The following is a 131,177-nucleotide window of genomic DNA, read 5'->3' as shown; positions in this document are numbered from 1 at the left end:
ATATAAATAAAGCCGTCTATAGATTAAAGCATACCTATTATAATTAAATTAACGCACTTTAAATCTAAGGCTTATAAATTAATAATTTAACATTGAAATCACTAGCTATAATAATACCGGAGATCGAAAACTAACTATCTAATCTTAATAACGGACTCCTAGTTTCCTTTCCCTTAAGAAAAATTACCGTCGTAATCGGATATAATAGCGATATAGAACGTATTAATAGACTTATTAATACCGGAACTAAAGCTTATATACTAATCGAAAACTATTATAAAAATAATAACCTAGTAATTATAAATTATAACCTAGAAATTAAAGTGTTATTACATTATTTTAATAAGTACGCGTATTATACCCGGGTTTTCCGTAGATTTTATAACGTTATAAGTTAAACGTTCTTATATAATTACTCCTTTAACGAGATTAGTTTTATAACTATTTATTAACGTCTTTTTAAAATAATCCTTTATTTTATAGCTATTATTTTTATGTAGCGGCGCCGGCTAAATATCTTATTTACTTTTTGAAGTATCGCGTTCTTACTTTTTAAAAAAGTAGCTCGGTATATAATTTACATTATAACTTTTACGATTTAATTAAAATTAATTAAAATAAATATCGGAAAGTTATTTTAATATTATACGATACGGTTTTAAACGTATTCGGTTTAAAACTAAGCTTTAATCGAGTTATTTAAAATATTTAATTCTTAAAGAATAAATAAGCTAAAAACCGTTCCTAGAAGTATTAAAATGCGTAGCTTTATATCTAATTATAAAATAATATATTCCGGATTATACGGGATAAGTCCTATTTTTCGGAAACCTTTTTATATATTCAAAACGATAAAAGTTGCTTGGAATGCTTTTAAAAACGTTAGTAGGAAGTCCTCCTTTAAAATATAAGTAATATACGCCCGTATAAGGCCTTTAATTTCTTTCCCGTATACTTTTTTTAATATATAAAAATAGCTGATATTAAAAGGTTAAAACTTATATAATAAATAAGAAAATATATAAAATATAATAATCGAGTTCTTTTTATAATAAAGCTCGAAAGTTATTAAGTAATAACTTTCGTAGCCGTTTTAAGACTAAAAGGCGATAACGATTTTTTATATAAAACTTAATATATTAATTAAAATATTAAATTTAGCCTTTAATTATTTTATTTATAATTTAATTATTTTTTATAATTATAATTACTTAGTTTTTTAATTATAAGCTATTTTTATATTAAGAAAAGAGGTACGTTTTTTTAAGAAAGATAATATATAAAGGGATAGCGTAACCGTTTAATCTAACGTTTTAAATAATTATAATTTATTCACGGTTTTTTTATTATATTACTTTAAGTTTTTCGCGTCGATCGAAGGTAGTTATAATTATTTAAAACGAGATTTAGTTTATAAAAACTTAATTTTATCGAAATTATATATATCCTCTTTTTATACCTTATATTTATTAATTATATTCTATATAAAAATAAACTACGCGCGATACGCGTTAAGATTTTCGTAAAGGACTTTTTAATAATCGATCTTTTAGTTAAAATGCGTCCGGAGGTTTAATTATCGTCGTACGAAATTAAAAGCTTAATTAATGCCGATACGTTTCGCGTCGCGTAAATTAAATAATCGATTCGCTATATTTTTTATATTACTTAATTAAGGAAATAATAATCGCATATTTAGATTAATAATATATTGAATAATTAATTCCTTTTTAAAATTAAAAAGCTTTCGAAAGTTTATAGAGATTTCGGATCGTGGTCGAATTCCGCGTCGTTTGCTACGTAACGTTAACTTTAAGATTTAATATATCGCTATAACTTTTTATATACCTAATTTCGGGTTATTTTAAAACGTTTAAAATATTAAATTAAACCTTTTTTTTATTCTATACTTATTAAAAAAGAAAATTTAATATAAAGTTAATTATAAAAAAATTAATTAAAAGTGCGTAGCTCGCTTATGTGCGTAGCTCGCTTATAGGGTACGTTAATTCTATTCGTAATTTCTAATACCTAGGTATCCTACCGGCTTATTTTTAAATAAAACTTAATACAGCAGACTAATATAAGAATAAATTACTAGAAAAATAACTTAATAACGTATACTATAATTATTAAAAAAGCATGTTTAAATATGTTTATTATCTTTATAAGTTATGCTCGTAAAACTAGACCTGAAATTAATATTATCTAGTTTAAACCGGGAAAAGGTTTCTTATTAAGAGTTTTAAGCGCTTTAATAACGAGAAAATACTTAAACTAATAGTTAATTAAAAATATATGTTCTTTAAACTAGTTATATTAATTACAATTATTTTAAAACTAACGTTAAATTACAGCCTCGAACTCGGAAAAACTATCTATTATTCTATAACCGATAATAACGTTATCGATATATTAAAAGGATTAAAAAGTGCTATTACGGTACAGCCGATATCGCCGAAGGATGATTAGGTTATACCGCCATTAATTAAAAATTTATCGGATAACCTTATATTAAAACTCTAAGTTAACACGATATATAAAAAGAAGGGAATTAAGGTTAAACTAGTAAATAGTATTTTTATTAACGATAACACGTCCGATAAGAACCTCGACTAAAAAGCTAGCGTTTTTCGAGAAGTAAAAGTATCTTATAAATAACTAATCCTTTTACGAAGGGACGGACTTTTTATTAAGATTTAACTAAGGTTTAGTCGTAAACTCTAAGGATTTCGCCTTATTAAAGAACGGTAAGGCGAGCTTTAAATATTATAAAATAAAGAGGATTTAATTAATTAAAAGAAGGAAATCTTATTAAAAATCTATTATAAACGATAATAAATATTAATATACGAATTTAACGAGGTAAATACGATTAACCTTAAAATATTACCCTTATATATTATCCCTATCGTCTTTTATAAGGCTTAATAAGCGAAAAGAGTTATGATCCTTAAACTATTAATTTAAAAAGCTATTTAGCTCTTAAAGAAAAAAATCGTAATAAATATCCTCAAAGAATTATATTCCTTTTATAAGAATAACTAGTTTTTAATATTTAAAAGAACACGGAAACCTACGTCTTATAAACTTAATAATACGGCTTAATAAGGTTACTATTTAAAACGCCTTATTACTTAAAGCATATAACGCTTTTATAAAAAGATACTCGATAAGCTCTATTATTTCGTTATTTAACCTCTTTTTAAGATACGACTAATACCTCTTAATTAAGTAGAGTCGGCCCCTCATTACTATTATAACACTAATTAACCTATTCTAATTCACTAAAATCCTTTAAAGAGCTACTAGCTCCCCTGCTTATTTCCAGCGGATCACTAAATAAATCCTGTGTAATATTCCGTAAAACGTGGCCGAGCTATTCTTCGATAACATCCTAATTAAAGGACCTCGTACTAAATATAATTAGAAAGAAACGTTCCCTAAAATCCGTTAATATGTTTTAAAATATTTAGAAAGTATTAACCGGGTATTATTTAACCTCTAACTTATAAGAGCTTTTATTAACGCCGTTAAATTTAAATAATATAAAGAAATAACTAATATTATCGGCTATATATATAGATTATATAATGAGAAGCTTAATAAGTATAAGGTTATTAAAACTATAAAGTAGCTAAACTATTAAACGTTAAAGGAAATTCGGTGTTCTTTAGGTTTTATTGAATACTACCGTTTTTAAATCTATAATTACGAAATTATTATTAAACCGCTTTTTAAATTTAAAAAAAAGGACGAATTATTTATATAAATTTATATTTAAATAAATACGATGGCGTAATTAAAGGAAATACTCGCCACCACTCTTTATATTATATCACTAAATTATACTAGTACCGAGATATTCTTCCTTTATACCGATACTTATAGTGAAAGCTAAGGTATAGAGCTTAAACAGTTTATTTAAAAGGATAAGAAAACTATTCGTTTTTAATCTAGAGAATAAATTAGGTTAAAAAAATCCTACGAAGTTAATAAAAAGGAGTGCTTTATAATAATTAAATCCTTTCACCGGATAAAGTTCTACCTATTCGAGGCGATATTTTTATTAAAAATAAATACTAAGGTCTTAATTAATTAAATTAATAACAGAATAATAAATTTCTTATTTAACACTTAATTTATTAAATAACTAGAGTTTATTAAACTATTAACGTGTTACGACCCGACCCGACCCTGCGGCCAGAACCCACCAGCGGCATGGAACTACGATGACCCGGGTACGTACCCCGCCGGTCAGCGCTTACGATGACGACCCCACCGCGATGACAAGACCCACCAAGAGGTCAGCGTCCCAGGACAACCACCGTCCCAGGACAGCCACTATCCCAGGACGACCAGCGTCCCAGGAACACGATGACCAACATCCGGAGCGACGGCTTGGGCAGCACCCGGAGGATAGTACGGACGGCGACAGCGCCGGAAGGCTAGTACGCGTTGGATAGTACATCCACGTCACGTGATCAGGAGCGAAAGGATCACGGCGCTCCCAGTGAGCCTGGAGCGGCAGGATCACGGCGATCCAAGTAAGCCAGCTGGAAGGGATCACCAACCACAGCGTAATCCAGGGAATCAGTGAAGGAGGGATTGGATATATAACAACGAACGTTTCCTATGTATTTCATATAAACACTCTCTACTTCAGTGATTAATCTAAGCATCAATCTAACCCATTGGTGAGGCAAACAGCCTTAACGACTCTATTGTGAATACCTTCAAGTTAACGCACCTTAGTCACCTTTTGTTCCTACGGCTATTGCACATTGTATCGATAGAGGCGGACTTCTATCGCACGTTCAGATACTCTCTCGTATTGCTAAACATAAACCCTTCGGTACGTCTTACCAGGTTTCCCTTTGGACCCCTGATAGCGTTCGTTACATAACGTTCGAAATTAAATACGTCTTAAAAAATATTATTACTAACATTTTACTTAAAAAGAGGCTAGAAGAATTAAACGGTTTTAACGATCGTTAAGAAAGCGATATCGATAAATTCCTAGATATTCGTTTTAATATTATAGGTTCGTTTAGTTTTATGCCGGTATTAGAGCCTAGACCTAAGTCTGGAGGTCTAAATTTAATAAACGAGGTAAACTATTTCCTCTAAACTTTTTAAATATCGATTAAGCTCTAAAACAATAGCTATAAAAACCTAGGTAAACGGAGAGTTTAGCTTAAAACAAAGGCTTTAAAGTTTATAATTTAAAGAGGAATACTTTTTAAAAAACTAGACAAGTATTTTACGGCTTGACGAGTAGTACGTTTTATTTAGAGATATGTTTATAATGAGATAAGCTATCGAAAGAAGGACGCCTGCTATTATCGAATCTACGGATTATATTAATTACTAGGGATATATTAAGACATTAAGAAGTAGAAAAGCTAATATTTAAAATATTAGAAATCTAAGGAATCTAAAATTATAGAACCTATTTTTAGCCTAGTAATTAATAATATCCTCGTTGTTTAAGTTATAAACGTTTAATATATATCGTACCCCACGGTTTAACTAACTACACGGTTTAATTAATTATTTTCCCGTAATTCTTAATAATTAAGTTTATTTTATCTCTTTTCACCATTTTATTATAGTTAGTAATTAAAAAGAAAGCGATATATAATTAGCGTTTCAAGCGCTTCGGTATAGTTTTAAATTAAGTTTCTAATCTATAGCATAAGTTTATAATATCCTTTATATAACTTTACGTTTCCGATATCGCGGCGGTATTTTATAACATAATATACGATTATTAATGTAAAAGCTTACTATTTTTAAAAAAAATATAATAGTTCGGTATATAATCGAACTAAATTCGCGATCGTTTCTTCACTGGATAAGTAGTATTAAAAATATGGCGAACTAATTACTCCTTTAACGTAACGCGGGACGCGTCGGCGTTTATTAAGCCTTTAGCTTCGTATAATAGTAACTAAACCTCCGGACGCGTTTTAATCGAAAAATCGATTATTAGAAAATCTTTTATAAAGATATTGACGCGTATCGCGTATAGTTTACCCTCGTATAGAATATAATTAATAAATATAGGATTTAAAAAGAGGATATTTATAATTTTAACGAGACCGGCTTTTTTATAAGTTAAATCTCGTTTAAGATAATCGTTATAACCTTTAATTAATACGAAAAGTTTAAAGTAATTTAATAAGAGAACTAGGAATAAGTTATAATTATTTAAAGCGTTAGATCGTACGGTTACGTTATCTCTCCGTATATTATATTTATTAAGAAAACAGCGTATTATCGAAGGATTAAGTAATCGTAATTATTAAAAACGGCTAAACTACGAATAAGAAAAACGAGAACTAGATTCGATACTTTAATAAGTATAGAAAGTTTTGTATAAAAAAAGTTTATTATTTATGAAGTTTTAATGGCTATAAGAGCTATTACTCGATAACTTTTAAGATCTATTATAAAAAAACTCGATTATTATATTCTATATATTTTCTTATTCGTTATATAAACTTTAACCTTTTAATATCAGTTGTTTTTATACGTTAAAAAGGTTATACGAGAAAGAAATCGAGCGTTTTATACGGGCGTATTTTATTTATATTTTAAAGGAAGACTTCTTACTAACGTTTTTAAAAGCGTTCCAAGCGACTTTTACCGTTTTAAATATTTAAGCCGGTTTTTAAAAAACAGGACTTATATTATATAACCCGGAATATATTATTTTATAATTAGATATAAAGCTACCTACGTCGACGCCTTTAATAACCCTTTTTAACTTATTTATACCTTAAGAATTAAAGACTTTAAATAATTTAATTAAAGCTTAGTTTTAAACCGAATATATTAAAACTTAAATCGCGCGATATTAAAATAGCTTCGTAATATTAAGTTTAATTAAGCTTAATTAAATTAGGAAAAGTATAATATAAATTATATACCGGCTCGCTTTATTAAAAAGTGAGGTAATCACATTACTAGAAGCGAATAAGATGCTTAGTGTAACGAACGCTATTAGGGGTCTAATAGAAACCTTAGTAGAACGTACGGGGGTTTATATTAGTAATACCAGAGAGTATCTAGACGTGTAATAAGTGGTCGCCTGTTAATATAATGAATAATAACAGTGACTTAATCGTAACTGAGTGTATAACTTAAAGGTATTTATAATAGAGTTATTAAAGTAATGTGCTTTATTAATAGGTTAAGATTAATGCTTAGATTAATTACTGAGGTAATAACTATCTAACTAGGAAATCCTTTTAACTTATATACTAAGTTATTCCCTTATTAATACCGTGGATTACTGGTCTTTACTACTAGTGATCACCTTTTTAGTATTGGTGATCTCTGGTATAGATCACGGTTGCTAAGCCGTGCGATTACTGGGATCCACCGGTGATCGGGTTACGTGACTGCGTGTGGCTGAGGCGTCCGACCCGGGCGGTGCTCAGCTTCGGAGCTTCCTTGCTTGGGCCGTGGTGGGGTTCGTAGCCGCCTGTCGGACCCCTGGTCCTTTAAATGCAGGTCTGCCTTGTGTGGTTCGTAACACTTAGCCGGCGCCGCCGTACGAAAAAAAAACGGCTATAAAATAAAAGATCACTTTGTATATAAATTAAAAAAGACTTATAGTTTTAAAAAGACGTTAATAAATAATTATAAAACGGATCGCGTTAAAGAAATAATCGTATAAGGATGTTTAAAACGCGCTTATAACGCTATAAAATTTACGGAAAGCCTAGGTATAATACTCGTACCTATTAGAATAATATAGAAGTATTTAAAAATAATGATTCCGATTAATTTTAAGATACTAAATACATTATAATAAAATTAATTTATACTTAATTATATAAAGTTTAAAGAAGTATTTAATTTATTTATATATTTAGTTCACTTATAAAGTACGTTATTACTTTATAAACTAGTTTTATAAATACGATTTATTAAGCGATTAAGTAATTAAATTAATAACGAAACGGGTATAAACTAAATTCGATATTTTAATAGATATATTAAACCGTGGACGAAAAACTTTTATTATTTTTTAATCGTAAATAATTACGAAAGCTATATTTCGGTTAAATTCGAAGAATGTTATAAAAATAACGGCAATATTACATTTAATATATTTCTTTATTTATCTTATTAATTTTATTTTTTAAACATAGTATTTTATTTATTATTAATATAAATTTGTTTAAAAATAATCGAGTTATTTATTAAAGCGTTAATGAATTATATTACGAAATTAAAAAAGTTATCGCTTTTAACGACGCGTATTTTATTATTTAAACGAAATAATTAATAAATTAAATATACGTTTTTAAACGTTTATACTTAACTTATTATGTTTAGGGACGGTTAATACTTATAATCTTTAAATACCGTCTAATTTTTAATAAATAATAAAATAATTTATTTTTATTAAAAATAAAATCTTTACTTATAAAAAAGTTCCTCGATATTAATTTTAATTATTATAAATTAAGTAGAAAAAAGTATATATATAATAATATTTAAAATAACCTTTATAAAGGATGAAATACGTACTTAATAAAACGCTAATTTAATACTTTTTAAGCGCTAGAGAGTTAAAAAAAATCGCGCGTTTAGCTTAGAAAAGCCCTTATTATATATAAGAATCTTAAAAACTATAAAACGAGAAGGTAAAAAAGAAGCGTTTAGTAATTAATAAATACGAAACGAGGGGTCCGTCGAAACAGAGGGCGACCAGTAGAAGGCGCTATAATATTTACGGCGAAACAGGTTATAGTACGCGAACATATAGAAACGATATAAAATTAAATTACGAATTAAATAAAGAGTAATTTGGATTAATTTAAAACCTTAAGGTTAAATACATTTATATAAGAATAATAAAGTATAAAAAAAGTGGCCGATTTAATAATATAGTCGACTTAGTAGTAAACCACGTTATTTTATTTATTTAAGTTTTTAATAATAATAAACGTTGTAAACTTTTATTAGTCTTATTATCTCGTTAAAATACTATCTCTATTTTATATAAGCTTTAATAATAGTTATTAACTTTTCATCGTAGATTTAATAATTAAGCTCTAGTTTATTTAGGTTTTTTAAAGAAAAATATATATATAATAAGGTACGACTTTTTATTATCGTTTCGTTAATTTAATTACCTTTAGATCACGTAATTTAATATATTAGTCTTAATTTTAAAGGATTTCGTAAGGTTTATTACGCGAAGTATTAATTCGTTAAAGATACGCTTTTTTATAGCGTAAAAAGCTTCGGCTTTTTTCTCTATTTATCGGAATAGTTGGTCCTTTTTTATTAAATTTATTAAAAGTATCGTTATCTTATTAAATTCGAGGATAAAAATCTAGTAATATTTAACTAGGTTTAAAAAAGATTTAACTTTTATAACGTTTATAAGCGTAACGTATCCCATAAGCGAATATCCTATATAAGCGAATGTCTCACTTTTATAAATTTCCTTATAGCTTTAACCTTTTTTTATATTCCTTTACGTCTGAAAATGTTATAACTTTAAAAAGAAAATAATATAATTCTAGCGCTTTAAGCGTTTTAAAAAGATTTAACTTTAAGCGTATAAAAGGCTGTATTAATTTATTACGTCTTATTAAAAACTTTATAGCGTAGACGAAATAGTTAATTTATATAACGCGAAATATTTATAAATTTTCGAAAATTTTTAAATTCTAAAAACGATGTGATTATTCGATATATTATTAATTTAAATACGCGATCGTTTTTTCCCTAGCTAAATAATATAAAAAATATAGCGAATCGATTATTTAGTTTACGCGACGCGGGACGCGTCGGCGTTAATTAGGCCTCTAATTTCGTACGATAATAACTAGGCCTCCGGACGCGTTTTAACCGAAGAATTAATTATTAAAAAGTTTTTTATAAAGATCTTAACGCGTATCGCGTGTAGTTTATTTTTATACGGAATATAATTTATAAATACGAGATTTAAAAAGAGGATATTTATAACTTTAACGAGACCGGCTTTTTTATAAATTAAATCTCGTTCGAAATAGTCGTAATTACTTTTAATCGATGCGAAAAGCTTAAGGTAATATAATAAAAGAACCGGGAATAGGTTATAATTATTTAAGGCGTCGGATTATACGGTTACGCTATTCCTCTATATATTATTTTTGCCGGGAAAACGTACCTTTCTTTTTAGTATAAAAATAGCTTATTATTAAAGGATTAGGTAATCGTAGTTATTAAAAATAGCTAGACTACGAATAAAAGAGGCGAAAACTAGACTCGATACTTTAATTAATATATTAGGTTTCGTACGAAGAGTTATTATCTCCTTTTAGTTTTAGACGGCTACGAAAGCTACTACTCGATAGCTTTTAAGCTTTATTATAGAGAGAACTCGATTATTATATTTTATATATTTCTTTATTTATTATATAAGTTTTAACCTTTTAATATTAACTATTTTTATATATTAAAAAAAGTGTACGAAAAAGAAATTAAATGTTTTATATAAGCGTATATTATTTATATTTTAAAGGAGGACTTCTTATTAGCGTTTTTAAAAGCGTTTTAAGCGACTTTTACCGTTTCGAATATATAAGGAAGCTTTTAAAAAATAAGACTCGTTTTAAATAATCCGAAATATATTATTTTATAATTAGATATAAAGTTATATATTTTAATACTTTCGGGGATATTTTTCGGCCTATTTATTTTTTAAGAATTAAAAACCTTAAATAATTCGATTAAAGTTTAATTTTAAACTAAATACGTTCGAGACTATATCGTATAGTATTAAAATAGTTTTTCGACGTTTATTTTAATTAGTTTTAATTAAATTATAAAAGTTATAATATATATTATATATCGAGTTACTTTTTTAAAAAGTAAGAACGCGATACTTTAAAAGGTAAATAAGATATTTAGCCGGCGCCGCTATATAAAAAAGAAACGGCTATAAAATAGAAAATTATTTTATATATAAGTTAGAAAAGACTTATAGTTTTAAAGGAATCTTAATAAATAGTTATAAAACGAATCGCGTCGGAGGAATAGTTGTACGAGAACGTTTAGGATACGTTTATAGCGCTATAGAATTACGGAAAGCCCGGGCATAATACGCGTACTTATTAAAATAATATAGAAGTATTTAAAAGTAAAGATTCCGATTAATTTTAATATATTAAATACGTTATGGTAAAATTAATTTATATTTTATTAAAAAGGGTATAAAAGAATTAGATATTCGCTTGTGTGGGATATTCGCTTGTGAGATACGTTAATCTATTCTTTAATTATTAAAGTTTTCGAAGGTTTTATTTAAATTTTTAAAAAAAATATTATATAATTTACGCATATAATTAATCGTTAATAAAATTCCCTCTTTTTTTAAATTAATTAATAAGTTAATATCTTATAGTTTTTAAAATATTAACCCTATATATTGTTTATTTTACTGCTTATTTTTAAAATAAATTAAAATATTATTGAGGTATATTACGACGAACTTATTAAAGTATTTATATAAAACGTAATTAATTATAATTTAAAAACTAGTTAACGCGCTAATTAAATTAAACGACATAGCTTAATATTCGTACTTAATATAAATTAAGTTATATACGTTAAGAAAATTGAATATTAAAAAACTCTTAACATATAATAGCTTATTTTATAAATCGCTAATTAAAAGAAAAGGGTACCGGTTTTTAATAGTAATTTCGTTAAGCTTTTTATAATCGGTATATATACGCTACTTAAGTTTCTTGTCTTTACTTTCCTTTAATACGGAAAAAATAAAGAAACTTATTAATAATATAAATAGTTATATAACTCTTTTGAAGGTTTTTTATAATATATTATTTTAAAGCTTACTTATACTTTTAATTAAGTTTATAAATTAGTATAAAAAGAGGTTCCTTTCCTTGTTTTTAGTTATCTCGTGATCCTATCGTATATATAACAGTAAGCCTATTTTTAATTATTTATTTAAAAAAGCTTCTAATTATCGGTACTTTTTTAATATAATCGTTGTAACGTTTAGCTTAAGTTTCTTAATAATAATATATACTTTAAATATTTTACGTTTATTAAAGAGTTATTTTTTAGACCGTTACTTATTAATTAAGCCTCTTCTTAATATATTCTATTAAAATTAATTGTTTTTAAATTAATTTTAAAATTATTTATTTATAATTAAAGTATTTTTAAAACCGTATAATATTTTACGACGCTCGTGATGTTATACGTAATTCATTTATAACGTTTTTTAATATTAATCGAAAAGGTCGCGACTTTTTTTTTTATACTTTTTTATTTTTATAAAGTATAAATCTTTTATTAATAGTTTTAAATAGATATAAGGTGCTTGTTTTCTTTTATTTAAGCTCGAAGGAGATAAAGATTTATAATAAAATATAGTTTTTTTATATTCCGTTATTAAGTGATACTTTAATATAATATATTTATAAGTATTTTAATTACTCGTTATTTAATATAAAGATTTTTTGAAGTTCGCTTAATATTATCTTTTTATAATCGGCGGCGTTTATTTCCCGGCTAATATTCTTTTAAATAAGTAATAACTTTTTACGATTAAGCGTTATATCGTTATTATTCTTCCTTTTTTTATCGGTAAAGTATTACTTAATACGCCGGTAGAGATGTTTTTATACCTTTCCTTGTATAAAGTATTAGCTTTAATATTAAAAATTCGGGTTTATTAAATAGTTTAAAGGTTTATTAAGTTTATTAAAGTGTTACGACCTGACTTAATTATGCAGTTAAGAACCCTATTTACTAGTACGGAACTATAATATCCCGGCTAGGTTACGATATTATAGCTATAGACCGTACCGCTAGTTATATTAATATGAATTTAAAGTTATTTTAACGACGAATAACGATATTACTACTTCGCCCGGCCGTGGAACGAATGCGTTTAAGAGCGACGGCGATAGTTATCGGATCACGTAATATAACGAACGCTTAGGTAAGATTACTGAGTAGCGTAAAGTATGATTAGGAGGGATTATTAAATAATATAGAGTATAATTAAGAAGGATTATTAAGTAGTAACGATTAATAAAAAACGGATTAGATATATAATTACGAACGTTTTTTATATATTTTATATAAATATTTTTTATTTTAATAATTAATTTAAGTATTAATTTTAATTTATTAATAAGGTATATTATTTTAACGATTTTATTATAAATACTTTTAAATTCTATACTTAGTTACGGTTAAGTTACTGTTATTATTTATTATATATTTAAATATTTTCTCGTATTATTAATATAAACCCCTATATGTTTTATTAAGGTTTTATTAAACCTTTAATAGCGTTTAATATATTTTAATTACTTTTATTTTTATAAATTATTACTTAAACCTTCGAATAATAACTTTATAAGAAATATATTTATTTTAAGAAGTAACGCCCCTCGTTATAATAAAGACGTTACCCGACCTGCCTTTAATATAGAGGTCGAGGATAATAGCGAGGAGGATACCCTTATTAATTTAAGCGAGCTGGTTAAGTAATTTAAGCGACTTTAATAAGCGAACGCTAATTATTAGTATTATTATATTAAGCTCGAGAAGAAGCGCGACGCGCTCCGGGCTTAAGCAGTTTTTAAGTAAACGATAAACGATATCGACGAGCTTTATAAAGAGGTTTAATTCTTGCGAACTGTTGTTAATATTATTAAAACCCCCGTCGTATTTAAGGAAAGGGTTAAGATTAATGTATTAATATTATTCGATAGGATGAGCGGGAACTTTCGAAAATTCTTTATCTAAGTTAAGGCTTATTAACGATTTTATAAGGGGACGTTTAAAGATTTAACTTAAAAGGTTATTTATACGGCTTTTTTTTTAAAAGAAAAGCTTTTTTATAGTTCGAACCTTATTTAAATAAACTTATAAAACGCGATTAATAAGTCGAATTATATTGTATTGAGACTTAATAAATTTTCGATAATTACGACAGTTTCGAAGACGTTTTTAAATTACTTTTTTAAGATCTCGATAAAAAACGATAAGCTAAAAAGGAACTTGACCACTTTAGGTAAAAGGGATTTATAGTAACGTATATGATAAAGTTTCGACGTATTATAGCTCGTTTAGATTATATCGAAGTTATTAAAATTATAATATATTATTAAGGACTTAAAGAGGAGGTTAAGGACGAGTTTAATCGATTAAACGCCTTAACCACTTTTCTCGTATATATAGAACTTGCTATTAAAATTGATACGCGCCTATACGAACGACGCTGCGAGAAGTAAAGCGGATAACCCCGGTAGAGCGAACGAATTAAGGCTAATACGGGATGATTATGTTAATAGGTTAATATTTAGATTAAAGTAATTATTATGTATAGATATTATAGCGGACTTATAGATTTTAATGTTATTAAATACGATAAGAACGATAAAAAATAGAACGTTATTTATTATAATTATTAAAAGAAGGGATATTACGTTAAAGAATGCCGAGGACCGAAGAAAGTATTTTAATATGTTTTAAAAGGACGATAAATTAATATTACTAGGAGTAAAGCTACCTTTGTAACAGTTATTAAAGGAAGTAATATTAGCGATACGTTAAACGTATTTTACGATAGTTTATTTTAAATAGCTTATTATAATGACGGATATAATATATACCTAGCGGATAAAGAAGGTATTGGATAGTTTTTAGAGGCTTTGAAGGGTAAGAGAAATTATAACCGGGCCCTTGTAACGATTAGCCGAGAATTTACGCTCGCGTATATTTTAGAGGCTAACGATTCTAGTAGCGACGAAAAAACGGTTAAATAAGGATAATAAACCGACGACCCCTAGCGGTTAGTCGGGATATTTATAAACGAGATCGTTAAGTTAAAGGATTTAAGAGTTAATGGATAGCTAGTTATCCTAGGTATTTTTTACCCCGATTTAAAGTATTTATATTAAATATTTATTACGGTTAAGTTTATTTAAAAAAATTATTAGTAATTACGTTATAAGCGATAACCCTCGTATTATTTTTATAAGCGAAGTATACTTTATTTTTTTATAGATTTCGTACGTATACGATATTTATATAAAATATTTCGCGAAGAAACTCGAAAACGAGTAGTTTTTTTAACTGATTAATAAGCGAGCTATTATATAATTATACCCGGACTATATAATCGGGAAGGTTAAAACAATAGTTTCGGATAGACGTTAAGTATATTTATTAATATAGGAAGACCTACGGTGGCTACGATAATATTATTTAAAAGGACGAGATTAGAAGGAGTGCTTCGAGGATCGATATTTTGAGCACGCTTAAGAAAAATCGTGGGCTTATAAACGTTTAAAGTAAAATATTTAATACTTTTAGGATATATAGGTTTATACTCGGTAAAGGGACCTTTTTAACCCGATTAAAAGTGTTAGTAAAACCCGACGAACTTAATAAACCTTCGAATCCATGGACGAACTAGAATCCTAGGTATTAGGGCTAGCGTTACATACGGGAAGAGGATTTAATATTTTTTTTTTTAATATATTAAAAAGCGTTTTATAAAGAAGGAAAGAAATAACGATAATAATAAGATTAATTATAAGAGTTAATTATTTATATAAAACTATACCGGTCAGGAAATAAATACCGCCGATAATAAAAAGATAATATTAAGCGGGATTAGAACGGTTTTTATATTAGATTTTAAATAATTAAGGCTTTTATAAGTATATTATATTAATAATAGGTATAAAAGGAGTTTATATTAAATCGTTACTCGATAACGGAGCGTAAAGAAACTATATATTATTACGAATCGTTAATAAACTTTAATTAAATTAGATGGAAAAAACGCCCTATACCGATTTAAAACCGTTAATAAAGGATTTATAACTTATAATAATAGAGTAGTATAGAAAGAAATTACGAACTTTCTAATCGATATTAAAAGATATTACGAACGAATTACGTATGATATTACGGACGTCGCAAGATATAATATAATTTTAAGGATATCTTAATTACGGGTAAATAATTTTAAAATTAATTAAAAAATAGGCTAACTTTAATAAAATATATTAAAAAGAGGTTTAATTAATAAATAGCGGTTTAAAAAGCGACCCCCTAATAAACCTAAAGTATTTAAAGTATATATTATTATTAAAAAACTTAAGCCGAGCGTTATAACGACCGTATTAAAAAAGTACCGGCAGTTTATAAACTTTTTTAATAAGAAACTAAAAATAGGTTTACCGCCTTATATATAATAGGATTACGAGATACCTTTTAAAAAAAAGGAAGGAACCACTTTTTATATTTATATATAAACTTAACTAAGAATATAAAGTAGTATTAAAAGAGTATACTACGGAGAACCTCGAGAAAGGAGTTATATAACCATCTATATTACTAGCCGGATTTTTTATTCTTTTTATTTTAAAAAAAAAGTAAGGACGAGAAACTTAAGTGGCCTATATATATCGATTATAAAAAGCTTAACGAAATTATTATTAAAAACCGGTACCTTTTATTTTTAATTAGCGATTTACGGAATAAGTTATTATATATTAAAATTTTTATAGTATTCGATTTATTTAATATATATAACCTAATCCGTATTAAGGAAGGAAAAGAATAGAAAACCGCGTTTTAAACTAAATACGGATATTTCGAGTATTAAATTATGCCGTTTAATTTAATTAATATATTAACTAGTTTTTAATTTATAATTAATTACGTACTACGGGAATACCTCGATAAGTTTATTATGGTGTACCTGGACGATATCTTTATTTATTCCGAAAACGAAGAATAATATAAAGAGCACGTAAAACTAATACTTTAGAAGCTATAGGACGCTAATCTACTAGTTAACCTAGAGAAAAGCGAGTTCTACCAGACCTAAGTCACCTTTATGGGATACGTTATATCTTTAGGAGAAATCCCAATGGAATTTTTTAAGGTAGTAGCAGTTAAGGAGTAACTAACGCCTATAAGCGTTATAGGAGTCAGATCTTTTTTAGCATTAGCTAATTATTACCGGATTTTTATTCCCGGATTTAGCAGGTTAGCGATACTTCTAACGAACCTAATTAAAAAGGACACGTTATTTACGTAGACCGATAAGGAAGAAGAAACTTTTTAAGTTATAAAGGATCGAATTATTAACGAATTAATATTTTATGTAATAGATTTTACGAAACTTTTCGAAATCGAAATCGACGTATTAAATTATGCGATCGGAGGCTAACTAAGTTAGCGAGACGATAACGGAAAGTTATACCCCGTCGTATTTTTTTTTTAAAAAAGTTAAATAAATTAGAGCTTAATTATTAAATTTATAATAAAGAGTTAATAATTATTATTAAAGCTTTTAAAGAATAGAAATATTATTTTAATGAAATAATAAAGCTAATAAAGGTTTATACCGATTATAAGAATTTAATTACGTTTATTATTATAAAAGAGTTAAATAAATAATAAATATAATAATTTAAATTCTTATTAAAATTTAATTTCGTTATTATATATTATAAAAGTAGCGATAACGAAAGGGCCGATATTTTTAACCGACGATTAAACTATTAGGAAGAAGTTCTATTAGAGACTTGAACTATTTTTATATATGATAACGATAGTAACCTCGTATTATTACGATACTTATACGTAATTAATTACGTTTAGCACGACGATAAATAGGTTATACGTTTTAAAAAATATTACGAACAGGTAGATATAGCTACCTTACGACTATTGTATAGAGTATTAAGAAACGGGCTAATATATTACCAGGGTAAGATCTTTATTCTCGAACTATACCGGCAGGAATTTATTTAGGAATTTTATTTATACCTCGCGTATAGATACTAAGGAGTGTTTAAAACGTAGAAGCGAATTATACGGCTATTTAATTACGAAAGCTTAAAGGACTAAGTTATAAAGGTTATTAGCGAATGCGACCTGTATAATAAAGCTAAGGATGTACGATACCGACCGTATAAGAAACTATAACTTATATTACTACTAGATAAAGTATGGAAAACGATCGTATTAAATTTTGTTATTAAGTTATTATTATTAATAAAACTATTAATTAAGGTTAAATACGATAATATATTAGTAGTTACGGATAAGTTTACGAAGTATACTTATTTCTTGCCGTATAAGGAGTCTAGCGATATTAACGACTTTGCGTATATATTTCTTCGAATCATCGTTAGCTAGTACAGATTGCCAAAGATAATCATCTCTGACCGAGATAAGCTATTTACCGCTAAGTTCTAGAAATTACTTATAACGTAACTAGGCGTAAAGTATAAGCTATTTACGGCTTATTACCTATAAACGAATAGATAGACCGAACGAATAAATTAAACCTTAAAATAGTATTTATAATATTATATTAATTATAAATAAAATAACTAGGTAAAGTTATTACTTATAGCGTAATTTATATATAATAGCGTAGATAATAAAACTACGCGTATTTTACTATTTCGAGCGAATTATAAGTACGACCCGGAGATTATTAAATAATTTTTAAAAAGAGAGCTAGTACCAGTCGCGACTATATAAATCGAGAAACTAAAAAAACTTTAAACTATTTTATAATAAGACTTTACTTTTTTAAAAAAATAAATAAAGAAATATATTAATAAAACTAAATTAAAGGGATTAATTTTTAAAGAGGGAGAAAAAGTTTACTTTTTACGATATAATATTAAAACTAAACGACCTAGCGATAAATTAGATTTTAAAAAAATTAAATTATTTAAAATCGTAGAAGTTATTTTAAAAACTAATTATTAATTATTATTAATTAAAATAATAAGGATATACCCTATATTCTATATTTTATTACTCGAACTAGCCCTTAAAAATATAAAAATCGATATATAGTTAAAAGTCGAAATAGATTAATACGAGTACGAAATCGAAAAGATTATTAATAAACGAAAAAAAGAACGAGGCTTCTAATATTTCGTTTAATAAAAAAAGTACTTATTAAAGGATAATACCTAAGAATTCAAGAAATACTTAGTAAATATTATTAAAGAATTACGGACGTTTAAATAATAACTTTTAAAATTAATTTAAAAGAAAAATCGGTCGCGTTTTAATTAATAATACCGAAGCCTCTTTAAGCTTAGACAGTTATAAAGGCCTTAGATTTATAACGTTCTTACTCTTTTAATTCGTTTAAAGAACATAGACCACGTTATACCAATTTAACGCCTTAAATACGAGCCATTTCTTTCTGTTTACGAAGACGAATAAGACGAGCGACGGCCTTGTTAATCTAGCGCTGAAGCTCTAGGAAGTGGGCCTCCGCGGCGGACTCTTTTCGAAATAAGCGGTCGTGCTTATTTTGAATACGCCGTAAAGAAGATAATAAAACCTTAATACTATTATATATATAACCGGCGCGAGTATATTCCTTATACTTATTAACGCCTTTTATTATTATATAAGATTACTTTTTTATAAAATAGCGGCTATAAAGTATAATTTTAAAGTTAAATTTAAAAAAGCCTCGATAAGATCCGTATAATAAATAATAAAAAAACGATTAGGTTTAGTTCTAGATTTTTTAATACGATTATTTATAATAAATATATATTATAAATAAAAGTAATAAGGAAAAAAGAACTTATTACGAAGTTATAATAATGGGCGGCTAGGATATTTATACGGTTTTACGTTTTAAAAATAAAGTAATTGGGAAAAGGAGGATAATATTACGACCCGACCTAATTATACGGCTAAAAACCTTACTTATTAATATAAAATTATAATACCCCGGCTAGGTTATAATATTATAATTATAGACTATACCGCTAATTATATTAATATAAATTTAAACTTATTTTAATAATAAATAACGATATTATTACTTCGCTTAGCGATAGGATAAATACGCTTGAGAACGACGGCGATAGTTACCGGATTACGTGATATAACGAACGTTTAAGTGAGATCACTAAATAGCGTAGAGTATAATTAAAAGGGATTATTAAATAACGTAAAATATAATTAAAAAAGATTACTAAGTAATAACGATTAATATAAAAGGGATTAAATATATAACTACGAAAGTTTTTTATATATTTTATATAAATACTCTTTATTTTAATAATTAATTTAAATATTAATCTTAATTTATTAGTAAGTTATATTACTTTAACGACTCTATTATAAATACCCTTAAATTCTATACTTAGTTACGCTTAAGTTACGGTTATTGTTTATTGTATTAATAGGCGACTACCTGTTGTACGTCTAGATACTCTCTCGTATTGCCAATATAAACCCTCGTACGTTGTACCAAGGTTTTTATTAGACCCCTGATAGCGTTCGTTATATAAAGCTCGAAGCTATTTTATAAATCTTTAATTATAATAAAAGGGTTCTCTTCTTAAATATATACCCGTATGTTTTAAAAGTATTAAGCACTCTTTTTTAAACGTTTATAAGCTCGCGATCTTTTTAAGCGTATTCGAAGTATTAATGCTTAAAATACTCCTTTTAATCTTATTTTTTTAAGTAATATTATTATAATTATTATAAGCTTTTATATATTAATAAATACGCTCGTCGTTTATTCGATATAACCGTTTAAATCTTTTTAATAATATAATTAAAGTATAAGTACTAAATAAGTTATTTATTAATTCGTCGAGGAAACTATTTATTCTCGAGGTTTTTCGCGAAGTGTTTAATATAAGCGTTATATATATACGATATTTATAAAGACGTAAAGTATACGTTATTCGTAGGCGAGATACGAAAGTTATTATTTACGGCATAATTTTCGTTAACCTTTTAATCGAATCCTATTAAGTGTTTAGCGTAAGCGTTTTAAATTTAAATAAAAAATACTCAAAATAATTAATTATTTATCGATCTTTAAATCTCAAGGCTTAACGATTTCGTTTACGAGCTCGTTTATTAATATTTTTATTAATTAATCGTACCTTCGCTATCGTTAAGGTTATTATACATCGGGGTAAACTCTTTACGCACTATTACGACGCTCCGGTTACGGCTTTCTTTAATTACGAGGGTTTTAAAGAATTATCCGGTTCCCTCTTTATTCGCTATATATATAATATACCTATTATTATAATAAGCTATTTAAAATAAACTATTGTAATTAATCGTGGCGTTATTTCTTTTAATAGCTATTATAAAAGTATTTTTAACTTAAGTAGCATTAATATATTATTTTTCGAAAACTGTTCGGAAGCCTTTTTTAAAGATTAAACGCTTTAAGCGTAATGCCTTTATTTTTAATAATTATAATAAATAACGTTTTTTATTATTATACTTATAGTATTTAATAATATCGAGGTTTATAACTTCGTTATAATAACTATACGTAATAATATTTTTAAATTACATATTATTATATTAATATAAGCGTTCCTTACTAGTTTTAACTCGGTTATTTTATTATTACAAACCGCCTTATTTCTCGCGGCGGCGTTTATATAAACGCGTATTAATTGTAATAATAAACTCTATATATAAAAAGAAATAATCGAGGGTATTAAGCCGGCTAAGCTCGTTTTTAATTTCTTCTTTTAACTTTTAATAATAGATTATAATTCCCTTAACTTTTATATAATTTAACCGTGTTATAATACGTTAAAACTCGGTGATATAAAAAACGGCTAACTATTTTTATTTAAAACTTCTAAACTCTTTCTCGGCTTATTATTTCTTATCGAGGTTTTAGAAAAGCGATTTAAAACCGTTCTAACTTTCGAAAATCCGTTATACCTTTACCCGGTATAATTTAATTTATTAATAAGTTTTTATAAGCTCGTTTAAATAAGGTTTAAATTAAGCGAGCGCTTTTAAAAAAACGAAACGGCGTAAACGAGTCGTTACGTAGCGTTTTAAAACGTTTTTTTATAAAATCGCTAATAAGTTTTTACCTAGATAAAGAATCTTTAAAGATTCCCGCTCCTTTTATTAAACGGTATTAACCTATTAATTATTATTCACCCTTTAAATATAATCAAGGTTTAAATAATATTAATAATAATATAAAAGAGGCGTACTTTTTCGCGTAACTTATTAATATCGTGAGATATTAATTTGATATTTATTTAGCTAAGAGCTCGTCGCGCTCCTTTTCGAGTTCCGCGTAATAATGCTGGTAGTTAATATTCTTTTATTCGAGGTGCTTAATACGTTTAACTAGTTCCTATTAAATAGGGCCGTCGTCGTTATCGTTACTATCGACCTTTATAGTGGTGTTTCGTTAGGGGACGCCGGGGTAATAATAGGAGCTTTTTTTTATCGGGTAAAGTAGTTAAGTTTAGATATAGATATAGTTTTTATAAAGTTATTATTTAACAATTTAAATAATAATCTATAAAACTAAAAGTAATTAAAATATAATAAACCTTATTCGAGTTTTAAAAGAAATATAATAAAACGTATTTAAATTTATATTAATGATATAAGAAAATATCTAAATATATAATAAAAGAAACGCTTTATTAATATAATAAGTAATATTATTTAATTCGTAAAGTAATATTATTTAATTCGTAAAGTAATATTATTTAATTCGTAAAGTAATACTAAAAGGTAATTTAACGAAAAGGTTTATTTAATAAAGTTGTTAAGGCTATTTACTTTATTAATATATTAAGTTAATATTTAAATTAATTATTAAAATAAAGAATATTTATTATTATATATCTCGTCTTTCCTTTATTACTTTTCTTTAAAATCGTACCCTCGATTAGTGATCCTTTTTATTAACTTATATAAATCACCGTAATACGTCCGCTTTTAACGTCCCTAGGTATATTATCTTTTTATTTTATCTCTACGTGATCTAAGTTAATTATCCGCTTAATTTATATAGTCTTAACTTATTTAAGCGTATTTATCTAGTTTTAATTATTTAATTCGTTTTAATTACTTAGTATTATCGTTGTTATTTTATCCCGCGCTTTTACCTTAATAAGTAATATTGTATTTTCGACGAGTAGGTGCGTTATTATTAATAGGTCGTAAATGCTGACTAGGTGAGGCTGGCTTGTGCTAGATCTCGTATATGTTTCAAGGCGTCGTAAAGCCGTGCCGGAAGTGGGTTTAGGTTACATGGTCAGGCTAGGTTATAATATTATACTCGAGCTCTTTATAAATTTTATAACGTCGCTAGCGTATTTTAACCTTTTTTATATAACGTTTACTTCGGCGCGATTTATTTTATACTTATTTATTAATATTTTTTATTAAAACTATAGGTTTTTTTAATTTATATATAAAATAATCATTTATTTTATAGTTATTTCTTTATATAGCGGCACCGGCTAAGTATTTTATTTATTTTTCGTAATATAATTACTTTATTTTTTAATAAAGCGAGCCGCTGTATTATTTATATTATACTTTTTATATTTTAATTAACGTATCTTATAAGCGAATGTCCCACTTTTATAAATTTCCTTATAGCCTCAACGTTTTTTTACATTTTTTTACGTCCGAAAATGCTATAACTTTAAAAAAAGAGTAATATAATTCTAGCGTTTTAAGCGCTTTAAGAAGACTTAACTTTAAGCGTATAAAAAGCTATATTAATTTATTACGTTTTATTAAAAACCTTATAGCGTAGACGAAATAGTTAACTTATACGACGCGAACTATTTACGAATTCTCGAAAGCTTTTAAATTTTAAAAAAGATGCGATTATTCGATATATTATTAATTTAAATACGTGATCGTTTCTTCCCCGGCTAAGTAGTATAAAAGATATAGCGAATGGATTACTTAATTTACGCGACGCAGGACGCGTCGGCGTTAATTAGGCTTTTAACTTCGTATAACGATAATTAGACCTCTGGACGCGTTTTAACCGAAGAATCGATTATTAAAAAGTCCTTTATAAAGATCTCGACGCGTATCGCGCGTAGTTTACCTTCGTATAGAATATAATTTATAAATACGGGATTTAAAAAAAGGATATTTATAACTTCGACGAAACCGGCTTTTTTATAAATTAAATCTCGTTTAAAATAATCGTAACCACTTCCGATTAATATAAAAAGCTTAAAATAATATAATAAAAGAACTAGGAATAGGTTATAATTATTTAAAGCGTCGGATTACACGGTTACGCTATCCCTCTATATATTATCTTTACTAAGAAAACGCACCTCTTTTCTTAATACGAAAACAGCCTATTACCGAAGGATTAGGTGATCGTAATTATTAAAAATAGCTAAACTACGAATAAAAGAGGCGAGGACTAGATTTAATACTTTAATTAATATACTAGGTTTTATACGAAAGGTTGTTATTGTTTTTTAATCTTAAACGGCTACGAAAGTTATTATTTAATAGCTTTCGAGCTTTATTATAAAAAGAACTCGATTATTATATTTTATATACTTTCTTATTTATTATATAAGCTTTAACCTCTTAATATTAACTATTTTTATATATTAAAAATGGCGTACGAAAAAGAAATTAAATATTTTATACGGGCGTATATTATTTATATTTTAAAGGAGGACTTCTTACTAACGTTTTTAAAGGCGTTCTAAGCGATTTTTACCGTTTTAAATATATAAGGAGGCTTTCGAAAAATAGGACTCGTTTCGTACAATCCGGAATATATTATTTTATAATTAAATATAAAGCTACGTACTTTAACACTTCCGGGGACGTTTTCCGGCCTACTTATTCCTTAAGAATTAAAAACTTTAAATAACCCGATTAAGGCTTAATCCTAAACCGAATACGTTCGAAACCGTATCGTATAATATTAAAATAACTCTCCGATATCTATTTTAACTAGTTTTAATTAGATCGTAAAAGCTATAACGTATATTATATACCGAGTTACTTTTTTAAAAAGTAAGAACGCGATACTTCGAAAAATAAATAAGATGCTTAGCCGGCGCCGCCGTACAAAAAAGAAACGGCTACAAGATGAAGGATCACTTCGTATATAAGCTAAAAAAATCTATAGTTTTAAAAAGATAGAAGGAGTAGTTGTATAAGGAAGTTTAGGACACGTTTATAGCGCTATAGAATCTATAGAGAGCCCGGGTATAATACGCGTACTTATTAGAATAATATAGAAGTAGCTAGAGATAAGGATTCCGATTAATTTTAATATATTAAATACGTTATAGTAAAATTAACTTATATTTTATCGAAAAGGGTGTAAAAGAATGAGACATTCGCTTATATAGGATATTCGCTTGTGGGATACGTTAACCTTAATTAAAATAAATATTAAAAAGTTATTTTAATATTATATAACGTGGTTTATTACTAAGTCGGCCACTTTTTTTATATTTTATTACTTTTATATATATTAATTTAATTTTAACGCTTTAAATTAATTAAAACTATTTTTTATTTAATTCCTTATTTAATTTTATATCACTTTTATATGTTCATGTATTATAACGCCTTCTACCGGTCGCCCTCTATTTTAATAAACCCCTCGTTTCGTATTTGTTAATTACTAAATGCTTTCTTTTTATTTTCTCGTTTTATAACTTTTAAAATTCTTATATAATAAGAGGTCTTTTTAATTAAACGCGCGATTTTTTTAGTTTTCCGGCGTTTAAAAACTATTAAATTAACTTTTTATAAAGTATATATTTAATCTTTTATAAAGGTTATTTTATGTATTTTTATATATATATTTTCTATTATTTAGTTTATAATATTTGAAATTAATATTAAAAAGCATTTTTAATAAATAAAAACCTTATTTTTTATAAAAATAAAATATTTAGTCCTTTATTAAAGGTTAGACGGCGTTTAAAAGTTATAGGTATCAGCCGTTCTTAAACGCGACGAGCTAGGTATAAACGTTTAAAAACGTATATCTAATTTATTAATTATTTAGTTTAAATAATAAAATATTAAATTAAATATATTAAGTTTAAATTTAATATTGTTTTTTATAATAATAATAAAATACGCGGTTTTAAAAGCGATAAAAAACTTTAACTTCGTAATATAGCTTATTAACGACTTAATAAATAGCTTAATTTCTTTTAAATAAGTACGCTTTAACGGCAAACAAAATACTATATTTAAAGGTTAAAAAAATAAAAGAAATAAGGAGGTATATTAAGCGTAATAATGCCGTTATTTTTATAATATTTTTCGAATTCGGTTAAAATATAGCTTTCGTAATCGTTTAAGATTAAAAATTAATAAAGGCTTTTTATTCGCGCTTTCATATATTTATTAAAGTGCCGAATTTAATTTAAGCTCGTTTTATTATTAATTTAATTACTAAAATTCGGTTTAATTACTTAATCGCTTAGTAAATTATTTCTACGAGATTAATTTACGAAGTAATATTAATTTTAAACGATTAAAAACGGCGGAATATATTAACTATATAAATTAATATATTTAATAGCCGTTAATTATTCTTAATTATTAAATTAAATTAGTTTCGGTTTTTTATAATAATCGGCGCGTATTATAACGAGTATTAGCCCGATCATATTTATTATAAAGCCGGTTTTATTAAAATTTTATTTATTTTTATTTAAAATATCGTATTTAGTTTTAATATTTATAATTAATACGAAGTAGCCGAGAATAATATTTTTATTTTTATAAAAAACCTAATAATTATATCGACGGTTTATTTAAGTTTTAAATTTAAATTATAATTAATAAAGTGTTTAATTTAATATTTATTAACGCGATTATCGCTATATATAAAAAATTTACTATATTTTTTATAATATTAATATTAAAAAATATGTTTTAAATATTTAAACTAATTATATAATTATAAAGCACCTCTTTTTTAATTAAACTTAATTTATATTATAAATATCGGATTTTACGCTAAAGTTCGGTATCGCGGAATCGGTCGCTTAAACTAACTCAGGGAACGTCGTACACTTTTGTAGTAGCTTTTTAACTAATTCGATTCGAACCTCCTCGCGTCGCTTAAATTATTAAAATAATACTATCTTTTTTTAATTAAATTAATATTATAGTAATAAAGACATTATATATTAAAGTTTAATTATATAAATTTAAAAATTAAGTGGTTAATTTAATAATATAATTAATTTAATAAGAGATTACGTTATATTAAATAGTAATAAAATATATAAAAAATATATATATAAGTAAAATAATATTTATATATTTATTTATATTAAAAAAACGCGTTTTTAAATTAATAATATATTAAACGTAATTTAATTATATACGAATTATTTATATAAAACTATAAATAAATATATTATATTTATATATAATATATAATCATTATAATTTAAATAATCTTAAGTTTATTAATATAATATAAAACTAATATATACGTAATATACGCTTAATATAAATAAAAGTTAACCATAAGTTATTAAAGTCTTAATAGGTAGGGTAGGTCGGGCGTGGAAATTTTGACCCCCCCGGTAACTAATTGCCCTTACAGTTCTGACGGCACAATGCCAACATGCTAACCCTCCGAACCCCCGGAAAGGGCAATTGGGAGCTCAGGCTAGGGGGCGCTACTGCACCATCCCCTAATCCGTCTTATCTCAATCCATGTATCAATCCCTACATCGACAGCGCCGTTGGTATTCCCAAGAGGCATTGCCTGTCGCATCTCTCAGGTTATTTTGTTGGTTGGAGTTGGCAATTGGTCGCAGAGATAAAGTGGCGAAAGCGAGATGCGCCTAGCTTCTCACTGGCTAACCGTAGCAGCTACAGACAATAAAAATGGAGGCTCTACCTGGCTGTGTCGTCCCACTCGCCGTCGTCATTTGCTGTCACCTCGATTCCCAGGTGTGTTGGCTTCGGTACCCAGCACATCCGGCGGCAGCAACAGGCGGGTGAATGGGACCTTACATCCTCGCAAGTTACTAGGTATTGATTCTGAATACATGGATGTGATATTTAACGGTTAAGTGCCCCCAGCCCCAACAGCTTTCAATCCCCTCTTGCCTCTTCCACCCAGTGCTGCTGTTTGTCCTCCATTTCCCATCTTCATTCCGGCATTTGTCGAAGCTGAGCAATATGACAACGCTTCTTCGCCCCGCGGTCCTTGGGCCAGTGCTTGCCGTCATAAGCTATGTACTCTACCAAATACTGCGCTCATCCAGAGCCAAGCTGCCCGATCTACCCATTGTCGGTGCCAAACCCGGCGAGTGGTTCCCGCTGCAGCGTGCAAGATGGCGAAACGCCAGCAATATGCAGGACACGGCACAACAGGCCTACCGCCAATACAGGCACCAAGCCTGCATCTTCCCTGTCGCTGGCGACTATGACTACGTTTATCTCCCCTGGAGGAGCTGCAGTGGCTTCTCGACCAGCCCGACTCCAGTGTCAGCATGCACCAGCGCACGAAGGATATTCTCCAAACTGATCACACTGTCATGGAGCCGGAACTGGTCAACAATCCTGTTCACCATGCCCTCGTCAAAGGGGTTATGACCCGGGAGACGGGTAACTTGGTTCCGGAGCTGTTCGACGAGATCCAACATGGCGTAGGAGAGCTTTATGGTTCGGTGCCTGGTGTTACCAAGGAGATAACCGTCTATACGGCGGTGCAGCAGCTCGTCTGTCAAATTACGAACAGAGTCTTCGTTGGACTTCCACTGTGTCGCAATAAGGAACTCTTGAAGAATGGCATCGCCTATGCCATGGATGTCCCGATCACTGGGAATATGCTCAAATTTGTATGGGAGCCACTTCGACCGCTCGCCGCCTTGGTACTCACCTTGCCGAACCGCATTCACACGAATCGTTTCGTCAAGCTTCTCCGGCCAGAGGTCGAGCGCCGCATAGCAAACTATGATGCCCGGCAGGCAGATCCGGAAACCAAAGCGGCTGACGAGGTGCCCAATGACTTTCTCCAGTGGTCCCTCAACCAAGCCAAAGCCTCCGGGGACCCGTACCTGAACCGAGTCTACTCGCTGGCCTCACGGGTCCTACTGTTGAACTTCGCATCAATTCATACTTCGTCGTTCGCCATGACCCATGTGCTGTTTGATCTCGCCGCGACCGCGCCGGCCCACGTCGAGGAGCTCCGCCACGAGATCAAGACGGTCCTCGCCAAGCACGACGGCGTCTGGGACAAGCGCATGCTGCAGAAGATGCTCAAGCTGGACAGCACCATGCGCGAGTCCCAGCGCCTGAACTCCATGGTCACGTTCGCGACCTCGCGCCTGGTCGTCCACCCCGAGGGTATCACCACGCCCTCGGGCGTGCACATCCCGCCGGGTGCCGTCGTGGGCGGCCCATCCTACCCGGTCTTTCATGACGAAGCCATCTACCCGGACCCCTACTCTTTCAAGCCGTTTCGGTTCGCAGAGAAGCGGCAACAAGAGGGCGGGGCCGACGAGAAGAGGGACTCAACTACCACCACTACCACTTCTTATGTGCAGTGCGCGCGGCAGGCCTGGGCCACGACGAGCCCCGAGTTTGTCGCCTTCGGCCACGGGCGGCACGCCTGTCCGGGTCGGTTCTTCGCGTCCACCGAGCTGAAACTCGTGCTCGCTTACGTCCTGCTGCACTACGACATCGAGCACCTGGAGCAGCGCCCGAGCAATACGTGGTTTTCGACGTCCCGGCTACCCCCCATGAAGGCAACCCTGAAGATGACAAGAAGACCGGATATTTAATATGTAATACTCGGGGGCGCTTCCCCGCGCTCAGCCAAGGTTGTGACTCGATGGAACTCTTTGCCCGCTGTACTTTCTGTCACGGGATTTAAGAGGTCTGTATATTCAACTTTATTGGAGTTGCACCACAGTGGAAAAGGTCACTACATAAGTCTATGTCCGCAAATATCGACTTCCACTGTCATTATTGTTATAATCGTATCAAAACAAACTGGACCACGGACTGTAATGGTTTACGGCAATACAGACCTTACTCTGACAGAAGGTCTGTTAATATATCTAGGAGCTCAGGGCTGCTCTCCATGATCTAACCCATCCTCCGGTGGTCGGATGTCGAATAGTTCGGATTGCATCCCTGCCCTCACATATTATATATGCCATTTGCTCTATATCAATTCCTCCGAACACTTCATGGAGCGCCAGAATAAGGGCCAGGCAACCACCATGAATATGAACATCTATCACACACCGCCCCTATAACTAGGAGGTGGAACCTGGAGGCAGATACGTTCACGGATTCAACTGCCAAGGCCACCTCATATGGCCAATGGTAAGTAGGTGGACTTCCGGATCACATGCGTGTTGGCATCTATAATACCTGCTGCATAACTTATGATTGTGTAATTAGAACTTACAAGCTGGGGGTCCTCCCTGAATTTGATACGGCTCTTACTGCTACCACCGACATGCATAAAGAGCGGAGGAACCGATAAATACCGACATTTCTAGATCAGGTCAAAATACTTTCATCCTATAGGCGTGGCTCGATGGAGCTAGCTCCTTGAAAAATGTAGATGTCAAAGATCTTGAAGATGCGAGAAGCATGTCTTACATCTTCCCTTTTCTGTTTTAGACATGCCACCTTTGTCGGGGCATTATGAACTTTCTGTAGCAAAACAAAGGGCCTTTATTCCGATATGGCTCTAAATAAGTTAGCATGGGTTCGTTGTTGGCGTGGCGGGCACCATAGCAATACTAACCAAAGAAGCTTGCGCACCACCAACCGCCACACACTTACACACACACTCAACCGGGATCACATGTTGGAGGATCAAGTCCCCGAGCCCGATAAGTCGAAAAGCTTTGGTAATTAAGAGAAAGACAGAGAAGTCATTCGGAACATACGTACTTACTAAGCTATACCGGAACGGAAGCGAGCAAGATTATGGAAAGCACCTTCTACGTCACCCGCCGCTTCCCCTGCGGCCACAGCGCCGTCTACGAGCACCCGGCCATCATACTGCGGAAGATGACGCGGGCCGGGCTCGTGCCGCGCGACCAGGAATTCGCGCAGATCACCGTCCACCTCGGCACGAGCGACGGCTGCATCACGTGCCCTCCTCCTGTGAAGACAACCGCAGCCACAGCAACAACAACAATAAACGTAACAGAGGAAGTAGCAATACATCACGATGAGTATGATCCCCGGCAGCAGGCGATGAAGACAACGACTACAACTTCGACGACGAAGACAAAGTCGCTTCTGAAACACAGCTTTTGCTGCGAACACAACATGCGGAGGCCCATGCATGAGTCCGTCCTGGCCAAGCTGCGGAAGCACGAGGTGATCCCCCCCGGACTACAGCGGCTTGGGCGAAGCCATCGTGCTCGAAGTCGAGAGCGCCTACTGCGAGGGGTGTCAGGAGGCCAAAATGCGCGAAGTGTACGAATCTCTGCACGCGCTCGAGCAGGAACTGGGTCTGGGCCTGGACCTGAACCCCTCCAATAACAAGACCACCATCATCGATGACGACCACAGCAGTAGCAGTAGCAGCAGCGACGACGATGACGACGACGAGCCGCAGCGGCAGCGGTTGCGACGGAGCGGGGAGGACGAACTTCGGGACATGTTCCGGCAGCTCGAGGAGGCGCAGCTGACGGCTGAGCTGGCGCCGTGGCACTTCCGGGGCTCACTGCGGGTCTTCGCCGACATCTGCGTCGCGGCGATCGGATCGCCGCCCGAGCGGCTGCGGGCGTGGGTGCAGACGCTCACGCCCAATGAGTACCTGGTGGCCGACGTGCAGAAGGCAATCGAGGAGAGACTTGTGAAGAAGAGCAGTTGATATCAACAGTATGCAGGGAAAGGAGATGATGCTCTGGTAATATACTAATCAGAACTACTGTATAATACACACACCTTGTACAATATTTCACTCGAATCACAGGGTTTTGATGTCATTGAGAAAAGCCAAAAGTGTTAGCACCTCAAAATCGTAGTATTCAGATTGTTTCATCCCTCTAGATCGTGATCCAAAGCAACGTGCCGTTCTATATGCAAAAAGGTTTTTGTCGTTACATGATATGCGTAAAGCTCCTCCACCTCCCCTCCGTGTTCCTCAATGAGAAGGGAACACGTTTATGACTGGTACAGGCAGCCGACGGGCTCCGACAGGGTCTGGACGCGGGCGGCGATGGCGGTGCAGTTGGCGTTGCCGCCGGGGTTGGTGATGCCAGCAAGCCAGATCTTGTAGGCGCCGTCCTCGTAGCCGGGGCAGGCCTGGAAGTCGCCGCCGTCGAACTTGAGGTGGCCGTCCTCGATGGAGAAGCCGGTGCGCTCGGCGTTGCGCACCGTCGGCTGGACGCCCGTCGTGTAGCCCATGATGCCCTGGCCCATGCCGGAGCGGTCGACCCAGAGCTGCTGGGGCGGGTTCTGGCCGTTGTTGAAGAGGAACAGCTCCGACTTGTCGGTCAGGTGGAAGGTCGCGAACTCCTCCTTGGCGCCCTTGTCGCACCCCGCGTCCTGGGCCGGGCCCAGGTTCCAGATGCCCTGGGCACTGGCGCTCCAGCCGGCGTACTGGAGCGGCGTGCCCGAGGCGATGGACAGGACGCCGAAGGTCTGGCCGATGGGGGTCTGGGCCGAGACGGCGGAGGCCGAGGCGGCGGTGATGGCGATGTTCTTGAACTGCATGTTGGCGGTTTGGGTGGTTGGTTGGTTGATTGGTTTGGATGGGAGTGATTAAGTGATTAATAGAATATATCTGAGTTGGTAGGTAGAACGAATGTGTTGATTGTTGAGGGTGGTGAGTAAAAGGAAAATGTCTGAACTACGGGAGGATTCGTGAAGCTTATATACTTGGGATCAGTCGTATACGTGGTACGGTGGTACACACGATACGATATGGGGGCGGGTCAGGAATCAGGGAAGGGGCTTCTAGAAGGAGGCGCAACGATGCTGCTGCTGCTGGGTGGGCTCGCCCTCACCGGTAATTGAGCCAGCTAAACCCTGGCTTGTACGACCCGCGGAAGATTCTTGGTGGATGAAGTCATCGGTTGACATCTGGTTACCATCGGATTGCACAGCCCGGCTCCACCCAGCCCGTATTCACTTGCTGAAAACTGGAGTCGCCGAGACCCCAACAGCAAAAACGAAGCGTGGCACAAGGCGGTCACAACGGCTAGGTTCATCGCTAGTGAGCTAGACTTTCTAAATGGGAAGTGCCATCGTGGGGAACCTCCTGCAGCACAACAGCAGTGGAGGTCCAAAGGTCCTCGGCTTTGACGGGCGGTCGGGGGCTTCTGCTAGAACCGTCCTCGGCGCCCCGAAAGTCTACTGAGATTGGTTGTTCATGCGCAGAGGCTGGAGGCAAGCACCGATCATCCGGCGCATCGTCCTCTGCAACGCACGGTCCAAGGGGCTGTGCTGTGTTGTCGCACCTCACCAAGTCACGGCTCCTCCGCCCTGCTTCTCAGAATGCAATACTTTCCAACTTCCATCAATAGCTTCTGCGAGTCAAGTGCAACCGAAACGGAAACAACATGGTTATAATTAATATAGTAATTATTAAATGGGGGTCTTCGCTTTTTGCTTTTTGCTTGGAGACTTCATGATCAATCAAAAGCACGCTGTTTTAGCTTAATGGTTGCTGTGACCCGTAGTCCACTACTAACCTGCTTGCCTGTCACCTGTCCAGGTAGTAACCTGCTGTCACCAAACCTGCCGCCAAGCCTCGATTCGATCCACGGTCCACAACAACAACGGTTACATAGTAGCATACCACAATCTCGTATCGGCTGGGTCGCTTGGGCGCCCGCCTTTTCTTTTGCTTTTCCTGGTCACACAACACCTAGCACGACTAGCCAGAACCAGGTCGTGATCTTCTGGTACGATTTCCCTCGGCTCTCGGGGGGGCCGGGGGAGAGGTAAAGAAGGGGATACAGGAGTATTAGTTTTTCGGGAGCCAGGGGCTTTGGGTTACGGGGTTGGGGGCTGAAAGCGGGCCGCCAACGCATGCTTTTCGCACTTGGACGTTGTCAAGCCAAGACAACAAGACCATGGCATGGAAATCATGCAACGTTCATCGCTAATTAACATCATCTCCATTTCATCCTGCATCCCTCATGCAACGTTGAAGCTCTCATGTCCTTCCCAGACTTCTACCTGTTTCTTCAGCAACTAAACACTCTGCTTGTTTTCTTCTAATGGCTTGAAGTAAAAACCTTTGGTTGGACCAATGCCGCCTAAACACAACCCGACCGATTTTGCTGCATATTCAAATCACAATATGGATACCTGATGAATAATACATGCAATGTCCAAACGAAAATCGAACTATTTGTTTTTCTATATAGCCATCGTCTACTAATGCAGATAACCCTGGTGCCTGTGCCTAATATTGTCGTTCAACCAAAACGCAGCTCCTCGTATTATCTCTCCTACGCAAGTGTCCAAATCCATAGGAACGTCTTCGGGGAAATATTGAGGGTATTGAGGATACCTGCGATGATGTTCTCGTCAGCAACTCCGCCCAAGTAGCAAAAAAGGGAGGTTGTAGGTTTAACTAATAAGTAGGTAGGCAGGCAAAAACTCACTCGTGACATCATACACCATATTCGACTCAGCCGTCGCGACCCAAGCCCCCTCGACGCTGAAGGGGTCGTTGTGCGCCTGCAGCTCGGCGAGCGTGACCCACTGCTTGCTGTCGAGGTTGTGCTGGCGCTTGGCCACGGCCGAGTCGAAGCGCGCGCGGAAGCGCTCCTCGAGGTCGGGCGTGTCGGGCGTGTGGGCGCCGCCGCTGAGGCTGCCCGTCATGTCGAGCCCGCCGTAGCCGCGCTGGTACTCGGCCAAGCCGCAGCGGAGCAGGAAGTCGTGCAGCGCGTAGCAGTCGGCCGGGATGAACTGCCCGTCCCACTCCGGCACCACCCGGCCCACCCGCCGGATCGTGTGCTGCACCGCCGCGATAGGCAGCGACGCCATGCCCCCGGGGTGCACGGCCTTGAAGTCCGCCGTCGCGTCGCGGCCGACTAGGCTCGCGAGCACCGAGAAGTGCGCGGGGTGATGTTGGCAGTAGTCTGGTGGTCGCGTGATGAACCCGGGTTAGCCAATTGTCATTTTACACGCACTGAACATCGAAAGAGAGGGGGGGCGGATGGTTGGGGGCGAGTAATTACCGGTCACGTCATATATGATTTCATCGATAGCAATGTAAATGCCGTTGTCTGGGTTGTCGTGCGATCGAAGCTGGTCCCAGGTAAGCAATATAGGTGCATCGATCGGCTTCGTTAAGGGCTCGGCCACTTCAGGCCGCAGACCACCGCACCGATAGGGCCACAACTTGGCCCAAGTCTCCTTCGTTATTTTATCGCTGACTAGGTATCCAGGGTTCTGGCTGTCTTCGGCTAACACAGCCTCTTCTTCCATTATGGTAGCAGTGGATAAGAACTCTGTGACAGGATCGAGCTAGTCAGCAAGCCACTCTCCCCATACGACATTATTACAAGCAGGAGAGAGATCCCACCTACCGGTGATATTATAGACCCAGGCCCCATCCATCTTGTAATGTGGTCTAGAGAGGGCACCGTCCATCTCCAGTACCTCGTTCTCCGTGTACCACATCAGCAACAGTCCCATATGCCGATACGGTTGGCTCCTGAGGTCCCGACGAAATTCTTCCACAAGAGAATCGGTGTCATTCTTCAACACCTTGCCGCAATGCCACTTTTCGAGTACTATTTCCAGGGCCTGTTGGTTCGAGCCAAAATTCCCGACCTCGACTCCTGTGGGGTTCCAGACTTCCGGATACCCATTGGAGTTGCGTACAATAATCCAGCCACGGTCCGCGACTTCGGTGTTTGTCCAAAAGCGGGTGAATTTCGGCTTTGGCTCCGTTGCCTTCATCTTCGGACTGTATTCAATCCCTTCCCTTTCAAAGGAGTTGTCCGGTAGCGGCGTGGTCGTAAGCGAGAGCCCCGCCATGCTGTTCAGGTAAGAGACCGCTCTTTGCGTCATGACGTAGGCGTCACTGCGGCTGTAGGTAGGGACGTCGAAGACGAAGTCGGCCCAGTCGTCCTGGGGGTTGGTGGACGGCTGCTGGCGCTGCCGGTAGAGATCTCGGTAGCACTGGACGAGCGCGAAGATCCAAGGCCTTGATGTCAACAGACAATGATTCAGGGGGAAGAGTACATCCTCCGCCAACCGGAGGAAGTCCATCGGGTGCTGCGCAGGAGTTTGAGGCGCAATAGTGGGTAGGTCACGGGCTCGTCGATCCCGCCGATTCAGGCGCCACACATTCCTCGCTGACGCCGTCCAGTTTGCCGTTTGTGTGTTAAAATAGCCTCTGTAAACATCAAACTTTTCGGCATAGACAGACTTGATGGGAAGCGATGCTGCCATGAGAAAGTGCAGCATCCAATAAGCTATGTAGGTAGCACGTTCATCTGCGTACTTTTGGTGGCTAGGGTTCCTCGTGTAGTTGTCGGAGATATTTCTGACCATCCACAGCGTGTCAAGGCAACCTCGTAAATCTCTCCGTGCGTGATAGCTGCGGAAAGTCTCGATGTACGTGCGAATCGTGGTCCAGCCCCAGAGGCTCTTCTCCCACCGAGCGTGCTCGTCGCCGTACCAGGGGCGAAGCTGTGCCATCTGCCGGTTCCGGTTCCGCAACGCCGCACGAACCTTCTGCAGCGGCGCTCGCAGCTCGTCCACCGCCGGTTCTATCTCCGACACCTGTAGGGAATGGAACATCGCGCTGTCATCCTCGATGTTTTGGCGGTTGGGCGCGAAGGCAACCGCAGGCGGCTTGAGGGAATTGCGGCCTTTCTTCGCTATCACGTCGTCCCAGTACTGGTCGGTGAATAGAAGAGCAGCGAAGAAGGCAGGAGCATGCCAGAAAATATCGATGCGGCCCCCGCGTTTCAGGTCCGACATGTCCAGTGCATCTTTTGGCGCCTCGTTGTAACTTCTTAAGGCGGCGGCTATGTCTTCATTTTCGAAACACCACTCAATTAGCTTCCACCGGTTTGTCTGGCCCTCCACCATCCTGGTGGCAAACTCGCCAAAGTGCGACCCGGATCCGCCAAAGACGTGTCGTTCAAAAGAGATGCCCACTTCGCGCAATTGGTCGTCTCCTACGTACTGTTGTTCGATCACTTATTAGCTAACCTCCTGGCTGGCAAACCAAAAAAAAACGGCATTCTTACCGGTTCCTTGTGTTGCGGTATATCCCACCGTTCATAGCGTCGCTGATAGGAGACGGCATGCTGTAGCTCGCGTCAGTAGTGTCCAATCGGTTAGACGGCGGTTCGTGCCATACCATCAATTCGTGTAATAACTGCAGTGCATCCAAACGCGTCAGTTCCAAAGCCGGATTGGTGGAGGGGGACAGTGTCTTACAGTAGTTGCTGCATCCAATCTTCCGAAGCTAGTCTCGGCCGGGGTGGGTTTATTCGGTGCATCTTGACATAAATCACGAAGGATAGAGGAGCTGATCAACACAAGAGTGACCATTTTATAGCCCGGCTCGTGTGCCCGGCTGGGATCTTGCAAAGCATTGGTGACCCCCCTAAAAGTCACATCTTCCATTTCATGGTCCCACTCGTCGGCGAAGCCGAACGAGGCAAAGCGGGTGAGCTCTTCGAACCTTTGCCGCGCGATGGCCTCGTACGCGCCTCGATCGGGCAGGTTAGCCGATTGCCGTGATTGTAGAACATACTTCTCTGGTTCGACAGTCGATTTTGGATCGACTGGGGTTCCGTCCAGTTTGACCATGTCCCCGAACATCAGTGTATCCAGCCTAGAGCGCTACAGGTCAATACGCACCAGATCTAGCTCATGCCGCTTGCGGCTGGTGGGCTTGGTGGAAACTGCTTACCATGGATCCCGTTCTTTGATGAGCTGATCTATCACCCTATAGGCGTACTCGAGGAGGATCCTTACTTCGGACCAGATCCTAGGGTCTTTTACCGTCCAGTGGCTGATATGCGGCCTCGTCTCATTAGGGTAAGGCTTTACCTCTGTATCAAACCAATTTTCCTTCTTCATGACGTTGAACCAGCTTGGCTCATTGACCGTGAGCACATGACTCTCAAACCTTCTGTAGTTCTCTGCATGATTGTAGTTGGCCGAATGTCCGCCATGGTACGGTAGGTGGGCCATGTCTTCACTATAGCCCTTGGGGTCAGATTCAACGGATCGGATGCGGTCGATTAAGAGAAAGGGGTAGTCGCCCAGAGGCTATCGGCGACGGCACTTACTTTATCGCTCCCGCCTGCCACGATTTCAGACCCTGCAGTTTCTGGTTCTGCCATTTCTCGGTGTAGAAAAGCCTGTCTAGCCCTTGTTCGTCGGGCATGTTCAGGGGTTGCTGAGAAGAGGGGAGATCATGGTAGTTCACTGCATCAAGGCTTGGATATAGCGGTGCGGTCCCGGAATGGCGCAGGCCATCGCCGAAGTCGAACGGGACGTCAGCGTGATCGAACCTTGCTGCCCAAGGAGACAGAGGAATCAGCAGTGGGTTGTTGGTAGTGCCCGCTTGGCTCCCTTTCGCGGATGCTCTATTGGGGGTTCCCCCGCCGCCGGGCGTGAAATTATTAGGAAATCTTCCAGCCATTATGGGAGACTTGACAGGATAGTGTGGGTTTGGATATCTTCTGTTAAGCCCAAAAGCTACTAACTCGTCGTCAGTGGCAATAAACGTGAGGTTCGCTATGTTTGGAAGGAATATGGATGGGCGGTATTTCGGAATGGTGCCATGGGCCCTTGGCTTGGAGACTTGAAGAAAGATGCAACATGGTTCCAATTGGCCGTCACGATGGTTCTTTGTGTAAGGGTATTATTTAGAGAGCATTGTTCTGTTGGAATGGGGGCAGTCTTTTAATGCGACAAAGGCTCTGGACGGAAATGGGGTCGTAGAGCAGCCACCAAATACATAACAAAGGAAGGCCACACGACGGAGTTGACAAAAGTGCCACGCAAACGGGAGAAGCGAGACATGAATTCCAACAATCACTTTTGATGAAATATTCGTATCTGCTTCCAACGCCGTAGGGAATCAGAGTGTCACGAGAACGTTGGTCCAGGCTGTGGTGGATGGCACCTGCCTTTCTGTCTCATATGTACCAACATGTAAGCATTGAGCTAAGTATTTCGTAACTTCCATACACTCAACAATCCCTCATCTTCCAGTCATTTGTGTCCACGTCTTCTTAGTCGCATCATTATGGCGGGCGCCTGCAGATGCATCCTCTCCCTGGATCGAGCCTGCCGCCTCGATTGCCGTCTCCGTATCCGATCCATGGCTCAGCGGCTGGGCGCTGGGATTTGGAGTTCGGGTTTCCCGTCTAATGTTCCAACCGCCGTGCCAGCCCAGCCAACCTGTTTCCCGTGGCCCTCGTGCGAAGCAGATAAGAATGGCTGCGCCGATGAATGCAACTGGTCTCGTCTGTCAGTGCAGTCGTGGTTATTGGGTCTAACCACCACCACCGGGCGAGTACTTACTATTACAGCCGCTACTCCATAGCCATCCTCCTGGGCGTACAGTCGGTTGCCCACGGCAGTTCCCGTCAGCCTAAATCTTCAACTTAGCCATGAATTGTAGTTAGAGAAAATTGCAAAATTCCCAGCAAGCATTGCAACTTACTGGCCGGCGAAGCAAAACACCATGTAGGCGGTATTGACCCGGTTCCGCGCCTTGGGGTCGAGGTTGTACACGTTGGACCGGTTGGCCGTGTGCGCGAAGTTGGCGCCCGTGTCCATGGTGATGGCCATGACGATGGGGCCCGCGATGGTGAAGGTGCCGGTGAAGGTGCCGAACACGATGCCCGCGAACTCGAACGACAGGCCCAGGACGACGGAGAATAGCGGCACGAACCGGTCCGTGATCAGGCGCGACCACAGCGGGCCCAGCGCGATGACGGCGAGGCCGATGAGGGCGAAGAGCCCGATCTCGAGCGACGAGTAGGAGTAGGGCGGCGACGCGAGCAGGAAGGTCAGCGTGGTCCAGAACGAGGTGAAGGCGGCGCTCAGGAGGAAGCCGCTCAGGCACGCCTGCAGCAGCAGCGGCTCCGTCACGACCATCTTGACGATGTCCGAGAGCAGGCGGAAGTACGGCAGTTTCGCGTCCTTGGCCGGGTAGTCGGGCAGAAAGAAGAACAGCAGGGTGAGCACGGTGTACTGGGCCCCGAAGGCGAGCCAGTAGATATTGCGCCAGGAGGTGTAGTTGGCGACGATTCCGGACAGGACACGAGCTATGAGCAGCCCCATGGCTAGCCCAGAAACAACTACCGACAACGAAGCAGCCCGTTTCTCTGGTGGCGCCAGGTCACCAACAAGGGGCAGCATGATCTGGGGCGTCACCGTGCTACGACAACTATCAGTATATATCTTCGCAGCATGAAAAGCTATCGCAGCGCACTTCGCTAGCTCATATCGACTTACCCAACACCACAGACGAGCGAAAGAGCGATAAACACTTCGAAGTTCTTGGTAAGACACAAGCCGAGCCACTGCGAGAGTCAGAAATCGTCTTCTCTCTCTGAAACGAAGGAAAATACCTACCACCGTGGCAGTAAGGAATACTAGCAGTAGCACGAACGGCCGCCTCGGGACCTTGTCGCCCAAGGGGCAGACGAGCAGTAAGCCTACCGCATAGCCGCCTTGGCTCAAGGTGGCGACCAAAGAGGACCGTTCATAGCTCACGTTGAACTCTTCGGCGATCAAGTTCAGAATGGGCTGTGGGTAGTAGAGGTTCGCTACGGTGAATGTTCCGGCCTTTTGTTTGACTCGCACTTGTTAGCCATGCACCTACCTGGCACCTAGTGAGGGCGAGGTAGGAACGTCGTCACTTACGAAACCAAGGAGGATGTTCGTCGCCAGCGTAAACTGCGGTGGGTTCTTGGGGTCGTACCGGCATCTTTGAGGCTTCCAGTAGTCGAGGAGCGTCCAAATGCTGGTCTCGGTGGCGCCATTCTCGCTGCTGTCAATTTGCGTTGGCGACGTGCGCGGGTCTTGAGATTGGCTTGTGACAGTGCCCCTGGACTCTTCTTCTGCGGCCCCTGAATTCCCGATGACTTGACGACCATGCACCTGAGATTCCTCCCGTACGCGGTTGCTTTTCTTCACTCATGGCGCATTGCAAGAAAAAGAAAAGTCGATTTGGTTGAGTTATCGGTGAGGCGTTTTTTCTTTGGTTCGAACCCGTTGCAACGTCACCACTCAGTCATGCCTCTTTGGGAAACGCTCAATTGAGGTCTGATCCTGTCTCGGATGTCCGACCGGCGCAGTTGGTGACACAAGATGGGAACGAAGGAAGAAGGACAGCAACGGCGCGTCCTAAGTAAAAAACATAAAGCATAAAGGATAAATTTGTGTTTCCTCGGGGGGTGACATCTTTAAATTGCTTGCTTCGCAGTGACTACAGATCTGATTCTGTCGTCTTCTTCTCTCTGATGCACTCGGGGTTGCTAATTGGCGTTCATCATTGGCGCTCGCCCCTTGCCCCCTCCCCCCGCCCTGGCCGGAGTCTGGACATCGGCAGAATCGGGAGATTCGTGCTTGGCCAGGGAGAGATATCATCGCTATCATCTCTTGAATCCCATCATCATCTGCTTGATACCGTCGGTCAATTTAAAGTAAAGCTAGGCCCCACGATGAGACGTTCGCGGCAAAGCACCATCGCTTGATGACTAACATGATCTAAGGCCAATCCAAACTCTACTTCTTCGACGACACCTTCTAAGGTTAGAGATCAGACGAAAAGTTCAGACGACAGAATTGCTTCGGAATGAGCAGCGGCTCGGGGTATCGATGCCCGTGCATCTGCGTCTTCTCGGCATAAAGATCCCTAAGCCAGTAAGCAGCGCTCGTCTATATCTTACATGCATGTGCTTTGCTACTTGTCATACACCCAGTGCTCCTATCTCGGAGACTACTTAGACCATGTTGCAACTGTAGCAGCATACAAAACTTGAACCAATCTGAAATCTCATTGCCGTTTCAACATTCAAGCTACCTACCGTATTACTGAAATGAAGTGATGGAAAAAATGCCTCTTCCTGTCTTCTCAACATCGACGTGCCAGCCAGTGCCGTAGTTAGGTAGAAATAACTGGAAACCCTTACTCTGTAGGACCATCATCCAGACAATCCACCGTCGACTGGGTGAATTACTTGAGTGAGGAACTTGGCCTCATCGCCGAGGAAGAAGGCGATGGAAACAGCGACCTCCTCGGGCTCCCCAACCTTGTGGAGCAGCATCGTGGGCAGCCCCCCCTGGGGTAAAAGCCCTCCTCTTCGAGGTGCGTATGCATGGCAGTTTGAATGGGTGCACTGATAAATCCATTGTCAGTGATATGATTAGTCCCACTGTAGACATGATAAATGCATGGGAAGGAACCCACGGGCACACAGCATTGACCCTGATCTTCCGTGCTGCGCCTTCGCATGCGGCCGTCTTGGTGAGGCCTACAACGCCATGCTTCGACGCGACGTAGGACGAGAAATTCGGGTAACCTTTGAGGCCGGCGACGCTCGCCTATTACTCGTGATCAGCCGGCCAAACAGGAGTAATGGCGTGAGAGAACGTGTAGTGTCCAACCTACGATATTGACGATACTGCCTCCATCCACGATATGCTGTAGCTCATACTTCAAGCAGCTGAAAACTCCCGTGAGGTTCACGTTAACGACTCGATTCCAGTCGTCCAGTTCCATCTCTGTGATGGGTACCATTTTTCTGGGGATCACGCCTAAGTAGCGGAGTGTCAGTAAAATATCATTTGGCTGATGGTTGGGTTTGGGAGTTGGATGAAAATATTATTACCGGCGTTGTTCACACAACCATCGAGCCTCCCAAACTTCTCCACGGTAGCTTCAATCCAGGCCTTGACGCTTTCGGGATCGCAGACATCAGCGTACATCTTCATGGTCTCCAGCCCATCAAGACTAGAAGAATACACAGCGTTGCTGCCTTTCCCAAACGACAGGTCACAAAGCGATATTGTAGCTCCTCGGGCGGCGAGGTACTCAGCAGTTGCTAAGCCGATGCCCTGGGCTGCGCCGGTGATGCAGATTACCTTTCCTGGAATGGTTTCGGGCTCGCCATGGTGAGTGAATGTTGAAGTTGAGGGGGGGAAGTTCACATTGGGGGGAAGGGGTTCACGAGTTAATACCGTTGTTACTCGTGCGGGGTCGGTTTTGGGTTTTCAGCTCGATCACTGCTCTTTTTTCAGATGAGTTAGAGTGTGCCTGTGGAACGATCCTTTTGGGACGAAGTTTGTTGCTACAGATGAGTGGCTTACGTCTAACTACCGGCGTTGTCACACCCCCCAAATCCATTCTCAAATCCAACCCCAACTTCCGTGTGTGTCAATGACACCATCCTGCAGCCATTATAACCGAGGTCACGATACATCTCTACAAACTACTTAATACCTCTACTTACTCTCCATGGCTGAGGATTCGCACGCACAAGAGTCTCATACGAGTTCGAGAGATGATGCCAAAATTGCATGATCTCGGCTTCGTAACATTGGAGTAAAGGGCCATTTCCGTGGGCCGTACTTTTGGGCTTGTTGGTACCATCAGAGCCTTATATCTGGACTTGGACTGATCTAAGTCAGACCTTTCCATAGTGATTGCTTTTGATACAAGAGCTGAGTCGCATATTGTATGTGTAAAACAAACGTTGCCTTTTCAAGCCTTTCGAGGGTAATCGTATAGGCTATTAGAAAGCAATTTGTGCACCTGCCCTTGCGGTCTCTCCAATCAGAGGTCAGAAGGCCTTCCACATAGCCTATGCAGATCTATACCTGTTGGCGTGGAATGATATTATGATGCAAAGGGGGCACAGAAGATGCGGTATAAGCTATACCCATAGTGTAACGACTACAGGTCTTTCATCACAGCTGGAGGAAAATTCACCGGGGCAACCTTTAAGGGTTTCGTGAACAGGGTTGGAAAAATCCAGCTTAGATATTGGAATTAGCCAAATGTTGTGTAAAAGCCATGTCCTTTCTCTTCGCTCCCTGATCATCAGCCAGGATTTTCAGATATAGATCAGGGACTCTAGAATGTTCGCCCGCCAACTACTACGCCGACGATAGCAACGCCCACGTGAATGGCTGACGCCCGACCGCATGTCTTTCTCATTAGTTCTGGACAAAACAACCCTTTCTGACACTGCAGGTAGAGCTTCCCTTGTGCTTCCAACACCTGCGTCGCCCGACTGGCACACCGTCTATCAGTGCACATACGGGTCCGGAGTCCGTGTAGCCTGGACATTGCGTCCAACACCGGGAGCTAGTCGCTCGTCTCTACCGTCGGGACCATCAACAATGACTTCCACGCCTACACCGATGGGAACGAGAACCGGTGTGGCAGCGTTTCCTACTGCCCAGTAAATGAGCAGGTCTTTTCTTATGAGCGAGCAAGTCGTCTAAGGGGGCCAGTCGGTTATGGGCTTGTGGTTTGGCACAGCCAAGGCAACTGATCTCTTGCTCACCTCGGTAGGCTCCTTGACGACAGCAAATCCTCCAATTTCGCCACAGTTCTGCCAGATGGGCAATATGTCTGAGATATTGAATTGGAACTGTGCACATATAGTTGACGGTGGTATGCCAGCAGAAGCATCTTCATTCGCATAGAAGCTCTTCCGACTACTCTCTCTTTAACCCCTAAACCCCTTTCCAGTACGTGATTCTAACCAATAGCATGGGTCTACATTCCTAGGGGGTGATATTCGTCCCCTCCAGGCATAGCGTATGTTATGTACTGGAGAGACCAATGCTTGGCAGACATTACCCCATGTCTTGGGCCCACGTTGGCGGGATGTCTCTCACCAGATAAGCCCAGGCGCTTTGCCGCGCACTTACCATTGTCGTCGGTCTCGGAGTGCTGTGAAATGCGACAGTAGCTTCATTAGGTCTGACATCATCCAAGACGTGCACTAACCATTAAATACTCAACGTAAGATATTCAAGCTATTACCAGCGATTCGGGGCTTTCCTATCAAAGCTCTGGCCGCAGGTCAAAGTAGTCATCTTATCGTGCCTGTCGCCCCATTATCGTTGTTGTTGATGATAAGGGAGCTCGGAGAGATACCCCCCCCCCCTGTTGTGTGTGGGTGGAGTTCGACCAACTTGGCAATCACACCTCCTACGCCCATCTCACCAATGAGAGGTCTCATGGTCTCTTGAAACCATGGCAACCGTATCTTCCTTCGGACAACTGCCGCTCAAGCCACTGCGCCGGACACCCGGAGGCAAACCCGGCAACTTTTATGGGTGGCATATTAGAATGCATGATACCACTACTACACATCGAGGTGTCAGTGAGACGACGGAAACGTAGATAAGCATGGGCCGTTTTGAGATTGACATGAACCAGAATGCAATAGGCTGTCCGGGTGTTGGTGCAATTAGTTGGAGTGGCCACCTACGACCCCCGCATGTACTGGCATTCAGGTCAAGGAGGTGATTGACCAAGTTATCTGGAGCTGAGGGGTTGGTTCCATGCAGTGATAGACATACGCTGCTACCTACGGCGTTATCAGTCTTCGCTCTTTGGAGGCGTTCTTGGCGTGCACCATACCAAGAATTTGGAAGACGGGTCCTGCTTCAAGGTGATATATAAAGTATTGAGGCTCCTTAAACTCTGTCATGACCCCTCCTCAACTGAATGTAACCCATATTCGCAGAACAGAGCCTGAGAACTGCAAACGCAGCCATGTCGACAGTCTCGGAGATAACCACGCTCCCGGCGGAACTGAAGTCTACCCTCGAGGACGCCAAACCTCTTGAAGTTGATCCCGAGAAGCGTACTGAAGTGGGCTCCAGTGATAAGGCCAGTGTCATCGGTGGCGAGGTGCAAAATGGTTCGTGTAAAACCCCTTGATATCAACCCCTGCTTGGCGTTGTTCATCCCTAACATCACCAAACTCAGTCCATGAGGAGTATTCGGAGGAAGAGTACAAGAAGCTCAAGAGGAAGGTCGACAAGTATCTTCTACCTTTGATGTGGTTCTGTTATGGCATCCAGCAGACAGACAAGACATCCATCGGCACTCAGGCCACTTTCGGGCTGCGGGAGGATACTGGACTCGTCGGTCAACAATGTAAGTTTTCTCTCTCTCTATCGTGATTCCATGCTATCAATCCAAACCTCTCCCTTGTGTGCCAGAAAATGACCGTCCAAACAGACTCATGGCTCACCACGATTTTCTACATCACGTACATGATATTCGAGTTCCCATCCAATATCCTCCTGCAGCGATATAAGATGGGGCGGACGCTCTCGTGCTACATGATCTGCTGGGGCGTCGTTGTGCTGTCCATTGGTTTCACCCAGAACTTCACCCATCTGATCGTGTTAAGAGCCCTCCAAGGTGTCTTTGAAGTAAGAACACCACAGTCATAAGCCCCCAGTTCTGGTTGTAATTACTTTGCTAATAACTCTTTACCGGAAAACAAAAGTGCTGCATCTCCCCGGGTTTTATCCTAGTCATCGGGAGCTGGTACACGACCCGCGAGCACGCCTCGCGGTCGCTGGTGTTCCAGTCCGCCAACGCGGGCTTCGGCGTGGTCGCCCACCTCATCCTCTACGGCATCGGCACCGTGCAGCACCAGCACCCGGAGCGCCAGGTCTGGCGCTACATGAGCTACTTCCTGGGCAGCCTCACCATCGCGGTCGGCTGCCTGTGCCTGCTGCTGCTGGGCACGCCCTCCGAGGTCCGCTGGCTGTCGCCGCGGGAGAAGCAGGTCGCCAACGCGCGGATCCGGGCCAACAACACGGGCCACGACCAGACCGGCATCAAGCGCTGGAAGTGGAAGCAGGCCCGCGAGTGCTTGGCCGACCCGACCTTCTGGTTTGCTGGCGTCAACGCGTTTCTCTCGTCCGTCCCGAACGGCGGGCTTACCACGTTCAGCTCGATCATGAACACGAGCTTTGGCTTCAGTGAGTCTGGCCTTGGACCTGTTATCGTTTTTCTAAACAACAGCCATATGAGCTAATGCGAAGATAGCGAACCTTCAGGTCATCCTCTTGGACATCCCACGTAGTGTCTTTTCGGTTCTCTGGTTCGTCTTCATCGGTCTTGTGACCAGCCGAAAGCAGAACCTCCGCATGTAAGTTCACGTGTAAAAGACCATCTAACCCACAGAAAGGATTCTGACAGTTAATACAGGTATTTCATGATGTTCTCAGTTGTGCCTCCGTTTGCGGGTTTTCTCGTCATGGCACTTCTTCCCAATGAACCACAATACAAGTGGACCAAGTGGGGAGGGTGAGTCCTTTTTCTATCCCATCTCCATACTTGTGATCGAAAGGTGTCTGATGGTATGTATGCAGTTACTTCATGACCGTACCGTTCGTTATCGGCATGTTCTTAGCTTGGACCCTGATTCCATCCAACATCGCCGGCCGCACAAAAGAGGACACTAACCTCGTCCTTCACCTTCGTCGGGTACTGCGTCGGAAACATGGTTGGATCCCAAATTTTCCTCACGAAAGATGCGGTAAGTTGACTAAGTTCCTTCCCGTTTCTATATAAGTTGAGGCTACGAAGGAAGAGGTTGGCTGACTTGCTTCTTGGTAATAGCCCCGGTACGTGCCTGGCACCACTGCCTGCGGTGTGTGCTTCGGCCTGGAGTTCTTACTTATCCTGGTGTGGCGCATCCTGTTGGTCATGCGGAACAAGCGTCGGGCCAAGCGCCTGCAGGAACTGGGCATCTCGGAGGAGGAGCGAGTCGAGCGCGGCAAACAGCTCGGAGAACAGGATGCGACCGATTTCGAGAACATCTACGTAAGTTTCGATGTCCATCTTCTTCTCCTCCCTCCGAAAAGCAAGCTAACAGTACTCTCAAGTTTCGGTATACGATGTAGTTACTATGTCGTCTTGCGAGGGGTAATGTCACCGTTCACGATGGTTGCCGTGTGGGGCCGAGGATGTATGATTTGCTTTTGGGGTGTCGGATCCAGTAGGATCACCGTCCGTTAAAGCCTTGAGTGGTGACGCGGGGTCTATAATTAGACCACATCATGTTACGTTAGAGAGATGTTAAGACACAAGTTTGTATGTCACACTTTTAATCATATATCCCTGTTGTATGATACCAAGACAATAAAGGATCAAAGATGCTGTCGTGTAGTTGAAACCCGTCGCAGACAACCGGAGGGTCTGACACATTGCCGACTCTAGTCAGTGGGGGTAGCACCGGGCCCAGCCCCTCGCCTATTAGTTGGAGGGGCAAAACTTCGGCTGAAACAGAGTCATCTTTCTCCACCCCGGCAGGCCCCTCGGACCGCGAGTCCGCGGGGCTTGCTGAACTGTCACACTGGGAATTCCAAGGAAAGCAGACCGAACAAAGACCAGTTGCCAGTTGCGCGCGAATCTCATCGAGCCCAAGTGATCGCCGTTCGCAGGACGATCCACTTACGGACTGGGTCCCAGGGTTATACATCGGCTGAAGGAGGCTGAACATCGGCTAAATGATGGCGTGCTGCGTTTATTCCATCCCATGTGCGACACAGATGCCCCGACCCCGGGCCGGCTGCACTGTGGATTGCTGCGAGTGGTACAATCCGCCGTATTAACCGGACCATAGGATGATGGGGTCCCCAAGACATCATCATCAATCCTGACGACTGCTCGCTTCCGACCCCCTGGACAGACACACACACACACACACGGCCTGGAGCACACTGCATGAAGCAAGCAAACATCCTACTGGTCACATCATTGGTGCCCGACCTATTGCCGCTGCAGAATTCATTATTATATCTACGTACTTATGAGCCTGTGTTCGCCTTCACTCCCTTCCCTGTTCTCTGCTATTATCTCCCACTTCAACCCGTAGGCATAGATCGAAGTTGAGCACTCTCCTTCCATCATGGCGGACATCAATGTGGAAGAGCTTCTTAAGAAGCTTACCTTGTCGGACAAGGTCGACCTACTTTCCGGTAATTCAATTGTCTGATCCACGTCACGATCTGATACTCATGAGATACTTATATCATACAGGCATTGATATGTGGCACACGAAAGCCATCCCTCAGCATGGAATCCCCTCAGTAAGGACCAGCGACGGCCCGAACGGTGTGCGGGGCACCAAGTTCTTCAACGGTGTCAAGGCGGCTTGTTTCCCCTGTGGTACGGGTCTAGGAGCTACCTTGTAAGTCAGGTCGTGGCCATTCCGGGAGACCTGGATTTACCTACCCGAGAAGTGGACGCTGACATGGCGATGTGTGCCTGCGCAGTAACCAGGAGCTGCTGGAAGAATGCGGCAAGCTGATGGGCCAAGAAGCCCGCGCAAAGGGCGCGCACGTCATCCTGGGCCCGACCATCAACATGCAGCGCTCGCCCCTGGGCGGGCGCGGTTTCGAGTCGCTGGGCGAGGACCCGGTGCTGGCGGGGCTGGGCGCGGCGGCGCTGGTGCGCGGGATCCAGGCGGGGGGGATCCTGGCGACCATCAAGCACTTCGTCTGCAACGACCACGAGCACAAGCGCAACGCGGTGCACGCCGTCGTCACGGAGCGCGCGCTGCGCGAGATCTACGCGCTGCCGTTCCAGCTCGCCGTCCGGGACGCGCGGCCCGCGGCCTTCATGACGGGCTACAACGGCGTCAACGGCACGTACTGCAGCGAGAGCGAGGGGCTGCTCGAGCGGATGCTCAGGCGCGAGTGGGGGTTCGACGGGTTGGTTATGTCGGATTGGTGGGGGACGTATTCGACGACGGAGAGTGCGCTGGCTGGTCTCGATCTGGAGATGGTAAGTGATTGGCTGAGTGAGTGACCGAGTAGGGTCACACGTTGAGACCATGATGGAAGCTGACATGGAAGGATACTTCATAGCCTGGCCCGACAAGGTTCCGTGGCGAGATGCTCAAGTTCAACGCCTCTACGGGAAAGGTCGGGGAGCACATCATCGACCAACGTGCCGGGACCGTGTTGGAGTTCGTCAAGAGAAGCTACGCCACTGGCATTCCGGAGGACGCCCCCGAAGACACTAATGATACCCCTGAGACTGCCGCACTGCTGAGACGTGTAGGCAATGAGGGTATCGTCTTACTCAAGAACAACAATGTTCTTCCGCTCAAGAAGAACAAGAAGGTAGGATCAGCCATATCCCCCAACCCCCCCGAGCCCCCTGTGGCTCGGTTCACCTTACTGACCTTTCTATATAGACTGTCGTGATCGGACCAAACGCCAAGATCGCCACGTACCACGGAGGTGGCTCCGCCTCCCTCGCAAGCTACTACGCCGTCACCCCCTTCGACGGCATCTCCGCCAAGCTCGACGCCGCTCCCGCGTACGCCATCGGCCAGTACTCGCACAAGATGCTGCCGGCGCTCGGGTACTCGGTGACGTCCAAGACGGGGGCCCAGGGCATGACGATGCGCATGTACAACGAGGTCCCCGACGTACCGGGTCGCGAGCCCTTCTACGAGCTCGAGATCGTCAAGACCGACACGTTCCTCGTCGACTTCCACCACCCGGGCCTCAAATCGGATTTATTTTACGCCACGCTCGAGGGCTCCCTCGTAGCCGAGGAGGACTGCACCTACGAGCTGGGCCTGGTCGTGTGCGGCAGCGGCCGGCTCTACGTCAACGACGAGCTCGTCATCAACAACGCCGACAAGCAGACGCTGGGCGACGCCTTCTTCGGCGCCGGCACCATCGAGGAGCGCGGCTCGTGCCAGATGCGCAAGGGCGAGACGTACAACTTCCGCCTCGAGTTCGGGTCCACGCCCACGTCCACGCTGCAGGGCGAGACGGTCCTGATCCGAGGCGGCGCCATCCGCCTCGGCGGCTGCCAGGTGATCGACCCCAAGGCCGAGATCTCCCGGGCCGCCGACATGGCCAAGGACGCCGACCAGGTCATCGTCTGCGCCGGGCTCAACGCCGACTGGGAGACCGAGGGCCACGACCGCGCCGACATGAAGCTGCCGCCCGGCGTCGACGACCTGATCGCCGCCGTGGCCCAGGCCAACCCCAACACGGCCGTCGTGATGCAGTCCGGCACGCCCGTCGAGATGCCGTGGGTCGGCGACGTCAGTTCCGTCATCCAGGCCTGGTACGGCGGCAACGAGACGGGCAACACCATTGCCGACGTCCTGTTCGGCGACGTCAACCCCTCCGGCAAGCTCAGCTTGAGCTTCCCCGTCCGCGTGCAGGACAACCCGGCCTACCTCAACTATCGCACCGAAGGTGGCCGTGTTCTTTATGGAGAAGACATGTAGGTTGGCCTACTCCTGAACTTTCACACACACATATATACACGTATTTACTAAATAATGTTTGTATAGCTACATGGGCTACCGATACTACGAAACCGTCGAGCGCCCGGTCCTATTCCCCTTCGGCCACGGCCTGAGCTACACCACCTTCGCCTTCTCGGACCTGTCCGTCACCGACAAGGACGGCAAGCTGGCCGTGTCCGTCGCCGTCCAGAACACGGGCGCCGTCAAGGGCGCCGAGGTGGCGCAGGTGTACGTGTCGCCCAAGCAGGCGGCGAAGGTCAACCGCCCCGTCAAGGAGATGAAGGGCTTCGCCAAGGTCGAGCTGGCGCCGGGCGAGAGCAAGACGGTCACCGTCGACATCGACGTCAAGTACGCCGCCGGCTACTGGGACGAGGACCGCGACCAGTGGTGCGTCGAGCAGGGAGAGTACGAGGTCATCGTCAGCGACAGCAGTGAGGTCAGGCAAGAGAAGGCGGTGACCGGGTCGTTTACGGTCAAGGAGACGTACTGGTGGTCCGGTATATGAAGCGGAGGCTGGTCTAGTTAAGGTCGTCGTTGAGGTGAATGTACGTCCAACCCAAACACGTTCAGGTGCTCCAGATATTTTGACTCGACTTTGTGTATGGTGCCAAATAGTTGTTGCCGGTAACTCCTAGTTTGTCAGTCCGCATTGCACGCCAAGTCACATATACTGATTAAACTGTGACAAGGTTAGCGGGCTTTTGGGTATTCTGCTCTTCAAGCTTCGAGTGGGCTAATGTCTGGCTTATGCCTCTACTCCTGTACTTGTACCCATCAACTGCACCGTAGTAAGATGCTCCGGGCCAACCTCAATACGTTTCCACCGGGCCATCCAGGGATCAGATACCTCATGCCCCAGGTCCAGGTCGTCGCCTACCCCATAATCGGCGAGCTGATATATTGTAAAAACGTTGAACGCTTCATCTTCTCCTTCATCCGGCATAAATCCCCGTTAGTATAGTGGTCAGTATGCGAGCTTGTCATTCAATGCGATAGACATGAAACGCTCGAGACCGGGGTTCAATTCCCCGACGAGGAGTCACTTGGCAGCGACGTTCACGACATTCTTTGGTGTTTTGTTTTGTTTCTCTTTTTTCCTTTTTTCCCCTTTGCTTATTACACTAAAGAAACTTCTTTCTGTAAACAGTATTTGCTTTGCTCTCTTTTTATTACTAGAGGACTAGCAGCTCTATCTACATGATAATCCTGGTATAGTTTGGCGATGAATGCCCAAAAGCTCAAAGAATTGATGCTTCCAGAGGTGAATCGCGGAACGGGAGCAACTTCACAGCTCCAACCCATAGCAGGAAATGGTGTGATTGAACATACGCCATCAGATGACGAGAGAGACGACAGTTTGAAGGCGTAACGTCATGGTTTTGGAGTAATAATAAAGTGAATCTGCGTAGTGCTGACATTCACTCATTGGGAATTGAAGCTACCGCGGGGGGCAGAAGAGAGATATTCCAATCTACCCCGCCAGAGCCTGGCCGACGCGTAAAGAGGTATCCCGTCGCGTCAAGCAATTGAAATCGGCTGTTACCAAACAGCAAAGAAGAAGAAGAAAGCCACGGCCTCGAGATACCAATTACACCAGCTGAAATCACAAGTTGCATTGCTATGATACTCAATTGAGCATCCATCTATTTTCTCTATATCTTATACATACACGGGCACACGTATCCCAGCACCAACCCAACCACCATGGCACCCCCAACCATCCTCGCGCATAAATCCGCCTTCCTGTCGGCGCAGACGCTCCAGCTGTCGCAGAACCTCGCGCCCTCGGACGCCTGGCGCAACACCCACCCCATCCAAAACGAAGACGCCGATCAGCAGCAGCAGCAGCAGCAGCCAGTAACCGAAAAGGCCGTCGACGACGCGCTCTACCGACTCAACCACGCGCTGCAGCAGCACGCACGCCGGGTGTACGCGCCGCAGGCCACGCGCCACGTCGCCGAGCAGATCGACCAGCTCTTCCTCGACATCAACAAGGATGACCACAACGCCGAAGCGGACGACGACGGGGAGGACGGGGAGGGAAACAATGTACAAAAGGGCGACGAGCTGAGGCAAGGCGCAGACTTCAGTATGTGATGTGCAGCAGCGATCCTCTTATCTTCTCTTCTCTGCCACGCCTACTACCTAGGATTACTTACACCTACTTACCTCTCTCTCTCTCCGCAGCGTCCGACTCCGCCATCGCCGCCCTCCCCCCGACCTGGGACCAAATCGACGCCCACGAGACCCAATCACGCCCCGCCGAGGCTGCGTACTACGCCGACCTGCAGTCGCGGCTCGGCGAGCTGTCGGCGCGGCGGGCCGAGACGCGGGCGCGCGTGGAGCGGCTGCGCGCCATGCAGAACCTGCTGCAACCATTCCACGGTGGTGCGGATGCCGCCGACGATGCCTCGGATGGCGGCAATCAGAGCGAGAAACTGCAGGAGAACCTGGTGACGCGCAACGGCGAGGTCGAGAAGGAGCTGGAGCGCATGCGCGTCTTGCTCGTGAGGGTCGCGGGTCGGGTCGGGCAGTTACCCGCCCAAAATAATGCTACAGGTGAAGATGGTGACACTGACATGATAGGAGATCTAGACAAGGCAGAAAGAGGGAAAGTTCAGAGGCTATTGGACTCATTCTGATATGCCTGCAACACTGGATATTTTCGGAGTTTCTTGCTGGGCATGGCATGGCGTTGGGAGCGTTCTGTTTACTGGTACGAAAATGATACCCCTTTTTCATGGTCCACACGAACTTTTTGGCTTCCTTGATCATCTGCATTCTTAATGGATTCATTCTTCGTATTCAGACTAGGTTGAGTGTATGCGGCTCAAGTGGCCCATCTTGGTGATTCAAGCGAATCCTAGGGAGAGAGGTGATACATATCCATACTGCCTAAAGCATATACCCAAATCATACTCCTCTTCGTGTGTGGTGTTCTCTCTTTGTCAAACTACCATCCGTGTATGTGCGCCCCCATCATGGAAAACGAAACTACGACCCTAGGAGTTTATCCACGCACCAATCGCGGAACCAGTCAAGCAGTCTTGAAGTTAGCAGGGACAATGCTCTTCTTCCGCCGCTCGCTATCACCAATAAGAGTAGCATCCTTCGAAGAGTCGTCGACGTCGAGCCCTTGCTCCTTCTTGTCGTCGGGCGTCTCCTCTTCGCCCTCGTCGTCGCTGTTGCTCTCCGAGTCGTGGCTTTTCTCCGAGCCGGAGGAGCCGTCTGCTTTGTCTTTTTCCGTTTTGTCGCCACCGCCTTCTTTGGCTTCCTCGTAGTTCTTGTCGCCGGCGCCATCGTGCTTGTAGGGATTCGGTCGGACCACCCGGAGCTGGACGACCTCCTTGTCTCGGTCTTCCTCCGCGACCTTGTAGTAGACGCGCAGACCAATAGTCGCCACGGCGTTCCAAGGGTTCTTCTCAAATTCGTCTTCTGGTTCGTGCTGGGGAATGGGTGGAGGGGCGACGGGAGGGGGCGTGGGCATGCTGGCTTTGCGCTCCATTATTATCTCGAGCTCACGGTCCGAGATGTCAGATACGGAAGAGACATCCGATTCGTCCGAGTCCTCTGATGATGATGATACTTCAGAGTCTGATTCTTGTTGGTTCTCTGCTGCATCAGAGGGTTTGTTGGTGTCACTAGCACAGCATGCATCGACGCCTTCCTGTGCAACAGGCGGCTGGCTTTCTGGATCCTGTGTCTCATCAGCAACGGCAGTGGAAGCCCCCGGATCTGCCTTAGGTTCCTGCTGAGACTCGGTTTCCATGGTAGCATGTTGCTGCTTCGTCTCTGGGTCTGTCTTGGGTTCCTGATGGGATTCCGTTTCTGCGATAGCAGGCTGCGGATCTACCTCAGTCGATGCGGCGGTTTCTGCATCCTCGGACTTAACGGCTGCTGCTGGTTGCTCGTCAGCGTGCATATGCCCTGGCGTGTCGTGAGTCAGCGAAGCTTCCGATACGGCATCATCAGATCCAGTGGGAGTCTTCGCCCCTGCCTCTGTACCTGACTCGAAGTTCTTCGACGACGGGCATTTTTGGTCCTCAGGTTCAGCTATGGGCGACACGATCCGAACCCGTTTTTCCTCCGAAGAAGACTCGGCAGCAGGCTTGTCGGAGCCACCTCGGCTCTCTTCATCATCCCCCGAGGCGGCCTTTTTCTTCGCTGCCGCTTTGGCCTCCTTCTTCGCCCTGACCTTCTCCTCATGCCGCGCCTTCTTCGCCTCCTCCTTCGCCTTGGTCTTGGCCTTCTCCTCACGCCGCTTCATCTGCGCCTTGACATCGAAGTAGTACTGCCGCTCCCTTCCCTTCATGAGCTTCTTCTTCTGCTCCCGCTTGTCCTTCACCCGCTTGCGCCGCTCAAACTCCCGGCGCGCCCGCCGCTCCTCCTCCGTCTCGACCACCTGGCCCTTGCTGTGCGCCAGGTCGTACGACATGCCCACCGCGACCAGCTTGTCGCGGCGGTCGCGCGCGTAGCCGCGGACCATCTCCTCTATCGGCAGGATCCCCATGTTGCGCGTCGCGTTGACCTTCATGAGCACCGTGTAGTCGCCCGCCTCGAGCTCGAGCTCGACGTTGACGCTGCGCTTCTGGCAGTAAGGACTAATGCTGCGGACCACGTAGTCCTCCTGCCCGGCCTTGTGCACCCGGAAGTTGAGCTCGAACCGGTATTGGCCCTCGAGGCCGCGGTAGTAGCGGTCGTCCAGCTGCGAGAGGACGAGGACGACGGGCCGGGCTTGGCCAGGGTGAAGGCGAACTGGGTGTCGTGGTAGTCCAGCGTCCAGGGGACCGAGACGGTCGTCCAGATCGCCGTAACCTTCCAATCGGGCCCAAACAGACGGGTCCGGTCGAAGGCCTGATACTTGCGGAGAAGATCCTCGTACGAGATCCAGAAGGCACCGTCGTCGCCGAAGCGGTGGTTGAGCTTAAGAAGCCAGTCGGCCGTCCACTCTTTGGATCCATCACCTAAAAGATGGTCAGCTAACGATAGTCTCGCGATTTTGCGGATGTGTTGAGGGCCTTTCTTACTCCAAGCTCCCTTCCATTCGCCCTTGCCCCAGGGGTTCTTCAACAGAACGAGTCGGTGGCCGTCTATCTCCACGGCTCGCATAACCGAATACGCATGAAGCTCGACGATGCCTTTGCGCTCGCCCCAGCCAATTCCCCACATGCCCGTGGAACAGCCAAAGAGGAACTGGTCGTTGACTTTCATGAGCTCCTCGTTCCAGAAGTACTCTCGGTCGAGGATGTCAGTAGTATAGATCTCCGAGGTGACGCCACCAGTGAGATCCTCAATGCCTTCGCCCGTAAAACCGCCCTCGATGGCCGAGTAATCGCCGTGGGTCTTGGCGTAGGCCTTCTCGAGCAGCGGCAGCCACGTCTCGTCAGCGTGCTCGCACTGGGAAAAGTAGAGGGCACCCGAGCCGCTCTGGTACGCCTTTCGGTACTGCTCCTCGGAGTTCACGCGTTCCCGGTCCTCCCAGAGGATCCGCTCCAGGAAGCTCTCGTCGAAGTCGGGCTTCGTCAGGAACAGCTTGTCGTCAATGATCTCCGAGATCCACTCGCCATCGCGGTGGAACACGAAGCCGTAGACGCCGACCAGCTCGTCGCGCGCCACGCAGACCCGCTCGATGAGGCTGGACTTGTTGCTCAGGGTGCAAAGGGCGGCCAGGAGCCAGCAGTCGCCATCCCGGCCCTGCCGCACGTCGTTGGCGGTGGGGCCGTCGATGTAGAACTTGGGGTTCTCGAAGATGTCGATGACCCGCTTGACGCTCTTGGGCTTGAACGAGGAGCTGGGCCGCTCCTCCCGCCAGTTCCAGAGGGACTCGAGCGTGTCGCGCTTGCCCCACTTCAGGTCGAACTCGAGGTCGAAGTGCGGATCCCGGTACCGCTGGTTCACGCGGCGGCACTCCCTGACGATCTTGGCGACCTTGGCCTTGCACACGGCCGCCGCCTCGTCGTAGGACGCCTGGGTGGTGATGCCCGTGGCCGTGGTGCGGCAGCGCTTGGCGGCACGGGCAGCATATTGGTTCTGCGGGATCACGGTGGTTGCTGGGCACAGAGCACGTCAGTAAATGCTGCTGGTTTGAGGTGGACGATCTTCTATGGACTGTCTACCCATCCATACATACCTTTTCCTGGGGCCTTGGTGGTGAATTTGCTCCAGAACTCGTCGATGGCCTGTTGCGGAGTCTGCTGCTTGGTTCTCCTAGGCATACTCGGTAGGACTACTGGCATCTCGGCCATGACGGTTCTGGTACCGTCGCGGTCGTCACGCAGGTATCCGGCTTCCGAGGTGCGTATGTAGACATGATAGGCGGTTTAGGAATACTTGGTAGTAGAGTAAGTAGGTATGCTCCTTCGTTTGAGAGAAAAATGCACGCCTCTCTGGAGTAAGGCTTTCAAGTCGCACAGTTGGAGGCAGCCACAAGTCCAGCTGTAGCGAAATAATGTAGGCAATCACTCAAGTAGATGTCGCGTATTGGGTCGAAACTGCCGGGAGAGGGATAGGCAATTGCAACCAATTGATTACTCCACGACTCACTCCTGAGGAAAGTATTTATGCCAACGGGACGCATGAGTGCAGGCGAGGGAGGTACGAGCCATTTATTACCTACATAGCGACGACAATGGGGTCGGCGTCAACTGTGAACCTCCCCTCCCAATGGCAGGAGCAACAGAGCCGCCTCCTCTCACTGGGGATTCGTGGGCAAGTCGGGTCAGTCAGCATCCATCACTCATCGCAAGCTAAGTGGCCACCGAACCTCGTCTTGCAGCTGAGGGAGGAGCCATTGGAGGAAAACCCTTGTCGCGAACCCGGCAACTCTGCATGATAATGCGGTAAGACATAAGGCTGAGATGAAGGTGGTAAGCCAGTGAGCAGCCCCCTGCATATTGCTCCCAGCATTGTTCTCAATACTCGAACGCTCAGGTCTGATCTGTTACTGTTATTGTTGTTTTCACGAACCTGAGACAGCCTTTCTACAGTTTGAAAGCAGTGGTTTACTGATCAAACTGCGGAGTCTTCGCTGTTTCTTCATCTTGAGGAAGGTGAAGAGCGCAATTGCAGGTGATGGCCGCTTTACCGTACCGAAGAGGTTCGCACTTTACCATTCCTGAGAAAGTCGGGGGCCAAGATGATAGACTTGGGCTGGACCGGTCAGGATGATGATCCTTTGGTACTTAGGTGCGTCGCTGCCTGTCTACCATCGTCTGCAACCATTGATTCATTGGCTGGTGTTACGGGCCGTCGCTGTCATACGGCAACAACTACCCTCTGTCTGACTGCATGAAGTACGGGATATCCGTCTCTAGGCGACGAGGCAAGGCGGCAGAGCAGGTATACTTGACCCACGGATGCATCGACTACTTGAAAAGGAAGCAACCAATGCTCCAAGTTCGATGACTGGTGACTGTGTGATTAACGACAGGAGAATTAGCAACTGGATACTATGAATAATTTACTATGTGTAGACAACGAATCACGGAATAGCTGGATTGCTTGGTAACGGGATACAACATATGTAGCAATGTCGTACAGCATATTGGGGAGTGGGATACCTAGTCTCGGTTTGTCAAGTCAAGTACCTGCCAGCTTACTCACGACCCGGCATGCCGTGGCTTTCATATTGATGTCGGCACTTGCGTAGCTCTCGTTAGTTGCTGCGTCGTCGTGATTGGATCAGGGTTCTCTCCTCTTGCTGAGTCCAGAATAAAGGGCAACATCTCGGCGTCCTCACGATCTAGCAACTAGCAATGAGGGTTAAGCGAAAAAGCTAGGTTAGATGGATACCAATGCATTTCTGTTTGCGCAAAGTAGGTTTTGCAGACTTTGGAGGTAGCATGCCAACTCTCCATTCCCCATCGGCAGAGAGCCGGCTGGCCGTCGGAACGAAGTTCGAGCAGTAGTCCATACCAACAGCCAACGGGTTAGAATGTGCTTAGATGGGATCTAGGTTAAAATAGGGACCGAACCCACTATGCTTGTCAAGAAACCGCGACGCCGATGTTCGCTCCCTCATCCATGTTCAAGCTCGGGGTGTTGATAGCCCAGAAGTCCACTAACAAACCCCACCAGCCCACCATGGCCATCACCACCCCGCATTGATGTAATTGTATACTTGGACCAACCCATCGGCTCATCCCGTCAATGGGGTTGTCGCCATGACTTATATGTAAAAAGTCGAGTGCCCTGATGCAATGACATGATTCAGCAAGTTTCAGTCTAGGACTTCCTTTCAAACTACATAATCGAGTGCTCCTCTTCTACATTATCCAAGCCCACCTCGGCAGCCAGGCAGTGACAACCTCTCCAGCCCTTTTCTACATCGACAGCTCAGCTACCATGAAGCTCCTCTACCCCACCTCGCTGGTGCTCGACGCCAAGAGCCTCGAGGGCTTCTCCGTCTCGCTGCACCCCTACGACGTCAAGACGCCCATCCCCGACGAGCACGCCGACGCCGAGATCCTCGTGACCTGGACCAACACGGCCGCGAACCTGTCGGACGCCGCGAAGCGCCTGACCAAGCTGCGCTGGATCCAGTCCCTCGCCGCGGGACCCAACGACGTCCTATCCGCCGGCTTCGACACCGCCAAAATCCTCGTGACGACGGGCTCAGGCCTGCACGACCACACCGTCGCCGAGCACGCCCTGGCCCTGCTCCTGAACGCGGCGCGCCGCTTCTACGAGATGCGCGACTGGCAGTTGCAGAGCAAGTGGCCGCAGCACCTGGGCGGGCCCCAGCCCGACCGCCCCAAGGATCGGTTCACGACGCTGCGCGACGCCAACGTGCTCATCTGGGGCTACGGCAACATCGCCAAAACCCTGACCCCGCACCTCCGCGGCCTGGGCGCGACGGTGCGCGGCGTCGCCCGGACGGCGGGCGTGCGCGACGGCGTCGAGGTCTACGGCGACGACAAGCTGGCCGAGCTGCTGCCGCGGACGGACGCGCTCGTCATGATCCTGCCCGGGTCCGACAGCACGCGGCACGTGCTCAACGCCGACCGGCTGAAGCAGCTGCCCAGCCACGCCTGGGTCGTCAACGTCGGCCGCGGCACGTCGATCGACGAGGACGCGTTGGTGGCCGCGCTGCAGAACGGGCAGATTGGCGGCGCTGCGCTGGACGTCTTTGAGAAGGAGCCCCTGCCCGAGTCCTCGACCCTCTGGAAGGCGCCCAACTGCATCATCAGCCCGCATGCGGCGGGCGGCAGGCCCCAGGGTGCCGAGGAGCTCATTGCGTCCAACCTGCGCCGGTTCTTGGCCGGACAAGACTTGAGGAACATTGTTTAAAGCTATCACCGTGCGAAATTGGCAGAAGGAGCAGCGGCAGCACGTTCGATTGTATATTCGTATTCTTTCCCTATCGTAGAGCGCTGATAGGTTTTGTCATTGAATGCTATAGCTCGTCACCCACGTGTCATCATGGCTTTAATAGCCGAGTCAATCGCTACAACGTAGTTACTCGATCAATCTTCATTGTCCTCGTTGTCCAGGTGCTGGCTGGCCCAAGGGCTCTTCTTGCGTATAGTTGGACCATACCGTACCAGCACGAACGGTATGGGAATCAGTACCACCGCCAAAAATGCTAGCAGACTGGCACCCCATTGATAGCCCAACGATGTGAACAGCTTGCGCCCAAACAGGGGGAACGCGGCGCCGAAAAGGTTTCGGATCAGTCCTATGCCGGCGAGCGCCGAGGCCGAATATACCTGTCCAACTGTGTCAATCTTAGGCTCATAGCTACATAGCTTCCCGCGTATGCACAATCATGTACTACTAACCCTGTATGCGTCCTCGGTGTACTGAAAGGTCATGAGGATCAACGTGTAGAAGGACCAACCCCAGAACGCTGACGCTATGACCGGTATTATAGCCGGCGTGGTCGCGTATGTTGTCCAGGCGAAGAAGAACATCGAAAGGGGAAACACTTTTGGTTGTCAGCATCAAACACTCGTGCAGTATCGACAAAACCAGGTTAATCCACTCACTGACTGCCGCATACGTTGCCAGATGCAACCTCGCCTCGGGGACGGCCGCGCCGTTGGATATGAGTAACTGTCTCTGGTAGTATTTCTCTTGCCAAATATTCGTAATTGGTCCAACCGAGATCCCGATGGCGATGCCGAGGAATGCGCACCCGACCCCTATCTTGCCAAACCCGTGTCCCTCGGCTCCAAAGACCAGGTTGAATGCGATGTTGAACAGAAAGCTGAGGCCGTACAAGTAGCCATTGTACAAAGCATTGAGGCTAACGATGGCTTCCGTGAACAGAAATCGGAACGGTCGGGTGAGTGCGACGCGGAACAATTCGTCGGTGCTCCTGCGCTTCAAGGCGTCTGGAGTGGCGGTGGTCGAGCCGGAGCCAGCCTTTCTCTGTTTCATGGCCACATCCCTCGCCCGCCTCCGGAAAATAGTCGTATGTCTAGTCTCGTCGAGGACGAGCACCATGATCAGCCACAGCCCTCCGCACGTCCCCAACAGCGCCCAGAACACCTCCCGCCAGCCCCGGTACTCGGCCACAAACGACATGGCGAAGAAGCCCGAGGGGCTGCCGCAGGTCGCGGCCCAGAGGTAGACGGACATGGCCGCGCCCGTCTCGTCGTGCTGCCACATATCCGCAATCGAGCCGCCGAAGTTGGCGATGGTGACGGCGGCGAAGAAGCCGCTGAGGAAGCGCAAGGCCATGAACCCGGCCAGGCTGCGGCTGAGGGCCGAGCCCGCCAGCAGCGCGAGGAAGAGGGCGTAGGAGCCCTTGTAGATGACGCTGCGGCCGAAGAACTCGCTCAGGGGCGCCAGCGACATGGGCCCGAACGCAAGGCCCAGGATATACAGGCTCAGGCCCAGGACGGCAACCGTCTCGGAGGTGCCGAAGTCCGCGCGGAAGCTCGCGGTGGCGGGCGAGAAGCCCGACGCGCCCCAGGACACGGAGAGGTCGATGGGCGTGATGACGGCGACCATCAGCCATTTCTTCCAGGAGGGCCAGTTCCGCGGGTTGGCTGGGTCGCCGGGCGCGAAACGGTCTAGCGATGGCCCTGCTACTGCGTCGGAGGCTAGGAGCGGCGTGGTAGCCGAGGCAGTAGCCTCTCGGTGAGCTTCTTGCATCGTACTCAACTGGGAAAGCCAATCCCTTGGGTTTAGGTATAATTACTTAGGTACGTTGCTAAGCCGTCTACCCAATTGCACTCTTAAGGCCAAGTCCAGATATCAGCACATGAGCTGGGTAGGAGTATTGAGGCTTGCGTGTACACTGTCGGTGGTAATGGCTGTGCGCGCTGGGGGGAAGGAGGGGGGTGGATGGTTGGGATGACGTCGTTTTAGCTGCGAGTTAGCGGAGTCATGGCCACATAGTAGATCTGGAAGAACGCCGCCTATCCCCAAGTTTGAGATATGTAGCACACGATTTTGTCAGTCAGAATCAGTACTGATAAAATGTTCAAACAAGTGAGTCAGCAGCTATCAAAGATGTAGATGTACAGACCAAGCCCAGATCAGAATGTGGTATGTTGTCAGCGACGCCATCGGCTTGGCAAGGCGGCCATCGCGTTTGTGGGATGTTACATCTCGGGTCTCCACCGAAAGATATCAGTTGGATGTAGGAAGATGACCAACTCGCTCGGAGTATCTTACCGTCGCTGGCGGGATTCGAGAGGGATGCGTCTGAAACTCAGTCACGTATATTGTGGTTATATCACCATAGGTTTCATCTGTTTGAGGATAAGCAGCCCCTAGAATAGGTAAGAAGGCCGGTGGTCGGCAAACAAAACCACCCAACTACATGTAGATACATTTGTCATTTTCATTTCAGCACGGCATATCGGCCACTGCACGAATACATGTCCTTTGGAGAATAAAAACCCCTGTCTCTGAAATGTCAGCCAAACACATCAGCACCTCGTTCTATTTGCCAATGCCTCTGCATGGGCCAAAAACAGGCCGCCTATGTACAAGTCAGCTTATCCAAAGGGGGCCTGGAGACCCCCACATCGGTGTCCGGCAATGAACAACAGCGACCTCCGGACTTTTTGGTCAGTGCCCAGTATTCCCAATTGTCCGGGACCGAAGAGGGCACTCTTAGCACCTCGTTCTCGTATGACAAGCAGGGCAAGCGCTGCCTCAAGGACAAAACAAATGTGCGCCATGGCGGCGGCACCCGCCTGGCCTTTGCTTACTGTAAGGAGCAAAGGGGGCTGTCAAATATATAACCGTCGTTTGGCGTCGCTTTTCTCTCGAATTCTGCCTCAGGTATTCTGGTGTAGACCTGGGTGTCTTCTCTCTTTGCTCGCTACACATATAGCAATACATCAAACAGGGTCAGGACCCGTACTATTTTGACGACCACCACTGGCATTTCTTCCCGATATTTAGGGGCGATTTATTATACACAATGGCTATGTTTCAGAGAGTTCGCCCAAGCTACGTGATCGGCGGGGTCGCCGCCGCCGGCATAGGTTTGACTTTGCTGTCTCGGAATCTGACGAGCGACGCCTATGCAGACACGGGAGCTCCCCGGAAAGTATTCCTGGCGGCCCAGCTTTCATAGCCCTGCCGCTCGAAAGCTCGGAGGTGGTGAACCATAACACGAAGCGACTTCGCTTCAAGCTTCCGCAGCCCGACTCGATCACCGGGTTGCCGCTAGAATGTAAGTGCCTGCCTATCTGACCTGGCTCTGCTGCAGTGCTGCCAGCAAATAACAAACCAGAACATACAAGTTAACAGAATGGACAGCTTCCTTAATAACTTTCGCATTCCCCAAAGGAAGCTGGAGACCGGTTGGTAGACCGTATACTCCAATCACCCCAGGGGGTAAGTTGCCAGACAACGCATCGCATTCCAGACAGACGTTCCCTGACCACGCCCACAGACGAGCCCGGCTTCTTCGAGCTTCTAGTAAAGCACTACCCCGGCGGCCGGATGAGCACCCACCTGCACGCCCTCCAGCCGGGGGAGAGCCTCCGCTTCATCGCCCCCCTCAAGGGCCACGCCTGGACGCCCAACCAGCACCCGCACATCACCCTGATCGCCGGCGGCGCGGGCATCACGCCCATGTTCCAGCTGGTCCAGGGCATCCTGCAGAATCCGCAGGACGCGACCCAGATCGCGCTCGTGTGCGGGGTCAACTCGGACGCCGACCTGCTGCTCAAGGACGAGTTCGACGTGTTCGAGAAGCAGTTCCCGGGCCGCTTCCGGGCCACCTACGCGGTCAGCCGGCCCAGCGGGCCCAACTCCCCTACCGCAAGGGGTACGTCACGCGGGAGCTCCTGGAGGAGGTCCTGCCCGCGAGCGGCTCCTCCAAGGTCTTTGTGTGCGGGCCGCCGGGCTTGGAGGATGCGCTGGTGGGGGGAAAGGGCAAGCCGCTGGGTATACTGGAGCAGCTGGGGTATGGCAAGGACAAGGTGCACAAACTCTAGTGACCCTCAATCACCTCTTCGCAGCAGCTATGGAGAGTAGTAACTGTATATCGCCATGACGTTTGAAATGATAGGTAGTGTTTCAAGGGGCCTTTGTACCAACGGAAGCTTAATATTCACAATAAAGACAAATTAGAATAAGTTGGGGCCTCTTTTGGGCTATGTTGGTCGGCTGTATTCATCCTGTAGCGTACAATTTCCCATGTCACATTAGAGCTCGTATATCCCTCTTTCAAGCATCTCTTAGGCCCTCATTTCCACCAATGCGGGGGTCGATGCCCTCAGTGTATGTGCCGTGTTGCCGTCCCTCCTTGATAGCCTCTCTCTTGGAAGCCTGCTCAGCCTTTTTGCTATCATAGGGGAGAAAAATTCGTGTTAGCTGTGGTCTCTTTCTTTGACCCGTGCTTTTTGAGCTTTCGTCTTTCTCCCGAAAGGACTTACCGATCCAAATCCGCCAACAAGTCCGGCTCGCTGCCCGTGGCGCCCGATTTGTGCTCTACGGCGTCCGCCACGCGCCCCTCGCCCGCGCCCGCGACCATCTGCTCGCCGTCGAGCTCGTTGTGGCGGCCGACGTCCTCCTCCGTGCGACCCCGGCTCTCCTCGCCGGCCGGTGCGCCCCGTACGCCGTAGCCCAGGCTGGACGGCTGGGGCGAGTCGCTCTGCTGCGGCACGGAGGAGCCCGACTGGCCGCCCGTGGGCAAGCGCTCGTCGAGCCGTTGGCCGTGCGTGTGCGGGTGTTCTTTCGCCCTCTGTTCGGCCGGGTTCGCGGTCGCGGCGTTGCCGGCAGTTTTGTAGGCTGTCTCTTGCGAGGGCTGGGAGGAGCCTTGGGGATCCATGATGTGGGTGGGTGTGGATGTGTGAAGATACTGTCGATGTGATGGTGCGACTTGGTGCCCGATAATGATGTTTCCTTTCGATACAGGGGAAGATAGTTGATTTGGCAAGTTAGATTTGTGTAATTGAATGAAGCAAGTATGAGTTGGTCCTATTTGGAATATGAACAATCAAGCTGGTGAGGAGTTCTGAATCTGCACACGCCTTTGATTGATCGCTTGTATGCCTGACGCAATCAACACCAATGTCGTCATTGAGCGCTGTAGCCCTACCACTAGCGGCCAGCCGTCATGATTGATTGCTAAGTTGCCTTACGTACTCCGTACAAACTCTCGCATCCCACGAAGAGGTCGTCGCTTGATATGTTCCATTCCTACCGAACCTCCTGACTTTTCGCCCTCTTCACTTTGTGATGCAGGTGTTTTTGCGCCCATAATGTTAGCGTACGGCCAATTGACGAGCGCAGTCATTTGCGGTCTTGGTGTACCAAAACATGGGACGACTGCTGCTCAGGTCCAACAATTTTGTTGTTCGCGACTGTGTAGCTTCTTGGCTCGCTCCACGCCGCATTGCTGCAGAGGAAGAGAACAGCTTCAGGTCCAGTTTAATAAGACCTCTTCGAGAAGATGCCGTTCTGATCTACCGAATAAGCTGCAACAGAGACACCGGAGGCATGGATGAGCAAAGGAGCTCATCCTTGTTAAGCATCTGTCTGCCGCTTGTCAAATCGAGCTTATTTGCTCGTTGCTGCATTTTACGTTTACGCACGCACAACCACGGATCCAAGGCCCGCCCAGCGGGATATGGTCCGTATGGAGACCCTGCCAAGCATGCCTGCAAAGTGTCAAACGCATCCGCGCGTCTGGGCCAGACGATCTGTATGCCAAAGTGGGCAAGACATCTTCAGGAGCTTCACATTTCCAATCTCTGGTGGTTCTGGATGGAGGGCTACGGTCAGCTTGCTTAACCGGGTGTTGTCTGACGGAGACCTCCCCTCCCCCCACCCTTGCATGCACCCGAAACTCTACTCGGCCGACGCCGACATTGTAAGTATCAGGACTCTGGGCAAGCCAAGCTGCCATGTGTTCTGGTTGACGCAGCCGAGCATTTTTACCTACAAGTTTTGTTTTGCCACGGTGCGTGATAAGAACAACTGACGACATGCGCAGCGTCATGGGTGGCTATATCGTCAACTGATAAGATGGCTTCATGGGGGTGGTGAGCGGGTTTGAAACATGCCGTGTTTCTTCAAGTTGGCCACCCACGAACTTCGAAGCCAGGGACTTCCAGGCTCAGAACATTCCGGCATCTTGTTTGACCAATGATGGCATCTATCCGAATTTGCTCGTCCGTGTTGTTTCAAGGCCAGGTCGACCTCCGTCAGTGCTTAAAGTGCCTTTTTGCTTGCTTGTCAGAATAAAGCTTAATAGATTGCTTGAGTGGGTTTGTTGGAAATGTTCGGAGAATTTCCGTTCCATGTAATATGTATGTAATGTGTACCAGCCATCACACGCTTTTGGGAGGAGAGGAAAGGGAGGGCTACATGCAGGTACCGGCCTGGCGGGTTCAGAGCTATCCGGTGCGCCGGTGACGCTTGGGCAATGACCAGCAACGACGACTTTATATTTGTGTAGGAGATCAATTGCCGTGGTGGAAAAACACGGAAGATAGAGAAGGAGATAGATCGGCAATTTGGCTGGCGCCGGTGCAGATAGTTTGTCTTACCTCAAGATACCGAGTTTCTTATTGACAGCGGGCTGTGTCCGCCCAAGCAAGATACGGTTCAAGACATCAGGGTATTTGAATCATGACACCAAGGTGTGCTGGCCGGACATAACCTACATATTTCGTCATGTCAACCAGTAGGCAAAAAATCAGGATATAAGCAGATTTCTTCAACGGATGCCCGAAGTCTCGTCATCTCATTCACGGCGCCACCATGGTCTTACAGTACTCCGTACGGGCCTGGGGGAGACCAATCTACGAAACTTATCGTTTATTGATCACGCAAGCTACCACCAGATTCGTAACCTGGTGGACTGGCCAACGTAGGAATTACTGCACATCATTTGCCGAGTTGCATCAGGTGGTATAGTCTCTGCTCATTAAAGGTTCCAGTCTTCTGGAAGCGCGGGATTGGCCAGACTGACGGTCTGTTGGAGGGGTGGGAAAGGGGAAATGATGAACAGAATCTATCGCCCAATTGGTAACGGACAAAATTGGTTTGATTTCAACCACCCTAGCTGCCAGCCTACATTCGTAGTCCATCAGGGTTCCTTCTCCACGCCAATTCATGTTTATCGATATTGTCGCGCCATGGATAGGGAAGTAGATAGTGACGATAGAGGATGCGTGATTTTGTATGAGCTTCCGCCAACGAGTTTCAACCAAGTAATTGATAGAGGAACATATATACATGGCGAGATATATAAATATATATACTGCGATTTTATGTCCTAGCGGCCGGGCTAGAAGTGGCATCGTGTCGCATCCGGGGCCGGGAATGGGAATCTCTGTCGCCAAGGGGTATCTGAAAGTCGCATTCTCGATGGGGTCCAGGCTCGGAAGGTTGCGAACGCTCCGACACCTCTGGTGCTTGTATGGAATGGCGCGTTCAGACTGGACAAGCAGACTGGAGTCACTACGAACTAGACTGCGCGCTACGAGAGGGGCGGTAGGGGGAGAAAAAAGAAGGGCGTTTGATGAAATCTTGATGCCGTCCCAGTTCTCCATTCCTAATGGTACACATTCCCACCTCCAGGCACCTACGAACGTTGGTAGATTTGGCGCATTGTCGGATAAGGCGATACATACGGAGTATGATGACGTCTATCTATGAGGTATGTATGTATGGCATTGAGAGTGCAAGTCTAGAACGTCTAGAACATAACGTTTAGAAAGGAAACGAGAGACAGAATGAGCGAGCAAAAATGTGACGGCGCTACATCTGACAATAAAATCGAGCCATCCGCGAGAAAGGGGGGTTTCAAGAATGGGATTGCAACGTAAGAGGCTAGACACCCTACCATCCATCTCGAACACGCAGGGATGGGGGGGTTGAAAGATGCAATGGTGCTGCTGCTGCTATGTCCACCGTTGGACAATGCTGGCCCACCTTGTCTGGGAGCAACAGGGATCTAATGAGATGAAAAGGCCGGAAGAGGGAAGTGGTTAGTCAGGCATGAAGATAAGTATTAAGAACCAATATTCAATGGCCATATATCTGTTCGTAGTTTTGAGTGCATAGAACATTCTAACCTACAGCTGGAAATGTTCTACGGAGGCACTGCCTGCCACTTGCCTGTTTGTTTGCTGCGGTTTTTCTTTGTAGGTAATACCCCTGGATTAGATCCTTCTTTGGGGCGGGAGTGCCCATATTTGCTGCAAGTACATGATGGGGGCGGGCGGTATCAATGTAGGGGTATGAGGGGTACCTTTCCCGCTGTTTGACGCGGCCACGGGTACAACGTCCACTACCACCTCACAGGCGTGCCGGCATGTATTGAATTGGATTCATCGAATGCTTGGCTGAGCTGAGCCTCTGCCAGTGGCCAGTGGCCAGTGGGAATCAGGATAGCTGGCTGGCGGGCTGGCAATAGTGAGCCCCTTCCAGCCGCCAACCACCGGCCAGGCCGTGATCTGAACAGAAATCTGAATTCATGTCGAAACAATCCAGGAGCATAGCCCGCATGTCCCATTGCTCTTACCTACTGGTCTTTTTTTTCTCCCGATCAGCTATTCCATCTGTCGTAACCACTGTTGTTTCTGTTGTGACAGTGTCCTTTTTGTCCCTCGACGACTAAAGTAAACAACTGAACGACTGAACGACGGACCGTTATCCGGTTTAGGCCAGTCGAACCATTGTACTTGATTTGGGGATCCTTGCTACTTTCTTGTCTTCCAATTGATGTTCCTTGCATGATCTCCTTTTCCTCCCACTTCCCGACATGTAATAATAGCGAGCGTGTTATCATTTGATTGAATCACCAAGGGAGAAAAAACCACACACTTTACGCATACACACAGACAGCAGCAGCAACAGGAGACTGGCAGAAACAGAGACACACAGACCCCCCAGCCACGCCCAACACTGGACGCGCATCAATCAGTGTACCTACCGCCTGTACTGTACCTTTCCGGGCTGTACTTGCCGAAACGTGGAGATCGCGCAGTCCTCAAGACTCGGGGAGAAAGAGAGAGTCAAGGGCAAGTGCATGAAAGTGACAGAGGCACCAAAGTGGACATTGCCCCAATCGTTTCCATTAACCCAAGTGGATTGCCCTCTCTCTCTCTCTTGAGCTTGTGTGCCTGGCCAGGAAGACTGGTCTGGTTGTCCATGCTAGAGTCGGCCGGCCTTACCAGTCAGTCCCCGTCAGCAAAAGCAGCCCAGCCCGTCAGTCAGTCAGTAGTACCTCCCTACTTGCCGGATCGCTACACTAAAGCCAACGCACGCACACCGCACTGGCACGCGCACTGCTACTGGAGCGCAGCAGTGCATTGAATTGATTGATTGGGGCGCCTCGTGGGTTCCTGTTATGATCCGGACCTGGATACCCTGAATTGAGGAGTCTGGAGAGCGGGAGAGCGAGAGAGCGCGAGAAAGAGCACAAAGACTGCGCCGACGCTGGAAGATGCCACAACCACATGTCATGACCAATTTGACCGGTTCCACCAAATCCCAATCTCAATCTCAATCTCAATTGTCCTACCAGAACCACCACCACGCCGGCTACCCTTTTACCACTCTCGATTCCAGTTCCTACTCGACGTCCACCAGGCCACTCGACTCGGCTCCGACCTCTTCCCACTTCCCCTCCGTCCTGTCCTCCTTCAACACACGGACGCCCACCCCAACCAATGCCTACCCGCTCGCCGGCGCCCCTATCTATTCAGTAGCCGACGATTTACGGCCTGAGTCTGCTGCCGCTGACTCGTCCTATCCCTTCCCGAGTCACCAGAGGCCGACCAATTTCTCCAACCCCACGAGCTTTGCCTCGAGAACCAGCAGCCCGGCCTCTGCTTTCCACTACAACCGGGGACGGACCGGCAACCACAGTAGTAGCCTTAGAGGCGCCACTACAGAGCCTAGTGCTGCCGATATTGGCGCTGGTCCTGGCCCAACGACCTCCCACAACCACGCTACTCCAAACCCCTCGACTTTTGCTGCGCGAGCACGAGCAACTTCTGGTAGTCGGGACTTGGGTCGGGGTTTTGATAGAGACCAAATCTTAATAGGGGACTGCAGCGACTATCACCCGCCAGACGAAACCCAATCTCCGCGCTACCCACCACCACTACCTCCTCCTCACCCCGCTGCTGCCGACTACACCGAGGTCAATAACACCAATAACAACAACACTGATCAGGCGCCATCGTCACTTTCCCTCGCGCCCCAACGAGCGGCTCCCGTCCTGCTGCCCAGGACCTCCCCCCTGCTGCCACCACCTCGCAACGTTGGCTATGCGGGCCTCTTGAAGAAAGAGCCAATTCCTCCCGAACCTGTCACGACGAAGCCCCGAAGGTCGCATTCCCGGGCGAGCAGCATCGGCGCTATTACTGACAGCTTCCGAAACCTCAACAGGTGGTCCGCGTCCACATCTTCAAGTCGTGCTTCGAATCGACCAGGCGCGACGACAATCGCTCCTATTCCTGAAAGAGCTGGACAAGATCAACGCGATCGGGAAAGAGGGGCAGCCAAGGAACAGCAGTCACCACAACAGCAACAGCCAACACCGACGAGTAGACTTTCTACTTTTTCGCGACGCATGAGCGTCGACTCCCCTCGCCATCATAGCAAATGCGAGCGAATTAGCCACGTCTGGCCCGTCTACAAACCACCAGTCGCCGTGGAAACTGCTGAGCAAGCGGCGGCCATCGGACGGTGGCACTCTCACAGCTTCACCGAGGTCACGCGCCAACTCCAGTGCGAGCTCGCGATTGAGGCCTCAGCCACACTCGCCACCATTACCCTCGGCCCCAGCGCCCAATCTTCCGCCCATCGTTACTTTACCTTCGCTCGAGTTCCCTGACGCCGTGTCTCCGAAGCCTGCCACCGCGAGACCTACGGACCCTCCAGCATCGACGGCAAACCTGCTGGGTCGGATTGGAACCAACACCAGCTCGCCCAGTTCACCATATCCTAGCCAAGGGAACGCCGGTCAACGAGACTATCTTGGGGATGAGCCGACTGATTCAAACAAAACCCGAGGAAATACCCCAACTTTACTGCCTGCGGCTCAGCTCATACCTAACAATACAATGCCGACCGAGAGTAGAGGCCATACGAGGACTCGTTCCTCGAACACAAAGAGCAGTAGTGACTCGAGGGAAAGAGACCGCGGGAAGCAACCCTCGCAAAAGGCGATGCTGTCTAAAGCTCTTGCCAAGGCCAATACAGCAGTTCAGCTTGACAATGCCCAGGACTACCAAAGCGCACGGCAGTCATATAGCGAAGCTTGTGACCTTCTCCAGCATGTCCTCGCCAGGACGACGGGCGAAGAGGATAAGAAGAAATTAGAGGCGATCCGCCGCACCTATACAAGCCGGATCGAAGAACTCGATGGCATGGTTCCTGCACAGGCAGTCACATATAGTAGCAAGGCGCTTCCGGCTCGGCCAGAAAGTATAGAATATAATGGCATGGAGGTCCGGCCATCTTATGACGACGATCTTGACGACCCCTTCTATGCGACTGCTATCACAACGCGCTACGGAAGCACACCGACGCCTGACAGTCGCAACCTGTCGACACCCGTGCCGAACGAGCAGCCCGCCCCGACCCTTCAATCTTCGTTCAATAAATCGCCTATTCGACGCAACTTCGAAGGCACCCTGAACATTCCCCGGGCCCAGGACAATTATATGCCTGCGCCATTATCTCCCCGGCGGCCCATTTCACCACGGAGGCCAGCAAGTCCGCCAGAACCTATCGTGCGCCAGGACTTTTCCATGCCTGCCGATCGCCTGGCCCCTGCCATTGACATGAAGAAAGGCCACTCGCGGAATCCAAGCCATGAATCTACCTCTTGGCTGGACCCAATTGATGAGTCTGGCGACTCGGCTGCTTCGTCCGTTCACTCCAGGACGTCTTCGCGCGGGTATAGAAGAAAGCACATTCGTGCTGTTAGTGGCGACACAGAGGCTGAATTTGATGCCGCTCTGGATGCGGCTGTGGAAGCGGCCTATGACGAGGGCTATGAGCCGATGGACTCGTCCGATATAATGTACGATGGCCGCCATGACGATGACGACGACGAAGACGATCGTGTAGTGGCCAACGCAATGCGCCGCGTCGAATGGGCCAAGGAGCAAGTGAGGCAGACTGAGCGGGAAGCTGCGATAGAAGCCGCACGCGAAAAGGATTTGCAAAGGCGGTTACAGGAGGAAAGCCGGATCTCGACCTACGATGAGGGTGGCTTCTACAATGGCGACAGTTCAGATGAGGAAGAAGAGCGTATGCTGGAAGACATGACCAGAAACTTTGCTATGCAGAGTTTCACCTTCGATCAGCCCTCGCGGCAGCAGTCAAGTACTGGCAGAGACAGGGAGTCGGATTCGAGTGGGGTTACACAGCGGACCTGGCACAGCTCGATGGGATCCAACCCTCCCCCGACAGCAAGCACCGTCTTGTCCACCGTCACTGAGATGCCGCCCATGTCAGCCAAAGCAGCCGCTCCTCCGCCTTCTATGCCGCCGCCCCAGGCTCTTCCTCAGATCCCGCCAACTAGTGTACAGAGTAGGCGCTTGTCAGGACAAAATCCGAAGCAGCTCAAGATCGAAACCGCCAGGGTCAATCCTCCCCCAGCGGCCGGCCCAGTCTCTGCCTTTCAGGCCAAACCTGGTAATTATATTGCGCAACAGCGGCAGGCCATGTCGGCTACATCTACACGGCCCGGCCCCTTTTCAAATCGAGTGCCCAGCTCCCCTGGTAGAAATGCTAACCCTCCCATCCTTGCGCCTCCCACACCACCTTCACCTCGTCACCACCGAGCGTCTTCAGAAGAGTACGATGAGTTTGAAGAGATGCGAACAGACTCGCCCAACTCGGTTCGGCCAGCTCTGCGAAAGAACCAGTCCTCATCCAGCCTCCGGTCTCAAAAGACCCGCCAACTCTCCGTGGCTACCACCGACATGTCCTCGGACCATTCGCCGTTGATGTCCGGTTCCTTGAGCTCGCGGCAGCCAGCCATGCCCGCACTCCCGACACCCATCGTTACCGCTTTCAGCCAGAAGATCACGGGCGGCTTCGGGGGTCTGTATCTGTTCGACTCGGATTTCCACTCGCCTTTGCCCAAATCGCCGTCTTCCGTCAACCAGAATGGGCCGGAGGTACCTTTGCCGCTTGAGCCGTGCCCGTCTGATGCCATGCTCCGGCCATTCTGGCTTATGCGCGCCTTGTATCAGACGCTTTGCCATCCGCGGGGCGGCTATATCACCAATCGGCTGTTCATCCCACGTGACGTGTGGAAAGTGAAGGGTGTGAAGCTGCGAGCGCTGGATGACAAATCCTCGCAGTGCGATCTGCTGACCGCGGCCTTGCTAAACCTGGGCAGGGTAGACAGTAACGATGCAGACGCCGTGTTGGAGGAGATGCAGAGTTTCGAAAACGTTCTTGAGCAGGTTCAAATAACCTTGACCAAGAAACTCGGCAACGAGGTGGGCATACAGGGCATGGCTCGTGAAAGTGGGGATGGCGGCGACGCGATGCCCGCGGTGCCCCGAAGCGCCAGCGTCAGCGGCAAGGGGGCCTTCAGCTGGCGCAGGTTGCGAAGCAAGGGATCAGCAGCCAACATGTCTTCGGCCTACGGCACCCGGAGCAACAGCGGCGGCAGCGGTGGCCCCAGCATCCCCGAGAAGGAGGTCATGGGGAACGGCTCTGGCACCCTGCCCAGCTTGCCCATGGTCGCCAACCCGAGCAGCCGTCCGGCGAAGCGCGACGTTCATAACGTCCAGTTCGATGGGCCCTATGCCCTCTACATGTTGAGTCTCGCGCGATTGTTTGACGCTGCACAGACAGTGGGTAAGTGGACCTCTTGTCATAATTGCCGCCCTTTCGACATCGAAATAACTAACCATATCCGTTTCTTATAGACCAAATCGCGCGCCAGGTCGATGACCCAGGCTTACGGCATGCGGACAAGACGCAGGTCGGCCTCGAACTCTGCACTAGGCATGCAGCCGAGTTTTTCGGATTTTACATTTGCCGATTCGTCCTCGGTGATCTCGGATTGCTGCTGGACAAATTCGTCAAGAGGGGGAGCGAGTGGGTGATGGTTTAAAAAACTTGATTTGTCTCGACGGACACCCGAACTAGGAGAAGAGGGGAGGATTGATATAACGCTCATACGTGAACAACCGAACTCACAATGGCCCAAGAGTCTGAACACAACTAGTGGATTACACAGTGGAGGGGGTGAGAGAGAAGAACGACGGACGACATATCTGCGACCATGAGACCATTTAGAGATACCACATTGCTGTTCGTTACTGCCTTTTTGATACCATTCATAACTTTACTCATACCCTCGCTTGGTATGTGTCAAATTCTTCCTCTTCTTTGTCGAAAGCTGGCGTGATGGAGAGAACAGGGGTGGGGAGGCCATCTGTTCTATAGATCAAGTACGGATAATATGGTAAGGCAGACAGGCGTATTATGAGACTTGTCGACTGGGAGATCTGTATATAGCTGCAACGGGGTGTGTAGTAACACCGAACAGATGGGATGTCTGTCTTGCGTGTCGCCCATGTGTCGCCCATGAAGTGCGAATGGGAGGTAACCCCAAGACGACACATGTGCTATTTGTGGATGGATACATGATGTATTGTTATGTACTTGTTCGCTTTGGTTGCTCACACACAGACCAATACATACAGTTACTGAAACTGGAATCAAAGTTCGTTCACAGGTCCATCTGCAGGTCAATAACTAACTATTCGAGTAACTTTTGGATATAGTTTCGACTGGGATAACATGTATTGCTGTGCTCTTAGTCTGACGTTATTGTATCCTAACATACATCACGTCCTCCTTGTCTACCACTCGCCTCTCTCTATCACACACACACTTACTCTCCCTCCATGACGCGCTCCTCGCCAATTCTCTCGGTGAAGAGGACGGTGCGCTTGGAGATGAGCCACTTTCCGGCCTTGCTGTCGTCGCGGATCAGCGTGTCAACATAAGAACCCCAAGAGGTCAGGTGCTGGCCCTGCCACTTGCCGCGGCCGAAGTGAATGCCGGTGAAGTAGGTTGTGGCCTTGGCTGTCACGCCGTCGGGCTGGATCTCGACCATCTGGGTGGTCAGGGCGTGTTGCGTGGGGATGTTCTTGAGTCTGGTTTCAGAGTTGGTTAGCTGACAGCCAATGGATGCTTTATCCCAACAAACCTTGGTCAGGCCGGAGGAGGAGTGCAAGTGGAGAATGGAAGAAGAAAAAGGAGAAGAGAAGAAACCAACCTTCCTTGGATCGTCTGCGATACGGCATCGACGCCCCGCATGTCATGGTTGAAGGGGAAGTCAGCCTGGACGTCTGGGGTGAAGACGGCCGTCTTGAGGAGCTGCCAGTCCTTGGTGTCGAGCGCGATGCAGTACCGGGCTATGGTGTTCTTGATGGCATTGTAGTCCACGGGGTTCAGTGACGAGACGGCCATTTTGATTTCTGGGCCTTTTGCTTTCTTTTCTTTCTTAGACTGGACTTTAGGGGCTCTAGTTGCACGTTTGCACTGGAAGAAGAAGGGGAGAAGTTGCCTCTGGTGCCGTGTCCAAGAAGCGGACGGAAGATAGCATTTTAAATACACAGAGTTTGAGAGGTATTGCGCGACCTAAAGCCCGTAGCCTGAAGGATGTGACGAAGACGACAGGGAGTTCCTCCCAGCGGACTTCCGTTCAACCATTCATCCACACCCTCCCGCTTTTTACGAGATGAGTGGCGTTTCGAACCTGTTGATCACCTCATCATGAATTCCACCGAGCCTTGACGGACGAGCCTTCACACGTGGGTCTGCACCCTCATCCCCCCCCCCCCTCGCCCTGTTCTAGACTCTCTAGACTCCTCGTTCAGGGTCTCGGAAGCTGCTGTACGACCTGAACTCGGTGCAGAGCCTGCAGGCTGCCAATGGCTACCCGGTTGCCCAAGACCTGAGTTCGTTGATGGCGTTTTCCTCCACGGTGTAAGAATGCACGCCATGCGCCATGCGGTGTCCTGGTCGCACTACACTCGGGTTTCCAGGACTTTTTGGCGACGCGATGGCCAATGGGTGTTGGCAGGTGGTGATGGATTGGGGGGGGGTTCGTCTTTTATCAGGTCCCCGAATTATGTCCACCCGACAACCTGGAATCCACCAGAATCGTATGAGAAATCAATTTTTCCTTTTCTTCTGTCGATCTGGAAGGCGCTATATATAGACTCGTCCAATTATGTGAGACTCCAGATAAGGTTAAGAGTTCCCCCGCAAGCATATCCGGCCAATTGGTAACGATGAATCATCACCCACTAAATGGGTAGGCGGCTAGGCGCAGCTTCATCACACGCACTTCCGGCTTACATCATGGCATTGGCCAGAGAGCAAAAAGTACGACGTACTTTCCAAGCCAACAAAGCCATTAACCGCACCAACAATATCATATTGTCGGTTTATTCGTCTGATGCCGTAGGACTTTCTTTCTCTTATGCATCCAGGCAACAAGAGGCTGTCCCGTTTAGCGAGTTGCGACACCCGACCATCGGTTCCGTTCCAATTGTCTCCGTCGTGCACGCCAGGCCAGCAACGCCACGTGGGTTCCAGTCACACCCGACGGCTTCCACCAGGTGTAACCCAGCGTTGCGTGGGCGTTACCACTGCCTTGTTCCTCTCGCCTAAGCAGCAGGAAGCTGCAGTGACTAGTCTATTCTTATGCGAATTGGCTAGTTGCTATACTCACTTATCCATGGGTTTCCGGCCGCACCTCCTTATCTTCCATCCCTGAGCGCCGCCTCTGCCGGAAGCGGCCTTCCTAAGCGAGCACGGGTGGTCTGGATGCCCCCGGCGCTGTCATTTTCCGACAATCCAACAAGACCATCTTGCCATTTAGCTACATATTTACTTGGTCCTGCTTACGATTGCTTAGAGCCGGCGGTACACGCCGCTGAGGCCAGTCAGCGCTCATATAAGTCTCTGGTCATCCGGGGATAAGCTCTGGCTCTTGGTGGTCACCAATAATTCCGGTTTTCGTACGTGATCCAGATCTGTATGGCCCCTTAATTCTAAGACTAACTAACGTACGGATACCTGCCGAAGCTGCTTTGTGCCTCGCAACACATAACCGAGAACAAAGCATTACACATATAGCATCACACACGAGGCTCCTGTTCCAGCAGCCAAGGGTCCAGGCGGACCACAGGGGCCCCATATATATAGTCCACCAAGGATCTATCCTGTTGTCATCGTCGTGTAGCCGTCTTGCATGTGAACAACTCAACTCGGCTGTCCTTTGATCTTAGTAGTAGTATCTCCAAGCACCCAATTTTACGAAACTGCTCGCTGCAGATAGACAGACAGCCATCCTAGCATGGCGTTCAACGCTGGGCAAGGGCTCCCGAACGGGGGCCCTCCACGCAAGGGACCACAGGACGAGGACGAGGACTATGAACGCAACGTCCAGAAGATGCTGGATCAAAAATTCGACGATTGGCCCAATGAGGCCGGTGTAAGTTGCCTCCTTCTTATTCCCTCGTGTCTCATCGGCCAACCCCTATATATGTGTATGTACAACCAATAGCTAACGCCCAACTGCTCAGTTGAAGGCCTGACAGAGGTCAGGGGTCCAATCGACCTAAAGGTCCAAGGCTCGATCCCATCTTGGGCAGCCGGGACCCTCTACAGGACCGGCCCCGGGGGGTTCGAGGTCGAGACGGCACAAAACAGCACCTACCGCGTCAGCCACTGGTTCGACGGGTTTGGCCAATCTCATAGGTTTACCATCATTCCTGACGAGAATGATGATGGTACAGCGAGGGTCGAGTATGCCTCTCGATGCCAGACCGAAGAGCTGGTAGAGGAAATCCGGCAGAACGGGAAGCCCCTTGGCTTCACCTTCGCCCAACGTCAAGATCCCTGTATCGGCATGTTTGGGAAGATGATGACGGTGTGGCGGATGCCCTTCCCCAAGAACGGGCCGCGCCTGGACAACATCTCCGTCACGGTACAGGCGAATGTGCCGGGCCTGGGCAGCTCCCGGGCCAGCACGGAAGGGCAGCAGCCGTCGGCGGGTCAACGAGCGACAGCCACCAACCTGTGGCTCACGACCGACAGCTGCAACCTGAAGGAGATGGACCTCCAGACCCTCGAGCCCATCGGCTTCGCCGCGCAGCAGAAGCTGCACCCGCTGCTGAAGGGCCCCCTCAGCTGCGCCCACGCCCAGCGCGACCCGGCGACGGGCGATCTCTACAACTACAACCTCGACTTCGGGCCCGTCGCGACGTACCGCGTGTTCCGCGTCAACGCGGCGACGGGCACCACCGACATCATCGCCACCATCCGCCAGGCCGACGCCAAGCCGGCCTACATGCACTCCTTCTTCCTGTCCGAGTCCTTCGTGATCCTGTGCATTCCCTCGACCCACCTCGCCGCCATGGGCCTGCACATCCCCTGGCAGCGCAACATCGTCGACGCCATCGAGCCGTTCGACGAGTCCAAGGCGTGCAAGTGGTTCGTCATCGACCGCCGGGGCGGCCGGGGGGTCGTGGGCACCTACGAGTCCCCCGCGGGATTTCACTTCCACAGCGTGAACGCGTTCGAGGAGGTCGAGCCGGAGACGGGCGACACGCTGGTGTACTGCGACGTCGTCGAGTACCCCTCGCTCGACGTCATCCGCAGCTTCGAGCTCGACGTGCTGATGCGGCGGGACGGCGGGGCCGAGGCGTTCTGGGGCGACGAGAATCGCAACCGGAATACGCAGTCCCGGTTCGCGCGGCACAAGCTGCGAGTCCCTTCCCCATTCCCGGCCCAGATGAAGACGAAGAATAAGGGAGCAGGAGAAAACAGCAGCAGCGCATCAAAGATTAGGACCACTGAAAAGGTCCTGGAAATCAAGGCGCCCAGGGTGGGCGAGCTGCCGACCATCAACCCGGCCTACGCGACGCGCAGGCACCGCTACTTCTACAGCCTGCCGAACCGCGGCCACAGCACGCTGCTCGACGGCCTGGGCAAGACCGACCTCGAGACGCGCGAGACGGTGTACTGGGACAACCCGCGGGGGCACACGCCGGGCGAGGCCATCTTCGTGCCGCGTCCTCCTCCTCCTCCTTCTTCTTCTGGTCGCTCCTCGTCCGGGGAGGAAGAAGACGAGGAGGACGAGATGGAGGAGATGGCCGAGGACGACGGCGTGCTGCTGAGCGTGGTACTGGACGGCTACGGCAAGAATAGCTACCTGCTGTGCCTCGACGCCCGGACCATGCGGGAGCTGGGGCGCGCTGAGTGTGGGTGGGCTATTGCGCATGGGTTTCACGGGATACATACGCAGACATAGACTGTAGTTAGAGTGGGTTATTAGTAATTTGGGTACTTACATGTCGTACATGAGAAGACGACACATGCATTGCTGCCGAATAGCTTGGATGGGATGGCATAATGGATAGCTTGGCTTGCTTAGGTATCTATTGACCTGCCGTATATAAGAAGAAAACGAGGTGTATAAAAACGTAACCCTGATTACTACTGCAAATTTGCTCTTCTTCTCATCTGCGATTGATATGGGAAAGCCCCCACCATTTATCTCTCGACTTTGAGACCATGGTTGAGAAGGTACTGATTGGCAGAAGGCCCTGGGACTTGTCCGAAACCAGAGTAGATCATTGCACCCAACAATAAGATATCAGTAATGACTCTCCGATCTTCCCATCTCTCAATTGCCAAATTATCAAAGTGGGCTTACTTGTGTAGTCTTCGACTCTTCGGGCTTATCAAGCTTCGTGGCGGCGCCTGTAAGCGCCAGTTTATAGGCTGCAACTCTCGATAAGGGGATGCGGAATGGCGTCTGCCCCAACTCAAGGAAAAACCATGCCATACTTTCTCGGGGTCATTCACATGACAACAACAGCCACAATCAATCATCAGGGTTGTTCAGCCCTTGGGAAGGTGGACAAAGGAACTGAGGAGAATAAGGAAGAGGAAAAAGAGCACTCTATGTGAGTGCGAGAGGAGTAGATCAGCATGTGTTCTTTGGTACGTTACACATAGTAAGTAAGTAGCCTGAAGATGAGCACCATCTTGTTCGAACCCGTCTGCTCTGGAGTTGTACAAGCACCTCGAACAAAGTCATCTGTAATTGAACAAGAGTTCGATGAAAACACTGGTATTCGCAATTATTTACACAAGTTGATCTCCTTATGTACACTATTCAAAACTCTATATACACATTTTGTTGTCTTCGTAAGCTGGCTGTAAGGCAAACTTCAAATCATCAGGGTTCGGCCGGCCTGGTGTCAGGCACATCCGAGTTCATGCTGAGATCCGCCTTCTCCAGGGGTATGAGCAATTGCGACCGCGTATAGACTTGATGACCGAGCCAGGCGCCAATGACCACGATGAAGCCCAGGATTCCCCGAAAGATCGAAAAGGCCGGGGCCTCGTCTTCGTTGGGCACCGGTGGCAGAATCGCCGTGACAATCTGGCTGCAGAGGGCGAAGGCGAAGATGGCGATGGCCACCTTGCTGCCCCAGGTACCGACGGGGGATCTCCATGTCAACTCGCCAACTTCCTTCCCTTGCTTCTTCATGGCGCCGCGCATGCGAAGGTGCGCCAAGCAGATGCTAAGCCAGGTGAAGTAGTTGCTGGCCGAGGCAAGCGATAGGAGCCACTCGAAGATCTCGCCCCCGCTGGGCGCCGCGTTGATGAAGGCAAGTAACGATATGGCGAAGACCACCATCAATGCGTTGAGCGGAATGCCCTTTTTCTTCGTTGTCCGAGATAGGATCCGGGGGCCCATCCCCTGGGCACAGATAGCCCGCAGAGCGCGGGAAGAGGCAAAGATGCTGGCATTGGCCATGCTGAAGACGGAAATGAGGATGACGGCGTTGACAAAGGAGGCCAGGCCCGGGATGCCCGCCTGGTGGATGGCCAGTACGAACGGCGAGGTTTTTCCGAGATGAGAGTATTGCTCAAAGGTATCGGGGCCGATGACTAGACCAGCCATAAACAGAGACAGGATATACAATACAGTGATGCGCCCGCCAACAATCTTGGAGGCCAACGGCATGACCTTGACGGGATTCTTGCATTCAGCGACAGTCAGGCCGAGCATCTCGGTACCACCATAGGCCAGGCCAGCATTGACGAATACCCAGAGGAAACCCTGAATGCCGTTCCAGAAGGCACCTTCTCTCCAGTACCGGAAGCCAGTACCATGTCGAGCGTCGGACGCTACACCACCGGCGCAGATGACGATGGCGGTGATGATGAAGAGCACGATGACGCCAACCTTGGCCAGGCCGAAGGCATGCTCGACCTCGGCGTACCATTTGGCACCGGCGGCGGCGATGCCGAACAGAGCCGCGATCACCACGGGCACGAACCAGCCCGTGTTGGGGGAGTACCAGTACTTGGTGACGATGACCATGACGGTGATCTCAAAGGGCACGATGAGCAGGAAGTTGATAACGTAGTTCCAGCCCATCGAGAAACCCCACGACGGCGAGATGAAGCGTATAGAATAGTCGTAGAAAGAGCCTTGGACAGGGAAGCTGGCCGAGAGCTCGCCCAGGGCGCACATGGTCAACCAGACGGCAAAGCCGGCAATGGAAAAGGCCATGACCAAAGCTGCCGGCCCAGCACGTTGCAAACCAACTGAACTGGCTATAAGGAGCCCAGCACCGATGGATCCTCCTAGAGCCATTGGCACAAATTGGCGTGTCGTGATGACTTTCTTCAGGGACGTGCTGGGACCCGAATGGTTTGTTGGGTCTGTGTGTTCTGACCCCGTTACTGATGCTGTTGTTACTGGTTCCGGTCCCTTCTCCCGGCTGTATGATGAAACTGGTGAGCGCGGAGGCTCTGCAGGCGGCGGTGCCGCCCCCTTCTAAGTGGCGATGCCATGTTGCGGGCTTGATGTTACCGTGGGAATACTGTACGCTGAGAACTTGTGACAGTAAAAGTATTTGTGAGCAGGTGTCCGAGGTGGACACAAATGGGGGTGAAAGAGGGAAGATCTCAAGTCTCAAGTAAACGGCATGGGGAGATGTTTTTATTCGACCAGGCCAAACCAGCATTCAGCCTGTTGGGCATAATCTAGCAAATGCCTAACATAGAGCAACTGATATCTCTGATGGTCTCCATTGGACGAGCCTGGGTGTTATCATGGTTCGATGGCCGGACTTTCCAAAGTACAGACTGGTCAAGACTTGAGGCGTTTCTACCACGGGGATGTCGAAGTATAATCCCCAGGGGCACCTATCCAGACAATGGCTCTAATCGAGCCCACTGCGTTTATCATTTTCCACGCTGATCAAGCTGCGAGATAAGCAACGAGCTGAATTGTCAATTCTGTTATGAACGTGCTCATAAGATGCGTCTTTGAGGTATCTTCTTGTAGCACCAAGAAGAGTCTTGCTGGAGGGGAGCGAGAACAAGACCTTCATACGTGCTCTCAGATGGCAGGCTCCGTGATCATAGCCGCGGTAGAGCTGAGCGACGCTAGCACAACCCCAAGCTTGGAGTGCCCACTTGGTCGTCAAGGTATCGTAGTCTTGGGCTGTACTATGGCAGGCCACATGGTTCGAGAACAGGTTACTTGAAGCCGTCATTGAGCCATTGAGCGCCTCACAGCGCAAGTAGACTGTGCTACATCGTACGGCACCGCCTGGGCAGCGGCTAGATGGCATCGATTACATAGTTTCAGGAGGCTAATTGCTTCTCTTGCTAGAACTATAATAGTATAGTAGCTGAGCTTCTTTGAGCCAACGGCACCAATCGGGTTCTGGCGATGGCTGGGCAGCTTTGACTGACATGGCAGTCCCTCCACGAAGAAGTGAGTACTTACTGAATTTACCAGTATCTCAGCTCGTAGCACAGTTGTTGCTACGTGTTTATTGCACTGAGAGAAGATATGTGTGTAATTGGACTGGTTCCTGGATAGTCCCAGGTGGCCCATGATAGCAATGCTGCAGCAACTTGACTGAAGCAAACCGAGATCCCCCACTGACAGCTCAAAGCTCAGTTGCACTGGAAATGGGACGTCTGAGGCTTATTCGGATTATGCTTCTTCCATCAACTAAAGAATCGAAGGGGAATCAAATGGACTCAGCATGTTGAGTGGAGTCTATATGGGTAAGGGTACGGGAGGTCCTGCAGGTACGGATCGTGACTGGACGCACCGAGTCGGAGTTGCATCCTAGGGCTGGGTGGACTTGGTGCTTGGACTGGACTGACGTCCACTGGCCGAGCTCGGTTACCTAAGGTTCTATGTGAAGGACCCTTAAAACTGGATAGATAGCTCCGATAAGATAAGCACCAAAGAGCTCGCACGCGCTTCCCCAGCCAGCCAAATTTTCGAGATTGTGGTGGGATGAGAGATGGTGGGGTGCACGTGAGTCAGCTATCAGGAAACATCCCACCAGCCACCCCGCGAGTCGCAAAGTAGCAGCTGAGGGACGGCTCTGGGAAAAGAGCTCGATGCCGATTTCGCTGCTGCGAGATAGCCAGTCATATCCGTTTGCTCATTACAAGCTGCAGCTGAGGTGCCTATAGTGGGAAGGAAAAAAATTCAATATATAAATTTACTACAGCCTTTCCCAAGTGTATCAACATAACCACAGTCTACCAAGAACACTCACCATATCCGCCATCATGTCCAAGGGCCGTGTCTGTCTGTATGTGCCCAATCTTGCCCACCCGGGTCTCGAAAGTTTCTCTGTAGATGAAATTACTGACCAATCCGTCTTGATAGCGCCTACTCTGGAGGTAATTATTCCACTATGCGCATGCCTTGACCATCATATGTACTCGGCAGCAGAGAACTGATCAATTGACAACATGAACAGGCCTCGACACCAGTGTAAGTTCGCCCGAGACACCCCGCACCTCCTCTAGCCCCCCAATTCCCAATTCCACCGTCATCGTCGTCGAGACAAGACCCAAGACAGCGCCCGATCAATTGCTTATACCGACGCACAATAGACTATCCTGAAATGGCTTATCAACGAGGGCTACACCGTCGTCTGCTTCCTGGCCAATGTCGGTCAGGAAGAGGACTGGGCCGCCGTTGAGAAGAAGGCTGTCGCCCTCGGCGCCGAGAAGATGGTCATCCTGGACCTGAAGCGCGAATTGGTCGAGGAGATCGTCCACACTGCCATCCAGTGCAACGCCATCTACGAAGACCGCTACCTGCTCGGTACCTCGCTCGCCCGTCCCGTCATCGCTCGTGCCCAAGTCCGCGTTGCCGAGGAGAACAACTGCGTGTTCGTCAGCCACGGCTGCGTAAGTACAACAAAGACCACCCATGTGCGCTCAGAACAGAATGCTGATATCAACCATATAGACTGGCAAGGGTAACGATCAGGTCCGATTCGAGCTGGTGAGCAGGCCGACCCTTTCGGAATTCGCCTTACGTATTTATTGACCGTCCCCTCTCTCCATAGGCCTTCAAGACTTGCAACCCCAACCTCAAGGTCATCGCCCCCTGGCGATTGCCCGAGTTCTGCGAGAAGTTCCAGGGTCGCCAGGACTTGCTCAAGTACGCCGCCGACAACAACATCCCCGTCTCCTCGACCCCCAGCAAGCCTTGGAGCATGGACGACAACATCGTCCACTGCTCGTACGAGGCTGGTGTCCTGGAGGACCCCGACCACACTCCTCCCAAGGACCTGTGGACCCGCACTGTCGACCCTCTCGACGCCCCTAACACCCCCGAGCGGTTCACCATCCACTTCGAGAAGGGTGTCCCCGCCAAGCTGATCCACGGCGAGGAGACCCTCACCGACTCGGTCGAGATCTTCAGCCGCCTCAACAAGATCGGCCACGACCACGGTGTGGGACGTGTCGACATCGTCGAGAACCGCTTCATCGGCCTCAAGAGCCGAGGCTGCTACGATACCCCCGGTCTGACCATTGCGTAAGTTTTCGCCACCTTTGGAGGCATTGATGACACCCCCCAAGACTAACCACGACAAAATAGCCGTCTCGGACACATCGACATCGAGGCCCTGGTCATGGACGGCAAGGTTCGCGAGCTCCGCGACCAGTTCTGCACGCTGCCCTGGGCCCGCCTGCTGTACAACGGCATGTACTTCAGCCCCGAGCGCGAGTTCATCGAGAACTCGATCAAGTTCAGCCAGCAGAACGTCACCGGTGTGGTCCGCATGATGGCCTACAAAGGCAACGCCTACGTCGAGGGCCGCAGCAGCGACGCCAGCAACCTCTACTCGGCCGAGGACGCCTCCATGGACTCCCTCGAAGGCTTCAGCCCCATGGACACCACCGGCTTCATTGAGATCCAGGCCATCCGCCTCAAGAAGTACGGTCTCCAGAAGATCAAGGACGGTAAGCCCCTTAGCAAGTCGTCATAAAAAGTCACCAGTAGTCTTGGTGAGGTATGATTGGGCGTTTCTGGGAAGGTGGACCTGGCTTTTAGAAATAAAATAAAAGCTCATGTGCAAATAAATACTCACGACTTTCATGAACATCTCGAATTGGCCCTGAATAATGTTTTTCATTTTATCGTAAATCGTGTCCCTGGCCCTAGTGGTTGCACTTGTTTATATAGCAACTTTATCCGCGCCCGAGTGGCTGCTGAATTGTGAGCCCATCCCTCCATTGATCCATCCGATAGATACCTTTCTTATTATGGCAAAGTCGGTCGAATCCCGTCGTCCAACTTTTGCCTGAAACTAGTTATACATGGAAGAGAAGACCGCTCAGATGACTGGTTGGTCATTTCCAGTGCTCCTCAGGAGCACGGCGTGCCTTGAAAATAGGCGAGTGAATCATGATACACACGAGCCGAGGGGGCCCAACGCAACCTGGTCAGCTGGTTTGGTCTAGTACCCACTCTGCTCCTGGCGATGGTTGTCGTCGCCCCCTCCCTTGGCGGCCTGGCCGGCGTCCTTGATGGCCTGCTCGTCGCCGCGCAGCTTGGCGAAGTACTCCTTGATGTCGTCGGCGCCGACGGCCTTGCCGCTCTTGGCGAACTGCTCGAAGAAGGGCGTGAGCTTGTCCTTGAGGTGCTTGTAGGCCATGACGCCCTCGATGGCGCGCACGCGGTCGACGTTGCGCAGCGCCGACTCGCCCCGCTCGTATATACTTCCACTACCGTGCGTCGAGGCGCCGTCGTGGGAGCCTTCGCCCTCGGACAGGGGCGGCTCGTAGGCTTCTTCCTCGTCGAGGAGCTGCGGATGCGGCTCCAGCAGGGGGAAGCACTTGGGGCAGCGGCAGAAGGTGGAGCGGAAGCCCTCGGTCATGAAGAGGGAGAACTGGCCCGTCGGGGCCGGCGGCAGGATTTCGTACTTGCAGGTTGTCGTCGACTCGGATGAGGGGGCCGAGTCCTTCTTGTCTTCTTCTTGTTCGGCCTTGACTGCGGCGGGGGTGGCGCGCACTGGCAGGGCTGGCTCAGCAGATTGGCCGTCTTCGATCTCTTCGGTTTTGGCGCGTTTCGGTTCGGATGCTTGCTCCTCGTCGTCCAGTTTTCGCTTGTTGGAGGACGATGATGAGTTGTTCTCTTCTCCATCCTTGTTGAAGTGGACAGGGAGCAAGAAACCCGCCGCGCCGGCGTATCGTTTGATCCAGGGATGCGATTCGACGCACTTGTAGCATAGGAAGTGGTTGAAGTCGTCCTCGCCCGGGAAACCTTCAGGCAATGGGGCGTCGTTGTCATCGTCTTCGTCTTCGTCCTCGGCTCCCGCCGCGCCTGCACTGTTGCTGTTTTCAGGGGCTGGTCCGTCTTCTGAAATGGTGGGTAGCGCATCATGGGATGTGGCTGTCGCATCTGTCGGCTTTTTCTTGGCTGTCTTGGTCATCTTCTCGTACCACCTAGGTCCGAGGCCGACAAGACAGCCGGGGTGATACCAGTCCTCGCCGCAGCCGCCGGTCTCGTGGGTGCCGAGCCCCAGGCACTGGAACATGGTGCCCTTCTGCTCCTGGGGCACGTAGTCGATGGAGCAGGAGCAGAAGCGGTTGCGGAAGTTCTGGTTGTAATTGTTGTCGGGGTCGGCCGGCTCCGAGTGGACGCCGCCCTTGGTGTTGGTCGCGGAGTTGAGGCGCAGGGTGCAGGGCTGGTCGGCGGCGAAGCGCGTGGTGCCGCAGTCGCAGGTGAAGTTGCGCTTCTGGAAGATCTCGACGAGCTCGTGCTCGCCGTGGCACTGGACCGAGCAGGCGTAGCAGACGCCGGCGGGCGTGTGCGCAGTCGCGTCGTCGGGGTTGGCAGGTGGCGGGTGGCAGGTCAGGCAGGCGAAGACGCTCTGTCGCAGGTTGCCGAGCTCTTTGGTGCAGTTCTCGATACTCTGTTGGTTGGAGGCATCAGGTCAGACTACTGTGAGATCATAAATGGAGGGTGTGAGAATATGGCGTACATAGGGGAGTGCTTCGCGTGCATCGGCCTCGAGCTGCATCTGGTCTCTGAGGAATTCGGCCGCCGTCTGCGAATTCTCAGAGTCGCGGCGCTTTCGTGCTGCGTCGTTGGTCCCGCCCGAGATGGTGACAATGGCATCATTCGAGCCCTCAGGCGCGACTGTCGGTTTGTCGGCCATGGTGTTCGGCTGTGAAGTCGATTGGTGCAATTGCTTAAGAGTTGAATTGAGTTCGCCAGAAATGAAGAGTTGAGTTGGGTAATCAACTGATAAGACAGACGAATACACAGCTGACGACGGGGTAGCTGGCGGCAGGATATAACAGCTGAATGACTGCCTTTGGGGGGGGTAGCTGTGAAGTGGTGGTGGTTCAGTCCGACTTATGCATTGCATTAATTGACAGTGACGCGACCTCTCTCAGCCAGCTGTGTCGAGTACTTGCGGCGATGCGACTGAGAGTGGATGGTTCTGTACTCGAAGTACCGGCTCCACCTGCTCCAAGTACCTCCTTCAGTGCGCGCTCTGCTTTAAGTGCCACTAAGCCTGATCCAGCGTCCCGCGTTCATAGTGGGCCACTTTACGCGTTGTGCAGCCAAAAGACGCGTTTCAAGTCCCCTCCACCTCAATTTTCGCGTCAAGGGCCAATTTGCAAGTTGCCGGGTCGGTCAACCCTCTGCTGCCCCTTTCAGCTCCCAAGATTCCCAATTCACTTGCGTCAACCTCACCTCCCATCGCCCCATTCATTCCCCGACGCCCCGATCTGCTATTTGATCGAGGAGGAGAAAACCATTCAAATACAAGTAAACACGACCAGTCTCTAGTGCGGGTTTCTCAACATGAGGTATGTTGTTTTCTTGTATTTTGTTGACTAGACAAGATGAAAGCTGACCTTGATCCTCCCTCAGTTCACAAAACCCGCCCAGTTCGCCTTTGCGGCACAACATGGACTCGGCCAACCGGGGCGTAGCTCCTCGTGCGAACCGTAAGCGCGCTCGTACTGCCGGCGATGTCAGCTCCCCGATGGCGGCCTCCAGTCCCATGCCCTCGTCCCCACCCGCCTTCAACATTGCCCATGGCGGCGATGACGACGACGACATGGAGGACGAGCCCGAGATCCAGGATGACCTGGATGATCTCGACGAGATGGCCGACGATGATGTCGACTTGTTCAACGAGGGCTTCGAGAAAGACTACCAGGGCAAGGACGAAAATGACCGCTACGAAGGCATTGACATTGATGACGAGGGCGAATACGGTGACATGGAACTCGCCGAGCGAAGACAGCTCGAAGCACAATTGAACCGCAGAGATCGCCAAGTCGCTCGCAGAAGGCAGATGCCCAATGCCTTCTTGCCCGAAGATGACCTCGGTAGCGAAGTCGACCTCACGGCCCAGCCACGTCGACGTCGCCACCACTACGACGAGGATCCCGATGATGAAATGGACCAGGACATTATGGACGAGGAACTCTCCCTCGAAGCCCTGCAGGATATCAAGGCGGCCAGTCTCACCGAGTGGGTATCGCAACCCGCCGTCCAGCGTACCATCAAGCGCGAGTTCAAGGCTTTTCTCACCGAATACACCGACGAGAACGGCTCCTCCGTTTATGGTAACCGCATCCGCACCCTCGGCGAGATCAACGCCGAGTCACTCGAAGTATCCTACGATCACCTGTCTTCGTCGCGAGCTATCCTGGCTTACTTCCTGGCCAATGCCCCTGCCGAAATGCTGAAGCTGTTCGATGACGTCGCCATGGACGTTGTGCTGCTGCATTACCCGGATTATGAGCGTATTCACTCCGAGATCCATGTTCGCATCTTCGATCTGCCTGTTCACTACACACTCCGCCAATTGAGACAGTCCCATCTCAACTGTCTCGTCAGAGTCAGCGGTGTTGTGACACGACGCTCGGGCGTCTTCCCCCAGCTCAAGTACGTCAAGTTCGATTGCACCAAGTGCGGAGTGACTTTGGGTCCTTTCCAGCAGGAGTCCAATGTTGAGGTCAAGATCACTTTCTGTCAGAGCTGCCAGTCCCGCGGACCGTTCACGGTCAACTCGGAAAAGACCGTCTACCGCAACTATCAGAAACTCACGCTGCAGGAGTCCCCTGGAACCGTCCCTGCCGGTCGATTGCCCCGTACCAGAGAAGTGATCCTGCTGTGGGACCTCATCGACAAGGCCAAGCCTGGTGAGGAGATCGAGGTCACCGGTATCTACAGAAACAACTATGATGCTCAACTGAACAACCGCAACGGATTCCCTGTCTTCGCCACTATTCTTGAGGCCAACAACGTTGTCAAATCCCATGACCAACTGGCTGGCTTCCGACTGACCGAGGAGGATGAGCAAACAATCCGGAAGATCGCGCGTGATCCCCAGATTATTGAGAAGATCGTCAACTCCATCGCACCCAGTATCTACGGCCACGAGGACATCAAGACGGCCGTCGCTCTGTCTCTCTTTGGTGGTGTAGCAAAGGTCACAAAGGGCCAGCATCATGTCCGTGGTGACATCAATGTTTTGCTCCTGGGTGATCCCGGTACCGCCAAGTCGCAGGTGCTCAAGTATGTTGAGAAGACAGCCCACCGAGCGGTTTTCGCCACGGGTCAGGGTGCTTCCGCTGTCGGTCTCACGGCTAGTGTCCGTAGAGATCCTCTCACCAGCGAATGGACCCTGGAAGGCGGTGCTCTTGTGCTTGCCGATAGGGGTACTTGTCTTATTGATGAGTTCGACAAGATGAACGACCAAGATCGTACGTCTATCCACGAAGCTATGGAACAACAAACCATTTCCATCTCCAAGGCTGGTATCGTCACTACCCTTCAGGCTCGTTGCGGCATCATCGCTGCTGCCAACCCCATCGGTGGTCGCTACAACTCCACCATCCCGTTCTCCTCGAACGTGCAGCTGACAGAGCCGATTCTGTCGCGTTTCGACATCCTCTGCGTGGTACGCGACACTGTTGACCCTGCCGAGGACGAGCGTCTCGCTCGTTTCATTGTCGGTTCTCACAGTCGCAGCCACCCCTCCACTCAGGCCGGCGGCGACTCTATGGAGGTGGAGCACGACTCCGAGTCCTTTGCAAAGGAGAGCCAGGCAAGCCAGGCCAAAGCTAAGGAGGGACAGATCCCCCAGGAACTTCTGCGGAAGTACATCCTGTATGCCCGCGACCACTGCCACCCCAAGCTCCTGCATATGGATGAAGACAAGGTGGCCCGTCTGTTCGCAGATATGCGCAGAGAATCACTGGCTACAGGTGCTTACCCTATTACGGTACGCATAATCTAACCCCTAATCCCTCTTCTCCAGATGAAATGCTAACTATTCATAGGTCCGTCATCTGGAAGCTATCATCCGAATCTCTGAGGCATTCTGCCGTATGCGGTTGTCAGAGTACTGCAACTCACACGACATCGACCGCGCCATTGCCGTGACAGTTGACAGCTTCGTCGGTAGTCAGAAGGTCAGCTGCAAGAAGGCTCTGGCGAGAGCGTTCGCCAAATACACGCTGGCAAGGCCTGGCGCCACCAGGAAAGGAGGTGCCCTGGCAAGGAAGCCCGCGGCTGCTGCCGCCGCCTAGGTTTAATGCATAATATGGTCCCTTGATTTGGTGGAGTAGGGAGTTCTGATAATTGACGATACAGGGAGATGAGCATGATGAGACGAGCGGGCATTGGGCGTTTGTATGATTCCCGTGTTTTATGTGGTTACATGGCAATGACTTGTTGGGTTTGGAACTGATAGGCCACATACAGTACATACAACGCTGGCCAATAGGGCTTGTGGCAGCACAGAAGCCCATGAACGATGGATAGATAAATCTAGCTTCTTTCTCTAGCTTCTGCTCGGTCCCCAGACTTATGACCCCCATACTTTGACTACCACTCCAGATGTAGCTGCTGGGGCAGTCTTCGGCCGGTGTGCCATTGCTAATCTAGTAAGGTTGAGCGCCTGGCTACCCAGGAATATAGGAGCCTTGAGCCTTTGCGCCTCATCTACCGCCTCCTGAAGTTCACTGACAACCTTGTCTAGACTATCCCCAGCCGGGGTGCCAGCTGCGGCTCCTGTGGTCTTGACCAAGCTCATCATCTCGGGCCCGACCGCTTCCAGCATAGCACTGCCGCCGGCAGCATTGATGCAGAGCTCAAAGACCTGGTCCAGATCCAGTCCCAGGCGCGCCGCGAATGCAATGCACTCACCCGCGGAACACAGGTGGATGCCCTTGAGCAGGCCGACGACCAAGGCCAGTTTCGCCTCGTCCGTCTGCGCCGTCCCCGCGACGGGGCCGACCTGGCCCTTGCCCTCCCAGTACAGGCGGACCAGGCTGCTGTCGTCGTCCGCGCCGTAGCCGCGGCCCACGCCCGTGAAGTAGACCTGCTCCGCCGCGCTCGTCATGGGCGTCGGGAACCCGGCGCGGCGGGCCTCGGCCGTGATGATGCCCGTGTCTTTCAGGATGATGGTGACGGCGCTCGCGAGCGGCTGGAACGCCGGGTGCAGCGCCCGCGGGCTGCGGTGCTCGAACATCCAGCTCTTGCCCTGGGAGCCGATGACGGTCTCGGCCGCCTTCGGCAGGTCCAGGCCCAGGTGGGCGGCGAAGCCGAGGGCCTCGCTCGTCGCAAGGATCTGGTTCGCCGCCAGCACCTGGTGCACCATCTTCATGTTGCTGCCGGCCCCGATGCCGCCCGCGACGATGTACAGCTTCGTCGGGTCCGACATCTCCTGCAGCAGGAAGCGCGCCTTCTCGATGGCCGCGTCCGACGCTCCCGCCATGATGGACAGCGTCCCGTCCGCCGCCCGGTACGCGCCCCCCGACACGGGCGCGTCCACCAGTTGGAGGTCGCCGCGGCCCGCAGCGCGCAGCTGCTGCTCGAGGGCTTGCACGTACGAGCAGGGGACGGTCGAGCACAGCAGCACCGCGGCGCCCTGCGGCAGGGCCGGCACGGCCGCGTGCTCGCCGTCGAGCAGCACGGCTTGCGCTTGCTGCGCCGTCGCCACCATGCACACGCAGTAGTCCTTGTCCTTGACGGCCTCGGCCGGCGTCGTCGCGGCCAGCCCGCCTTCCGACTGGAAGCGCTCCAGGGTCGGGCCCCAGACGTCGAAGCCCGTCACCTTGTAGCCTTGCTTCACCAGGTTCGTGGCCATGCCGAAGCCCATGGCGCCCAGGCCAATGAAGGCGACGTCCGCCTTGGAGGATGCCATGTCTGCTGCTGTTCCCGTGTTGCTCAGCTCCGCCTGGATATCTTGTATCACGATATGGGCTGTTTATGGGATGCTTAGGGGTTTATTGGCATACAAATTAAAGTAGCGTAGATCCTACTTTCAGATGTCCCTAATATCTTGATACTCCAAATGTATCAGCCGTACACAAATCGACTTGCCGGGTAATGTCAACCACGGCGTCCTGGCGGCGACACTCTCCAAATAGGGGCCCACATATCGTTGCTAGTCGCTCGTTTCTAACAACCCGAGCGATGACCCGAGGACGAATCCGGGACTTGGCAAGTAGGCTCAAGGATATCCCTCATGTGGTCCCCGGTCAACTCCCCGACGTTCCGAACCGACTTCGGGGTTGGTCCATGACCACGAATTACCCAATTACCCCACGCTCCAATCCCTCTTCCCCCCTCCACCTGCCGGTCTACAACAAAGTCAGGGGCCGCATGGTTAAACTGACATCACACTACTACCCCACTATGAGGACCCCTCAATCTTTCCTTTCATCATTCTGGTGGGGTGTTTGATCCCAATGCTGTCTTTCGCGCGCATAGGCAGAATGCACTCGTCTTCTAGGGTGTTCCGGCAGCATTTCAACCGGAGCGCTTGCTGGCTTGGCGACTCAATACTCGAGGCAATGTTATCCCGAATGGAAGATGCCGGGGCTTCGGCATCCCACATTCGTCCGACGAGCTACATGTACCTACTTCAGCACACTACTCCAAAGTTCGGCATCCAGCATCTGATAGTCACAAGTCCTGTTTGACTGTACGAGACCGACAGTTCATTGCAAAAAGCAACACTATACTACACATTCTGAATTAAGACTGTGATCCTCCGCGAAAGGGCAGGTAGCTTGAGCTGGCACACCACACAGCAGGATAATAATAATACCTCACAACTCACCTTCAAGATGGGGCGCCCTTCGCTAGCCGAGAACCGCACCATGGCGATTCTGAACAAGGCGCAGAAGGAGGGGTACGCGGTGCCGGGCATGTGCTGCTACAACATCGAGTCCATCATCGCGACGGTGCGCGCGGCCGAGGCGGCCAACTCGCCCGCCATGGTGCTGCTCTTCCCCTGGGCCATTGAATACGCCGGCACGGCACTGGTGCTGGCCGCAGCGGCCGCCTGCCACAGCGCCAAGGTGCCCGTCTCGCTGCACCTGGACCACGCCCAGACGCCCGAGCTGGTGCGGCGCGCCGCCGACATCCCCGACGCCTTCGACTCCATCATGTGCGACATGAGCCACTACGAAAAGGAAGAAAACCTGGCCCTGACGCGCGAGCTCGTCGACTACTGCCACGCGCGCGGGATCGCGGCCGAGGCGGAACCCGGCCGCATCGAGGGCGGCGAGGACGGCGTCGCCGCGACGGCCGACCTCGAGGGCCTGCTGACGACGCCCGAGATCGCCGAGGAGTTCGTCGCGACCGGCATCGAGCTGCTGGCGCCCGCGTTTGGCAACGTGCACGGCGAGTACGGGCCGCGCGGGATCCAGCTCGAGTACGAGCGGCTCGCGGCCATCAACGACCGGGTCGGGGACCGCGTGCGGCTCGTGCTGCACGGCGCCGACCCCTTCGACGAGGCCATCTTCCGGCGCTGCATCAAGGCCGGCGTCAGCAAGGTCAACATCAACAAGGGCATGAACAAGCACTACGCCCGCGTACAGGAGGATATGAGTGGCAAGCCGCTTACGAGCGTCATCGAGGCCGGCACCGACGCCATGCAGAAGGCGATCGAGCAGTATTGCGTCTGGCTGGGCAGTGCCGGGAAGGCGTAGTAGAGTAGGTAGATGGCCAGCTCGCTCGTTCGATAGATAATGAAACTTGATGATGTACTGCAGCAAATGCCTTTGCCTCGAGATGTGAACGCTTGATAGAACATACCCCAGCAATAATGGGCAACAGTATTCTTCACAGATCAGCACGGGGATCGTCGCCCGAACCTGCGTGGAAACCCATCTCTGTACTACATTGTCTACTGTACTACATGGCAGTCACTAATGAGATCAAGCAGGTTTGTTATACCGAATGTAATCGTACGTATATTTATAATGCCTGCCTAAACCCGTATATACTTAGGAACCAGAAACATATACTTGAATGTACCACTTTTTACATGCCCTCCCGAAGACCCTTGATAGCCACCATAGCCCCCCAAGCACCCGGATCGGGGGAAAGCTCCTTGCTCATATCCGCGCCAACGTACGTCGCACGACCCAGCTTGGGCGTCATGGCCCTGGTCGCATTAGCACCGCTAATGGCGGCCTCGACCCCAGTATCGAAGTCGCCCGTCTTCATCGCCTCGGCGAAGGGCAGCAGCGTGTCCATGACGGTGCGGTCGCCGACCTTGGCCGGGGTATAGCGCGCCAGCTGCTGCAGCGCGATGCCCAGGCACCTGGCCCACAGCTCCGGCACGCCCTCGGACCCCAGGGCCAGGTCCGTGTTCTGCTCGATGGCGGTCCGCAGCGCCACGAAGAAGATGCCGAGGATGCCGCCGAGCGTGCCGCCCATCTTGCCCTCGACGATCTCCTCGAGCTCTTGCAGCACCGCGATGACGGAGCCATCCGCTGCGAGCTTTTTGCTCGGATAGTCTAGAGCCGCCACGAGATAGCTGGCGCCCGTCTTCAGGGTCTCGCCGCAGTCGCCGTCGCCCATGACCGTGTCCCACTTGGTCAAGTCCGGCTCGGCCGCGATGACGGCCTCGCAGGCCTTGCGGAGCATGCTCTCGAGCGTCGCCGGGTCGACTTTCAAGTCCTTGGACTCCTCGACGACCTTCTTCGGCTCGGCGGTGGGGGGCGGGACGACCTGCTGCCGCCGCCCGCCGCGGCGCGGCTTCGACTGCGAGCCCGCGACGGACTCCCAGCTGGTGTTGGTCCGCATGTCGAAGAACTCCTTGATCTGGTCGACCGAGTAGGCGCAGTTGCGCGCCGCGGCGGTGACGTTGATGACGGAGATGGAAAAGGCGGGCGCGTTGAGGGAGGTCTCAAGCTGGCCGCAGCAGACGCGCGCGGGCTCCATGCCCCAGTCGCGCGCGAGCTGCTCCAGGAGCTCGTCGACCAGGGCGCCCATCTCGAGCGGCGACATACCCCCGAAGTTGCTTACGAGCAGCATGGTCTCGTCGGCCTTGTCGAACGTGACGAAGCTGCGCTCGGGGTCGTTGGGGTCGAGGCAGTGCGCCAAGAGCGACTTCACGAGCTCTGCGGGCGACGGCGCGGGCGAGAGTTTCTTGTAGCCCGGCTCGTTGTGCGGGCCCGTCCCGATCTCCATCTCGTCGCCTGCGAACATGCCGTGCTCCGTCCGGCCGGGCACGTGGCAGTGGTCGAGGGTGGCGGCGATGGAGACGATCTGGTTCGAGAACGCAACCCCCAAATCGTACACCTCGTCGAGGGACGCGCCCGAGCCCGCGGCGCCACCCATCACTTTGAGGACGCCAATCTGGCCGGCCAGGCCGCGGCGGCCTACCAGCCCTCCTTTTACTGTACCGACGGACACGTCGTCGCCGCAGATAATCATGCGGCTCTTGTGGCCCTGGGCGATGGCCTTCTCGTTGGCCAGGCCGAAGTGCAGACAGTCGCCCGTGTAGTTGGTCACGACTAGGATGACGCCCTTGTCCGACGGGACGGCCTCGATAGCAGCGACAATCTGCTTGGTGCTGGGGCTGGCGAAGATATCGCCGGCGACCGAGGCCGCCAGCATATTGCTGCCGACGTAGCCAGCCCAGGCCGGCTCGTGGCCAGAGCCTCCGCCGCTGATGATGCACACATTGGACCTGTCGTAGTCCGTGTCGTAGACGACGCGGTTGGCCTCGTCGAGATTTAGGGAAGAGTTGTATGATATAATACCCCGAAGAGCTTTGTTGACGAGCCCGTCGGGCGACTGGAATAGATGACGTTTTGACATCGTTGCTTCTGAGATGTGTGTGTGTGTGTGTGTGTGTGTGCCTGTTCTTCGAGCTTCTGCACGATCTCTCAGAACTTGTTTGCTTGCTTCACCTCCTGGCAGTCTTTCTGACAGCCGGTCGCACAGCCGATAGCGAGGACCCCCTGGTTCTCACTTGACGGAGGTTGCGCCGACCCGTTGCTCTGAGCCGCGTATACTAAGAAGGGATTGCCTAATCGGGCAACCCGAGGGGTGGATGCTTGACTAGGAAACCTGGAGGTGGAGTGTGGGGAGTGTCGCTGGTGGAGACCTGGGAAGAACGAGAGAGGGCGACTCGAGTCGAGAACGTCGTGGGTTTCCATTTCATAAAGTATGAAAAGGTCATTCGCGCTCGGCTCAGCTGACCCGAACCGCGTACATACGGATGTTGCAAGTCAGGTCCAATACTGGAGACTGGCTTGTTCAGTACATAGCAGTAGTATGCATGCGCAGATGTGACACCTAGAACAGGGAGGGGCCTCTTTGGTTCGTTATTGCCCCTCACTCCGGGCATCAATGCGAAATGAATATAGCCGCCTCCCGCTTCTGGTGATAACCTTCAAGTACCGTGAGTGGGGGAGGGGGTAAAGGTCGAACGAAGGCACGCTTGGAGCCGGGTGTCACGATTGGTGCATGACTGGCTAGGTGCGGAAAGGCCAAGATGTCTGTGCCATGCTGTCTGTGTGGCCATTTTCGGGTTGCTATAAGCGTCAAGACGATTGGCAATCTGTCGTGTCCCTCCCCTCCTCGTCGTATTCGACATAACCCGAAATAACAGGATGCCATTGTCTTGACTCGAGTGTTTTTAGGTGGTAGATTCTCCCCCAAAGCGAAGCCCTGGGAACAGCTAGAAGATAGCGAGATTTTGAAGACTATACGACGTCAATATGGGATCACCAAAGTACAAGATCGCGATGGGGTGCGACGTAAGTTGACTGCCGCCCCATATTTTCGTCCTTTTCTTTTTTAATCTATCGATCCCGTTGTGCTGCTGCTGATCAGCATTTTTCTATACACACACAGGACGCCGGCGTCGCCTACAAGGACACCATCAAAGCCGACTTCGAGAAGGACCCGCGCGTCGAGTTCATCGAGGACGTCGGAAGCCATGCGCGGGAAGACAAGACGGCGTACCCCTACCGGGCGGTGGCGGCGGCCAAGCTCGTAGCCGACGGCAAATGCGACCGGGCGCTGCTCATCTGCGGAACAGGCCTGGGGGTGGCCATCTCGGCCAACAAGATCCGCGGGGTGCGCGCGGTGACGGCGCACGACAGCTTCTCGGTGGAGCGCGCAGTGCTCAGCAACAACGCGCAGGTGCTGTGCATGGGCGAGAGGGTCATCGGCTTGGAGCTGGCGCGGCGGCTCGCCCGGGAGTGGCTGGGCTACGAGTTCGACCCCAACAGCGCGTCGGCGGTCAAGGTGGAAGCCATCTCGGAATTGGAGCAGCACCAGTAGTGACCCATTACCTACGATTACCTACATGATAACGATAACTGGTGAATCACAAGATGTTTTAGTTGGGCGACTTGCTGTGTAGTCAATGCCAATGTGACGGTTGATCTTGGTGAATCTCAATCCGAATCTTACAGAATCTCCGGCCCCGCGTTCCTAGTATTTAGTGCCTTACCCCACTAACTGAGGGGGGAACTGGGGGAATTGGTGGGACTTACAGCAAGCACCCTTGGACCATTCATTCAGTATGTACATCCTACTTTCCTTTGAAATAAATGCCGTGTTTCTCATGAGTATAAACCTTTTCCTGGCGAAGACCCCTGTGAATCATTACATAGCAACTCAGACCTCGGTGATCCTCTCTCTGGCTTTCTTGTTTATTTTGCCTCGCATAATGACTACCCCTTCCCGGCGGAGGCTCGTAGGAGTCTCCACCAAGATGTACTTCTCGGCAGCCAGGACGCGCGACTACGTCCAGCAAGTGAAGGAGCTGCTCTCGACCACGCCGCATCTTCTCGACGAAGTAGACGTCTTCATCATCCCGGACCACATCACCTTGGCCTCAGTCATCGGCCAACTCGAGGGGACCAAAGTGCTGACAGGCGCCCAAGACGCCTTCTACGAGAGCGCGGGCGCCTTCACCGGCGAAGTCTCACCCGCCGTCCTCGCCGAGGTGGGCTGTCGCATCGTCGAGCTCGGCCACGCCGAGCGCCACCGCCTCTTCGGCGAGACGGACGAGGACACGGCCCGCAAGGCGGCCGCCGCCGCTCAGAACGGCATGATCCCCCTCGTGTGCATCGGGGAGTGCACGCAGGGCGAGGTCAGCGTCGCGGTCGACGAGTGCAGGGTTCAGGTCGAGTTCGTCATGGCCGCCGTGTCGGACGGGGCCGAGGTTATCCTGGCCTACGAGCCGGTGTGGGCCATCGGTGCGGCCCAGCCGGCGGCGGCCGAGTACGTGGTGGATGTGGCCCAGCGCCTGCGGGGGCTGGACTGCGTGCAGAAGCGGGAGGGGGTCACGCGGTTGCTCTACGGCGGAAGCGCCGGTCCGGGTCTTTTCGAGAAGCTGAAAACTGGCGTCGATGGTCTGTTCCTCGGTCGGTTTGCACATGACCCAAGCCAATTCTACAAGACGATACAGGAAGTTGCAACGGCATGATAATGCAATTCGCTGAGATTTTATAATTGGGGGCTCATCTAAGTTACCTGAAAGTATTCCTAGTGTGTCGCTATTTAATTCGCTATTTAATTTTATATGTTTTTTATATATTTATATATTATAACTTATCTCGTTATAAATATTATAACGCTTTTTACTAGTTACTTTTTATTTTAATAAGCTTTTATTTTTACTTTTATTAATTATTAAACGGTTTTTTTTACCTTCTCGTTTTATATCTTTTGAAATTCCTTAATAATAAAGGCTTTTTTAAGCTAAACTCGTGATTTTTAAAGTCTTTAACGTTTTAAAAAAGTGAAATTAATATTATAACTTAGCTTAATTATATAACTATATTAAATCTTATATTCGCTTTAAAGTATTATAAAGTCGTATTAAAGTAAGTTTAAAGAGTTACCTCGTTAATTAATATTTATAAACTTATTTAAGCTTTTAATTTAATTTTAATTAATAATAAACTTTACTTTTATATATTAATAACATTTTTTCGAAATAATATAAGCTTATATATTAAATCGAAATTAATTAAATAATAAGCTTTTTATATTTAAATTTAATTATTAATTAAAAACTAAGTATATTAAAAATATATATTAGATTCTTATTTAATAACTTAGTTTTATTATTTTATATTAATAACGCCACGATTAATACGATTAAATAATTAATGAATTACTTTAAAAATTAAACTTATAAATTAAATATTAAATAAAGAAATAAAGTTTTTAATTTAATATAATTAGTTATTAATTCTATATAATTAACTACTAATTCTATATAATAATTATTAATTTTATATTAACACAAGGTTCTTTTAAATCATTAAACTTTATTACTATTTATATATTATTAAAAAAGTTAGTTTAGTTATTTTATATTAATAACGCCTTAATTAATAACCGATTTAATGTTTTTTATTAAATTAACTTTATTACAATTTAATTTTACTTAAACTTATTATTTATTAATACTACACTTAATTAAATTAATAAATATATTATATTTCTTAACATATTTAAAAATAAATTAATAGTAATTATTTTAATATATATTAAAATAGTTAAAAACGTTAGTTAAAAACTATTATATTATTAATAAAGTATTAAAATTTACTTTAATTATTCATAACTTATTAATCAATTTATTATATTATATTAATAGTTATTTTTAATTTAAATTAAAAAAGTTTTTAAAATAAATATAATTAAAGAATATAATTAATATAATATTACTATAATTACTAATACTTAATAAAAATAAAGAATTAAGTTATATTAACTAGATTTATTTTTTAAGCTTATTAATAATAAAAGCGACTATTTAATATAAAAGCATATAAATATTAAATAAATAATAATATTAAAAATAAGTATAATATATTAGCGAGTTATTTAAATATAAAAGTAATATTATTAAAAGGGTTATAAACTTTAATATTTTAAAATATTAAGCGTAAATATATATAAAGCGTTAAAATAACGTTATTAAGTTTTTAAAAGCTCGTATATTTAAAAAACTATAACGTGATTTATTATTAAGTCGGCTATATTATTAAGTCCGCCACTTTTTTTATATCTCACTATTTTTATATAAATGAAGTTAACCTTAACGTTTTAAATTAATTAAGATTACTTTTTATTCGACTCGTTACTTAATTTTATATCCTTTTTATATATTCGCGTATTATAACCTATTTCGCCGTAGATATTATAGCGCCTTTTACCGGTCGCCCTCCGTTTTAACGAACCCCTCGTTCCGTATTTATTAATTACTAAACGCTTCTTTTTTATTTTTTTCGTTTTATAGCTCTTGAAATTCTTATATAATAATAGCTTTTTTAAGTTAAACGCGCGATTGTTTTTTTTTTCAACGCTTAAAAAGTATTAAATTAATCTTTTATAAAGTATATATTTATTTTTTATAAAGGTTATTTTATATATTATTATATTTATACTTTTTTATTATTAAATTTATATTATATAAAATTAGTATCGAGAAGCTTTTTTAATAAAAATAAAGTATCTAGTCGTTTATTAAAAGTTGAACCGCGTTTAGGGGTTATAAGTACTAGCTGTCCCCGGACGTAACGAGCTAAGTATAAGCGTTTAAAAACGTATATCTAGTTTAGTAATTATTTTGTCCGGGTAGAGTATTAAACTAGATGCGTTAAATTTAGATTTAATATTATTTTTTATAAGAATAATAAAATACGCGGCCTTATAAGCGATAAAGAACTTTAATTTCGTAATATAATTTATTAACGCCTTAATAAATAGCTCGATATTTTTTTAAATAAATACGTTTTTAACGGCGAATAAGATATTGTATTTAAAAATTAGAGTAAATAAAAAAAGTAAGGAGGTATATTAAGCGTAATAATGCCGTTATTTTTATAATATTTTTTAAATTAGGCCGAAATATAGCTTTTATAACCGTTTAAAATTAAGAGGTAATAAAAGCTTTTCGTCCACGCTTTAATATATTTATCGAAGTATCGCATTTAATTTAAGCCCGTTTCGTTATTAGTTTAATCGTTAAAAGTCGGTTTAATTATTTAATCGTTTAATAAGTCGTATTTACGAAATTAGTTTACGAAGTAATATTAGTTTTAAATAATTAAGAACGGCGGAATATATTAGCCTTATAAATTAATATATTTAATAGCCGTTAGTTATTCCTGATTATTAAGCTAGACTAACTTCGTTTTCTTATAACGATCGGCGCGTGTTATAACGAGTATTAACCCGATTATGCCCGATATAAAGCCGGTTTCGTTAAAATTCTATATATCTTTATTTAAAATATCGTATTTAGTTTTAATATTCGTAATTAGCGCGAACTAGCCGGAAATAATACTTATATCTCTATAAAAAGCCCTTTAATAATCGTATTAACGGTTTATTTAAGTCTTAAATTTAAGTTATAGTTAATAAAACGTTTAACCTAGTACTTATTAACGCGGTCGCCGCCGCGTAATTTAGAAAAAAGATTAGTTATATCTCTTATAATATTAATATTAAGAGGTATTTTTTCAAGTATTTAAATTAATTATATAATTATAAAGCACTTATTTTTTAATTAGATTTAATTTATATTATAAATGTCGGATTTCGCGTCGAGGTTTAATACCGCGGAGTCGGTCGCTTATAATAATTCGGGGGACGTCGTACACTTTCGTAATAGTTTTTTAGCTAATTCGATTTAAACCTTCTCGCGCCGCTTAAATCATTAAAACGATACGATCTTTTTTCGATTAAATCGATAATATATAATTAAATTTTAACATATAATATTTTCATAACTATAAGTTTAAAAAAAAGTAGTTAATTTAATAATATAGTCGACTTAATAATAAACCACGTTATTAAATAATTATAATTAACTTATACTTTTATTATATAAAATAACGAACATATTTAATTCGCTTATATATTTTTATTATAATATTATACGTAAGTTTATAAGCATTAATTTATTAGGTAACTTTTTATATTAAATTTTATATACGCTTTAAAATATTATAAAGCTATATTAAAGGTGAGTTTAATTATATAATTAAGCTAGGCTATTATATTATCTCCTTTTTCTTATTTATTTTATTTTAAAATAGTTTATTATTATAAATATCTAATATATATATTATAACTTAACTTAATTATATAATTAAAAACCTTACTCGCTAATACGAATTTATAGTACTTTAATTAAGTTACGATACTATAATTATTAATTATACCGCTAATAATATTAATATAAATTTAAGTATTATTTTAATAACGAGTAATAATTATAAAGATATTACTTCGCTTAATAATAAAACGAGTACGCTTAAAAATAATAAGGACGAGTAATAAGTTACGTAATAAAGCGCTTAGTAAAAATTAACTAAGCGGCTTAAAAACACTTAAAAGTATTTATAAAGAATAAGCTAAGTAATATAAAATAAAGCTAAATTAACGAGAATAATAAAGAAAATAATAAATATATATTAATAAATAATCCCTTATATATTTTATATAAATACTTTTTTATTTAATAATTAATTTAAGTATTAACTTAATTTATTTATGAAATAAATAGCTTTAATAATTTTATTATATAAATAGTTTTACTTAATTACTTTTATTTATTATATTATAAACCTTAGAATTATTACTTATTATATTAATAAAGCGTTCTTTTTATTATACGTTTAAATTTTTTTATATTATTAATATAAACTTAGGTACGTTTAATTAAGTTTTTTTTAATATTAAATAACCTTCGTTATATTTTCAGTACTCTTATTTTTATAAATTATTACTTAAACCCTTAAATTATAGCCTTATAAAAACTATATTTATATTTAAACTTAGTTATTTTATTTAATAAAAAAAAGCTTTTATTACTACCTTTAACACCTCTTAATAAAACCCCGCTATAGAGATTAATAATAATAATAATAACGACGGCCTTATTCAATAAACTTTAATTAAATGAATTAAAGATTTTAAATAAAAGAATATTAATTATTAATATTATTACGTTAAACTTAAAAAAGAGCGTAACGAGCTTTTAATTAAAAAAGCCCTAAGATAAATACTTTATAATATTATTAAACTAAGCGAGAAGGCACGTTTTTTTATACTACTATTAATATTATTTAAACCCTTATCGTATTTTAAAAAAGAATAAAAATTAATATATTAACACCTTTTAACGAGACGAGCGAGAACCTTTAAAAATTACTCGTTTAAATTAAAGCCTATTAATAATTTTATAAAATAACGTTTTAAAACGCTACTTAATGTTACAGTGCGTTTAGACTAACCACTACGCCATAAAACAAAAGCTTCGGAAATGACTAGACGGTTATTTCTGTCTAATTCTACGCCTTAAGTGCTACCCCGCGGGGGCCTAACCCGCCGATCGTAACACTTAATAAGTTATTAACGCCGCCTCGTTCTTTAAAAGAAAAGTACTCGCTTAGTTTAAACCTTACTTAAATAAACTCGTAAAAAAACTAATAAATCGAGTTATACCGCTTAAGAGTATAACGAATTTTCGAAAATTATAATAGCTTTAAGGACGCCTTTAAGTCACTCTTCTAAGACTTTTATAAAAAGTAATAAGCTAAGAAAAAGCTCGAGACTTTTAAATAAAAGCTATTAACCGCTTTTTATACTATTAAATTTTAACACATTATAGCTTGATTAAATTATATCGAAGTTATAAAAGTTATAATATATTATTAAAAATTAAAGAAAGAAATTATAAATAAACTTAGTTAATTTAATACCTTTAAAAATTTCTTTTCGTATATAAAGCTCACTATTAAATATACTACGCGTATATATAAAGTACACCGCGAAAAGTAAAGTAGATAATAACGGTAAAGTAATTAAATTTAAGTTAATATAAAACGTTTATAATAATATATTAATACGTAATTAAAAAATACTAACGTATCTTATAAGCGAATGTCTCACTTTTATAAATTTCCTTATAGCCTTAACCTTTTTTTATATTCTTTTACGTCCGAAAATACTATAACTTTAAAAAGAGAATAATATAATTCTAGCGTTTTAAGCGCTCTAAAAAGACTTAACTTTAAACGTACGAAAGGCTGTATTAATTTATTATATCTTATTAAAAACCTTATAGCGTAAACGAAATAATTAACCTATACGACGCGAAATATTTACGAATTCTCGAAAGTTTTTAAATTTTAAAAAAGATACGATTATTTAATATATTATTAATTTAAATACGCGATCGTTTCCTCCTCAACTAAATAATATAAAAAATATAACGAATCGATTATTTAATTTATGTAACGCGGGACGAGTCGATATTAATTAGGCCTCTAATTTCGTATAATAATAACTAGACCTCCGGACACGTTTTAACCGAAAAATCGATTATTAAAAAGTTTTTTATAAAAAACCCGACGCGTATTACGTATAATTTATCTTTATACGGAATATAATTTATAAATACGAGATTTAAAAAGAGGATATTTATAATTTTAACGAGACCGGCTTTTTTATAAATTAAATCTCGTTTAAAATAATTATAACTATTTTTAATTAACGCGGAAGGCCTAGGGTAATATAGTAAAGGAACCGGGAATAAGTTATAGTTATCCAGAGCGTCGGATTACACGGTTACGCTATCTCTTCGTACATTATCTTTACCGGGAAAACGCACCTCTCTTCCTAGTATAAAAACAGCCCATTACCGAAGGACTAGGTGATCGCAGTTACTAAAAATAGCTAGATTATAAATAAAAGAGGCGAGGATTAAATTCGATACTTTAATTAATATTAGTACCAGGTCTTATATAAAAGGTCGTTATCGCCTCTTAATCCTAGATAGCTACGAAAGCTACCACTCGATAGCTTTCGAGCTCTACTATAAAAAGAACTCGATTATTATACTCTATATGCCTTCTCATTCGTCGCATAAGCTCTAGCCTTTTAATATCGGCTATTTTCGTACATTAAAAAAGGCGTACGGGAAAGAAATTAAATATTTTATGCGGGCGTATATTACCCACATCTCAAAGGAGGACTTCTTACTAGCGTTTTTAAAAGCGTTCTAAGCGACTTTCACCGTTTTAAATATATAAGGAGGCTTTTAAAAATAGGACTCGTCCTATATAATCCGGAATATATTATTTCATAATTAGATATAAAGTTACGTACTTTAACACCTCCGGGGACGTATTCCGGCCTATTTACTCCTTAAGAATTAAAAACTTTAAATAAACCGATTAAGGCTTAATTTTAAACCGAATATATTTAAAACCGTATTATATAATATTAAAATAACTCTTTAATATTTATTTTAATTAGTTTTAATTAAATCGTAAAAGTTATAACGTATATTATATACCGAGTTATTTTTTTAAAAAATAAAAACGTAACACTTTAAAAATAAATAAAATACTTAGCCGGCGCCGCCGTATAAAAAAAACGGCTATAAAATAAAGAATTACTTTATATATAAACTAAAAAAGACTTATAATTTTAAAAAGACGTTAATAAATAATTATAAAACGAATCGCGTCGGAAGAGTAATTATACGAGGACGTTTAGGACACGCTTATAACGCTATGAAATTTATAGAGAGCCCGGGTATAATACGCGTACTTATTAAAATAATATAGAAGTATTTAAAGATAAGAATACCGATTAATTTTAATATATTAAATACGTTATAATAAAATTAATTTATATTTTATTAAAAAAGGTATAAAAGAATAAGATATTCGCTTATATAAGATATTCGCTTATAAGATACGTTATTATATTTAATTTTATAGCGGACTTATAAACTTTAACATTAATAAATATAATAAGTACGATAAAAAAATATATTATTTATTAAAAATAGAAGTATTACGCCCGCGAATATTAATCTTTAAAAAAAGATTTTTAAAAAGTCCCTGATAAATAACATATTAACGCTACTTAAAACGAGAACACCCCTATAATAGCTATTAAAAGAAGTAGCGCTATAATTAATTACGGTAACCTCTTTTAAATAGCATATTATAACGATAAGTATATTATACACTTAATAAATAAAGAGAAAACCGAATAATTCTTAAAAGCCTTTAAATTTAAGAGAAGCTATAATTAAAATATTATAATATAAAAAGAATTTACTTTAATATATAACGATTTTGATAATAAAAAACCACGATTAATAAGTATATTAATAAAAGTAAGCTTATAAATATATTCGCTGAGCTTTAAAACTAAAAGAATAATAAATAATTAACTATTTCGAATATTCTTTACTTAAATTCGAAATATTTACGCTAAATACTTATTATAATAAGATTCGATTAAAGGGTTAATAAAAACTACGCCGTAAATAATGACTTCCGAGTTTCGCTTATAAATAATATATACTTTACTCTTTTTTAAATATTATATATATATATCGCTTATATTAAATACCTTATAAAAAAACTTAGAAATAAATAATTTCCTTAACGAATTAATAAATAACTTACTTTATACTTATAATAACTATATTAATTTTATTAAAAAAACGAGATTAAAAGAAATAATTTAAAGATTAATACTTTAAGTATACTAAAAAAACTTGCGAGCTTATAAAAGTTTAAAAAAAAGCGCTTAATACGTTTAAAACGTCTAAGTATATATTTAATAAGAAAACTTTTTTATTATAATTAAAAACTTATAAAATAATTATAAACGTTTATAAATTTTATAAACTTTTAAATTATTTAATAAACTTAGATTTTAAGTATTAAAGCTAGCACTTTATATAAGCATGAGTATAAAAACATATTCACCGGCGTATTAAAAAGTACTTTATTAAGAAAGAAAAGAAAAATAGCGATAATATAACGGTTAATCGTAAAAGTTTATTATCTACTTAAAAGGATATTAGTTAAGAAATAAACACCGCCGAATATAAAAAAAATTACTTAATAAACTTAAAAAGGTTTTTATATTATATTAATAATAAATATTAAAAGAGTTTAAATTAAAGCGCTATTTAATAATAAAACGTAAAAAAACTATATTTTATTATTATTTATTAAGTCCTTTAAGCTTAAATAAATAATAAAAACGCTTTATATTAATTTAAACCCGTTTATAAAAGATTTATAGTTTATAAAAATATAAAAAAGTTATAAAGTTTTTAATTAATATTAAAAAATATTATAAAATACGATATAATTTTTAAAATGCTTTAATTATAAAAAATGCAAAACTAGCAACAGTCTTTTTATCTTTTTTAAGATTACGGGGTTCACATTAAGCGATGGAACTTTTTCTATTAAGGCTACGAAAACTTATTCTAAGTTAAGATTTAAAATATCAGCCTAATTCCGACTATCTCAGCACTCTAGAGATAAGGAACTATTAAGTAGTTTAATTTCATATCTAAAATGCGGTGTCTTAGTAAACGATAATAGAGGTCTAGCTGTAGAGTATAATGTTTATAAATTTTCAGATATTAGTGGTAAGATTTTACCTTTTTTTAATATCTATAAAACCCTAGGTGTAAAAGCTTAAGATTTTATAGATTAAAGCCGAGCTATAGTAAATATTTAAGCTAAGGGTCATTTAATTCTAAAAGGGGTAGATGAAATAATAAACTTAAAAGCTAAAATGAACAAGGGACGAGTAAGTATTAAATAAGAGTTTATAATTTAGAATTTTGCGCAAGTGTTATATAAATTCCACTTGTAGTGATCCCCAGGGGACTCACTTATAAGGTTTAATTTTAAGGGATTATTATAAAAGAGCAACGAGTAGATGGTCACTGATATGCTAACTAGTATATTTATATAACCACTATTATCTAATTCCGGGGACCTTTAAAATTTTCTAATACTAAGCTTTAATAGAAAGATTTTAAGTGGATGAATTAATCACTCATATATAGTAACAACTCGGATTATAATCGAAAGATTAATGGATTACCGCGGATCTAAATTAGATTTTTTTAAATCTGTAAAAGAGTAACGAGTAGACGGTCATAAATGTGTTAGTTTAATACATTTAAGGTATGCTTTAATGGGTTTCGAAAAAAACTATTTAATTAGAATCCTTTTTAAATATTTAATTACATTAATAATAGGTAGTTTAAAAGTTAATTAAAAAAATAGCTTAAGTTTAATAAAATATATTAAAAAAAGTTTAATTAATAGATAACAGTTTAAAAAAACCCCTTTTATTAATTTAAAATATTTAAATTAAATATTATTTTTAAAATTATTAAGTGAAATGCTATAATAATTATATTAAAAAATTACTTATAATTCGAAGCTTATTTTAATATTAAATTAAAAATAAGCTTATTATTTTATATATATAATAAAATTATAAGATATTATTAAAAAAAGAACCTCTTTTTATCTTAATTTATAAACTTAATTAAAAATATAAATAAACTTTAAAAACATATATTATAAAAAACCTCGAAGAAGAGTTATATTAATATTTACGCTATTAATAAGCTTTTTTATTCTTTTCGTTTTAAGAAAAAATAAAAATAAAAAACTTAAGTAATATATATATATATTAATATATCTTAAAAACGAATATCTTATATAAGCGAATATCTTATTTTTTATACCCTTTTTAATAAAATATAAATTAATTTTATTATAATATATTTAATATATTAAAATTAATCGGAATCTTTATTTTTAAATATTTCTATATTATATTAATAAGTACGCGTATTATACCTAGGCTTTCCGTAGATTTTATAGCGTTATAAGCGTATTTTAAATATCTTTATATAATTACTCTTTTAACGTAATTCGTTTTATAATTATTTATTAACGTCTTTTTAAAATTATAAGTCTTTTTTAATTTATATAAGAAGTGATCCTTTATTTTATAGCCGTTTTTTTTTATACGGCGGCGCCGGCTAAGTATTTTATTTATTTTTCGAAGTATTATATTTTTACTTCTTAAAAGAGTAACTCGGTATATAATATATATTATAGCGTTTACGATTTAATTAAAATTAATTAAAATAAACGTCGAAAAGTTATTTTAATACTATATAATGTAGTTTCGAACGTATTCGGTTTAAAATTAAGCCTTAATCGAGTTATTTAAGGTTTTTAATTTTTAAGGAATAAATAGGCCGGAAAATATCCCCGGAGGTATTAAAATACGTAGCTTTATATCTAATTATAAAATAATATATTCCGGATTATACGGGATGAGTCGTATTTTTTAAAAGCCTCCTTATATATTCGAAATAATAAAAATCGCTTAGAACGCTTTTAAAAACGTTAATAGGAAGTCCTCTTTTAAAATATAAGTAATATATGCCCGTATAAAACTTTTAATTTCTTTTCTATACGCCCTTTTTAATTTATAAAAATAGCCGATATTAAGAGGTTAAAACTTATATAATAAATAAGAAGGTATATAAAGTATAATAATTAAGTTCTTTTTATAATAGAGCTCGAAAGCTGTTAAGTGGTGGCTCTTATAGCTGTTAAAGATTAATAGGCGGTAAGTACCCTTCGTATGAGACTTCGTATGTTTATTAAAGTGTTGAATCTAGTCTTCGCCTCTTTTATTCATAATTTAGCTAATTTTAATAACTACGATTACCTAATCTTTCGGTAATAGGCTGTTTTCGTACTAAGAAAAAAGGTGCGTTTTCCTAGCAAAGATGATATATAGAAGGATAGCGTAACCGTGTGATCTAACGCCCTAAATAATTATAACTTATTCCCGGTTCTTTTACTATATTATCCTAGGCTTTCCGCATTAATCAAAGGTTGTTACGATTATTTCGGACGAGATTTAACTTATAAAAAAGCCGGTCTCGTCGAAATTATAAATATCCTCTTTTTAAATCCTATATTTATAGATTATATTTCGTATAAAAATAAACTATACGTAATACGCGTCGGGATCTTTATAAAAGACTTTTTAATAATTAATTCTTCGGTTAAAACGCGTCCGGAGGTTTAATTATTATCGTATAAAATTAAAGGCCTAATTAACGCCGACGCGTCCCGCGTCGCGTAAGTTAAATAATTAATTCGTTATATCTTTTATATTACTTAATTAAGGAAGAAACGATTAAGTATTTAAATTAATAATATATTAAATAATCGCATTTTTTTCGGAATTTAAAAGCTTTTAAGAATTCGTAAATATTTCGCGTCGTATAGGTTAATTATTTCGTTTACGCTATAAGGTTTTTAATAAAACATAATAAATTAATATAGCCTTTCGTACGTTTAAAGTTAAGTCTTCCTAGAGCGCTTAAAACGCTAGAATTATATTACTCTTTTTTTAAAGTTATAGCATTTTTAGAGGTAAAAGAATATAAGAAAAGGTTGAGGCTATAAGGAAATTTATAAAAATAGGATATTCGCTTATATAGAATATTCGTTTATAGGATATATTAATTATTAAAAACTTAATAATATTTTTATTAAAAACTAATACCTTTTATTTTTAATTAATAACTTATAAAATGAATTATTACATATTAAAAAATTTTAATGCTTAATTTTTTTAACACGTATAACTTTATTTATTTTAAAAAAAAAAATAAATAAAAACCTACGTTTTATATTAAACATAAATATTTAAAATATTAGATTATATTATTTAGTTTAAATAATATATTAATTAGCTTTTAAGTTATAGTTTATATAAATACTTTAAAAAGTTTATTCTAATATATTTAAATAATATTTTAATTTATTTCGAAAATGAAAAATAATATAAAGAGTACGTAAAGTTAATATTTTAAAAAAAATTTAAATAAAACCTTTTAAAATCTTAATATTTAAAGAATAGTTTACACTTATAAGCGTTATAAAAATAAAATCTTTTTTAAAATTAATTAATTATTACCGAATTTTTATCCCTAGATTTAATAAGTTAGCGATATTTTTAATAAACTTAACGAAATAAACGAACTACTTAAAAAAAAAAGTAAAAGCCTTTTATAATATAAAGGAGCGAATCTTTAACGAATTAATATTTTACGTAATAGATTTTATTAAACCGTTTAAAATTAAAACTCATATATTAACCTATGCGATAAAAAGGTAATTAAATTAATAGAATAATAACGAAAAATTATACCTCGTTATTTTTTTTTAAAAAAAAAGATAAATAAATTAGAACTTATTTGTTAACTTTATAAAAAAAAGTTTAAGAATTATTATTAAATATTATTAAAAATAAACAAATTATTTTAATAATATAATAAAATTAATAAAGGTTTATATTAATAAAAAAAATTTATAACGTTTATTATTATAAAAACGTTAAATAAATAATAAATAAAATAGTTTAAATTCTTTTCGAGATTTAGCTTTTTTATTATTTATAAAATAAATAATAAAAACGGTCGTATTAACGCGTTAAGTTAATAATTAAATTATTAAAAACAAGTTTTACCCGAGATTAAATTTACTTTAATATAAAATTAAATAGAAACTTAATATTATTACGATGTATCTAAATTACTTATTAAGTATAATTTTATAAAGCATAAATTTAAAAGTTTTAAGAAATAAATTACCGGGTTATATTTATTAATTAAGTGCGAAACTAATTATATAAAAAGGATAGCCTTACTTCTTATTATAATAAAATCTATATCCTTAAATAATATCGTATCGAGTCTATTAAATAATTTTATAAATACTTAAAATAGAAATATTAAAATATATATTTAAATCTTAAAAACGAATTATTAATTCGATTACGAAAACCTTAAAATAATTATAATTTTTATAATAAAGTTAAAGCCGTTAAATACCGGCTATATAAAGAATTATAACTAATTTTATTATTAAATAAAACGTAAAAAATAATCGTATTTAACTTTATTATTAAGTTATCTTTATTAAAAAAAAAACTTAATTAAGCTTAGTTATAATAATATTTTAATAATTATAAATAAACTTATAAAGCATACTTCTTTTTTATTATATAAAACATTTAATAATATTACTAACTTAGCTTATATATATCTTTTTATTATTATTAATTAATATAAGCTATTAGAAATAATTATTTTTAATTAAAATAAGTTATTTATTAAGTTTAAAAGTCGCTTATAATATAAGTCGACGTTAAATATAAATTATTTACAGCTTATTATTTTTAAATAAATAAACTAAACCAGTTAATTAAACTTTAAAGTAATACTTATATTATTATATTAATTATAAATAAAATAATTATGTTTTATTATTATTAATAACGTAGTTTATTTATAGTAAAGTAAATAATAAAACTACGGCTACAATTTAAAAATTATTAAAAAACCCTTAAAAAAGAGATTAATATTAATTATAATTACTTAAATTAAAAAATTAAAAGAACTTCTAATTACTTTATAATAAAACGCTAGTTTTTATTAATAACGAATAAAGAGATGTGCTAATTAAATAAAGTTAAAAATTTTAATTTTTAAAAAAGGGAAAAAAGTTTACCTTTTCTAACAAAATATTAAAACTAGACAACTAAGCGAAAAACTAAATTTTAAAAAGATTAAACTATTTAAAATCGCGGAAATTATTTTAAAACTAACTACCGATTACCATTATATAAAATAATATAAATATACTTTAAATTTTATATTTTGTTATTTAAATTAACGGTTAAAACACTTTAATTTATAAATAATTAAAAGTAAAAACGAACAAATATAAGTATAAAGTTAAAAAAATAATCGGTAAAAAAAACTAATCGAGGTTTTTAATACTTCGTTTAATAAAAAGGTTATTTATTTAAAAATAATTTTAAAAACTTAAGAAATATTTAACGAACGCCCCGGAAGAACTAGACGCGTTTAAGGGGCGGTAAGCACCTTAAACTTAAAAAAAGATTTAATAGCGTTTTAATTAATAACCTCGAAAGCACCGCACGCTTAAACGGTTAAAACGGCCTCGGACTTTTAACATTCCTACTCTTTTAACTTATTTAGGGAGCAAAAACCGCGCTACATTAACTTAACCCCTTAAGTCCGGGCCATCTCCTTTTACTTATAGAAATAAATAAGGCGAGCGATAGCCTTATTCATCTCGTCTTAATAACGCCGCTGTAGTTTTAAAAACCGCTCCTCGACTATTACCTCCTCTCGAGTTAAACGGCGATATTCCTCCGGAGTAAGCTAAAAGGAATATAAAGGGACCCCCGCGCCGTTATAAAAACAAGCAGCTCGCGTACACTTTTAACACTTCGACGAGCTTTTAATTATTACGTATTTTTACCCCTTAAAGGCATAACGAGAGCACGGTATAATTTCGAAACTAAAATCGTTAAAAGCGGCGACAAAGTCGTGGCGACGCGCTATAGAATTCTTTCAATTTTTAAGCGCATAACGTTTTTTAATACGATCATTTATAATAGGTATATATTATAATAAAAGTAATAAAAAAAGAAAATTTATTATAAGTTATTATAATAAGCGGTTAAAATATTTATATAATTTAACGCTTTAAAACTAAAGTAATTAAAAAAAGAGAATAATATTATAACTTAATTAAATTATATAATTAAAATCCTTATTTATTAATACGAATTTAGAATACTTTAATTAATAATTATAATATTATAAATTAATTAATTATATTAATATAAACTTAAATAGATTTTAATAATAAAAAATAATTATAATAATATTACCTCATTTAATAATAAACTAAATACGCTTAAAAATAATAATAATAAATAATAAGTCACGTAATAAAGCGTTTAATAAAAACTAATTAAACGGTTTAATAATATTTAAAAATAATTACGAGGAATAAGTTAAATAATATTAAGTAAAGTTAAATTAACGAGATTAAAATAAATTTAAATATATATATTAATAAATAATTCTTTATATATTTTATTTAAATACTTATTTATTTAGTAATTAATTTAAATATTAATTTAATATATTAATAAAATATATAACTTTTAAAAAGCTTATTATATAAATACTTTTATTTAATTATATTTATTTATTATATTAATAAAGCGTTTTTTTATCGTACGTTTAAATACTTTCTTATATTATTAATATAAACCTAAATACGTTTTAATAGGTTTTTTTTAAAAAAGTTAAATAACGTTCATTATAATATACCGCTATATAGAGTTTTTTATAGGCTTCTTTTATTTTTATTTTTTTAATAATATATACTTATTAAAATATTTAATTATATTAAAAAGTCTTACTTTAAAGTTAAAAGTTTTATAGCTCGCTATTACGACTTTTTTTTAACGATTTTAGTTTTAAAGTTATACCGTGTTCTCGCTACGCTTTTAAGGGGTAAGAATATATAATAATAAAAGACAGCGCGAAGTATTAAAAGTATATTTTTATTAATTAATTTTATAATAAATTAAGAGTTCCTCTTTATTTTCTATAATAGATTTAAAAAGAGTATTATTATTAAAAGCGTAAAAAAGCCTTAATTAAAGAGCTGTTTTTTAAGTTATAAAAACGTTATTAAAAAAATAAACGAATTTATTACTCGCTTAATTTATATATAAAAATAAAAATAAATAACTCATTTCTAAAGTATAAAATTAATACGTTATAGCCTTTATTTTTTAAATTAATTAAAGTAAAAGCGTTAAAAGTTTAAGGCTATAATAGTCGTTTAAATAAATAAAGATTTTAACGTAATAAATTAAAAAGCTACGGATTTTATTTCTTTTAAACCTTTTTAATTTACCGGTTATTATACTTTAAATATTCGAAAGGCCTTAATAATATTTATTAAGTATTTACTAAGTATTTATTAAGTATTTATTAAGTTCTTATATATTATTTTTTAATATATAACTTTTTTATTAAACGAAATATTAATAGCCTCGTTTTATTTTTTATTTATAGGAAATTTTCTTAACTTTATAATTGTATTAATTTATTTCGATTTTAAAGTCTAGTTTTAATAATAAAATATAAAGTATATTCGTATTATTTTAGATAATAATAAGCGATAAATAGTTTTTAAATAACTTTTATAATTTTAAATACTTGGAATTTTTTTAAAGTTTAATTTTTCGCTTAATTATTTCATTTTAATATTTCGTTATAAAAGGTAAACTTTTTCTCTCTTTTTTATAATTAATTCTTTTAGTTTAATATAGTCGGGGTATTACTTTATTCGTTATTAAAAAAGGTAAGGTTTTATTATAAATTAATTTAAAGGTTTTTTCGATTTAAATAATTACGATTAATACTATTTTTCTTTTTAAAGATTTTTTAATAACTTTAAATTATACTTATAATTTACTCGAAATAATAAAATACGAGTAGTTTTATTATTTATATTATCATAAGCGAACTACGTTATAAGTAATAATAAAACTTAGTTAAGGTGGTTTATTAATAAGTTAATTATATTATTAAGTCGGCTACTTTTTTTATATTTTATTACTTTTATATAAATTAATTTAACCTTAATACTTTAAATTAATTAAAACTACTCTTTATTCGATTCGTTATTTAATTTTATAATTTTTTTTACATATTCACGTCTTATAACCTATTTCGCCATAAATATCATAGCGCCTTCTACCGGTCGCCCTTTATTTTAACGAACCCCTTATTCCGTATTTATTAGTCGCTAGACGCTTCCTGTTTACCTTCTCGTTTTATAGCTTTTAATATTCTTATATAATAAGGGCTCTTTTAAATTAGACGCGCGATTTTTTAACTCTTTAACGCTTAAAAAGTATTAAATTAACCTTTTATAAAATACGTATCTAATTTTTTATAAAAGTTATTTTATATATGTTTTTTTTTTTTTAGTTTATAATACTTAAAATTGATATTAAAAAGCTAATTTAATAAATAAAAAATTTACTTTTAATAAAAGTAAAGTGTCTAGTCGTTTATTAAGGGTTAAAAACGTTTAAAGGTAGTAAATATTAGCGTCCCTAGACGCAACTAGCTAGGTATAAACGTTTAAAAACGTATAATTAATTTATTAATTACTTTGTTTAAGTAATAAGGTATTAAACTAGATATATTAACTTTAGATTTAATATTGTTTTTTTTAAAAAATAGTAAAATATATAGCTTTAAAAGCGGTAAAGAACTCTAACTTCGTAATATAATTTATCGACGCCTTAATTAATAGCTCGATTTTTTTTTCGAATAAGTACGCTTTAATGGCGAATAAATTACTATATCTAAAGGTTAGAATAAATAAGAAAATTAAAGAGGTATATTAAACGTAATAATATCGTTATTTTTATAATATTTTTTAAATTCGCCTAAAATAGCTTTCGTAACCGTTTAAGATTAAGAGGTAGTAAAAGCCTTTAGTTCGCGCTTTAATATACTTATCGAAGTGCTAAATCTAGTCTAAAATCGTCTCGTTATTAATTTAGCCGTTAAAAGTTAGTTTAATTATTTAATCGCTTAATAGGTTATATTTATAAAACTAGTTTATAAAGTAATATTAGTTTTAAATGATTAAAAACGGTAAAATATACTAGTTTTACGAATTAATATATTTAATAACCGGTAATTATTTTTAATTATTAAACTAAACCGACTTCGCTTTTTTATTACGATCGGCGTGTATTATGACGAATATTAACCCGATTATACCTATTATAAAGCCGGTTTTGTTAAAATTCTATATATTTTCGTTTAAAATACCGTATTTAGTTTTAATATTTATAACTAGCGCGAACTAACCGAAAATAATACCTATATTTTTATAAAAAGCCTTTTAATACTTATATTAATAGCTTATTTAAGTCTTAAAGTCTAGGTTATAGTTAATAAAGCGTTTAATTTAATACTTACCGACGCGGTCGCCGCCGTGTAACTTTAAAAAAAAATAGTTATATCTTTTATAATATTAATATTAAAAAATATTCCTCGGGTATTTAAATTAATTATATAATTACGAAGCCCTTCTTTTTTAATTGAATTTAATTTATATTATAAAGATTAAATTTCGCGTCGAGGTTCGGTACCGCGAAATCGGTCGTTTAAAATAGTTCGAGGGATATCGTATACTTTCGTAGCAGCTTTTTAACTAATTCGATTTAGACCTTCTCGCGTCGCTTAAATTATTAAAATAATACTATCTTTTTTAAATTAAAGCGGTATTATAGTTATAAAGATATCACGTATTAAAGTTAAAATATATAAATTAAAAAAAAAGAGTGGCCGATTTAATAATATAGTCGACTTAATAATAAACCACTTTATTTTATTTATAATTAATATAATAATATAGGTATTATTTTAAGGTTTAATTTATTCGCGTAGTTTATTTATTTAATTAAAAATAATAAGTTATAAATAGCTTATATTTAACCCCGAATTATATTATAAGTAATTTTTAAAACTTAGTAATAAATAGTTTAATTTAATTAAACAAATCGTTATTAATAGCCTATATTAATTAATAATAATATAAAAAAACGTATAAACTAAATCGTTAATATTATTAAACTTTTTATATAATAAAAAGTAACGTGGTTTATTACTAAGTCGGCCACTCTTTTTATATCTCACCACTTTTATATAAATTAATTTAACCTTAATATTTTAAATTAATTAAAATTACTCTTTATTTTATTCGCTATTTAATCTTATATATTTTTTATATATTCGCGTATTATAACCTATTTCGCCGTAAATACTATAGCGCCTTTTATTAATTACCTTTCGTTTTAACGAACCCTTTGTTCTATATTTATTAATCGCTAAACGCTTTCTTTTTATTTTCTTATCCTATAACTCTTAAAATCCCTATATAATAAGGGCTCCTCTAAGCTAGACGCGCGATTTTCTAACTCTCCGATATTTAAAAAGTATTAAGTTAACCTCTTATAAAATATATATCTAATCCTTTATAAAAGTTATGTTATATATTATTATTATATATATACCTTTTATTATTTAGTTTATTATATTTAAAATTAATTTTAAAAAGCTTTTTAATAAATAAAGACCTTATATTTAATAAAAATAAAGTATCTAATCGTTTATTAAAAGTTAAACGGTATTTAAAAATTATAAATACTAATCGTTTTTAAACGCGACGAGCTAAGTATAAGCGTTCGAAAACGCATATTTAACTTATTAATTATTTCGTTTAAGTAATAAAATATTAAACTAAATACGCTAAATCTAAATTTAATACTATTTTTTATAAAAATAATAAAACACTTTAACTTTATAATATAATTTATTAACGCTTTAATAAATAGCTCGATCTTTTTTAAATAAATACGCTTTAATAACGATTAAAATATTATATTTATAGGCTAGAAAGGGTAAAAGAAATAAAGAGGTATCTTAAAGTCGGTTAAAATATAGCTTTTATAACCGTTTAAAATTAAAGGCGATAAAAGCCTTTCGCCCGCGCTTTAATATATTTATTAAAATAACGAATCTAGTTTAAGCTTATTTCGTTATTAATTTAACCGTTAAAAGTCGTTTAATTACTTTATTACTTAATAAGTCTTATTTATAAAACTAGTTTATAAAGTAATATTAGTTTTTGAATAATTAAAAACGGCGGCATATATTAGCCTTATAAATTAATATATTTAATAGCCGTTAATTATTATCGATTAATAAGCTAAACTAATATCGCCTTCTTATAATAATCGGCGTATATTACGATAAATATTAACTCGATTATATTTATTATAAAGCTAGTTTCGTTAAAGTTTTATATATTTTTATTTAAAATATCGTATTTAGTTTTAATATTTACGACTAGTATAAACTAGCTAAAAATAACACTTATATTTTCGTAAAAAGCCCGTTTATAGTTATATCGACGGATTATTCGAGTTTTAAAGTCTAGGTTACGGTTAATAAAACGTTTAATTAAATACTTATTAACGCGGTCGCTACAGCGTAACTTTAAAAAAAATTAACTATATTTCTTATAATATTATTTTTAAAAAGTTTTCTTTAAATATATAAATTAATTATATAATTATGGAACACCTCTTTTTTAATTAAATTTAATTTATATAATAATTATCGAATTTCGAGTCGAGGTTTAGTACCACGGAGTCGGTTACTTAAAATAGTTCGAGGGACGTTATAAACTTTCGTAATAGTTCTTTAATTAATTCGATTCGAACCTTCTCGCGTCGCTTAAAGTATTAAAACGATATAATCTTTTTTCGATTAAATCGATATTATAGTTATAAAGATATTACGTATTAAAGTTTAATTATATAGGTTAGAAAAAAAAAGTGGCCCACTTAATAATATAGTTAATATAGTAATAAATCACGTTATATATATTTTATAAGTTTATTTATAATTTTTATAATATTATTATAAGTAATATTAATTAAGTGTTTTTTTAATAAAAACAGTTTAATAACGAACTTAAATATAATTATTTTTCATACTTTATTTAATAATAAAATTAGTTTTAATTCTTTATATAATTAATATTTAACGGCTTTAACTTTATTTTAAAGGTTATATTTATTAATTACTTTAATTACGGTTAATTTAAAGTTTTTATAATTAAATTATATAATAATTTATTTTTAAGTTTTAAATATATTTTAATATTTATATTTAAGGTGTTTATAAAATTCGTTAATAAACGTATTATAATATTATTTAAAAATATAAGTTTTATTATAATAATAAATAAAGCTATCCTTTTAATATAAGTGGTTTTATGTCTCGTTAAAAAAGTTAAAGTGATTATCTATTTTATAAAACCTTTAGATCTATTTTCTTAGTTTAAATATATCGTAGTAATATTAAGTTTTCGTTTTAGTATTATATAAATATAGTTTTAATCTCGAGTAGGACTTTTTTTTAATAATTTAATCGTCGGATTAATGCTTTAATAAATAATAGTAAGGTTAAATTTCGAAAGTAAGATATTAGCTTTATAAATTAATAATTATTTTTAATTATTAAATTAAACTAGTTTCATTTTTTTATAATAATCGGCGCGTATTACGATAAGTATTAACTCGATTATATTTAATATAAAGCCGGTTTTATTAAATTTTTATATACCTTTATTTAAAATAATATATCTAGTTTTAATATTTATAATTAATACGAACTAGTTAAAAATAATATTTATATCTTTATAAAAAGCCTTTTAATAATTATATCGATAATCTATTCGAGTTTTAAAGTCTAGGTTATAGTCTATAAAGCGTTTAACTTAGTATTTACTAACGCGGTCGGCGCCACGCGACTTTAAGAAAAAATTAGTTATATTTCTCATAATATTAATATTAAGAAGTATTCTTTAAATATTTAAATTAATTATATAATTACGAAGTATTTCTTTTTTAATTAAATTAAATTTATATAATAATTATCGGATTTTGCGTTAAGGCTCGGTATCTCGGAGTAGGTCGCCTAGAGTAGCTCGGGGGACGTCGTATACTTTCGCAGCAGCTTTTTAACTAATTCGATTCGAACCTTCTCGCGTCCCTTGAATTATTGAAACGATACGATCTTTTTTCGATTAAGTCGGCATTGTGGTTATAAAGATATTACTTATTAAACTTTAATTACGTAAATCGAAAAAAAGTGGCTAACTTATTAATATAACTGACTTAATAATAAAGTATATTAATTTTATTTACTTTAATAATTACATTAATAATAGTTAAAATATAATTAAGATTAAAAACTTAAACTAATTTATAACCTTATTATTTTTTAATATATCTTTAATATTTAAATAAGTATTAAAAATTATTATTACTTATAATAATAATACGTTATAACTTAATTAAAATATTTTAAGGTTAAGAAAATTATAATATATTATTAAAGATTAAAAGAGGAAATTAAAAATAAATTAAGCCGGCTTAATACCTTTAATACTATATATATATATAAAGTTTATAATTAAGATTAATATACGCTTAAATAAACGATACCACGGAAAATAAAGCGAATAATAACGATAAAATAATCGAATTTAAACTAATACGAAACGTTTATATATATAATTAAAAAGTATTATTATACATTATTATTATAATAAGCTTTTTTATTTTAATAATACTAAATATAATATATATAATAAATAAGGGAACGTTATTTGTTATAATTATTAAAAATAAAACTATTATATTTAAAAGTATTAATCCTTAAAAAAGCATTTTTAAAAAATATTTAATAAATAATATATTAACGTTACTTAAAAGAGGAATACCTTTATAATAATAAATAAAAGAAATAGGGCTATAATCGATTATAATAACTTATTTTAAATAGCTTATTACGATAATAAGTATATTATATATTTAATAAATAAGAAAGGTATTAAATAATTCGTTAAAGCTCTTAAATTTAAAAAACGCTATAATTAAAACGTTACGATAATATATAAAGAATTTATATTAATATATAATAACCCCGGCGATAATAAAAATACGACTAATTAATAAAGATAACTTATAGCTTATAAATAAAGTCGCTAAGCTTCTAAATTTAAAGATTAACGAATAATTAATTATCTCGGGTATTTTTTACTTAAATTAGAAATACCTACGTTAAATATTTATTATAGCGAGAATTAATTAAAAAGTTATTAAGAATTATATAATAAATAATAAGTTTCGCGTTTTATTTATAAAGGATATTTATATTACTTTTTTATAAATATTATATATATATTACGTTTATATTAAATACTTTATAAAAAGTCTTAAGAACGAGTACTTTTTTTAATATATTAATAAATAATTTATTTCGTGTTTATATATTAACTATATAATTAAAAAAACGAAAATTCTTTATTAAATAAATAACGAGTATACGTATTAATATAAAAAGATTTATTATAATCACGTTAATATTATTTAAAAAACGAGATTAAAAAAAGCATTTTAAAGGTTAATACTTTAAAAACACTTAAGAAATCGTTAATCTATAAACGTTTAAAGGAAACCGCTTAATTTTTTTAAAATATGTACTTAATAAAAACCTTTCTTATAATTAAAATTTTATAAAGTAATTATAATCTTTTATAAACTTAATATACTAGAATTTTATATATTAAAGCTAATACTTTTTATAAAAAAGGGTATAAAAATAACTTTACTAATATATTAAGTAGTATTTTATTAAAAAAAAAGAGAAAAATAATAACGATATAACGTTTAATTATAAAATTTTATTACTTATTTAAAGAAATTAGCCCGGAAAAGACGCCGTTAAAGATAAAAGAAATTAAACGAATTTAAAAAGGTCCTTATATTAAATAATAAATAATTAAAATATTTATTAATATATTATATTAATAATAAACGTAGAAAGAGTTTATATTAAAGTGTTACTTAATAATAAAGCGTAAATAAACTATATTTTATTATAAATCTTTAACTTTTTTAAGTTCGAATAAAAAAGAAAAACACTCTATATTAATTTAAAACCGTCGATAAAGGATTTATAATTCATAAAAATAAAAAAAGTTTAAAACAAATCGCGAACCTTTCGATTAATATTAAAAAACGATATAAATAAATTACGTATAATATCACAAACGTTATAAAATACGATATAATTTTAAAAGTACTTTAATTATAAGTAAATAATTATAAAGCTAATTAAAAAATAAATTAAGAAAAGGTTAAATTAATAAATAACGGTTTAAAAAAACCGTTAATAAATAAAAAATATTTAAAGTATATAATATTATTAAAAAAATAAAACAAGCTCCTTTTCTATCGATTTATATAAATATAACTTAAAATAATATATTATAAAATACCTCGAGAAAAAGTTATATTATTATTTAAGTCGTAAATAAACTTCCTTATCTTTTTTAATTTAATAAAAAAGTAAAGACGAAAAACTTAAGTAGCGTATATATATTAATTATTAAAAACATAACGAAATTAGTATTAAAAATTAATAGCCTTTACTTTTAAGTAATAATTTTCGAAATAAACTATTATATATTAAAATCGTTTTAATATACTACTTCTTTAATATATTAAAACTTAATTAGTATTAAAAAAAAGTAATAAAAAACTATATTTTATAATAAATATAAATACTTAAAGTATTAAGTTATAGCGTTAAACTTAATTAATATAATTTATGGTTTAATTAAATACACGGTTTAATTAAACACTTTCTTATAATTTTTTATATTTCTACTACTTATAATAATAAGTTAATAAAAAGAGAGCGATATATAATTAACGCTTTAAACGTTTTAAAAAAACTTTAAATTAAGTATACGATCCGCAGTACGAATATATAATATCCCCTATATAACCTTACGTTACTAGTATCGCGGTGGTATTTTATAACGAGATATATAATCGCTAATATAAAAGGTTACGAATTCTAAAGTATAATTAATCGTATAATATATAATCGATTTAAATTTATAATCGTTTCCGCCTCGAATAAATAATATTAAAGATATAACGAATCGATTACTTTATTAACGTAACGCGAGACGCGTCGATATTAATTAGGCCACTAGCTTTGTATAATAATAACTAGACCTCCGGACGCGTTTTAATTAAAAAATCGACTATTAAAAAGTCTTTTATAAAGATCCCGATGCGTATTGCGCGTAATTTATTTTCGTATAAAATATAATTTATAAATATAGGATTTAAAAAAAAGATATCTATAACTTTAACGAGACCGGTTTTCTTATAAATTAAATCTCGTCCGAAATAATCGTAACCACCTCCGATCGATACGGGAAGCTTAAGGCAATTTAGTAAAGGAACCGGGAATAGGTTACAATTATCTAAAGCGTCGGATCGTACGGTTACGCCATCCCTCCGTATATTATATTTATTAAGAAAACGCACCTTTTTTCCTCATACGAAAACAGCCTATTATCGAAAGACTAAGTAATCGCAGTTACTAAAAATAATTAAACTACGAACGAAAAAAGCGAGGACTAAATTCGATATTTTAATAAATATATAAAGTCTCCTACGAAAAGTATTTATTACCTCTTAATCTTTAACGGCTATAAAAGCTATTACTTAATAAATTTCGAGCTTTATTATAAAAAGAACTCGATTATTATACTTTATATACTTTCTTATTCGTTATATAAGCTCTAACATTTTAATATCGGCTATTTCTATACGTTAAAAAGGTTATATAAAAAAGAAATTAAGGGATTTATATAAGCGTATATTATTTACATCTTAAAGGAGGACTTCTTACCTACGTTTTTAAAAGCGTTCTAAGCGACTTTTACTATTTTAAATATTTAAAGAGGTTTCCGAAAGGTAAGACTTATACTGTATAATCCGGAACATATTATTTTATAAGTAGATATAAAACTATAAACGCTAAGGTTTTTAGCGACCTCTTTCGGCTTACTTATACCTTAAGAAGTAAAAACTTTAAATAATTTAATTAAAGCTTAGTTTTAAATTAAATGTATTAAAAATTAAATCGCGCGATATTAAAATAGCTCGCCGATATTATTTTTATTAAACTTAATTAAATTACGAAAAATATAATATAAATTATACACCGGCTCGCTCTTTTAAAAAGTAAAATAACCGTATTACGAAAAGTAAATAAAATACTTAGCCGGCGCCGCCGTACGAAGAAAAAACGGCTATAAAATAGAGAATCACTTTATATATAAACTAAAAAAGACCTATAATCTTAAAAAATATTAATAAATAATTATAAAACGAATCACATTAAAAGAGTAGTCGTATAAGAACGTTTAAAATGCGCTTATAACGCTATAAAGTCTGCGGAAAGCCCGGGTATAATACTTATACCTATTAAAATAATATAAAAACGTTTAACGAAAACGATTTTAAATAGTTTTAATTAATTCTAAGCGTAGTGGTTAAATAAATTTATATTTTATTATATAAGGTCTTAAAAAGTGTTTAATTAAACTATATATTTAATTAAACCGTAGATTACGTTAATATATTAATAAGTTTTTAAGATATAATTAATTATATTTTATATAAATACTTTAATAAGTTTATTATAATATATTTTAATAATATTTTAATTTAATTTAAAAATAAAGAATAATATAAAATATTATAAAACGCTAATTTACTAATTAATTTAACGAATAATAAATTTTATTAATGACTAATTTTATTTATAAAATACGTAATATTCTTTAAAAAAAGTTCGAATAAAACAGTTAAAATTTTTAATAATTAAAGAACAACTTACGCTTATAAACACTATAAAGGTTAAATCCTTTATAAAGTTAACTAATTATTATTAAATTTTATAGTTATATTTAATAAATTAACGAAATTTTTAATAAACTTAATAAAAAAAACGGGTTATTTTAATAAATAAAAGAAATAAAAACTTTCTATAATATAAAAGAGCGAATCCTTAATAAATTAATACTTTATATAATAAATTTCATTAAATTATTTAAAACTAAAATCGACTTATTAAGTTATATAATTAAAAGGTAGTTAAATTAATAAAATAATAACGAAAAGTCGCAACTCGTTATATATATTTTTTTATAAAGTTAGATAGATTAAAGTTTAATCATTAAATTTATAATAAAGAATTAATAATTAATATACTTTATAAACGAATTTATTAAACAACCGAATTTATTAAACAACCGAATTTACTATTTACGCTAACTTTATATATTAAAATATTAATTAATTTTATTATAACGTATTTAATATATTAAAATTAATCGGAATTTTTATTTTTAAATATGTTTATATCGTTTTAATAAGTACGTGTATTATACCCGGGCTCCCCGTAAATTCTATAGCGCCACGGGCGCGTTTTAAGCTTTTTCGTATAATTATTACTCCGGCGCGATTTATTTAATAACTATTTATTAATATCTTTTTAAAACTATAAGTTTGTTTTTAATTTATTTACGAAATAAATTTTTTTTATAAACATTTCTTTTTCGTACGGCGGCGCCGGCTAAGTATTTTATTTACTTCTCATATTACGCTTACCTCAGCTTTTAGAAGAGCGAGCCGTTATATTATTAATATTATAACTTTTATAATTTAATTAAGTTTAATAAAAATTAATATTAAAGAGTTATTTTAGTATTACGTAATTCGATTTCTTATATATTCGGTTTAAAATTAAGCTTTAATTAAATTATTTAAAGTTTTTAATTCTTAAAATATAAATAAATTAAAAGAGGTCACCGGTAATATTAACGTATATAGCTTTATATTTAATTATAAAATAATAGATTTTAAATTATACGATATAACTCTTACTTTTAAAAACTTCTTTAAATATTTAAAATAATAAAAGTCGCTTAGAACGCTTTTAAAAACGTTAATAAAAAGTCCTCTTATAAAATATAAATAATATACGCCTATATAAAACCCTCGATTTTTTCCCGTACGCCTTTTTTAATATATAAAAACAGCCGACGTCGAGAAATTAAAGCTTATATAACGAATAAGAAAATATATAAAGTATAATAATCGAATTTATTTTATAATAAAATACGAAACTTATTAAATAATAATTCTTATAACCGTTAAAAATAAATTACGCGCAATACGCGTCGGGATTATTATAAAAAACTCTTCAATAATCGATTTTTTAATTAAAACGCGTTCGGAGGTTTAAATAGTATCGTACGAAATTCTAAGCCTAATTAACGCCGACGCGTCTCGCGTGGAGTTAACGGAATAATCGATTCGCTATATCTTTTATACTACTAAGCTAAGGAAGAAATGATCGCGTATTTAAATTAATAATATATTATATAATCGCATCTTTTTAGAGATTAATTAACTTATAATAATTAGTAATTATTTCGCGTTTTAATTAAAAACCGAGCCGTCGGTTACGAAGGGTCGCGTAAAGAATATCGTACGTTTTAAAAATAGATCGAAGACTTAATTTTAAGTTCTTTTAAATCCCTTAAAGCGTTAAAATTATTTAGCTTTCTTTTTAAATATTAATTATATTATATAATAAAAGAATAAAGGGAAGAAATAAGTTTATATTAAATTAAAAGAAAGTAGTAAATTTAGTTATTTAATAAATTCGCTTATGTAATACGTTATTATTGAAATTTATAAAAAATAAAGAATAAATAAAATTAATAAAGGTTTATATTAATAATAAACATTTTATAGCGTTTATTATTATTAAAGATTTAAATAAATAATAATTAAAAAAGTTTAAATTCCTTTATAAACTAGTTTTATAAATATAACTTACTAAGCGATTAAATAATTAAACCGACTTTTAATCGTTAAACTAAACACTTTAATAAATATATTAAAGCACGAACGAAAAGCCCTTATTGCCTGTTAATCTTAAACGGTTACGAAAACTATATTTCGGCCGAATTTAAAAAATATTATAAAAATAACAATATTATTACGTTTAATACTCCTCCTTACTTTTCTTACCTACTTTAATTTTTAAATATAATATTTTATTCGTTATTAAAACGTATTTATTCGAAAAAATCGAGCTATTTATTAAAGTATTAATAAATTATATTACGAAGTTAAAACTCTTTATTACTTTTAAAGCCGCGTATTCTATTATTTTTATAAGAAATAATATAAAATCTAAGTTTAATATATTTAAATAAAATAATTAATAAGCTAGATATATATTTTTTAACGCTTATACTTAACTCGACGCGTTTAAAAATAACTAATACTTATAACTTTTAAACGTTATTTAACCTTTAATAAACGACTAAATACCTTTTTTATTATAATTAAAGTTTTTAATTATTAAAAAAACTTTTTAATAATAATTTTAAATATTATAAGTTAAATAATAAAAAATATATAATAATATATAAAATAACTTTTCTAAAAAATTAATTTAATATTTTTTAAAATTAAAAAATCCCGCGTTTAACTTAAAACAGCCCTTATTATATAAGAATCTTAAGAGCTATAAAACGAGAAGGGAAAAAGGAAGCGTCTAGCGATTAATAAATATAGAACGAGGGGTTCGTTAAAGTAAAAGGCGACCCGTAGAAGGCGTTATAATACGCGAATATATAAAAAAGATAGAAAATTAAATAGCGAATCGAATAAAGAGCAGTTATAATTAATTTAAATCGTTCGGGGTAAATTAATTTATATAAAAGTAATAAAATATAAAAAAAGTAACCGGTTTAATAATATAGCCGACTTAATAATAAACTATATTACTATAACTTAATTATTAAATGATTTATTTTTAATTTAATTAACTATATTATTAATTACTTTAGTTTTTATTAATTTAATAACTTTAAATTTAATTAGGAAGTCTTTTTAATAAATTAATAACTTAAGAATTAGTTATTAATTTATTAAAAATTAAAAAATTTAACTATTATCTTTAATTATTTTATTTAATATATAAGCGATTTATTTTATACTTAAAAACTTAATATTTACCCCTATTAATTTTAATAAGTTTATAATTTAAATTACTAATAAAAAATATACTAAAATTTTAATTCGAGAATTTAAAGTTAGTTTTAATAATATTATATATCTAGGGTTAGTTTTATTAATTTAAAAAGGATTTAAAAATTTAGTTCATTTTTTAAATCTTAATTAAATGTTTTAATATAAATAATAAAAATACTTTCTTTATTTTATTTAATATTTAAAGTTAAAACTTATAACATGGTTTATTATTAAGTTAACTATTATTTTATATTTTATTATTTCTATAGAAATTAATTTACCCTTCGTCTTTTAAATATATTAAAAATATTCTCTATTTAATCATATATTTAATTTTATATCTTTTTTATATATTCGTATATTATGACCTATTTTATCGGAAATATTATAACGCTTTCTATTAGTCGCCCTCTATTATAATAAACCCCTCGTTTCGCATTTATTAATTATTAAAAGCTTTTTTTTTTCTCGTTTTATAGCTTTTAAAGCTTTTATATAATATGGGCTGTTTTAACTTGACGGGTAATTCTTTAGCTTTTTAATATTTAATAAATATTAAATCAACCTTTTATAAAGTACTTTTTTAATCTTTTATAAAGGTTATTTTATATACTCTTATAAACATATCTTTCGTTATTTAGTTTATAATATTTAAAATTAATATTAAAAAGCTTTTTTAATAAGTAAAAACCTTATTTTTAATATAAATATAGTATTTAATCGTTTATTAAAAATAAAACGACGTTTAAAGGTTATTAGAATTAATTATTCTTAGATATAATAAACTAAATATAAATGTTTAAAAACGTATATTTAACTTATTAATTATTTCGTTTAAATAGTAAAGTATTAAATTAAATGCGTTAAAAATATTAACTTTTATAAAAATAATAAAATACGCGGCTTTAAAAGTAATAAAACGTTTTAATTTTATAATATAATTTATTAAGGCTTTAATAATAGTTTAATCTCTCTACTATTAATACATTTTAATAATAAATAAAGTATTATATTTAAAAGTTAAAAAAATTAAAAAAATAAAGAAATATATTAAGCGTAATTATATTATTATATTAATAATACTCTTAAACTTCGGCCGAAAAATATAACTTTCGTAACCGTTTAAAATTTAAATATAATAAAGGCTTTTCGTTTACGTTTTTATAATATTTCTTAAATATCGAATTTTATTTAAAATACCTATTATAGAGCCGGTTATATTAAAATTTAATGAATTTTTATTTAAAATATCGTAATTAGCTTTTATATTCGTAATTAGTATATATTAACCGGAAATAATATTTAAATCTTTATAAAAAGCTTTTAATAAGCGTATCGATAGTTTATTTAAGTCGTATAGTTTAAGTTATAATTAATAAAACGTTTAACTTAATATTTATTAACGCGATCGTTACCGCGCGACTTTAAAAAAAAGTTATATCTCTTATAATATTAATATAAAAAAGTATTCTATAAATATTTAAACTAATTATATAATTACGAAATAACTCTTTTTTAATTAGATTTAATTTATATTATAAACATTAAATTTCATATCGTGGTTTAATACCACGAAGTTAATCGCTTAAGGTAGCTTAAAGGATATTATATATTTTTATAATACCTCTTTAATTAATTTAATTTAAAGTTTCTCGAGTTACTTGAAT

The 131,177-nt window shown here is 41.0% G+C and overlaps 28 protein-coding genes across 28 annotated transcripts; 15 read left to right on the top strand and 13 right to left on the bottom strand.

Annotated features, from left to right (window-relative positions):
* Positions 1–4,232: 4,232 nt before the first annotated feature.
* On the top strand, positions 4,233–4,466 carry PG994_002977 (uncharacterized protein; the record flags this gene model as incomplete). Its single annotated transcript, XM_066854386.1, has 1 exon — positions 4,233–4,466. One exon carries the CDS (start codon positions 4,233–4,235, stop codon positions 4,464–4,466), a length of 234 nt encoding a protein of 77 aa, XP_066720241.1.
* Positions 4,467–28,035: 23,569 nt separating this feature from the next.
* Positions 28,036–29,642, top strand: PG994_002976 (uncharacterized protein; the record flags this gene model as incomplete). Its single annotated transcript, XM_066854385.1, is given in 2 exon segments — positions 28,036–28,290; positions 28,308–29,642. The coding sequence occupies 2 exon segments, from the start codon at positions 28,036–28,038 to the stop codon at positions 29,640–29,642; spliced, it is 1,590 nt and encodes a 529-aa protein (XP_066720240.1).
* Positions 29,643–30,807: 1,165 nt separating this feature from the next.
* On the top strand, positions 30,808–31,705 carry PG994_002975 (uncharacterized protein; the record flags this gene model as incomplete). The annotated part of the gene is made up of 2 exons (XM_066854384.1): positions 30,808–31,175; positions 31,228–31,705. 2 exons carry the CDS (start codon positions 30,808–30,810, stop codon positions 31,703–31,705), a joined length of 846 nt encoding a protein of 281 aa, XP_066720239.1.
* Positions 31,706–31,998: 293 nt separating this feature from the next.
* Positions 31,999–32,550, bottom strand: PG994_002974 (uncharacterized protein; the record flags this gene model as incomplete). The annotated part of the gene is made up of 1 exon (XM_066854383.1): positions 31,999–32,550. The coding sequence occupies one exon, from the start codon at positions 32,548–32,550 to the stop codon at positions 31,999–32,001; it is 552 nt and encodes a 183-aa protein (XP_066720238.1).
* A 1,745-nt stretch (positions 32,551–34,295) lies between these two features.
* Positions 34,296–38,467, bottom strand: PG994_002973 (cytochrome b5-like Heme/Steroid binding domain-containing protein; the record flags this gene model as incomplete). Its single annotated transcript, XM_066854382.1, has 8 exons — positions 34,296–34,381; positions 34,452–34,931; positions 34,983–35,303; positions 35,382–36,993; positions 37,059–37,118; positions 37,252–37,651; positions 37,730–38,020; positions 38,112–38,467. 8 exons carry the CDS (start codon positions 38,465–38,467, stop codon positions 34,296–34,298), a joined length of 3,606 nt encoding a protein of 1,201 aa, XP_066720237.1.
* A 564-nt stretch (positions 38,468–39,031) lies between these two features.
* Positions 39,032–40,981, bottom strand: PG994_002972 (uncharacterized protein; the record flags this gene model as incomplete). The annotated part of the gene is made up of 7 exons (XM_066854381.1): positions 39,032–39,298; positions 39,355–39,424; positions 39,497–40,216; positions 40,294–40,361; positions 40,414–40,587; positions 40,705–40,910; positions 40,960–40,981. 7 exons carry the CDS (start codon positions 40,979–40,981, stop codon positions 39,032–39,034), a joined length of 1,527 nt encoding a protein of 508 aa, XP_066720236.1.
* A 1,006-nt stretch (positions 40,982–41,987) lies between these two features.
* PG994_002971 (uncharacterized protein) lies at positions 41,988–43,302 on the bottom strand (the record flags this gene model as incomplete). Its single annotated transcript, XM_066854380.1, has 5 exons — positions 41,988–42,182; positions 42,262–42,387; positions 42,455–42,600; positions 42,675–42,932; positions 43,296–43,302. The coding sequence occupies 5 exons, from the start codon at positions 43,300–43,302 to the stop codon at positions 41,988–41,990; spliced, it is 732 nt and encodes a 243-aa protein (XP_066720235.1).
* Positions 43,303–44,093: 791 nt separating this feature from the next.
* Positions 44,094–44,727, bottom strand: PG994_002970 (uncharacterized protein; the record flags this gene model as incomplete). The annotated part of the gene is made up of 3 exons (XM_066854379.1): positions 44,094–44,288; positions 44,355–44,441; positions 44,725–44,727. 3 exons carry the CDS (start codon positions 44,725–44,727, stop codon positions 44,094–44,096), a joined length of 285 nt encoding a protein of 94 aa, XP_066720234.1.
* An 850-nt stretch (positions 44,728–45,577) lies between these two features.
* On the top strand, positions 45,578–47,730 carry PG994_002969 (major facilitator superfamily transporter; the record flags this gene model as incomplete). The annotated part of the gene is made up of 9 exons (XM_066854378.1): positions 45,578–45,725; positions 45,794–45,964; positions 46,049–46,245; positions 46,323–46,803; positions 46,871–46,973; positions 47,033–47,131; positions 47,197–47,311; positions 47,447–47,650; positions 47,713–47,730. 9 exons carry the CDS (start codon positions 45,578–45,580, stop codon positions 47,728–47,730), a joined length of 1,536 nt encoding a protein of 511 aa, XP_066720233.1.
* A 1,007-nt stretch (positions 47,731–48,737) lies between these two features.
* PG994_002968 (beta-glucosidase I) lies at positions 48,738–51,612 on the top strand (the record flags this gene model as incomplete). Its single annotated transcript, XM_066854377.1, has 6 exons — positions 48,738–48,807; positions 48,869–49,019; positions 49,105–49,615; positions 49,699–49,956; positions 50,031–51,082; positions 51,153–51,612. 6 exons carry the CDS (start codon positions 48,738–48,740, stop codon positions 51,610–51,612), a joined length of 2,502 nt encoding a protein of 833 aa, XP_066720232.1.
* A 1,199-nt stretch (positions 51,613–52,811) lies between these two features.
* PG994_002967 (uncharacterized protein) lies at positions 52,812–53,749 on the top strand (the record flags this gene model as incomplete). The annotated part of the gene is made up of 2 exons (XM_066854376.1): positions 52,812–53,196; positions 53,295–53,749. The coding sequence occupies 2 exons, from the start codon at positions 52,812–52,814 to the stop codon at positions 53,747–53,749; spliced, it is 840 nt and encodes a 279-aa protein (XP_066720231.1).
* A 395-nt stretch (positions 53,750–54,144) lies between these two features.
* PG994_002966 (calpain-8) lies at positions 54,145–57,352 on the bottom strand (the record flags this gene model as incomplete). The annotated part of the gene is made up of 4 exons (XM_066854375.1): positions 54,145–55,862; positions 55,946–56,071; positions 56,135–57,157; positions 57,238–57,352. The coding sequence occupies 4 exons, from the start codon at positions 57,350–57,352 to the stop codon at positions 54,145–54,147; spliced, it is 2,982 nt and encodes a 993-aa protein (XP_066720230.1).
* A 2,098-nt stretch (positions 57,353–59,450) lies between these two features.
* PG994_002965 (uncharacterized protein) lies at positions 59,451–60,395 on the top strand (the record flags this gene model as incomplete). The annotated part of the gene is made up of 1 exon (XM_066854374.1): positions 59,451–60,395. The coding sequence occupies one exon, from the start codon at positions 59,451–59,453 to the stop codon at positions 60,393–60,395; it is 945 nt and encodes a 314-aa protein (XP_066720229.1).
* A 176-nt stretch (positions 60,396–60,571) lies between these two features.
* On the bottom strand, positions 60,572–62,231 carry PG994_002964 (MFS multidrug transporter; the record flags this gene model as incomplete). Its single annotated transcript, XM_066854373.1, has 3 exons — positions 60,572–60,814; positions 60,887–61,032; positions 61,094–62,231. Coding segments are annotated over 3 exons (1,527 nt in total), but the record flags the coding sequence as incomplete, so codon positions are not given.
* Positions 62,232–64,016: 1,785 nt separating this feature from the next.
* On the top strand, positions 64,017–64,513 carry PG994_002963 (oxidoreductase NAD-binding domain-containing protein; the record flags this gene model as incomplete). Its single annotated transcript, XM_066854372.1, has 2 exons — positions 64,017–64,304; positions 64,370–64,513. 2 exons carry the CDS (start codon positions 64,017–64,019, stop codon positions 64,511–64,513), a joined length of 432 nt encoding a protein of 143 aa, XP_066720227.1.
* Positions 64,514–64,745: 232 nt separating this feature from the next.
* Positions 64,746–65,349, bottom strand: PG994_002962 (uncharacterized protein; the record flags this gene model as incomplete). The annotated part of the gene is made up of 2 exons (XM_066854371.1): positions 64,746–64,863; positions 64,955–65,349. 2 exons carry the CDS (start codon positions 65,347–65,349, stop codon positions 64,746–64,748), a joined length of 513 nt encoding a protein of 170 aa, XP_066720226.1.
* A 4,647-nt stretch (positions 65,350–69,996) lies between these two features.
* PG994_002961 (uncharacterized protein) lies at positions 69,997–74,625 on the top strand (the record flags this gene model as incomplete). The annotated part of the gene is made up of 3 exons (XM_066854370.1): positions 69,997–71,228; positions 71,272–74,366; positions 74,438–74,625. 3 exons carry the CDS (start codon positions 69,997–69,999, stop codon positions 74,623–74,625), a joined length of 4,515 nt encoding a protein of 1,504 aa, XP_066720225.1.
* Positions 74,626–75,411: 786 nt separating this feature from the next.
* On the bottom strand, positions 75,412–75,992 carry PG994_002960 (uncharacterized protein; the record flags this gene model as incomplete). The annotated part of the gene is made up of 2 exons (XM_066854369.1): positions 75,412–75,676; positions 75,799–75,992. The coding sequence occupies 2 exons, from the start codon at positions 75,990–75,992 to the stop codon at positions 75,412–75,414; spliced, it is 459 nt and encodes a 152-aa protein (XP_066720224.1).
* Positions 75,993–77,889: 1,897 nt separating this feature from the next.
* Positions 77,890–79,848, top strand: PG994_002959 (carotenoid cleavage dioxygenase 1; the record flags this gene model as incomplete). Its single annotated transcript, XM_066854368.1, has 2 exons — positions 77,890–78,027; positions 78,100–79,848. The coding sequence occupies 2 exons, from the start codon at positions 77,890–77,892 to the stop codon at positions 79,846–79,848; spliced, it is 1,887 nt and encodes a 628-aa protein (XP_066720223.1).
* Positions 79,849–80,781: 933 nt separating this feature from the next.
* On the bottom strand, positions 80,782–82,212 carry PG994_002958 (amino-acid permease; the record flags this gene model as incomplete). Its single annotated transcript, XM_066854367.1, has 1 exon — positions 80,782–82,212. One exon carries the CDS (start codon positions 82,210–82,212, stop codon positions 80,782–80,784), a length of 1,431 nt encoding a protein of 476 aa, XP_066720222.1.
* Positions 82,213–84,161: 1,949 nt separating this feature from the next.
* PG994_002957 (uncharacterized protein) lies at positions 84,162–85,879 on the top strand (the record flags this gene model as incomplete). Its single annotated transcript, XM_066854366.1, has 7 exons — positions 84,162–84,184; positions 84,262–84,275; positions 84,356–84,435; positions 84,492–84,791; positions 84,853–84,888; positions 84,953–85,425; positions 85,489–85,879. 7 exons carry the CDS (start codon positions 84,162–84,164, stop codon positions 85,877–85,879), a joined length of 1,317 nt encoding a protein of 438 aa, XP_066720221.1.
* A 471-nt stretch (positions 85,880–86,350) lies between these two features.
* On the bottom strand, positions 86,351–88,054 carry PG994_002956 (uncharacterized protein; the record flags this gene model as incomplete). Its single annotated transcript, XM_066854365.1, has 2 exons — positions 86,351–87,808; positions 87,878–88,054. The coding sequence occupies 2 exons, from the start codon at positions 88,052–88,054 to the stop codon at positions 86,351–86,353; spliced, it is 1,635 nt and encodes a 544-aa protein (XP_066720220.1).
* A 656-nt stretch (positions 88,055–88,710) lies between these two features.
* On the top strand, positions 88,711–91,454 carry PG994_002955 (MCM2/3/5 family-domain-containing protein; the record flags this gene model as incomplete). The annotated part of the gene is made up of 3 exons (XM_066854364.1): positions 88,711–88,715; positions 88,780–91,147; positions 91,206–91,454. The coding sequence occupies 3 exons, from the start codon at positions 88,711–88,713 to the stop codon at positions 91,452–91,454; spliced, it is 2,622 nt and encodes an 873-aa protein (XP_066720219.1).
* Positions 91,455–91,732: 278 nt separating this feature from the next.
* PG994_002954 (L-threonate dehydrogenase) lies at positions 91,733–93,073 on the bottom strand (the record flags this gene model as incomplete). The annotated part of the gene is made up of 1 exon (XM_066854363.1): positions 91,733–93,073. The coding sequence occupies one exon, from the start codon at positions 93,071–93,073 to the stop codon at positions 91,733–91,735; it is 1,341 nt and encodes a 446-aa protein (XP_066720218.1).
* Positions 93,074–94,001: 928 nt separating this feature from the next.
* Positions 94,002–94,868, top strand: PG994_002953 (ketose-bisphosphate aldolase; the record flags this gene model as incomplete). The annotated part of the gene is made up of 1 exon (XM_066854362.1): positions 94,002–94,868. The coding sequence occupies one exon, from the start codon at positions 94,002–94,004 to the stop codon at positions 94,866–94,868; it is 867 nt and encodes a 288-aa protein (XP_066720217.1).
* Positions 94,869–95,202: 334 nt separating this feature from the next.
* Positions 95,203–96,990, bottom strand: PG994_002952 (uncharacterized protein; the record flags this gene model as incomplete). The annotated part of the gene is made up of 1 exon (XM_066854361.1): positions 95,203–96,990. The coding sequence occupies one exon, from the start codon at positions 96,988–96,990 to the stop codon at positions 95,203–95,205; it is 1,788 nt and encodes a 595-aa protein (XP_066720216.1).
* Positions 96,991–97,895: 905 nt separating this feature from the next.
* PG994_002951 (ribose 5-phosphate isomerase) lies at positions 97,896–98,463 on the top strand (the record flags this gene model as incomplete). The annotated part of the gene is made up of 2 exons (XM_066854360.1): positions 97,896–97,934; positions 98,032–98,463. 2 exons carry the CDS (start codon positions 97,896–97,898, stop codon positions 98,461–98,463), a joined length of 471 nt encoding a protein of 156 aa, XP_066720215.1.
* Positions 98,464–98,854: 391 nt separating this feature from the next.
* Positions 98,855–99,616, top strand: PG994_002950 (Triosephosphate isomerase; the record flags this gene model as incomplete). The annotated part of the gene is made up of 1 exon (XM_066854359.1): positions 98,855–99,616. One exon carries the CDS (start codon positions 98,855–98,857, stop codon positions 99,614–99,616), a length of 762 nt encoding a protein of 253 aa, XP_066720214.1.
* Positions 99,617–131,177: the final 31,561 nt, after the last annotated feature.

This window comes from Apiospora phragmitis (genome assembly GCF_038363925.1).
Source record: "Apiospora phragmitis strain CBS 135458 chromosome Unknown utg000003l:1.0-2676785.0:1.0-2680665.0, whole genome shotgun sequence".
NCBI classification, from domain to species: Eukaryota; Fungi; Ascomycota; class Sordariomycetes; order Amphisphaeriales; family Apiosporaceae; genus Apiospora; species Apiospora phragmitis.
This window is presented reverse-complemented; position numbering and strand designations above follow the sequence as displayed.